The following is a 144,179-nucleotide window of genomic DNA, read 5'->3' as shown; positions in this document are numbered from 1 at the left end:
CGTAATGGGGTTAATGAGCCGAATGGCTTCCCTCTTTGCCGTAACTCTACGACGTCATGAATTTGCGGGAGGGACAAGATTGATCTCAGGTCGTTGCGCTTGAAAGCAAGTCCTCTTGCCTGTCCTTGAACTAGAACCCGCTCTGTTGATCACGTTTCACAGGGATTCCATATTTAGTTCTCATCAAAAGTTTGGATGCGGGCATTCATCACATTACACTACCTCACCCTCAGCGATATGATGCCGTGCTGCAAACTACCATATATGCACAATCCCCTGAACCTTCAGACTGATCATCGCTCTGAATAGCGCAGCATCGCCAGTGGTTCCCTCCAACTTGGCATTGTGAGGATGCTTCTCATACGATCACCTGCGTGCACGATGTAATTTATTTCTTATATGTCGGCTGTGCTCTTCAGCTTCAGCCAGTTTCCATGTAGAGCAGCGCACCACTGGGAGGTGTACCTCAAGCAGGTATTCAGCTACACCTCATCTCACAGGTCGTGTCGGTGCACGAGTTGACCACCTCACTTCACATCTCTTAGGCGCTGTTCATCAGATGCAGAGCTGTGGGCTTGCTAATGTGAATGCTATTTACCTTTCCACACTCCACCAGATAATTGAAATACATTTGGCTGTTGCCTGCAGCTTGTTTATGTAACTCCCCATTAGGGGGCAGCAGGGTAGCATGGTGGTTAGCATAAATGCTTCACAGCTCCAGGGTCCCAGGTTCGATTCCCGGCTGGGTCACTGTCTGTGTGGAGTCTGCACGTCCTCCCCCTGTGTGCGTGGGTTCCCTCCGCGTGCTCCGGTTTCCTCCCACAGTCCAAAGATGTGCGGGTTAGGTGGATTGGCCATGCTAAATTGCCCGTAGTGTCCTAATAAATGTAAGGTTAAGAGGGGGGGGGTTGTTGGGTTACGGGTATAGGGTGGATATGTGGGTTTGAGTAGGGTGATCATGGCTCGGCACAACATTGAGGGCCGAAGGGTCTGTTCTGTGCTGTTCTATGTTCTATTACTGACCTCCTTGGCCATGCTTTTCCATGAGGCTGACTTGCCTCCTCCTCCCTTTCACTGGGAGTAGTACCTCCCTCTGTTTCGTTGTCACCTGCAGCAGCACCTCCAGGGCGGCGGCAGAAACCTTGACGCCTGTTTTATCCCTCTTCTCTTTCTGAACAGGGCTGTAATTATTGCTGTCTTCCAGTTCTCTGACGCAACTCATATATCGAGTGAAGATTTGAATATTGTAACCAAAATACCTGTTGTTTCCACCCACTATTCCGGCAACAAACGAGGATGGAATCATCCGAACAGAACGACTTCCATAATTTCATAAAGTCATTCGTAAATGTTTAGTGATTTGAGATCAGTGAAGGTAGAATGGAAGGCTGGTTCACAGAATCTTTTCGGGGCAATTTCGTAGATAGTACATTACGGAACCAAACAGAGAGCAAGTTGTTCTCATGTACAATGAGGCAAGATTAATGAATGATCTCGTAGGAAAGAAGCCTCGAGGTAATAGTAACCAGAACATGTAGAATTTAACAGCAACATCAAATTCAACAACTTCAGATGTTTAGCTCTACCCCACCTCAACCCATTTGTTTTCATCCCATCTCTTGGGGCTGTTTAGCACAGGGCTAAATCGCTGGCTTTGAAAGCAGACCAAGGCAGGCCAGCAGCACGGTTCGATTCCCGTAACAGCCTCCCCGAACAGGCGCCGGAATGTGGCGACTAGGGGCTTTTCACTGCACCTTCATTGAAGCCTACTCGTGACAATAAGCGATTTTCATTTCATTTCATTTTTTTCATTTCATTTCAACTGTCTTTTAGCATTTCTTTCTTGTCTTTCTTAATATGTATTTAACCCCCCTCCCATCTTGTCCACTTTTTCTCAGCCGTTCTCCTCTTTGTTTCCCCTTCACCCCACATCTACATCTGTCACAGTTCACCCTCTGATGTTAGTTTCTCTGCTGTTTGGCCTTTCACATCTTTTGTTCTCTCTGGGGACTGCCATTAACACTCTTTCCTCTTGGTTTCTGTGACCATTAGCACGTGGTTTCCCTAGGTTTCTGTGGCTATGACTCATCTTTCATTCTCACTCCACAGTATAAATATTTCCCACTATCTCTGTCTGTTAGCTTTGACAAAGGGTCATCGGACTCGAAACCAAAGCTCTTTTATCTCCTTACAGATGCTGCCAGACCTGCTGACATTTTCCTGCATTTTCTCTTTAGTTTCAGATTCCAGCACCCGCAGTAATTTGCTTTTATATAGAATTAAGCAATCCATTTGTGGATTAAAGACAAAAGTGTTAACATTTATTGAAGGCAAGGGTATGAACACTCAGGTTGCTGAACCAAACCGGGAAAAGAGGTTAGCACGGTAGCATTGTGGATAGCACAATCGCTTCACAGCTCCAGGGTCCCAGGTTCGATACCGGCTTGGGTCACTGTCTGTGCGGAATCTGGACATCCTCCCCGTGTGTGCGTGGTTTCCTCCGGGTGCACCGGTTTCCTCCCACAGTCCAAAGATGTGCAGGTTAGGTGGATTGGCCATGATAAATTGCCCTTCGTGTCCAAAATTGCCCTTAGTGTTGGGTGGCGTTACTGGGTTATGGGGATAGGGTGGAAGTGTTAACGTTGGGTAGGGTGCTCTTTCCAGGAGCCGGTGCAGACTCGATGGGCCGAATGGCCTCCTTCTGCACTGTAAATTCTATGAAAAGGATAGATCAATTGAAATACACTGGGAGGAATTTAAGGAATGTTTCATAACGTTCAGCAAAAGCACGTTCCACTGAGAAGGGAGATTCTAACAGACGAATGCAGCATTGGTGTGGAACTAATGAAGTTAAAGATAGTATCCAAGTCGCAGGAAAAGGTTAAATTTTTATTAAAAACAGAGTCACTAAAATGTAATGAAGACAAATTAGAATAAGAGACAATGTGATCTAAAAATATACAAACAGATAGTCAAAGTTTTTCGTAGTATTTAAAAAGGGAAAGAGTAACTAAAGTAAGTATGGTACTTCTGGAGTATGAGTTTCTCTGGAGTATGAATTTAATCAAGGTGGCTAAGGAAAGGACGGAAGTATTGAGCATTGGATATTTTGTCTGTCTTCAATGTAGAAGACACAAATAGCATCCCAGAAATACCTGTAAATCAAGAGATGAAAGGGAAAGAGGGAATTAAAACAATTACAGTCACCAGGCAAATGCACCGGGAAAATCATGAGAACCACAGGAAGACAAGTCACTAAGAGTTGTTGGACGTATTCAAAGGGTGATAATGGATGTTGCTGCTGCGATAGAGAGGCATGCGTTTTAATCTTCCAAAATATCTTGATTCTGGAACCGTGCCATTAGATTAGAAATATCAAATGTACCACCTCGAGTTTAGAATGCTGCAGACTGGCAGTCCGACCTGTAAGGATTTCTCCAATTGGAAAATTGCTTATTGTCACAAGTAGGCTTCAAATGACGTTACTGTGAAAAGCCCCTAGTCGCCACATTCCGGCTCCTGTTCGGGGAAACTGGTACGGGAATTGAACCGTGCTGCTGGCCTGCCTTGGCCTGCTTTAAAGGCCAGTTATTTAGCCCTGTGCTAAACAAAAGTTATTGGGGGAGTTCCCAATACCTTCGAGGTATTTTTCCAAAAGGTCAAATGATCACCAGAGGAAGTATTCGTGCTACAGGTCATGTCTTACTACATGGCCTGTAGCATGGCTTCAGGGATGTCATTTGTGAGTGGAGCTGAGCTGTGGCTGTCAGAGGAGAGGGAGTTTAGTGTTTGGGATTCAGTTTAGGTTTGTTGCTTTGGATTCCAGAAGAAGAAAGCAGTGTTTCAGTTTTCATTTTAAAAGCTGTTCCAGTGAACTGAAGGCACATTGAGTGTGGCAAACTGCCTTGTGAACTTTAAAGATAGAGTTGCTTTCCGGAATGAGTTTTGAATTTGCTGGATTGAACTTGATCAGAAGCTCAGGGAAAGGACCAGTCCCATTCAAGTGAGATTACAGTGTTTGGGCCCCGCCATTGGAAGGGGTTTTGGTTTATTTGATTTTGTATTCAATTGGAACAGCTACGGCGGATTCGTTATGGGTTATGTACATAGATTACTGTAGCTGTTGTGTTTTCTTTATGTTTGTAATTGATAACAAATTATCGTTGTGTTTTATATATGTTTAACTACATTCTTATAATCAACTTGTTTTGATAAAAGCGCCTAGGAAGTCTGATGAATCTCACCTGAAGTGAAGGATCTTGTGCTCATCCTAGAAAAATTCAACATAAAAGTTGTAGGTCAAGAGAACTTCATAATACACTTTGGGGTTTCTAAGCCCTGGCCCATAACACTAGGTTAGCGCATGGTGTGTTTGAATGGTGTTAATGACGGCTATAATGGAAGGCTATAATAGAGTAAAAGAACAATATGTATTCCGTATGGATTTAGAGGGTGTTATCTGCCGGAAGAGTTAGAAGGTCCGATGCACAATTAATAAAACAAATATAGAGGTTGGTACTAATATATTCCTATTAGAAATTGATAGGGTATAAAGTATTTAACAAGTTGCTTTATGAAATGTTAAAGTACTGCAGGCCAACTGGAAGAAACTGGAAATGCTCTTTAATGTTTTGTGTTATTTTACCATTCTTAATTAAATGTCTTTGGAGTTTCTGTGGCGTAGTGGTAACGTTCCAACCGCTAGACTAGAAGCTCCAGGTTCGGGTCCAACGTCTGGACCTGTTCGCTAGGAGCGTTCAACGCGGTGCAGAGAGTTGGTAATCGACATCCTTCTCCCACTTCCCCCCACTATTCCCCAAAGGGTTAAAAAAAAGTGTCTGTGAAGAACAAACGGTTCAAAACTGTCCTGTGGATACAGTAAGAAGTCTTACAACACCAGGTTAAAGTCCAACATGTTTGTTTCAAACACTACCTTTCGGAGCACTGCTCCTTCCTCAGGTGAACTGTCCTGTGGATGCAATGGGGAACATTGCCACCTGCTGCTTTCGTTACGAACTGCACACAGAGATAGCATCGTAGCTTTCGAATGGTACCTGCTATGACTTTGGAATTGTCCATCAGGTTTATAAATATTAATGAACTTTGGGATAATCATAGAATCGAGATTGTATTTTTATTCAGAATGTTGTCATGAATTGAAAACGCTTCAAATCAAGAATTTGCCCATGGTTTCCCAGGTATGTTCATTAAAGAAGGGATCGTCCACAGCGAATAGAAAATATGTCCCGGTTGAATGCCGAGACAATCAGGCAGGTAGATACGGATATTCTCTGGGTTTCTACGTGTACTTGGTCCCGGGAAGCCGGGAACATTAAACTTGCCTGTCGTGTTGGCGTGAAACAGGCCAATGGATGGGCAAACAGTCTAAGCAGCAAAACGGAGAATCAATCTCGATCAAATTGTTCAGCGCCATGATCCAGTTTCATGCCCAGTGTTTACACGGGGTATTTCTTCTGAACATCTGTAGGAGCTGCCACTGTGGATTGAGTGACGGTCGAGGAGATACCTGGTTGATAGTTGCACACGTGTTTTGGGGGTCGGGTCATTGCAATACACGTTGGAATTGTTGTTGGTGTAGATTCAGCGCAAATCGTGTTCAGGATGTTGCAGTTCACGGAAATTAGAGTAAAACTTTAACAAAGACGACCACAATGATGCACGTCAGTATCATATGAGCGGTGTAGTTTTAGTGTGGACGCAAATCGCCCGTCATTCCGAGCGACTGTGCAAGGAGGAAAAGAAGGAGATACTGAAAAACACCAAGAAGAAAATGTGCTTCGCTGGCTCAGTTGTGTCTAAAATAACTTCAGTGTATCTGTACATTTATCACACATTTCACATTTATGATGACAGGTATAGCATCAGCATCAAACAGCCAAACAATGGAGCAAGAAATGGGACTTTAAAACACGGAGGGTGCTTTAGTCTGCTGATTATGTCACTCGGTTGAGTTCCCGTCTGACAACTCACTCCGGCAGCTGGGGAAATCCATTTTAATCAATTCAATAAATCTGGAAGAAACAACACTTATAATAGGGCTCACCATAAAATAAATGTATCAAAAATTACCAATTGGCTTATTTAGCACAATTTAAGGCTGGAAATCTGACATCTCCACTGAGTATATGTGTAACTCCAAAACTACAACCATTGATTGACTCTCAGTTTCACACGGAAAAGGTCCAAAAAGCCACTCAGGTGCAATAAACCACTACAACATAGATCGGATGAATGACACAGGCATCGCAAAGAAGGAAGGCATCCTCAGCCTAGTGAACGCTGGCTCTAATTTCATAGCATTTACAGTGCAAATGGAGGCAATTCGGCCCATCAATCCACATTGATCCTTGAAAGAGCAGCCGACTTAAACCTATGCCTCCACCCTATTCCCGTACCCAGCAACCCTCACCGAACCATTTTTGAACAACAAGGGGCAATTTAGCGTCGCCAATCCACCTAACCTGCATATCTTTGAACTGTGGGAGGAAACCCACGCAGACACGGGGAGAAAGTGCAAACACCGCACAGACAGCCACCCGAGCTTTGTATAGTTTCTTAAAAGTTAATAGTTGCTTAAACGCGGTTGCTCTCCAGGGTGGATGAGCCACTCCTATTAACTCATGGAGAAGATAGTAAAGACATGGGTATTTCTCTGAAACAATAGATATTACCCTCCACGAGAGCCTCCTTGCCCATTTACTATGCGTTATAAGGGAACACTCCACTTTTCACACATACGCTCTTCCAGGATCCCATTGGTTGCATCTGTACTATATGCTTCAGATACCAGCCATTCCCTCTGGTAGGGAGTTCCTTTTTCTCACCATTATTTGAGTAGAGACAATTTTTTTCTGAATTACCGATTCGATTTCTTGATGACTATTACACTGGTAGTCGCTCGTTAAGCTTTCTCAGAAGAGCAAATATTCACTCCGAATCCATTCTATCAAGCCTTTCGAAATTCTGAACACTGTCGATAGGTCACTCCTCAGCCTTACTTTGTCGAGTGAAAAGCGACCCAACTTCTTCATCAGTCACTGACATACATACACTCCTATTTTTTGGCAATAGTTCTTGTAAACCGTCTGCTTCCTCGCTCGGAGATAATCCAGTAACATGACCCCAGCTGTGAACCTTGCTACCATTGCCTGTCGTCTCTTTCTAAGGCGTTGAAAACTCAATAAGGTAGGACAAGTAAGATTCAGGATATGCATGTTAATCATTCGTTACTACATTTATCATTTCCAGATTTCTTCGAAACTAGGGATTCGATAATGTCCCTACCACTGATAAAAGGTTTATTGGTGTATGCTTATCTGTACTCTTCTATCCAAGTTCTTCAATATACGTAGTGCATTAGATTTTTTGAAATAAATAATTCATTTTTTTCCAATTAAGGATCAACGTAGCGTGGCCAATCCACCTACCCTGTACATCGTTTGGGTTGTGGGGGCGAAACCCACGCAAACATGGGGAGAATGTGAAAACACCACATGGACAGTGACCCAGCGCCGGATTGAACCTGGGACCTCGTCGCCGTGAAGCAGCCTTGCAACCACTGCGCCACCGTGTCTCCCTGATAGGTATTGCATTAGTCATATGGAAGTCCTCTGGCACATACATTTTTTCCAATGAATTGTTAATTATGTGCAGCGATGCCTCTGTTATCTCTTGCCAGGAATCTTTTGACAAAGGCAACTGAAATCTTAAAGACAGTTAACGGTGGGCAATATAAGTGTTGGCCTGGTCAACGAGGCCCACCTTCCGTCAAAAATAAAAAATGCGGTTGCAAATCCAGGCATCGGGGTTTATCCCCTTTGAATACCAAGTTTATTGCAACCCTACAAACACGTTAAATGTACTTACCTCATTCCTCAAATCTTCATCCAACGTCATGTCCAGCTCTTTTTCTCCGGGTGCGACATAAAAGGTTACTCTACTCGTTAATATTTCGCGATCAGCGGGTGATATATCAATGTGGGCGGAGAATTCGTTAAAAAAGGACAGAAATTTGGAGTGAGTAGATAATTTCCAACTTGGCACACGGGAACTAGTGGAGAACCATATTGATCAAGGTGGACGTCGACTATTTACAATCTGTATTAATGAGTTAAATGAATGGTCCATTTGTATTGCAACCACATTTTTTGCCGACACAGAAGCATTTAGGAAAATAAATAGTGAGGAAAATACAAAGAGTAAATGTAGATAAAAAAGCTAAAGGTGTGGGGAAAAAGCTGACAAATGGTGTACAATGTGGAAATATGAGGCCATGCGCTTTGGCAGTAAAGGCAGAAAAGTAGATTATTTTTGAATTGGAGATACACTGCACCATGCTGTTATGCACATGACTCTGAGTGTCATTGCACGTAGCACACAAGAAGTTAGCTTGCATATACAGCAAGTAATTCAGAAGGCAAATAATGACCTTCATTGCAAGATTGATTGAGTATAAATGTAGAATAATATTGTTAAAATTGTACACATTGTTGGTGAAACTATGTCTTCAACATTCTTTTGTTCTCCTTACTTAGAGTGGGATATGCTTCCGTTGGAAATAATTCAGAGAACGATCACCAGGCTGATTCCTGGAGTAAAGTGGTTTTCTAATGAGGAAAGATAGTTCAAGTTGGGCCTGGTGTTTAGAAGAGGGAGGTATTCCTATTGGAATATGTACATTCTTTTGTGGGGCCTGGCAGGGTAGATGCGTACAGGGCATTAAGAGCCCTTCCCGTTGATTCCCTTAATTCCTATTTCTTTTATTTTGTCGTTATAGTTTTTGGTGCATGATTCGTTAACGGAGACAAATGTTTAAGTCGAGCAGAAGAAGTAAAGTAATCAAAGTGACAAAACAGTACACTGTATTATAAAGTATTACATTATGGACAGAACATTTATTTCAATGCAAGAGGCCTAACGGGCAAGGCAGATGAACTCAAAGCATAGATAGATACATGGGACTAGGATATTATGGATATTACTGTAACATGGCTGAAGGTGGGGCAGGACTGGCTGCTCAATGTTCCGGGGTACAGATGCTATAGGAAAGATAGACCAGGAGATAGGAGAGGAGGGGGAGTTGCGTTTTGATTAGCAACAACATCACAGCAGTCCAGAGAGAGGATAAGTCGAAATGTTCGCCCACTGAGTCCATGTGGGAAGAACTGAAAAGTAAGATGGGTGAGATCACTTTGAGAGGCTGTACTATAGGCCCCCAAATAGTCAGTGGGAAATCGAGAAGCAAAAATGTAAGGAGATTACAGATAGCTGCCGGAAAAATAGAGTGGTAATAGTAGGGGACTTAAGGATAAACAATGTGATCTACATGCGGATCCGTAAGGGATGGAACAGGTCCTAAATTAATAATTCTCATCAGTATTTGCTGTTGAGAAAGACACGAATGTTAGGGAAATTAGGGAAATAAAAAGTGATGTCTTGATGAGTATACATATTACAGAGAAGGAAGTACCTGCGGTATTAAAGTGCATCAAGATAGATATATCCCTGAGACCTGATAAAATGTATCCCAGGACGTTGTGGGAGGCTAGGGAGGAACTTGCCGGCCCCCTAGCTGAGGTGCTTGAATGATCGACAGCCACAGGAGAGGTGCCTGAATATTGGTGGTTAGCAAATATTGTGCCCTTGTTTAAGAAGGACTGTAGGGATAAACCTGGGAACTACAAACCGGTGACCCTCACTTCTGTAATGGGTAAATTGTTGGAAGTTATTCTGAGGGACAAGATCTACATGTATTTAGACAGGTAAGTGCTAATTAGGGAAAGTCAGCATGGCTTTGTGAGGGGAAAGTCGGGTCTCACGAATTTGATTGAGTTTTTTGAAGGGATAAGCAAGAAAGTAGATGACGGTAGTGTGGTCAATGTTGTCTACATGGACTTTAGCAAGGCTTTTGACAAGGTACCGAACGGTATGCTGTTGCAAATGGTTAAATCTCACGGAATCCAGGGTGAGGTAGCCAATTGGATATAAAATTGGCTTGGCGACCAAAGTCAAAGGGCCGTTGTGGAGGGTTGTTATTCACACTGGAGGCCTGTGGCCAGCACTGTGCCGCGGGGGTCGGTGCTGGGTGCACTCTTATTTGTCACATATATAAATGATTTGGATGAAAATGTAGGAGGCATGGTTAGTAAGTTTGCAGATAACACCAAGATTGGTGGCATAGTGGATAGTGAAGAAGGTTATATAAGATTGCAACAGGATCTTGACCAATTGGGTCAGTGGGCCGATGAATGGCAGATGGAGTTTAATTTGGATAAATGTGAGGTGATGCATTTTCGTAGATCAAATCACGGCAGGACCTATTCAGTTAATGGTAGGGAGTTGGGGAGAGTTACAGAACAAGGAGACCTAGGGGTACAGGTTCATAGCCCCTTGAAGGTGGAGTCGCAGGTGGACAAGGTGGTGAAGAAGACATTCAGCATGCTTGGTTTTCGTGATCAGAATATTGAATACAGGAGCTGGGACGTCTTGTTGAAGTTGTACAAGACATTGGTAAGACCACACATGGAATACTGTGTTCAGTTCTGGTCACCCTATTATAGGAAGGATATTGTTAAACTAGAAAGAGTGCAGATGAGATTTACAGGGATTTTGCCATGACTTGATGGTCTGCGTTACAAGGAGAGGCTGGGTAGGCTGGGAACTTTTCTGCTGGGACGTTGGAGGCTTAGGGGTGAACTTATAGAGGTCTACAAAATAATGAGGAGCATAGATAAAGTAGATAGTCGGCATCTTTTCCCAAAGGTAGAGGGGACCTATCTTCACACAGAGGGTGGTGAGCATCTGGAATGGGCTGCCAGAGGCAGTGGTAGAGGCGGGTACAATTTTATCCTTTAAAAAGCAGTTGTTAGACCGTTACATGGGCAAAGTGGATATAGAGGGTTATGAGCCTTAGTGATAGAAACCGGGCGACATGGACAAGCTGGGTCGAAGGGCCTGTTTCCATGCTGTAAACATCATGGTAAACATCTATGACATTGATGACTCGAAGAACCAAAATTTTATAGCACTGAAAAGATTGGAGGGGTTAATTTCGATTGGTTGTCTAATGGATTGACCAGTGACAGTATTCTGTGCGGCAACAAATGGAGATTAGTTCCTATCAAGTGTGGCGTTTTCGGAGAGAATCCAGGAGTAGCCATTGAACCTGGAAGCAGCTCTCTCTCTCTGCTGCTTACTGTCAGAAGGCAGAAGCTTATGGACTCTGAAAGAAGCATTTCTCCCAAATGCTTACTATTTCTGTGAGTCAACAATGAAAAGAATTACAAGCTGAAAGAAAGGTAAATATTTCCTGAAAGCCGAGGCTGAAGAGAAAACTAATTGGAAGAGGTCATCTGAAGCGATGACTCTTGTCCTTTAATTTTCTGCATTATTTTCCACCCATCTTTCCTCTCTGTGTTTGTTTTTCTGTCATGCTGCGTGTGCGTCTATGGTGCAGCGAGTTAATGGGGGATGTGGCCGTTGATTAGAGATAAGACAGTATTTAACCAGTCGAATGCGTTGCCTATTTAATTAAAGTTACTTTTAATAATAAAAAAGTTAAATGTGTTTGAATTTAGAAACGTGACGGGCTGGATTCTCTGCCTTGTGCCACTGGTAATGAAGTTACTGATGAGGCAGAGATCCCAGAGTCTTGACAGAAATGGAACAGGCACTCGTTTCCGATAGTGTCCCCCCCCCCCCCCCACCCCCCCCCCCCCCCCCCCCCCCCCCAGCCCGGCGTCGGAATCAAGGTTCATGCCATGCGCGAGCAGGGGGATACAACCAAATCATTAAGTCAGATTTGCATCTACTTCGTGGGCCGGACAATATATTCTCACCAGCGTGATTCTCCGGTCTACTGAGCTGAAATCATGAAAAACTCTACTTGTCCGGACAAACGTAACCCTGATGCAGTGGACCACACAGTGGGGCAATGGGTAAATTTCGAGGGGTACTCCGAATGTCCATCTGAGGGCCACGCTCCCATCCCAGAAAGCAAACCTGCCGAACCCCCCCCCCCCCCCCCACAGAGTGTGCCCTGAATACGGAACTTTCCAGAAACCCCTTAACTAAAAGGATTCCCCACTGAGCCCCCAAAGAAAGAGGCCCCCAAGGAACGATGCACCCTCAAACCCCCTAGAAAAAACACCCCTGTCAGGAAGCCACTCCTACCCCTCAGAAAAGGGATACCTGTCAGGAAACCCTCCAGGAAAGAGACTGCTGCTGCAAACCCTCAGAATCGAGTCTCCTGTTTGGAAGCTAGAGTGTAGTCCAGATAGGGGCAGTGAAAATAAATCACAGCTTTAACACTCATCTAGGCAATCACTTGCTGGCACAAACCCAGGAGGTTGCACCTCTCAACTCCTGGAAAGAGAAAACATGTCAGCTGGGTTTAACACCTGGACCACTGATCTGCAAGCCGCTCCTTCATTTCACTTGGATATTGAATTTAGTAGGCTCTAATTGACAGTTTCCACACACCCCAGCTGTCAACCTTATTACATTCATCTTCCTTCACTGTTGACAACTCTGAAATGGTGCAAAGGTAATGTTTCTAAACATCATGCTTTGATTGGCAGCTCGTGAACCACTTCTTACAGAATTATGTGCATTGCAATCACCTCGCTTCATGGTTGAGTGATTTTGAAGTGGTCAGCTAGAAACTGACAGCACTTATCTGTTTGAGCGGTGGCCCGATTGTAGGTCCCCCAGCTGGCCACCACCCCCTCCACTCAGGCATGGCAAAGCAACTCCCAACCAACTGCCCTCCCCTCCCCGCATCGTAAAGCAGCCCCCCCCCCACCACCACCTTGACGCAGACCCCACTCCCAGGTTTTCCACCTCGCCCTTCCCGAAGTACATAGTAATTTGGCCTGCCTTCCAGAGACCCCCTAATTAAAGGGACCCTCAGAGACCACAGAATGCGTGAACTGTCCCTAAGGCCCCTGAAAAGGAGAAACGCAAAGATTTCTCCTGAATAGGAGGCCCCTCACAGACATCCGTTCAATAAAGGGGCTCCTAAGAGATGGCCTAAAGGGACGCTCCATACACCCCTCAGAAAAGACACTCCTGTCTGAGAGCTATAGAGCTGTCCAGTCAGGGGCAAGTGCAAGAATTAATGTTGCTTAACTGGGCATACAGTTGGTGGCTCAGACAAACGAAGTACCACGTGTCAATTCGTGGAAAGAGGAACCAGTGAACTGTGTTTAAACCATTCAGAATGGCTGCAAGCCATTCATTCATTTCCTTGAGTGGATTGTGATTGATAGCTTCCACAACATGCTGTCAGTCTTGCTTCATTCATCTTTTGCCTGATTCAGTAACTCACAAGTGCTATAACCACAACGTTTACAAACATCAACCACTTCAAAAAGAGTTAAAGGCATTCCAATCATCCTCAGTCAGGCTTGAGTGGTTTTGAAGTGCTCGGCTGGAAATTGACAGCATTTACATCTGGTGGAGCTGAGTGGGCAGATCTTGCATTGTGTTGAGAGAGGGGGGCGGCTCTCCAATAGACTTTGGGGGCAACTCTTGTCCCAACTTGGGTTCCACTATGTCAGGGCCACGCTGGTAAATAGTAGTACTAATTCCCGCCCACGTGATTCCTGGCCTGCGAATCGTGCGGAGAGGAGAATCTGCATCCTCCTGCTGGCTTGCGGACACGTACATCGGACGCGGGCGCTGGCGTGCGGGCGCCAATGGCGGCCAGAGTATTAAATAAACAGATCGGCGCCATTGGGAACCCGCGGGTGGCGGAGAATTAAGGCCAATATATTATTTTCATGGGGAGTCTAGAACTAGGAGGCACAAATTGATGTTTGGATTTTTTGGATTCTCCCATTTACGACAGGGGCAAGGAGAAGTTTCTTCTCTCTTCAGTGTTTGGAATTGTCTATCCCAGAGAGCAGTGCCTGCTGGATCATTGAATAGATTCAAGGTTAGTCAAACAGACTTTGGATCAAGAAGGGAATAAATGGTTATGGGGACAGGAGGGAAAGTGGAGGTTATGTTGCACATGAGCCTCCTTCCCGTACTTCGGTGAACTCCATGCACTTCTGCTAGTTCTGAGTCTCTGATATTAATGGAAAGGCATGGCAAATTCTAGACGTCGGGCCTCCTTATCTGAAATAAATCAGACTGGAGTTCAGGCCTGTATGACCACTTACTTGAAGGAAATGCTATTCTTCCTCCTCCAGCACGGGACATGACGGTATCAACGTGGTCAGCACTGTTGCTTCACAGCACCAGGGTCCCAGGTTCTATTCCCGGCTTGGATCACTCTCTGTGCAGAATCTGTACGTTCGCCCCGTATCTGCGTGGGTTTCCTCCGTGTACTCCGGTTTCCTCCCACAAGTTCCGAAAGACTTTTTTGTTAGTTGAATTAGACATTCTGAATTCTCCCTCTGTGTACCTGAACAAGTGCTGGAATGTGGCGTCTAGGGGCTTTCCACAGTAACTTCATCACAGGTTAGTGTAAGCCCACTTGTGACAATAAAGACTATTATTATGGTTACAGAATGAGGCAGCTCCGAAGGTGACCAAATCTGCATCTAACTGCCACAAGACCATGCGAAGTAATAATAATTAATTACACATACCACCGAATAGATGCATCTCATGTGTTGCTATAGGTTCCAAGCGACTGAATAATCCACATATGTTTTGTTGTTATTTCAAAGGACCCCTGGGTGCCAGAGGATACCATTGCTCTAACCTTCACAATCCTGAGTCAGATTCCGCTCTGAGGTTCGGGAGTTCGCAAACTTCCCTTTGTCCCCTTAACGGATTGTTGCATTTCACTCGATATTTTCTGATATTGGAGGGCAGCACGGGAGCACATTGGTTAACAGGGTTGCTTCACAGCACCAGGGTCCCAGGTTCGATTCCCCGGCTATGGCCACTGTCTGCATGGAGTCTGCACGTTCTCCCCATGTCTGCTGTGTTGTCCTCTGGTTTCCTCCCACAGTCCAAAGATATGCAGGTTAGGTGGATTGGCCATGCTAAATTGCCCTTAGTATCTAAAAAAGTTTAGACTGCGGGTAGGGAATAGAGTGCAGATGTGGGGCTTAAGTAGGGTGCTCTTTCCAAGGGCCAGTGCCGACTCGATGGGCCGAATGGCCTCCTTCTGCACTGTAAATCCTATGATAACATATCCAGCACTGATGATCCTGTTCTTTATACTGAATTAGGCCCTTCAATGTGCCCTAAGGCGACAGTACAAGGCGTTCCATGCCTCAGTGGAGAATGAACCCAAATTAATTGTGCTTTGTAATCAAGCAAAGACTGCATTAATATTGCAGAACATCCATATCATTCAGTTATTCCTCAATATCTGTTCACGTATAAAACAAATTAGATAAACGAACAACAGCAGCAGCTCAAAACAAGCAACGCGTGTGCAGGCAGGTTGGGATAGTTTTCGTGTTTGAGGCGTGTGGCGTTTGTGCATGTTGTGGGGATGGACGGCAACTGTGTGGACGTGTACGGTTTTGTCTGCTTCGCGCGATTGGGTGCGAGTAAAGAGGGGTTATTTTTGTATGTCTGTTGTGCATGTGTGTGAAGGAAGAACCGATGGTGGGCATGGAAAATGCTGGGTGTGAGTGAGCTTGGGCGGAGGCCGGGGGGGTTGGGGGAATGATGTGCATTGAACGACACTGTGTGTGCATGGGGCGGTGGCCTTGTGAGAATGGTGATTGCTGATTTGGGTAGTTTTTATGATTATGGGTGTGGGGGGGGGGTGGGGTTCAGTTTGTGTGTGAGCGTCCATGTGTAGTATGGTGTGTGGGGACACAAAATTGGCTTGCAGCTGCGCCTGCCGGGTATGCGTTCTTGCACTATCACTTGTGAGGGTAAAGTGTGCACGGGAAATGATCAGGTCCGTTGTCTAGGGCTGGGGCCTCTTTTGTTCCATGCTGGCTCCTGTAGCCCAAGGCCATGTTGCATCGGTGGAGGCGCGGAAAAGGAAGCCTAAAACGCGACAGTGTTTACGACAGCATCAAAACTTAGCCTCAGGATCACAGAATCCCACCCCCGCTATCCGGGGTGCACAGCCAGCGGAAACATAATCCCAACGGCCAGAATTCTAGCTATATATGTTTCAATGAAGACAGCTCTTACTCTTCAAAACTCCAGCCCCCTCACCTGGCTAACCTTTCCCCTTAACACAGCCCACCGCACCACTCCAGGCATTATAACAGTAAACCTTCTCTGATCTGCTTCTTTCACAGTTACATCAATCGTGAAAGAAGGTTACCAATGCTGAAAATAATACTCCCCATACCATTTCAGTCATCTCAAAATCCATTTCTGTTGTGCATCTACAATACTGTAGTCCGAACCAACATGTTACTTGACATAATAATCTAATACAGTTAGAAACCTAGAAGCCATTAAACAAACCCCGCTACTGTATTATTGGAAACCAGACAGGTTAGTTAAATAGCCAGCCTTAATTGTGAGACAATTAAATAATAAATAATTCATTAATCCATGTATTAGGAAGGCTCGTAATATAACTTGCAAAACAAAAAGTTTATCACTTTAATAATTATAAAACTTTATACTTGTATTTATTGCAATTCCTAAATGTGATGGGGAAGATAAAATGCAGTCTTCTCAGCCTGGCTGAAATGATAACAAGAACGCTATACATTTCGTTAACCTTGACTGATAAATATGAATAGGCCTTTATGCAAGATGCTTTAATTGTGATTCACAGGAAGGTCTGTTAACCAAGTGTTGTTGGACAAGTATGATAACTCAGGCTAAGAGATACAGATTCAAAGAAGACATTATCTTTTAAGTTAAGACAGGGTGTGAAAGTAGCTATAAAAAATGGGTCAACTCTTATTTCATTGTTGACAAATTATAGACCGATTGGCTATTTTCCAACAATTGAACAAGATGGGTTTTCAACTTCCTCAACGTATACGGGAAATTTCTCGGGAAGCCACCGTGGATGTTTGACATGTTCTGTGTGTTTTCAGAGCCTTCACTTTACGTCCTGGTCTTAGAGGAGTGGGGAGAAATCTGTTAAATTGTTAATTTTAAATGTTCTCCTTTTACTGGTAATTACTGCTAACTACAGTTAATCAACACTAGTTTTTATCTTTCTAACCTGTTACCTTTTTAATGTTTAATTAACTTTCTGAATTCACGATTTAAAGTTTTCTTTTTTGCCATGGTGTTGAGTGAGCAGACCTGATATGATTTACAATAGGAAAGTTATTGCAAACAAGTGAACAGCATAAATCTTAGCTAAACACTAATACCCTGTGCAGCTGAAGCATAAATTAGTATTCACTGTGTATTCAATTCCTCTCGCAATTAATGATAATGTTTTATTAGCTTTCTTAATTACTTGCTGTACCCACATACTAGCCTTTTATGGTGCCTGATTACGTTGCTCTTCTTGAAGTGCCCCTTTTTAACTTCTTTAAAAATAACATCTAACATTTGGCCTGGAACAGATGCTGAACTAACTGCTGTGCAATTTTCTGCTTTCTCCATCCCTCCTTTTTTGAATAAAGGAGTTATGTTTGCTGTCTTCGAATCTGAAAACACCTTCTCCAAATCTATGGAATTTTGGACAATTCAACCCTATCTCACAAGCTACTTCTTTTAAGATCATCAGATAAAGTCCAGCAGGCGCCAGGCTCTTGTCAACCTGGAGCTCCTGCAATTAACTCAATGTCACCTCTCTGGTGACTGTAAATTTCCCGAGTTGCTTCCTCCCTTCCAGTTCCTGGTTTATAGTTACTTCTGGGAAGTTACCTGTATCCTCTCGTGAAGACAAATGCAAAATAATTGTTCTGCCATCTGTTTGTTTTCTATTATCAATTCTCCAGGCGTACTTCCTATAGCATCAACACTCACTTTGATAACCCTTTTATTTTTAAACATTTGTGAAAGAAAGACCACTTACTACCTGTGTTGATATTTCTGGCGAGCGTCCTATTGTACCCCCCCCCCCCCCCCAGGAATCTTTTAGTCATCCTTTTCTGCTCCTTGTATTCTCTCCAACTTTCCGACCTGCCACCTGTGGTTACACACCGGAGTTCTCCGGCAATTGGGATCCTCTGTTCCCGCCAGCAGCGTACCCCCCCCCCCCCCACCCCCCGACCCTCATGGGTTTCCCAGCACTGTGGGATGGCTTTAATTGGAATTTCCTTTGACAAACGGTGGGAGTGGAGAATCCTGCCGCCGGCGAATGGCGCACGGCCGAGAAACACGCGGCTGGGGGAACAGAGTATCCAGCCGCAGATCTTTTTCCTTTAACTTCGAAAAGATCTTTAGCCTTTTTAGTTAACCATGGATGCTGGGTCTGCCGCTTGGACTGCCTCTTACTCGTTGGAATATATCATTTCGGAGAGTTCTGAAATATCCCCTTAAATGTTTGCCAATGCATCTCGATGCACCTAATGCGTAACCGAATTTGCCAATTTTCTTCATCCAGCTCAACTTTCATGACCTTAAAAAATACCTTTATTTATGTCTCAAATCAAAATCAAAGGAAAAATCGATCATATTGTAATCTCTGCCCCTACGGGTGTACTCAGTATGTGATCGTTATCCCATTTCATTCACAATATCACTTTGAGTACAGCCTACTCCAGAACGTGCTGATGAAACTGTGCAGAATGAATCCCCCATATAGCCTCGGTTTACCCATTGACTTTTCCAGTGCATATGTAAATTAAAATCTCCCATGATTATTGCCATGCCTTTCCGACAAGCTCCAGTTATTTATTTCTTTATGTTCCACCGTACAATGTGGTTAATGTTTGGGGGCCGGTACAGTACTCTCACAAATGACATTTTGCAATTGCCCTTTTTCAACTCCCTCCAAACCATTTCCAAATCTTGGTTCCATGAACTGACGCCATCCCTATCTTTTGCGCTGACACCGCAGTTACCTGATGGAATCACTTCACCCGATTTTCCTCGTTTTCTGGCCCTCCTAAATATGCTGTACCCTTCAATATTCAGGTCTTCCTGCTTTCCCCTTTATGTAAACCAAAGTAAACGAAAGCTGGCGTCTCACAGCTTTCACGACTTTTCGACGCAGTGCCACAAGTCAGTGCTGAATGAGCATCGGCAGTTTGCATCATCTTTTGGTACGAGAGCAGCTTGTTGCGAGCACGGGTAGTGAAATCCCGTGATTCCAAGGTCGCTATAATGTACAGGACATTCTCCATCAGAACCGCATTGAAAGTGGTGCAGTTTCCTCGCTATGGAATGCAGTTTCCACGTGGCGCATTGTTGCCTCACGACGCCGAGGTCCCAGGTCCCGGCTCTGGGTCACTGTCCATGTGGAGTTTGCACATTCTCCCGCATTTGTGTGGGTTTCGCCCCCCCCCCCCCCCCAACAACCCGAAGATGTGCAGTGTAGGTGGATTGGCCATGCTAAATTGGCCCTTAATTGGAAAAAATGAATCGGGTCCTTAAATTTAAAATAAATAAATAAATAAAAAGAACCGCATTAAAATTGATGCAGTTTGCCAGCTATGAAATTCAGTTTCCATTCAAAGCTGAAATAAAAAGCTCAATTTCATTCAGGCTATTTGGAAGAGTTAGTTATCAGAACATTGTGATTAGGAATTATGCTGTGTTCACGTTTGGATTTTAAAACTGAATGAGGTTTTCGGGGCGATTAACCTTAAACTGAAATGAAATGGAAATCATTGGGGCCTGAATAAGGAGATATGATACCTGCTACTGTCTGCTCGCAGTCTACTCTGCACGTTGGCTTGAACTTTCTTTCAACTGAACAATGTTTAATGATTTAAACCCCATTAGGTTAACTGTTTCCTTAATTTCGTTTGCACGAATTCCAATTGAAGTCAATGAAACAGATTTTATATTGTAAAATATATATATTTAAAATCAAACAATGGAACTTCATATGAACTCAATCAGTGTCGCCACTGGAAAATGGCCAATACAATTTCTCCACACCGATTTCAGAATGTCATTAATAGTCTGATATTCAACGTTGCCAACACTAACTTTTACAAACGTCAATCAGACCAATTCCAAAGATCCAATGAACGGCCACGACCTGAAAGGTATTTGCATATACAATAGATGCGAACGTGATATCCGGTTGTACGAATGGTCTTAAAGAGAGGTTTCGCAGCTGCCGAATTATTAGGTTCGTGGAGCGAAATATTTTGCCCTGACCTTGATAATAATCTACAGAATGTGTGAGTGGCTTCGCGTTCTCGTGGCCCTGGTGCTTTGTTTGCAAAGTGAGTACGGGGATTCGGAACGATTATTTTAAGTGTCTTTGTATTTCGCTGATCGGGTGCAAGTGTTTAAACTGGTTGGATTTGAATTACAGGATCGCTAAACAATAACTTTTTATTTCTCTAGGTACCAACGCCGGGATTGTGCTAACTCAGCCTGCGTCTATCTCATCTTCACTGGGGAAAACGGTCACAATCACTTGCACCATGTCCGGAGGCAGCATGAACAGCTACTACACGAGCTGGTACTGGCAGAAACCCGGCAGTGCCCCTGTGTTTGTCTGGGGGGACTATGATTCTTCCAGAGGTTCGGGGATTCCTGTTCGATTCACTGGATCAAGGGAGACATCGAAGAATGTTATGCATTTAACCAACTCCAATGTAATGGCCGAGGATGTCGCTGATTATTATTGTGGCGCCTGGGATAGCAGTGCTGGTGGATTCACTTTCGGGAAAGGAACTAAACTGAATCTGGGCGGTAAGTGCAATTTTCGCCATGAACATGCTAGATTTTTAAATTTCTACATTTGAAGTGCTAAATTAATCCAATAACAGCCAATAGCTTTGGAGCAAACATTGATCATTCATTAGCTCATGGTGTTTCCAAATAGGTGGGCCTCAATTTTTCCTCCCAAATGCTCGAGAAAATGTCACATGAAGCAGGAGTTCTAAATCTTTAGGAATTTTCTCCCTGTAGAACGGCATTGCAATGGATCTTGCCCCAGTTTAATTATAATACTTTTATAATGCATGTTGATCTGCATGTGACGCTGATGAGGTTCATTCAGATAATTATTATTTACTCTGTACCTTGCTATGATTCGTTCCTCGTTTAGGCTTTAGAAATATATTAAGCAAATCTATAGAATAGAATCATAGCAATTACAATGCAGAACGAAGCCATTCGGCCAATCAAGATTGCACCGGATAGAGCACCCTACTTAAGCCCACTCCTCCTTTAGCGATGGAGATAATGTTCCCTATTTAATGTGACTCAATTTCCTTTAAAGAAACTAGAAAATATTAACAGTAGCGAGATTAGTTGAATTCGATCAAATGAAACTTCCTGGGCAATGATAATCTCTGAGATTGTAACTGATCGCGATCAAGAACTCCAAAAAATATTTCCTACAATTGGACAAGTCTTTTCCGCTCTTCTGTTTTTGAAGTTGATTGTGGTAACAGGAGGCTGCAAAATGGAGCCCCTCTGCCATTCATGTGCCGATACTCTTTCCCCGTCTTTCTCAACACATCCTTACTGCATTAAGCTAAATATCAGTGGCAGGATTATCTATTGGCTGATGCCAGTATCGGAAAATCTAATTGGGTGGGAAATGGGTTCTGGTATCAAAATCGTGGTGGGTGCCGATTTGATGCCAAGTCGCAATTCTCCATTACCCTGACAGTGCCGTCAATGTGGTCCCAAACGCACGTACAATAAACACCATTTGCATATCGATAGTGGGCCTGACAAGGGGCTGGTTTAGCTCACTGGGCTAAATCGCTGGCTTTTAAAGCAGACCAAGCAGGCCAGCAGCACGGCACGATAGCAGCCTCCCTGGACAGGCACCGGAATGTGGTGACAAGGGGCTTTTCACAGTAACTTCATTGAAGCTTACTAGTGACAATAAGTGATTTTCATTTTTCATTTTTCATTCTCTCGGGCCTCGGTAATTCTCTGCCTCCAATGGACTGAGTTCCTGACAGCGTGTTTCATTTGTGCTTTTAAAAACCGTGAAACAGGCATCCTGGCTGCTGAGGGAGAGAGGGGGGTACCGAAAGTGTTCAACGTGGCCACAGTTTGCTGACAGTTGTACTGCTGTCCAGGGGGCTTCTGCTAGGGCTGGAAGTAGTGGGAGGTGGCCAGGAGGTGGGCTGTGGGGTCGGGGTGGATGGGCACGAACATCATTGCTGCAGCCTGCAAGGTAGCCATGCAGCTGTGCAAGCCGGCCACAGCCCACTGTGAACTTTGGGCCACGGGTCATATAGGTGTCCTCCGAAGGCCACCCGGCTTGGTGCCCTCTGGCCCCAGCCAACCCATCAGCTGTATCCGAGTTCTCCAGCACATGCTGTGCCATCTTGGGCAGGGATGGTGTGTGGGGAGTGAAGTGTGTATACGCTGCTGTATATGTCAGCCTCCAGAGTGTCAATCACCGACCCAGCGCACCCGCACCGTTTCTGATTGGAATCGATTGTGTTCCATGTGGTCCCGGTGCCAATCCCTCCACAGTCACTGAATCAGTGCACGTTCGGCACCAGTTTTGCTGCCAAAGTCCACGAATCCTGGCGTCAACACTTTGGGCGGGATTCTCTTGCTGCCTCTCTGCCGGCTACTGGAGTATCCAGCCCGAGGTCAACGGATTGCGTCTCGCTCGCGGTTTTCTTGAGGGGGGGGGGGGGGGGGGGGGAGAGAATCCAGCCCTTGGTCTCAGGAAGGGAGAATCGAGCCCCAGATGCAGATCCCACGCAGATCTCACAACCACCAAGTGACTCGCACCTTCCAATCTGATTCGTTTTATATGAATACTACCGCGGGTTCAGTAAATAAATAGAAATCCCAGCTTCAAGCGAATATTCACAATCTGTTTGGGCTGTTCATGAGCAGCAAAATGTCACAGTTCGTCATCTTTTCTCTACCTCCCCCTCCCCACGTGAAAGATTTCCGGAAAAGAAGCAGATTGTTATTTTTAGCGTCTTGCTACATTTACTACCACGGCGCTTCATGTGTGCGATCTGAAATGGAGCAAGAACATGCCCCTCATGACCCCTTTAAAGCCAGAGGAACAAACAGAAATATTTGGCTTTCGGCAGCAGATCATGTGGATAGAGAGCAAAACTCTGAACCAACTGGGAGCGTTTAGATTACACGGTGCCTCGCGCCTGAATTGCTCGCTACGAATCAGAGGCGAATGAAAAACAAACCAGAAACTCGACTTTTCTCTGAAAAATGATAGAAACTGGGAAACATTTCTCTGGAAATTGAGAGCTGCGAAAGTGGGTGCAGGGTGTTGGCAGGAGTTAATACCTCGCAAGGACATGAATACATAGTCTGACAGTACAGATCGGGACTCGATATTTTAACCTTCGTGCTTCTCCAAATGCAGATTGTGCAACTATTACATCGTCACTAATAAAGTCAGTACAGAATCGGAGATTTATCTCTTTAAGCGGAGATGTGTAATTCGCCGCCGCGTGGAGTGGGCGAGAAGGACAGTGCTCATATTTTTAGGGTGAAATTAAATAAATGCACGAGAGGGAAATGGAAAGAATAATTTGCAGATAGAAGTAGAGGAGGTAGGGTGAGAGGAGACTCGGATGGGGCCGGAATATTGGGATAGTCCAGTTGGAGAGGACGGCCTGTTTCTCTGCTGAATTTCGGATGTAATAATCCAACTGTGGCTGTGGCTGCTGAGCACTGTTACATTTACATCGCAATGTGCACAGCTAATCTGCACTGAGCATTGCAGGGAAATGCAAAGGAAGCAAACGGGTGATATTCAGGATTTAATCTGAATTAGAATGAATAGTCTGTCAGTTTCATTATTCGAAATGCTCGATGCCCTCTGATCTTGTTCAATTCATCACATAGTTGTCTCGGTCTGTGGACTCTCTGTGATTTGTTAAGGCACATTTTGAATCCTTCATGGTATGACAGATAACTTGCACAGTTTGATCGAAAAAATATTTCGACTGTTTGCATCTAATTGGCAGAAGATCTTCAATCGTTGTTTCTCTTTCTCTTTCCAGCACCGCAGGCCCCCTCGGTCTCAGTCCTCCCGCCTTCATCGGATCAAATCACAGCGAAGGACACGGCGACCCTGGTGTGTTTGGTGAGCGGGTTTAACCCGGGAGCTGCGGAGATTGAATGGACTGTAGACGGCAGTGTCAGAGGGAACGGAGTTGAGACCAGTCGGATCCAGCAGGAGGCGGACAACACGTTCAGTGTGAGCAGCTATCTGACTCTGTCAGCCTCAGAGTGGGACTCACACGAGCTTTACTCCTGTCTGGTCAAACACGAGGCTCTGGCAAACCCGCTGAAAACAAGTATCTCGCGGTCCAACTGTTTGTGATGCAATAATCTTGCGTTTTATTCTATTGCAAGCTTCGGGAGAGCAAAATTGGAAGATAATGGTGAATAAATATTTTAAATGTAGCATTTGAATATAAAATAGCAATGTCCAATTAGTTTATGTGATATTATTGTGTGTAACATGGGGATGATCTGACTCTGCAGTAATCTCACCTTTGCACCACAGCAGGACAATAAAATTATTCTTTCAATGTCTCAGTTGATGATATTATTTTCTTGCTTCAATTCCAATTTATGAATATTTTAAATCTCCTAAGCGCGAGACGATATTCATTATACTATTTTGAACATTTACATAGAACAGTCGAACACGTGACCCGAATAACGAATTTCCAAAACTTTTTTTTAAAACAATTTTTATTCTCCTCATTTTCCACTTTTTCATCAAAATACACCCAACAAAAGATAGCCAAAAATAACAAATACAATCGCAATATCCCAACCAACAACCCTTTGTCACACAAACCCAAACATCCCAAATACAAAACAAGACAGGCCAAAAGAGAATCCACAGTCATCCCATACATGATAAACAACAAATAATACACTCAACACCTCGCCCCCCAAACACCCTCCTCCCTCATGATCGATTGCGTCCAATCCTTGAACGTGCATGATAAACAAGCCCATGAATTGTAGAACCCTTCCATTCTCCCCCTCAGCTCGAACTTCATCTTCAAGACCATAAACAATTCCAGCAGGCCCCCCGCTTCGTTGAGGCACTGGGTGGAGAAGCTGACTTCCACCCCAACAGGATCCGCCTTCAGACAATCAGCAAGGTGAAGGCTAAGACATCTGCCCCCACACCCGCCTGCAACCAGGCTGGTCCGACACCCCGAATATGGCTTCTTGGAGCCCTGGTTCGAACCTCACATGCACCACCCCCGAGATGACCTTAAAGATCTGTTGGCTTCCATCTTTATTACTCTTAATAATCACAATATGTGAGTGTGTTGCGTGTATTCAACAAACGACCACACAACCAGTATTTTAGTACAATTATAGTTTATTATCAAACATAGGATTGGTTCTATACTTAATAACTTACACGCTACTGCACATTGGGCTATAACTAGCAGTCTAAAGGACCTTTGCTAAACTTTCAAGTGACCGGCTCTGTGCAGGTTAGATAAGGCCTTTATCTGATTCCCCACATCAGGTGGCTGGAAGTTGTCTGGTTCCTCCAGGTTGAGGTTCGTCCTTCAGGGGAGATTGCGGGTCCTTGAACTTGGCTGGTCGATTTGCTGCAGTTGGTCGAGAGAAGTCGGTCCCAAAAGAGGCACAGCATTGGTCACGCAGTTCTTCTTATCCTGCGATCTTTCACGCTCTTTTGGGTGGTCCCAGGTAGGGATCCAATGGATCCATAGGATTTCAATCACCCAAATCGATTTTGGCCAATTAGGGGCGGATACCTCGATGGCTGGGCGGGTCCCAGTTGTTATTGTCCATGGCGCGTAGGCATTCCCAAATAAGGTGAATAGGCGCCCCTGAGTCTGCTAGTAATGTTATGTTTCAATCTGAGGCCCATTGACCTGGGGAGATCTGTGAGTGATCTCTAGCCGGTGCGAGTTTCTGTATAGGTCTGGATTTCTATTTGCAAATACACACAAGCGGTGTCCTGTCTGTGTCCCAACCTGGCCACAATGCCCATTATCCTTTGCGGGCGGGCATTTCAGATGACCACATAGCCATCCTCTTCATCATAAACGCGATGCGTGGTGGATCGCAGACTTGAACCAATACCTGCCTGCATTCCCCAGTCACCTGTCGTCCTACTCTACTCTAACAAAAATACATCACACAATTTTACCTAATTCATTATTACACACAGTTCATAAAGGTTACGTCATTACTAACTACAATTTAATTTTAAATTAAATTCATTTAAAGCATTTCTAAATCAAATTCATTTCAAAGACAGTTCATTTCTAAGCTAACCTACTCTCATGCTGCTTGCTCATACATTCATGAACTTATTTAAAACACGAAATTTAAAACAGCAGCATCATATTCCATCCGACTTATCCTTAACATTAACACAAAGGCACAAATGTTTAATTTTCGCAGCGGTTGTTTCCATTCGTTCATGAGGTATACATTTTCAGGCTTTCCTAGATTGTCTTCCGAAAATGGGAGCTCGTACTGTGTGTATCTGTGCGTGGGTGATTCTTGCCTTCCACATGTGGAGCTGGAATGGGAGGGTGCCAATATATATTACTGCAATCAGGAGCAGGACTTCGGCTAGGTGGGAGATGAGGCATATTAGGGTGTGATTTTGAAGGCTGTGGTTCCAATTTCTAATATCTTCCCACCAGTTAGGGGTCTCGGTCTCCGGTTCCAACAATTGTCAAGTGATAGCCTGACAGGTGGTGGTCTCGGTTTCTATTGATTGCCGCGTGGAGGTGTTTGGGGCTGCTTAGGTCCTATCCTGACTTTGTACAAGGCCAACTTACCCTTAGTGTGTGCCCCGGGGCATCTTTGCCCAATTCCCAATTCTTTTTCTGGGCCTTCTGCTAAACATCCAATTTCAAGGCACCCTTCATTTGGAAATTCCCACCAATCCCCTTTTCAAGTTGTGCTGATATAGCATTCTGATGTGGTCCCATTGGGCCTTTTGTATATTGCCCTTTGATTGTTACACTCAAACAGGATGCTTATGTTGCGGTTTATCCATAATGTACCGTCCTCACATTCCCCTACACTAGGTGGTGCAAACCATAGACACCCTGGGGGTAAAGAGGTCATATTTTCCTGTGAGCCAAGCCCGGTGGCTCCAACAATGGATGAAAATGTTGATGAGGAGGACGGTTCCTGGCTTCATCCTGTGGTTTTGTCTGTCGTTCGTGTAGTTCTAGGGAATCAAGCATAGTAGCGTATTGTTATCTTTTTTTTAACATCTGTATTTATTACTCTTTCTCTCTTATTTCAATTACCAATTATAATTGTGTTGATTGTCATCATGTGTGACTCTCCCATTTTGTTTTAAATAAGTTTAGGAGAGAGACAAAAAATACAAATTGAAGTGCAGGAAATTAAGTATGCGCGTTTCTCACAGGCTGTCTGGCCGAGGCTTCGAGTGGTTGGACACTTTCTTCGACCAGTCTCTATCTTGATCACAATCATGTGTGGTTGGGCTTTTATTAACCAGCCAAATTTTAGGACGGCCAGTTTTATAAAGTTTCGGCCCGGGAGCACAGAGGAATTTATCGTCAGAGCGAAGTTCCAACCTTGTGAGGGCTGAATTTTAGGGCAGACCGTGTTTCTGTAGCAACAGTGATCAACAACCATTGTGCCTTAAGTGTAAATAGCATGTGGGATTGACCCAAAGGGGTCTGGAAAGGTTGAAGAGGCAAGGGTTTAGAGTGGACAGAGCAGTGTAGGAAATACATTCATAATCCCACAACCAATCAGAGAGTATAGATCAGGCTTGAAGAGAAGATTAAGACTGCCCAGGTCTATGTAGCGTGTGGAAAGCCATTCCAGATAATATGAAGATGCCATGAGGTGCATATGGTCCGCTGATGCTGATGGCGAATATGTGGAATCCGCGGGTAGGGTTGGGGAAATGCCGTTTCCCCGTTACCCGAGCATTACCTGACCATTCTGGAGTCCCCAGGTTGGGATAGTGCTGTGTCTCTCTACCTGAGTGACCGTAAAGAACAGGAAGAATTAGTAATCATGTGAGGTCGGTTTTATTTTAATTCGGCGTTGTACTGTAAGACAGTAAAGCTGGCAAAGTGGCCGTGGCCTACTGTATTGTTAATTCAGTGGTGTACTTGTACAAGTGGCATTTTGCCGACATGAGTGAAAACCATGGCGTGAAAATAGAAAATCGAAGAAGAAGAGGTAGGAAGGCAAGCTCCATGATAAATTGGACACCTTAATTCTTAGTCGGCGTCCGCTTCTCATCATCTGGACACCTCAGATATTTGCTTAGAATATAGCATGCCTCAACTGTTCTGTTAAAATCCCAAGAAGAGACTCATTCATTGAAATATCTGCCTCCCCTGGTCGCCAGACGCGTGTCTGCAGATTGACAACATTACTCAGGTCGTTAGCTATGTGGTTCTGTGAGTCATCTGATCCGTCTGTTCTTACCAATCCGTGAGTACGGTCACGGTACCATAGCGGAGTGTTGGGGGTTTGGCGAAGTAGATGGTCTTGGATCGGGGGGCTGGAAGCAAAGCTACTCGGGGAGTGAGGAAAAATCGGTGATGTGCACCAGTCAGCCATGGGGCCTTAGGAAACCATGTTGCTGTCTTGAGAAAAGTCAAGCAAGTCCCCTGTTTCAAGTGGGTCGCCAGTGTCGCTATCCTCAGAAAGGATAATCAGGTCGGTAGAGTCGCTGTCTTCAGAAAGGGTAAATCAGCCGCTCGGGTTGCTATCAAGATAATCTGAGTCAAATTAAAGAATGCGCCAGTAGGTCTGGGCGGGGCAAAGGGAAGGGTGTTGTCATGAGGGGGGAGTGATTGGTCAGTGGGCGGGGCGTCGTCATCTCCCATTGCCAAGGTGCCGTGGTAGGCCTGGTTACATTGGACTCCATACTTTTGAGTTGATTGATGTGGACCCAACCAGTCTTGCCATTACGGCATGCTATCTTGTAAACAGAGGGGCTTACTTTGTCTGAAATGGTGTAGGGGCCTTCGAATTTAGGTGATAGGAAGGAGCTTGGGTTGGACAGCGAGATCATAACTTGCTGACCGACTGTATATTCTATGGGGTGGAGGTTTTGTCAAAGTAGGCTTTACTCTGCCTTTCCCTAGTGCCAAGCCGGACAGCATCAGCCAGTTGTGCTGTTTAATGTTCTCTGTAATCTGTTGCACTGCTTTTTCATGTGTGAGAGCAGTCATTGCAGGGTTGGCCAAATCAAGCCCTAACAAATACTCAATTCCTTTCATGGAACTCCCAGTCATAAGTGTGTGAGGGGTAAAGCCTGTGGAGCTTGGAATCGTGTTCCTAATGAACACAAAGGTGAAGGGAACTACTGTGTCCCAAGTAGTGTTGTTTTGCTGCACTGTCTTCCTGATCATCGATTTTAAAGTGCGATTAATGTGCTCGACTGTTCCACTAGATGGTAGGAGATGTAGAAATTCTGTTTGATCCCAAAGATAGCCATTACATTTTGCATTACCCTGCTGGTGAAGTTGGTCCCTTCATTTGAGCTAATGCTGCGTGGAAGACCCCAGCACGTGAAAATTTGATGGGTCAGGAATTTAGCTGTAGCTTATTTTTGTGTTTGTGCGGGTGGGAAAGGCTTCTACCCATTTAGTAAATGTATCCATGACAACCAGAACATATTTAAAACCTGAGAAAGGACGCACTGGCGCTGGAGGATGTGCAGAGGAGATTCACTCTGTTAATCCCAGAGTTGAGAGGGTTAGATTACGAGGAGAGGTTGACTAGACTGGGACTGTACTCGTTGGAATCTAGAAGGATGCAGGGGCGGGTGGGGTGGTGGGATCTTATAGAAACATATGAAATTATGAAGGGAATAGATAGGATAGATATGGGCATGTTGTTTCCACTGGCGGGTGAAAGCAGAACTAGGGGGCATAACCTCGAGATAAGGGGAAATAGATTTAGGACTGAGTTTAGGAGGAACGTCTTCACTCAAAGGGTTGAGAATCTATTGAATTCCCTGCCCAGTGAAGCAGTTGAGGCTCCTTCATTAAATGTCTTCAGGATAAATATAGATAGTTTTTTGAAGAATAAAGGAATAAAGGGTTATGGCGTTTGGGTGGAAAGTGGAGCTGAGTCCCACAAAAGATCAGCCATGATCTAATTGAATGGCGGAGCATGCTCGAAGGCCCAGAGGTACTGCTCCTGTTCCTAGTTCTTATGTTCTTATGAATCCCCTCTATTATAACCGAGTGCAGTTAATATGGCATCCTTCATTTTTTCTAGGGTCCCCCTCCTACATTTTGGGGCGCAGGTAGAGCTGACCATATGGATTGGCCAAGGCTCAAAACTATAAATTTAACCTCTTCCCTTTCATCTAAACTGTGCCAATTTTTTTCGTTGGTTAACCTCTTCAAAGAAGCAATGACGGGTCCACAGTGGGCTCAAATGTTATACTTTTGTTACACACGTCCCTTAACTGGGTTACCATGAGTGGGGTGGTGTAGGTAATAGCAGAACCTGCAGTATCCCCTATTCTTCTTTCTGGAGTGACCGGATTCATGGGTGCCGGGGCAGTTTCACTACTAACTGGTGTAGCCAACTGGGTTGGCCATGTCCCGATGACAAAATGGACACTTTGCAAAGAATGCAGGGAAAATGGACAATGCTGAGAAAGCAAGCAGGTGCAAGGTTGTCTGTTGATTGGCGCAGTAGCTCCCAGACAAGACCGGTACTGCAAAGCCATTACCATATTAATGAGCCATCTCCGGGGACAAAAGAGTAACATTTAGGTAAACGATGCTAAAGCAGACACCCTGGCAGCAGAGGAGACTATAACAAAGCAGACCAATGGCCACCGAGGACCCGCCCAGCAATCGAAACCAATGATCAAGAGACGGTCCAATTAATTGGGACCAAGTTAAAGGCTCGCCCAAAAGAGCGTGAAGCCCCCTTTGGGTATAAGAAGAAGCCCCCAAGAGTGAATCGCTCTCTTGGCCTTGGCTCTTAGTGATGAGAGACCTGCACCAGAACAGGTAAGTCCAAAGTCCAAAGTCAACGCACGCTATAAGATAGACGCTCGTAGCTACCATTTCATACCAGCTCGACAACAGCAGCCTCAGAACCGGACAACAGCCATTGTTGCTCTGACTGAGTGGGCGCCGGATGCTAAGTAGAGGCTTTACTAGTAGTGATATTTAGTTGGTAGAGTTTGTGCATGAGTATAATTAACTGTCTGTGTAAATAAATGATCATTGATTTTGAACTCACTAACTGCTGTATCGAGTCTTTGATCAGTATTCGGTTTTGAACCTTGTGGTGGTATCGAAAGATACCTGGCGACTCTTGAGCAAACGTAATTAGAATTAAGGAAGGTGACCATATTAACCGCCATAAACAGAGCCAATTAAAGAGAGCACACAACGAGCAACATTTACTGGTGTCATCTGACGAGATTCGACTTAGCAGTGGCTTAACCACTCTGAGAGAACCCAAATTTGAATTGAGAATCCAATGAGAAACAGAAAAACCACAAGCGTTTGAACAATACCGATCAAGCCTCTGAGATTTGGAAGTGTGTTAATGCATGCGTACTAACAGGGATATAAGATAAACCTGAGAGATTTTGTTGTGTAAAACTGTCGGGAGTTTTGTGGGCCGGAAAATAGCATAAGCCGTACCTGTGTTTACATCACGACTTTATCACCCCCTGTTCCAAATTTAGTAGAGAACCTAGATTGAGAAGATGGCAATGAAGGCAATGGAATGTCTTATGAACCCCCAGGAATTCGAGGTCGAAGCTACCAGTAGAGTAGGACAGTGTCCCGTATGGGAAGGTGAGATCAGAAAATATCTGAAAGGGAAAGGATGGCCCCTTTGGAATGAATTCTGCACCAATGACCAAACCGGTCCCCGGAGTATAGGACATACTTGGTGGGAGATCCTGTCAGAGATCCACAAGAAGAGCTTAGGGCAACCTCACAAGCCAATGGCAATCGTGTCCTGCTTGGCACAATTGCGAGGCACAGAGGAGGTCATTAGGATGCTCCATAGAGAGATTGAGGAGAGAGACAGAAATAGTGAGGTAGATGTGAGCGAAGTTGAGGAGGAGAATAAGGATTTAAGAGAGAGCAGTTTCACTACTCACTGGCGTTGGTGTGACCTGTGCAGTCGGGGCTGCTGGTGCAGCTGGTGCATTTATTACTGGGGTTGGTGGTAGTTGGTGGTGGTTGCTTTCGACTTTCTGATCTTATTCCATACATTTGAGCATTTTCCTGTAACTCCTCCCAATCATCCATCTCTTCTTCCTCTGTCCCTACTGTCCCGAAGGTACGCATAAATGCCTCTTGAACTGAAAGCAATGAATGTAATTTCCCTATTTCTCCCTGGCACTTGATGTGGTCAGCGGTAGTTTGCCTTTGCTCCTTAGTTGACTGGTGGAGTGCTCTTAAAGCTGCCTGTAGATTGGCACATTTAATCTCTAGCACATGTGTGTCCTGGTCGGCCTTGTTGTACTGGGTTTGGAAGCAGCTAAAATGGATTATACTGAACTAGTGGACACGTTTAACATCCACGATTTCCCTGTCCTTTGCGGCTAATTTCTCCAGGTGTTTCTCATAATTTTTCGTACTCTCCTCCTCCTTCTCCATTAACTGAAAGTGGAGCATCTCCAAGACCTCCTCAGTTCCTCTTAACTGAGCCAAGCAGCAAACTTCGGCCATTGGCTTTTTTTTTTTATAAATTTAGATTACCCAATTATTTTTTCCAATTAAGGGGCAATTTAGCGTGGCCAATCCACCTACTCTGCACATTTTTGGGTTGTGGGGGTGAAACCCACGCAGATACGGGGAGAACGTGCAAACTCCACACGGACAGTGACCCAGAGCCGGGATCGAACCTGGGACCTCAGCGCCGTGAGGCGGTTGTGCTAACCACTAGGCCACCGTGCTGCCCCGGCCATTGGCTTTTTAAACGTTGCCACATTCTACTTGTAAATCTTGCATAAATCATCCTACCAAGTTCGTCCTAACTTCCCTGGACCTGACTCGGTGTTCATACAAAAAGTTGCCCACAGGAGCCATCATTTCCACTTTATGTATTTCCGCAGTACATCCTCCCATACGGAACACTTCTCTGACATGTCGACTACCTCTACTTCAGTTTGCTGTGGATTCATCTTCTTCGCTAACAATTGCGCTGCCATTTCCTCACAATTTAATTTGGAAAAAGGAGATAGGCAGTCAACTGAACAACGGGTATGGCTTATGGCTTTGTTCCAGTTCAGACTTCCTCTGGATTTGCGAGCACAGCTTCAGAGTTTACACCATCCTTCCCTGTTAGTTTAGAAAGCAGTTAGTACACACTTCTGAAATTCGGGAACTCGCACTTGTGGTTCATTTTTTCCCATTACCAATTTAATCAATGTTGTGGGATCTTCTGGAGTAACAAAGCCACTTCTAGTCAAGTCAACAATTTGTTGACTTCTATCTTTATTACTATTAATAACCACAATATGTGAATGAGTTCCATGTATTCGACAAATGACCCCACAAGTATTTTAGTACAATTATAGTTTATTATCAAACATCAGATTGGTTCTATACCTGATAACTTACAAGCTACTACATATTGGATTATATCGAGCAGTTTAAATTACCTTTATTTAACTTTCAAGTGACCGGCTCTGTGCAGGTTAGATAAGGCCTTTATCTGGTTCCCTGTGTTTGGCGGCTGAAAGTTGTCTGGTTCATCTAGGTTGAGGTCCGTCCTTCAGGTGAACATTGCGGGTCCTTGAACTTGGATGGTCGGTATGCTGAAGTTGGTAGATAGAAGCCAGTCCCAAGGGAAGCAGAGCATTGGCCACACAGTTCTTATCCTGCGATCTTTCACACTCTTTTGGGTGGTCCCAGGTAGGGATCCAATGGATCGATAGGATTTCAATCACCCTAATTGGTTCTGGCCAATTAGGGGTGGGTACCTCGATGGCTGGGCGGGTACTAGTTGTTATTGTCCAAGGCGCGTAAGCATTCGCAAATAAAGTGAATGGGCACCCCGAGTCTGCTACTAATATTATGTTTGAGTCTGAGGCCCATTGTCCTGGGGAGATCAGCAGGTGACCTCCAGTACGTGTGAGTTTCTGTATAGGTCTGGGTTGTTGTTTGCAAATACACACAAGTGTTGCTTGTCTGTGCCCTAACCTGGCCACAATTCCCATCATCCTTTGTGGGTGGCCATTTTACATGGCCACAGACCTCCCTCCAATACACCTCCCGTTTCACACAGGAGCAAAGAATCTGAAAGTGGCTTGCAGGATTCCTCCCACTGTGTTCACACACATTTAGGGCAGCACGGTAGCGCAAGTGGATAGCACTGTGGCTTCACAGCGCCTGGGTCCCAGGTTCGATTCCCTGCTGGGTCACTGTCTGTGCAGAGTCTGCACATTCTCACGGTGTCTGCGTGGGTTTCCTCCAGGTGCTCAACTTTCCTCCCACATCCACAGTCCAAAAACGTGCAGGTTAGGTGGAGTGGCCATGATAAATTGCCCTTAGTGACCAAAAAGTTCAGGAGGGGTTATTGGGTTAATGGGATAGGGTGGAAATAAGGGCTTAAGTGGATGGGTGCAGCCTCGATGGGCCGAATGACCTCCCTCTGCACTGTATGTTCTATGTTCTATGTAACCTCCACCCCCTCAAAGAGTCAGACCATCCACGCCCTCATGAGGAGCACCTGTATATCACCTTCAATTGTATCAGCCCCAATCTCCCACACGAGTTTGATGTGTTTGTCCTCTGGAGCACTTCACACCACAGCACATCCTCCATACCCTCCCCCAACTCTTCCTCTCACTTCGCTTTATTCCCCTCCAATGATATATTGTCCTCCCCCAGAATCCCTCATAAATCACCTACACCACCCCCTTCTCCATTCCCCCTGTCGCCAACACCTCTTCCAACAATGCTATCAGGAAGCTCTGAACCTCCTTCCTGGCAAAATCCCGGACCTGCACATATCTAAATACCTGCATCTGCCCCAGTCCATATTTCTGCCCCAAATCTTCCAGCTTCATAATACAGCCCCCCCCAGAAACAAATCCTTTAATGCCCTAACTCCCATCTCCTCCCATCTAGGCAATCTCCCAACTCACTTCCCTGGCTTAAACCTACGGGTTCCCTAATCGGCATCTCTCTTGATCCCGCCGATAACTCAAAGAACTGCTTCACCTGCCTCCAGACCCTGTCTGCCGTCTTCTCTGCAGAAGTACTTTCGTACTCCTAGCCACCTGTCATCCAGAAATAAGCAAGGTAATCATCTTCTCCACCTCCTTAAAAGATGCATTTGGTCAAAAGATAGGCAGACACTGTACTGCAAAGTACTGTACACACCCCTGTCAGCATCAACGGGGCCGAGGTGGAGATGGTTAGCAGTTTCAAATTCCTTGGGGTGCACGTCACCAAAAATTTGTCCTGGTCCACGCACGTCGACGCTATCAGCAAGAAAGCACAACAGCGCCTGTATTTCCTCAGGAAACTAAGGAAATTCGGCATGTCCACCTTAACCCTTACCAACATTTACAGATGCACCATAAAAAGCATCCGATCGGGCTGCATCACAGTCTGGTATGGCAACTGCTCGGCCCAGGAACGCAATGAACTTCAGAGAGTCGTGAATACCACCCAGTCCATCACATGAACCTGCCTCCCATCCATGGACTCCATCTACACCTCCCGCTGCTGGGGGAAAGCGGGCAGCATAATCAAGGATCCCTCCCACCCGGCTTACTCACTTTTCCAACTTCTTCCATCAGGCAGGAGATACAGAAGTCTGAGAACACTCATGAACAGACTCAAAAGCAGCTTCTTCCCCACTGTCACCAGACTCCTAAATGACCCTCTTATTGACTGACCTCATTAACACTACACCCTGTATGCTCCATCCAATGCCAATGCTATGTAGTTACATTGTATATCTTGTGTTGGCCTATTATGTATTTCCTTGTATTTTCTTGAATTTTGTTTAATTCCCTTTTCTTCCCATGTACTGAATGATCTGTTGAGCTGCTCGCAGAAAAATACTTTTCACTGTACCTCAGTACACGTGACAATAAACAAATCCAATCCAATCCAATCCACTGAAATATCAACAAATAACGCGGAAACAAATTAATTTTAATCACCTGCATCCAACTTGCCAGCGACAGAGAAGACCATTCCATCTTCCCATGTCCGCGTTCACCTTCCCTACCAAACTAGGAAAATTGTACCTACGGAGCCCCCCCCCCCCCCCCCCAGACCCGCCCCACATCCACCACCAGATATCTAAAGTGGGTCGTCGCCCGACGGAATAGCAGCCCCCTTCACTCCTGCCCCCAACCGGCTTGGACACCCCAAAGTATTCATTCTTGACCAAATTTAACTTGTACCACGAAAAGGACACAAATGCTCGGAGCAGCTCCAGTCTGCACCGATATAGAACAGTACAGCACAGAACAGGCCCTTCGGCCCTCAATGTTGTGCCGAACAATGATCACCCTACTCAAACCCACGTATCCACCCTATACCTGTAACCCAACAATCCCCCCATTAACCTTACACTACGGGCAATTTAGCATGGCCAATCCACCTAACCCGCACATCTTTGGACTGTGGGAGGAAACCGGAGCACCCGGAGGAAACCCACGCACACACGGGGAGGACGTGCAGACTCCACACAGACAGTGACCCAGCCGGGAATCGAACCTGGGACCCTGGAGCTGTGAAGCATTGATGCTAACCACCATGCTACCGTGAGGCCCCAAACGTATCGACGTAGTCGGCTCTGACACGGACAATAATAAATCATCCGCGCATAAAGACACCCTATGTTTCATCCCCTCCCCCCTCTGCACTATTCCATTTCACACACCCAAACTCGATGCGATGGCCAAAGGCTCAATCTCTGGTGTAAATAACAGAAGGGAGAGAAATGCAGAGAAAAATATCCCAAACTCATGTTATTTGGACGGGCACTCGCCTTAAGCTAAACAAACCGTACCCACTCCACAAATCGTGGTCCAATCCCAAACCACTGTAACACCGCTCTCATGTGAAAGTACCGTTAAGAAATGGGTGTTTAAGAAATGTACCTTTAAGAAATTGGTGTTTGTCAGTGATGTCAGAGTGTGGGTGGAGCTGGGATGTCTGTCAGCTTTTTATTTTCATTTTAGGCTGTTTGCTGCAGGGTGTGTTTTAGTTTCGTTTTCAGTGCTGGAGCTGAAGTCAGACCAAGCAGGTGTACTGCTGTTCTCTCTGCCATCAAAATACTATCTCTTGATCATTTGGTGAATTTAGAATTATAAATATTCTCAGTAGTGAATGTAAACCTAATGTGCTTCTGTTAAAATGTGTTTCTTTTGTCCTCTGGATGTTGTTTGGGAAGATATTAAGGGTTACATAGTTTTGTATTCTTTGGGGGTTGTATTTGAATTAATGGTTGCAAAGATGTTCACTGTATGTTTTAAAAGGTTGACTTTAGTTCATAGAATAAACATTGTTTTGCTTGAAAAAATATTTTTCCATTTCTGCTGTACTACTCCCGTAGAGTGCGCCATGTGCTCCCCATACCAAAATCTATTAAAAGTTGTGGGTCAGGTGAATTCCATGATACACTTTGGGGTTCTCTAAACCCTGGCCCATAACACCGCCATTAAATACCCGATCAAATGCCTCCAGTGCAACCACCACCTCTCTCTTTCTCCCCTCTGCTGGTGCTATAACCACATTCAAAACCCTCCTCAAATTCGAAAATGGCCTCCGTTTCACGAACCCCATCTGGTCCTCCTCTATCACCTTCTGGGGGCACTCCTCCAAACTAACTGCCAACTCCTTCACCAATATCTTTGCATCCACATTCATTAGCGTTATAGGCCTGTACGACTCACACCGTGTCGGATCTTTAGCGTTCTTTAGCAGCAAGGAGCCTGTCTCAAAGCCTGTGTCAGTACCCCCTTCCCATTGCCTCTCAAAATAAGGTGTCTCCCATTTGAGACAGAGACGAGGAATAATTTATGGTCACGGAGAATGAGTAACCTTTAAAATCCGCTGGATCATTGTGTGCATTCAAGGCAGAGTGACACAGATTTTTGATCTACAGGAGCATCAATAGCAATGGGAGGCAGGCAGGAAAGTAGAATTAAGGCGATAAAATAAAACCTTATTGAATGTTGGAGCAGGTTCAGGTGTCAACCTGCCTCCGCCTGCTGCTATTTCTTATGTTGTTGAGCCCTTTGTTCCTCCAGTCAATTAGATCATCGCTGATCTGAAACTTTGTTAGATGCTCCAATTAACCTTACTAACGTTGCCTCACAAAAATCCAGCACACTCATTTAAATGAAAGAAATTGACCTACGCACTGTAGCACAATGGTCAGCACTGTTGCTTCACAGCGCCAGTGTTCTAGGTTCGATTCCCGTCTTGGGTCACTGTCTGTGTGGAGTCGGTATGTTCTCCCTGTGTCTGCGTGGGTTTCCCGGGTGCTCCGGTTTCCGCCTAAAAGACGTGCTTGTTAGGCGAATTGGACACACTGAGAGTGTGGTGACAAGGGGATTTTCACAGTAACTTCATTGCAGTGTTAACGCAAGCCTACGTGTGACAATAACCATTATTATTATCTTCAATGGCGTTTTGGGTGAAGTGTGTTCTGGATTTCCCACTTCGCTTTGGGCCACTAAGTGTTTTAGAGCAGCACCCTTGTATGGCAAAGATTTAATTGGGACCACTTTAGTCCCAAGAGCTTGGGAAATTCCTTCTTGAAATTACAGAACGTTTTGGCCTCAACTACTTTCTGTAGTAGTGAATTCCAGAGGTTCACCAGAAGAAATTTCTCCTCACCTCAGAATGATAGAATCATAGAATTTAGAGTGCAAAAGGGGGCCATTCGGCCCAACGTGTCTGCATCAGCCCTTGGAAAGAGCACCTTACTTAAGTTCCTAAAATGTTTACTCCTTATCCTCAAACTATGACCCCTAGTTCTGGTCTCCCTCACCAATGGGAACATTCTTTCTGAATTAACCCTGTCTAATCCTGTTAGAATTGAATACGTTTCTATGAGACCCCTCTCACTTTCTAAACTCCAATGAATATAATCCTTCCCGGCTTAGTCTCTCCTCATATGACAGTCCCGCCACCCCAGGAATCGGCCTGGGAAACCTTCGCTGCACTCCCTCCACAGCAAGAACATCCTTCCTCAGATGATGACACCTTAACTGCACAAGATACTCCAGGTGTGACCTCATCAATGACCTATACAATTGCAGTAAAACATCTCTATTCCTATACTCAAACCCTCTTGCTCTGAAGGGTCTTTACTTCTTTACTGCCTGCTGTACCTGAGCACATACTTTCAGCGACAAGGACATCAAGGGCTCGCTGTGTATCCATCTCTCTCAATGTACACCCATTCAAATAACAAACTGCCTTCCTATTTTTGTTACCAAAGTGGATAACTTCACATTTATCCACGTTATACTGCAACTGTCATGCATTTGCCCACTCACTCAGCCTGCACAAATCACGCCGAAGAATCTCTGCATCCTCCTCACAGTTTATCCTCCCACCCAAATTTGTACCATCGGCAAATTTGGAAATACTACATTTAGTTACCTCATACAAATCATCAATGTATAACGTGAACAGTCGGAGTCCAAGCACAGATCCCTGTGGTACCACACTAGTCACTACCTGTCAATCAGAAAAAAGACCCATTTATTCAAACCGTTTGCTGCTTGTCTGCAAACCAGCTTTAGATACATCTCAAGACACTACCGTAATCCCATTCACTTAAGCGTTACATGGTAATCTGCTCTGTGAGACCTTGTCGAAATCCTTCTGAAAGTCTAAATAAACCACATCCACAGGTTCTCCCTGGTCAACTCTACTAGTCTTCAAAGAATTCTTCTAGATTTGTCAAGTGTGATTTTTGGCTTTGTAAATTCATGCTGACTTTGTCTGATTAGACCACTGGTTTCCAAATACTGTGCTGTGAAATCCTTAATAATGGTCCAGAGCAACTTACCTACCATTGTCATTATACTCACTGGCCTACAGTTCCCTGTTTTCTCTCTACCTCCCGTTTTGAATAGTGGGGTTATGTTATCCACCCTCCAATCTGTTGGAACCATTCTAGTGTTCAAAGAATTTTGGAAAATGACCACCAATGGGTCCACTATTTCTAGGGCCACTTCCTTACGTACCCTGGGAAGAAGATTGTCAGGCCTGGAGATATGTCTGCCTTCAATCCTATTAGTTTCCCCAAAACCATTTATTTACTAATACTAATTTCCTTCATCTCCTCACTGAGAAGATGAAGATTTCTCAGAACCTCTGGTATATTATTCATGTTTTCCTTTGTGAAGACAGAAGCAAAGTACGTATTTAGTTCTGCTGCCATTTCTTCGTTCCCTGTTATGAAATCCCCGTTTTTGACTGTAAGGGGCCTACATTAGTTCATATTAATCTTTTTATCTTTACATTGCTATAGAAACTTTGACAGTCAGTTTTTATGTTCTCTGCTAATTTACTTTTATGTTGTATTTTCCCCTTCTTAATCTTTATTGGTCTGTCTTTGCGGAATTTTAAACTATTTCCAATCCTCAGGTCTCTTGTTTTTTTGTTGTGAATTTGTACGTCTCTGCTTTAAATCTAATACTATATCTAATTTACCTTATAAGCCATGGTTTGGCCACAGTTCCCTTTCTACTCTTGTGCCAGATAGGAACAAATAACTTTTGGAGAGCACCTATATGTTCCTTCAATGTCTGCCATTGCCTGGCCACTGTCCTTCCTTTCAGTAATGTTACCCGGTCCATCATAGCCAACTCATACCTCATGCCATCGTAGTTACCTTTATTAAGCCTTCAGGTCACTCGTCCCAGAATCAACTAAGTCACTATCTACCTTGATAAATAATTCTATTGTATTGTAGTCACTCATCCCCAAGGCTTCTCTCACAACTAGATTACCAACGAATCTTTTCTCATTACACAACACCCTGTCAAGGATGGCCTGTTACTTTGTTGGTCACTTTTCATACTGGTTCAGAAAACTATCCCGTATACACTCCAAAAATTCCTCATCTATTGTACAATGATAAATTTGACTCACCCAATCTATATGCAGATTAAAGTCCCCCATAATCACATATGTTCCTTTATCACATGCATCTCTGATTTCCTGTCCAATGCTATTCTCAACAATGTGTTCATCGGGGCAGCACGGTGGCACAGTGGTTAGCACTGCTGTCTCACGGCGCTGTGGTCTCAGGTTTGATCCCGGCTCTGGGTCACTGTCCGTGTGGAGTTTGCACATTCTCCCTGTGTTTGCGTGGTTTCGCCCCCACAACACAAAGATGTGCAGGGTAGGTGGATTGGCCACGCTAAATTGCCCCTTAATTGTAAAAATGAATTGGGTACACTAAATTATTTTTAAAAAACAATGTGTTCATCGCATTTCATGTCTTAATAGTAGTGGGTGAAATGTACAAAATGCTGCTTTCTCGCTGTTAGTTTCCTCGCACAAGATGATGAATGTGATTAGTTAATTCACTTTCTCCCAGATATTGACGTGTTCCTTTAACTCATTCTTTCCTCTCAATTTTAAGATAATTAGATTGAAGTATTTGACATCTGGTAAAATGTAGATGAACAACTGTGAACCATCAAGACTGCCATATGCATCAAAGCAGCGTTTAACGTTTATGGGATCAAGCATCTCCAGCAAGATTGAGGTCAACGGGAAACATCGGGAACTCTCATCTGATTGGAGTCATACCTGGCACAAGAGAAGATGGTTGTGGTTGTGGGGTGGTAATCATCCGACGTCTGGGACATCACTGCAGGTGCTCCTCAGAGGAATCTCCAACTGCTTCATTAATGACATTCCTTCCATCATAAGGTCAGAAGTGGGATAATTTGCTGATGATTGCATATGTTCAGCGCCATTTACGGCTCTTCAGGCATTGAAGCAATCGAGTGCAAATGCAGCAAGACCAGGGCAATACCCAGGCTTGGGCTGACAAGTGGCAAGTTACATTCGCGCCAAAAGTGTCAGGAGTTAAGAATATTGTATAAAGTAAATATTTAAGAATTAGATTAAATAAAAATTAAAGAAACTTGGATAAAATAAAGTTTGACGAATGGGTTGAAAGAGGAATTGATAAGAGCACAGGTATTTGGATTGGATTTGATTTGTCAATTAGATTAGCAGCAGGATAAACAGGTATTTACTTAAGTGAAGTGGGGAACAATGGAGTGTAGAATTTCAGGTGTTAAAATTGCGGAAGAGATGTGTTTACAGAGGAGTATTAGAATGCAATTCACACTTCTATGCTAAAACCCCAACTTCTAAGGCTTAGGTAGAAGGAGATCAAAGGGGAAATATGGTATATCAGTAACCTGTATCTCTGCTCACATGAGAGGATAGGGAAGGAGGAGAGAAACAGCTGCTAAACAATTACGACCATAGGCAAGACCAGCTGGAAAGAAAAACTCTCCAAAAACAGAATTCTATGCTAGATGCTGCTAATTGAAAATCTCAAAGAAGAAACGCACTGAACGTAAGGGTCCCTGAATTTAATGATAACTCCTGCATGCTAAGTGGTTGCACAATTTAGTTCATAGACCTATACTTTGTCGCATGCTGGTTTGGGACCAGGGAGATCGTTCAGAATTCAAGAACATATATTGATGGGGACGGGGTTAATTTCAGTGTGTGTGTGTACAGCTATTATTGTAGTGCAGTGTACGTTAGTTTTTTTTAAAATTTAGAGTACCCAATTCATTTTTTCCAATTAAGGGGCAATTTAGCGTAGCCAATCCACCTACCCTGCACATCTTTGGGTGAGGGGGTGAAACCCACGCTTACACTGGTGTGCATGATCTTCCTCACATTACATCAAATTGAAAAAGTACGCTGTTAAGAAACGGCCTTCCAAGTTGTCCTTGGGGTTTTGGGATATCCTCGCGTCTAACATCTGCGGGGTTCTTAACACAAGCAAAGTCTTCCTGTCACTTCCTGACATTCAGGGAGCTTGTGACCATTCAGGCCTCAACAGCTCGCTTGATTGATGCCCATCCAGAAATATTCATTCCCTCCACCATCTCTGCACTTTGCAGCAGTGTGTACCATCTGCAAGATTCTCTGTAAGAACTCACACAGATTCCTTAGACAGCGCCTTCCAAATACACGAGTGCTAAAATCTACAAGGACAAGAGCAGCAGGCCGAAGGGAACTGCACCACCCAAAAACTCTCCTGAGAACTAGTCACCATCTAGACTTGGAAATCTACCGCTATTCTATATTGCCCCTGCGTGAAAATCCTTGAAAGCCCTCCCAAAAAGAATTATGAGTGTACCTACTGCTCACCACCACTTTGTCAAGGGCAGATAGGTATAAACAAAAAATACTGACCGAATTAGCGGAGCCCACATATAATGCATGAATAAAGCCAACTTATTACAAACAAGATGTGTTGCATATCCTCAATGAGGAGGGAAATTGTAGGGTGTGCAGCTGGTGCTGTGCACACGGACATTCATAAAATGATTGATAATTTAGGAGGTAATGGACTTGTTAACGAAATTAAAACCGCATGGGATTAAAGGGCCATTTGCTGCTTGGAAACAACCCCGGGTAGGGATTGGTGAGTCGTAGTGAATGGCATTTTCTGACTGAAGGTAATTGTGCACTGGTGTCTCCAGAATTCCGTTGTGACCAGCACATTTCTTAATCGTTATCAAGGACGTAGTTGTGGATACATGGTATGATGTCAAAGTTTTTAGATGGCACGGAATTCAAAATCGCAGTAAGCAATGAGTAAGATTGTAACGGACTTCAGGTGGACACAGACACTCCGTCAAAATGGACAACACCATCCTCAACAACTCAACAACCCCTGTTTCATACAATAATTGAGAAACTCTTATGGAGATAAAAAAAGATCAGTAAAAGTTATTATGGTCCTGGACGAGACCCCCAGTTGCTAGGATACCCGCCAGACACCGCAATATTTTATTTGATTTGTAACACTGTGAGGAAAAGATACTACGCTCCAGGAGTGATTCAATGCACAGAAAGAGATATGATACATTAAAATAAGATTTATTACTAGCAGAGATTTAAGAGTTTCTAGAAACTTTTAACAAGGAAAAGATTAATCAATGTCACAAACTTGCCACCCCCACACTGATTCTGTATACACCTCACAAAGCCACAGGAAGGCAGACAGCATTATCAGAGCCCCTCCCGCCCAGGCATTGCCCTCTTCCAGACCCTTCCATCACATAGAAGGTACAGAAGTCTGAAGACTCGCACATCCAGACATAGGGACAGCTTCTTCCCCACAGCTACAATACTCCTCAACGACTCCCTCTCGGACTGATCTCTTCCCTGTAAGAACACTATTCACGACGCCCTATACTGCTCTTTCTCAGGTATTTGCTTTGTTTCCCTTGTTCCGCACTGTAACCAATCACTGTTTTGTCGATGTACCATTTGTCAATGATCTCTGTTGGTTATTCTTGTGTCTACTGTGTACATTCCTCGGCCGCAGAAAAATATGTTTCACTGTACTTCGGTACATGTGACGATAAATCAAATCAACTCAAATCATCTAGAGAGTGTGCCTGGGTATTAAAAATAGGAAACAACTAAATTGTGAAAGCACTGAACAGGTATTTAGCGTCTGTCTTCAACATAAAAACTGAAAACAACATCCCAGAAATACCTATACTATAGTGGTGAATAACGAGGAACCTAAAACAATTAAAAGAACCAGGCAGACTTCCGGTTGCGGCTATGACCAGCTAAGTCGCACACTTGGAAGCTCCTGCGACAAAGGTGTTTTCGGGCCAGCTGGAGGGCCCCAAAGGTGCAGTAAAGACGAATCCCGGTGGGGGAAGGTCCCCTGAGGAGAACTAGACCGATTTAATGGTCGGTACCCGGAGTGGAGCGGCAAGAAAAACGGCAGCAGCTCCCCAAAAAAAGCGGGGGAAGAAAATCAAAATGGCGGCCGGCGGCGCACCGGAGGACTGGAGGAAATGGGTGGAGGAGCAGCAGGCCGCTCTCCTCCGTTTTTTCACGGAGCTGAAAGTGGAGCTCTTAGAGTCCATGAACGCGACGACCACCAGGTTGGTGGGAGCCCCAGGCGACCCAAGAGGCGTCGATCAGAGAGCTGCAGCAGGAGATGACCGCGAGGGAGGAGGAGGCCACAGTCATCGGGGCAAAGGTGGAGGTGCACGAGGCACTCCACATGAAGTGGCAGAGCCGCTTCGAGGAGCTGGACACTCGGATGAGGAGGAAAAATTTGAGGATCCTGGGCCTGGAAGAAGGCCTGGAGGGGTCGGATCTCCCGAGATATGTGGCGGAGATGCTGAGCTCCCTGATGGGGGAAGGGGCCGGTCCGGCGCCCCTGGAACTGGAAGAGGCATACCGGGTCATGGCCAGGAGGCCTAGGGCAAACGAGCCCCCGAGGGCGGTGCTGGTGCGGTTCCAGCGGCTAAGTGATCGAGAGAAAGTCCTGAGGTGGGCAAAAAGGGAGAAAAGCAGCAAGTGGCAGAACTCGACGGTAAGGGTTGTACCAGGACTGGAGTGCGGAGGTGGCAAAGCGGCGGGCCCGGTTCAACCGGACAAAGGCGGTGCTACAACGCGAAAAAGATCAAATTTGGAATGCTGCAGCCGGCGCGCTTGTGGGTCACCTACAAGGACCAACATCATTATTTCGAGTCCCCAGAGGAGGCCTGGACCTTTGTACAAGAGGAAAAGTTGGACACGAACTAAAACCTGGGAGCACCGGCGGTCGTAGCCGCCTGGGGACTCTTGATTGAGCAAGTGGCCCTTTTCTTTTTCAGGCCAGGTTGGAACTGGGTAACAGTTTCGTGGATTGTTTGGGGTGTTTTTTCTCGAACGTTTGACTTTTCTGAATATCTTGAAGGTTTCGAGTTGTTGGGTGTTTCTGTATATTTGAACTGTTGAAATCTCTATTGTGGGTCGTTGGCTTCTTATGGGGTGTTTCTTCCCGTTTCCAATTTCCCTTAGTTATTTACCCCTTTTACCCTTTTCCTTCGGGTGCTTGTTTTTTGTTCTTTCTTTCTTTTCTGGTTATGGTTATCTGTGGTTATTTATACTGTTTGATGGAGGGTGATGGTTGAGCACACTGTTAGTTGACAGCTAGTTAATTATTTTGTTATTTAAGTATGTAGTTAAGTGTTTATGTATTTATTTGCCATTGGGTATTTATATCGTTAAGTTGGGGAGACGGGACGGGGGGGAGTGGGCTGATCATGCGGGTCTTTCTCTGGGGTTTTAAGGGGATCTTTCACGGGCGCAGATGGGGATGGGGGGGAGTGGAAGATGGCGGGGCGGGGTGTGGCCGGGAGAAAGCGCGGGCTTTTCTCTGTTTTTCCCGCGCGCGGGACGGAGGAGAGGGGAGGGGAGAAGAGTGGGGCGGGGCCAGTAATGGCGGCCTTCCCGCGCTGGAGCGGGGTCAGAGTGGAATGGCGGGGGGGGGGGAGGCCCCTCCCCCCCACTTGAACCGGGAGGAGTCGGAATGTGTGGCAGGAGCAGCCGGGTCAGAGGAGACCAGCTGACTCTCGGGAGTACGATGTTGGGTACATCGCGGCTAGGAGGGGTCCTAGCCAGGGGGGGGGTGGGGGGGGGGGGGGAAGGGGGGGGGGGTTTAGGGGGGGACACCGGGTTGCTGCTGGAAAGACCAGGGACGAGAAGGGGAGAGCGGGGGGGGGGGGGGGGCATCGCTATGGGAAGCGGGTCAGAAAAGGAGGGATGACCCGGGGCGAGCAAGGGACAAGGACATGGCTAATCGACAGGGAGTAGGGACGGGTCGCTCAGCGATCCGATTGATCACGTGGAACGTAAGGGGGCTGAATGGGCCGGTTAAAAGATCAAGGGTCTTCTCACACCTGAAGGGCCTGAAGGCTGATGTAGCAATGCTGCAGGAGACTCATTTGAGGGTAGCAGATCAGGTCCGCCTGAGAAGGGGGTGGGTGGGACAGGTGTTCCACTCAGGCTTGGATATCAAGAACCGGGGGGTGGCGATTTGGTGGGAAAGAGGGTGTCGTTTGTGGCGGCAGAGGTGGTGGCAGATAAGGAGGGCAGGTATGTGATGGTGAGGGGTAGGTTGCAGGGAGAGAATGTGGTACTGGTAAATGTGTATGCCCCGAACTGGGACGACGCGGGTTTTATGAGGCGCCTGCTGGGCCTCATCCCGGGACTGGAGGCAGGGGGCCTGATCATGGGAGGGGACTTTAATACGGTGTTAGACCCTGGGCTGGATAGATCGAGTTCCAGGACGCATAGGAGGCCGGCAGCGGCAGAGGTGTTAAGGGGGTTCATGGAGCAGATGGGAGGGGTAGACCCATGGAGATTTGGTAGGCCTAGGGCGAGGGAGTATTCTTTTTTCTCCCACGTCCACAGAGTGTACTCTAGGATAGATTTTTTCGTATTGAACAGGGGGCTGATACCGAGAGTGCAGGACACGGAGTACTCGGCCATTGCGATATCGGACCATGCACCACATTGGGTGGACGTGGAAATGGGGGAGGCGCGGGATCAACGCCCGTTGTGGCGCCTGGATGTAGGGCTGTTGGCGGACGAAGAGGTGTGCAGAAGGGTGAGAACGGGCATTGAGAACTATCTGGGTACGAATGACACAGGGGAGGTGCAGGTGGGGACGGTCTGGGAGGCCTTGAAAGCAGTGATTAGAGGAGAGCTGATCTCCATAAGGGCACACAGAGAGAGGAAGGAGAGGCAGGAAAGGGAGAGGCTGGTGGGGGAGCTCCTAGAAGTGGATAGGAAATATGCGGCGGCACCAGAGGAGGGGCTATTAAGGGAGCGGCGTAGCTTGCAGGCCAGGTTCGACCTACTGACCACTAGGAAGGCGGAAACGCAGTGGAGAAGGGCGCAGGGTGCGGCGTATGAGTACGGGGAAAAGGCGAGCAGGATGCTGGCACACCAGCTTCGTAAGCGAGATGCAGCCAGAGAGATTGGGGGAGTGAGAGAGAGGGGTGGGGACGTAGTGCAGAAGGGGCAAGAGGTGAATAGGGTCTTTAGGGACTTCTATAGGGAATTGTATAGGTCTGAACCGCCGAAGAGGAGAGGGGGAAATTGAGGTTCCCAAAGGTACAGGAGGAGCTGGTAGAAGGGTTGGGGGCGCCGATAGAGCTGCAGGAGCTAATTAAAGGGATAGGCCAGATGCAGGCGGGGAAGGCGCCGGGGCCGGATGGGTTCCCGGTGGAGTTTTACAGGAAATTTGTGGACTTGGTGGGCCCAGTGCTGGTGAGAGCCTTTAATGAGGCGCGCGAGGGGGGGGTTCTGCCCCCCAACAATGTCGCAGGCCCTGATCTCCTTGATTTTGAAGCGGGACAAGGACCCGGTCCAGTGCGGGTCCTACAGGCCCATCTCCCTCCTGAATGTTGACGCCAAGTTGTTAGCAAAGGTCCTGGCAACCAGGATAGAGGACTGTGTGCCAGGGGTAATCCATGAAGACCAGACGGGGTTCGTGAAGGGACGCCAACTTAACACAAATGTCCGGAGATTGTTAAACGTGATCATGATGCCAGCAGTGGAGGGGGAGGCGGAGATAGTGGTAGCGCTGGACGCGGAGAAGGCATTTGATAGGGTGGAGTGGGAATACTTGTGGGAGACGTTGGAAAGGTTTGGGTTTGGGGAGGGATTTGTCAAGTGGGTAAAACTGCTCTATTCAGCTCCGATGGCGAGTGTGGTAACAAACGGGAGGAGGTCAGAATATTTTGGGCTCCATCGAGGTACTAGGCAGGGATGTCCCCTATCCCCCTTACTCTTTGCATTAGCGATTGAGCCGTTGGCGATGGCACTGAGGGGTTCAGGGGGGTGGAGAGGACTGACAAGGGGAGGGGAGGAACATCGGGTCTCGCTCTATGCGGATGATTTGTTGTTGTATGTGGCAGACCCGGAGGGGGGAATGCCGGAGGTAATGGGGATACTAGCGGAGTTCGGGGACTTTTCGGGGTATAAATTAAATCTGGGGAAAAGTGAGGTCTTTGTAATACACCCGGGAGACCAGGGGGAGGGAATTGGGAGGCTCCCCTTCAAAAGAGCAGTTAAAAGTTTTAGGTACTTGGGGGTGCAGGTGGCAAAGAACTGGGGGACCCTCCACAAGTTGAACTTTTCTGGACTGGTGGAACAGATGGAGGAGGAGTTTAAGAGGTGGGACATGGTGCCGCTGTCGCTGGCAGGGAGGGTGCAGTCAGTTAAAATGACGGTCCTCCCCGAGGTTCTTGTTTTTGTTCCAGTGTCTGCCCATCTTCCTCCCCAGGGCCTTTTTCAAGAAGGTAACGAGTAGTATCATGGGGTATGTGTGGGCACATGGCACCCCTAGAGTTAGAGGGTCTTTTTGGAGCGGAGTAGGGATAGTGGAGGGCTGGCGTTACCCAACCTTTCAGGATATTACTGGGCGGCAAATACATCGATGGTACGAAAGTGGATGATGGAAGGGAGGGGCAGCCTGGAAGCGCATGGAGAGGGCGTCCTGCGGCAACATAAGCTTAGGGGCACTGGTAACGGCACCATGGCCCGCTACCTCCCACGAGGTATACCACGAGCCCGGTTGGTGGCGGCCACCCTCAAGATCTGGGGGCAGTGGAGGCGACACAGGGGGGAAGTGGGAGGTCTGATAGGGGCACCATTAAGAGGGAACCACAGATTTGCACCGGGAAATGCAGGAGGGGGATTCCAGAGCTGGCAGAGGGTGGGTATTAGACAACTGAGGGACTTGTTTATAGAGGGGAGGTTTGCGAGCTTGGGAGAGCTGGAGGAGAAATTTGGGCTCCCCCCGGGGAACACGTTCAGGTACCTCCAAGTGAAGGCATTTGCCAGACGACAGGTAGAGGGGTTCCCCGCGCTTCCCGACAGGGGGGCGAGTGATAGGGTGCTATCAGGGGTCTGGGTCGGGGAGGGGAAGATCTCGGACATCTATAAGATTATGCAGGAGGTGGATGAGGTACCAGTAGTGGAGCTGAAAGATAAGTGGGAGTTAGAGCTGGGGGAACAGATAGAGGACGGGACATGGGCAGACGCCCTGGAGAGGGTCAACTCGTCGTCGTCATGTGCGAGACTAAGTCTCATTCAATTTAAGGTACTGCATAGAGCCCACATGACGGGGACAAGGATGAGTCGGTTTTTCGGGGGTGAAGACAGGTGTATAGATGTTCGGGAAGCCCTGCGAATCATGCACATATGTTTTGGGCCTGTCCGGCACTGGAGGAGTTCTGGAAGGGGGTGGCAGGGACGGTGTCGAGAGTGGTGGGGTCCAGGGTCAAGCCAGGATGGGGACTTGCGATCTTCGGGGTTGGGGTGGAGCCGGGGGTACAGGAGGCGAGGGAGGCTGGAATATTAGCCTTTGCGTCCTTGGTGGCTCGGAGGGAGGATCTTGATTCAGTGGAGGGCACGAAAGGCCTCCAAGTGTTAACACCTGGTTAAACGACATGGCAAACTTCATCCAATTGGAAAGGATCAAATTCGCCCTGAGAGGGTCGGTGCAGGGGTTTCTCAGGCGATGGCAACCCTTCCTGGACCTCTTAGATCAGAGATAGAACTGAGGTCGTGACAGCAGCAACCCGGGAGGGGAGGGGAGGGCGGGAGGAGGGGGGGGAGGGCGGGGGGGAGGGGAGGGGGGGGGAGGGGGGACAACAACGAAGGAAGTACGGTAGCGGTGGTGGCACGGGCAAGGCCTGCCCGAGGACACTGCCAGAAATGATAAGTTGGTCTGACTGTCGGTTCGCCGGCGGGGGGGGGGGGGGGGGGGGGGGGACGCGCGAGTAGGGGGTGGGGGGGACTTTTTGTTAAGTAGGGGGGTTTGACTTTGTTTTGATATAATTTAAATTTAAATGTAGGGGGGGTTAAAATGTTTGTATTTTGAAAAATTTCTTCAATAAAAATTATTTTAAAAAAAAAAGAACCAGGCAAAGGTTGCTTAGTAATTCATTAGAATCAGAGGCTAACAAGTGACCAGGATCTGATAGAATTCATCCCAGTGTCACAAAGGACGTGACTGATGACATAATTGACGCATTGGTTTTATTTTTCCAAAATTCCCTTAATTCTGTAAAGCCCTGTGGCATTGGGAAATATCAAATGTACCTTCTCTATTCAGACACAGAAAGAGACAGACAATAAGCAACTAGAGGGCATTTAGCTTACCACCTGTCATAGTAGAAATACTAGAATCTATTATTAATAATATGGATCAAAATGATCCTGTAGAATTCCAAAAGACATTTCATAAGACACCACATTAGCAATTAATGGACACATAACATCTCATGTGTAGGCAGTCATATGTTATCATGAATAGATGATTGGTTGGCTATCAGAAAGCAAAGATAATAATAATATTTACTGGTGTCACAAGTAGGCTTACATTAACACCACAGTGAAGCTACCATGAAAAGCCCCTCGTCACCACACGCCGGCGCCTCTTTGGGTACACTGAAGGAGAATTCAGAATGTTGAATTCACCTAAAAAAACACCTTTTCTGGGACTTGTGGGAGGAAATCAGAGCACCTAGAGGAAACCCACACAGACACGGGGAGAATGTGCAGACTCTGCACAGCTAGTGACCCAGGCCAGGAATCAAACACTGGTCCCTGGCGCTGTGAAACAACAGTGATAACAACTGAGCTGCAATGTCGCCCAGACGGTGCATAATTGGTTCAATTTGGTGTTACAAGGCTGAATCCAGTGGAGTGCAACAGGGATGATTACTGGGGCCTCAGGTATATGTATTTTTTCTAAAGACTTTGGATGGGGGTACCAAATTATGGTTGCTACATTTGTTAATGACATAAATATCGGTAGGAAAGTCAATGAGGTGTTTGCACTCCTTGACACGAGACCTCTGGCTGACTCCAGTTGGTCAAGTTTGTATTCCTAGGTTATGTGAACTCAGTTTAAATTCAATTGTACCAAGAAGACTTGACTAGTTTTCCCATCATGCCATTATTTGCTTCACACAATACCACACTCGCCCCTTTTGTCATATCATGACAACTAGCTAAATAGGTATATCCATGATTTGTTTGAAAATGCATTTACACAAGCAGGCAAGCAATCCTATCCCTAGTAGCATTAGTAGTAGTAGAATAAAGGCCTTAATAATCCATGACCCAACCACCCTAGCCAACCCGGCGGGTTATAGTCGTGAAATTCACTGCCAATTTCTTGAATTTGAGCAGCCTGTCTCTTAATATGGTCGGACAGTTTAGTGATATTTTCAGAGCCATCTGGAATGTAAGTACAGCACTCTTGGCCTACAATAGCACACGTTCCTCCCTGCGAGGCTAACAGATAATCCAAAGCCAGTCGATTTTGTAATGCCACGGTCCGGACAGTCACTAGCTCAGCTGAGACCTCGGCCAGTGCCTGTCCAGTGTCCCTGGCTTTTGTTGCCGTTACGTTTGCCAGATGTTCCAATGCTGAGGCCATGTAGATCAGTTCGTTCATGCCTTGCCCGTTCCGTTTTAGAAATTGTTCTTTTTGCTCGCTAGTGGGAGTGCTTAAGGTGGGTCGGTGATGCATTTGCGGTATGACATATCCCAAAAAGCAGGATCCTGTTCAATCAATGGGGAGGCACGGATATGCTTTAGTGCCGCATATGAAATAGGTTCCATTGTAGGCTGTAAATCATCAGCTGATGTCATCCAGGGGATTGTATTGGTAGGTTGCATCTACTTTGCCCCATCAACAAATTGGTTTAGATAAGTTAAGCAACTGAGCATAAAATGGCAGACAAAATATGAGGAAAATGTGAATTGATCCGCTTTGGCAGGACGAATGGAAGAGCAGCATTTTATTTAAGTATCGAAAGATTCCAAAACTCTAAAGTACAAAGACATCTGAGTGCTTTAGCACAAAAAACACAAAAGATTTGTTTGCACGTGCAGCAAGGGATTGTCATTATCATTAGAATATTGTCATTTAATGAAAGTGGATTAAATATAAACGTCAGGGAGTTTTTCAACAATTTTATAGCGCGTTGGTGAGACCACGTGTGGAAGGAATTGCTGTGTGTAATGTATTTAGGTTTGCTAATGATGAAGATAGTAAAGATTTTAACAAAGTAATCTGAAGGTTTGATGCACACTGCACCCCCAGAAAGACTGAAATTTCTGGACGCTATGCGTTTAGATCACGTTTACAGAAGACAGAAGAGTCCATAGATCATTTCAGCACTGATATAAAGTTAAAAGCTAAAATTTGTAATATTTCTGTGGTGGATTCTTTCATGATTCGGGACCAGATTGTGTTTGGTGTGAATGAAAATAAGCTGAAGGAATAGTTGCCGAGAGAGTCGGAGTTGTCATTGGAACAAATAGTTAAGGTTTGTCAGGCTCACGAGCCAGCTGCACAGCATTGTGAAATGTTTCTCAGTAATGGTGGAGTCTTCTTCGAGGCAAGCATTCCGGTTGCCGCCCTTTTTCCGAAAAGACGGCAGAATTCCAAAAAAAGGTGGAAAAGTTCCTGCATCACCTCGCACGCCAACAAACAGGTTAAAGTTCAGGCCGAAGTGTTTCTGTGTAAAATATGTGGTCAAAGGCACAAATTAAGGCAGTGTCAGCATTTGGGAAGTTTTATTCCAGATGCAACGGAAAAAATCATGTTGCTCAGAATTGTTAATCTAACTGCAACCACAGATCAGTCAGCACAGTGGAAGACACATTCTCCAGTGATGGAAGATCATTGTTTGCTGGAGTAATAAAAGAGAAGAATAATTTCTCCAGCATTTAAAAACAATGCAAACTGATGCTCCAGTTAAAATAAATGCAGTTGACAGGGACAAAATCCAAGCAATTCTCAAGATGCCAAAACCAAACGACAAGAAGGCCATCTTAAGAGTGATGGCTATGATCAATTTTATAGGGAAATTCATTCCAAACTCGTTAGCAAGAACAACACATCTACGTGATCTTTTGCACAAGACAACGGATTCCACTTGGGCTGAGCAACATGAGCAAGTGTGGAAGAAGCTCAAGACTTCACTGACCACCATGCCATTCCTCACATTTTTGACCCATCTAAGCAGATTAAATTGTCAACAGATACGTGGAAAGATGGTCTAGGAGTCGTTATTCTGCAACTCGCGCATCACGGTTCGAAATCAGTCACAAATGCATCATGATCCATGACAACAACAGAGCAAAGGTACGCTCAGATCTAAAAAGAATGCCTGGGTTTAGTTGTGGGCTTGAAGAAATCTCACGACTATGTGTATGGGCTTCCAACTTCTTGTTTGGAAAGCAGGGGTTAGTGTAAATTGTAACCGCTATTATCCACCGGGAAACAGATTACCACCACTGGAAAGAACATGGTCGTGTTTAATATATTGGTTAGTGACATGGTGTGGCTAAAATACGTTTAACGACGGCTATAATGGAAGGGTTTTATTGAGCGTAATTCAACAGAAGGGCTCGAAGCTTCTTTGTGAAATATTTCGGTTGCGTTGTGTGCAAAGATGTCCTATGGGTGGTTTGTGGGGATGATGTTAAAACTTTAAAAGGCAGAGCTAAGAAACTGGAAAACATGATTAAAGTCAATTTCGGACTAATCAAAGGGTTGGCGTAATCAATTATAGTAGATAGCCAACTCGGATTGTTAGCGTTGTTAATGGTATGAAATATTTTAATCATTCTTCATGAAATATATTTTCAAGGCCTTGCGAACACGAAGTGCAACATTGCCATCTTGTGGTTCGGTAGCACATGACACAAAGGAATGACACAGCAGCATTCGAACTGTAGGATTTCAAGCAAGCCTTCTGCAGCAGCATTGATTTTTTTTTAAATTTCCCATCAGATTTTTAATTATTTGTGAACATTGGCACAAGTATATAGTCAAGTGCGAAACACCTGGTGATATGTAAACTCATACCTGGCCAATTGATTTTTTTTTTCATCTTGCATCTGTTGTGCAGAAAATCAGCATTAAGTGGAAACATGGCAGTTCTTGGGTTGGCTGATGGTTTTCCGGCGATGTTTAATAAATAAAGGCTGGGGAAAACAGGGTAGAAAATATGTCCCGATTTAATAACGGGACCATCAGCGAGATACATTGCAGTTTCCACTTGTGCGCAATCTTGTAGAAACCGGGGGAAGTGAAATTGGGCTTTGGTGATGGAGCAACACGGGTCAATGAATCGCAGAGTATTTGCGCAGGCAGTAAAAACTGTGAATCAATCTCTATTGTCCGTTCAGCGGGACGATCTAATTAAAAACCCTCAGTTTATTCCGAACATATACGGTAGCTACCACTTTGGAATGGATAAAGGTGGAGGAAATACCTGGTTCATGGTTGCACACGTGGTTTCTAGGACGAATCATCGCGCACACATTGGAGTCTGTGAATGAATGCAGTGAAAAGTGTGTTCAGGATGCTATCGTGGAGTTTTAACAAAGATCGCCAAATTATCATAGAATTCATAGAATTTACAGTGCAGAAGGAGGCCATTCGGCCCATCGAGTCTGCACCGGCTCTCGGAAAGAGCACCCTTCCCAAGGTCAACACCTCCACCCTATCCCCATAACCCAGTAACCCCACCCAACACTAAGGGCAATTTTGGACACTAAGGGCAATTTAGCATGGTCAATCACCTAACCTGCACATCTTTGGACTGTGGGAGGAAACCGGAGCACCCGAAGGAAACCCACGCACACACGGGGAGGATGTGCAGACTCCGCACAGACAGTAACCCAAGCGGGAATCAAACCTGAGACCCTGGAGCTGTGAAGCAATTGTGCTATCCACAATGCTACCGTGCTGCCGCTTATGAGACATTTCAAACGTTATGATGACAAGTGTAGGATCAGCATCAAAGAGACAAACAAGGGAACAGAAAGTGGTACAACGTGCTATGAATGGGTCGGAAGTGTAGTGATTAAGCCACTGAATAAGAAAGGTGGTGTTCTGGACTGATGGTCCAAGCGCGTGGCCATCTAGGGCTTTCTTCGTCAATTAATAAATAAATCTGGAAGAAAAAAAAAGGCTCATAGTGATGTTAACTATGAACCACTCAATTGCTGAAAAAACGATTTGCTTCATTCACATTCTTCAGGTCAGGAAATCGGCCATCCTTAATTAGTATATATGCGACTCCAACCCTAAAACCGTTTCCGAGACTCCCAGCTTCCCACTGCAAACGTTCAAAATGTCACTCAGTTGCAAAAAACCACTGGAACATCGTCCGAGCAACGTACACCAATAAAGCGACTGAATAATTCATTATATATTTTTAAAAGGTTGTTTAGAATCAGACGGTCACAGGCGGCGGATTAGCCACTCTTATTAACAGATAGGGAACACAGTAAAATGTCGGCCATTCTCCTAAACAGTCATAGAACATAGAACAGTACAGGCCCTTCGGCCCTCGATGTTGTGCCGAGCAATGATCACCCCACTTAAACCCACGTAACCCGTATACCCGCAACCCAACAATCCCCCCATTAACCTTACAGGCAATTTAGCATGGCCAATCCACCTAACCCGCACATCTTTGGACTGTGGGAGGAAACCGGAGCACCCGGAGGAAACCCACGCACACACGGGGAGGACGTGCAGACTCCACACAGACAGTGACCCAGCCAGGAATCGAACCTGGGACCCTGGAGCTGTGAAGCATCGATGCTAACCACCATGCTACCGTGAGGCCCCAAATGGACCCAGTCGATATGGGTTTTATGCTGCACTGAACCTCCTCGCCCATTCACTAATCATATTCTATCAACGTAACACTCTTTCCGCACAAATGCTCGTCCAGTATCCCATTAATTACGTCTGTAATATATGCTTCAGTCACCAGTCACTCCCTTCGGTGGGGAGTTCCACATTCTCACCATTAGTTGGCTGATATATTTTTTTCCGAATAGCCCATTGGATTTCTTGATGACTGGTCTATACTGATATTCTCCAGTTAAGTTGTTTCTCAAAAGCGCAATTTTGTCTCCGTGCATCCGCTCAACTTTTCAAGGTTCGATAGGTTCCACCCCTGCCTATTGTCCCCAGAAGAAAAAGGCCCATCTTCTTCCATATCATGGACTCGCATTTTAGATAATGTTCTAAATCTTCTCTGCTTCCTCACAATGGGAAAATCCACGAACATCATGTCGACTGTGAACGGTATTCCAATGGCCAATCGCCTCTTCTTAATTTGTTTAACTTAACGTTGCTGAACAAAGATCCACGGAATCCTTGTTGACTATTCATTATTACATTTATCATTTGTAACCATTACGTTCTTGCGACTGACATTAGGTTGACTGGTGTATAATTTGCTGCACATGTTCGATCCAAGTTCTTCAATAGATATATAACATTAGCTTTTTGACAGTCCTCTACCACAATAATTCTTATTTCCCACATGCATTTTTAAAATATATATATACAGATATTATTCCAAATTACATGAATTCTGCATCCGAACAAAGCAAAATCTCCAGTTTTTACATTTTTCCCCTTTTCGTCCGCCCCCCACCCCGGCCGACGACGAAGAGCCCCCCCCCCCCCACCCCCCCCCCCCCCCCCCCCCCAATATTGCCATGAACCGCCTCCCTCACACCATGAAGCCCTCTTCCGACCCCCTGAAGGCAAATTTGATCTTCCCCAACTGGAGAAACTCATAAATCCCCAGTCAAGCCGCGACCGCCGGTGGCGTAACCGACCATTAATTCAAAAGAAGCTGTTGCCGGGCACTCAGAGAGGCAAAGGCCACGACATTGGCCTCCTTCCCCTCCAGCAGCTCCGACACCACAAAGGTCGCCACCATAGGGTCCGGCTTCAGCTCAACCCGACTGCCCTCGAAAGGGTCCAGAACGCCGCCTCCCAGCAGCCCCGCATATCTCCAGAACATGTGGACATGATTCGCCAGCCCCAGCCAAACTGGGATGACGCAGAATTCATGGAAAAAACCTGGCAGAAATCACTACATAGACACACACCAACTAATCAAAGGAGGGGACTTTACCTGCCTACAGGGCCCATGGACAGGCAGATCCAGCCTTAATCAGGGAAACAAAAATATGGCGAGAGAGCTGAACGTATTAATGGAGCATATGGGGGCAGTTGATCCCTGGAGGTTCATGCACCCAAGGGCAAAAATGTTCGACTTCCTCTCCCAGGTCCACAAGGTCTACTCTAGGATAAACTTATTGTAATTGGGAAATCGGTGCTCCGGGGTAGTAGGAGCAGAAAACTCAGCAATCGTAAACACTGACCACACTCCGCACTATATGGATATGCGATTAGAGACGGGCCAGGCTCACTGCCCCCATGGAGGCTGAACATGGCCCTCCTTGCCGAGAAGGCACTTTTGCAATCGGATATCAGAGGCCATAGGCGGGTACATTACCAACAACCAGAACAGGGAGGCCTCACCCTCCACATTGTGGAAGGCATTGAAGGTGGTGATCAGGATAGAAATTATTGCATTCATGGTGCGCACATAACAGGAAACAGAGTGAGGCCAAGCACCAGCTGGTCAACCCCATACTGGAGGTGGATTGGCGGCACTCCATGGCCCCAAGCATGAAATGACTGACGGAGAGGAAAAAGATAGAAATGTACTTTGGCCTGCTCTCCACTGGAAAAGCAATGTACCAGCACAAGGGACCTTTTATGAGCATGGAGACAAAGCCAGTCACCTGCTGGCTCACCAGCTGAGAAAGCAGGCAGTCACAAGAAAAATAGCTCCGGTCAAAGACAGATGTGGTACGCTAGTCACAGCACTGGAACAGATCAATGAGGCCTTTGCAACCTTATACCCAGGGCTGCACACCTTCATGCCCCCAGAGGAGGACTTGAAGATGAAGCAGTTCCTCAATGGACTGGTCATGCCCGTCATGGGAGAATATAGGAGACGGGGCCTGGAAGCACTACTAGAACTGAGGCAAGTCATGGAGAGTATCAGCTTCATGCAGGTGGGGAAGGCACCAGAGCCAGATCTATTCCGCTTCACTTCTACAAAGAATTTGCACCAGCACTGGCCCTGCACTTGCAGGAGATATTCATAGACACACTAGTAATGTGTAGCTGCCACTAACACTGGCCCAAGGCTCAATGTCGCTTGTACCCAAAAAGGCAAAGATCCGATGGAATGCGGGTCCTACAGACCCATCTCACTCCAAAATGCTGATGCAAAGATCCTGTCGAAGGTCCTGGCAAGGTGGCTGGAGAGCTGCATGCCAGAGGTAATCGCAGAAAATGGGACGGGCTTAATGAAGCGCAGGTAGCAACACCTGCTGAACGTGATCATGACCCCCATCTGGGAAGAGAACACCATGCTCATCTCCCTGGAAGCAGAAAAGGTCTTTGACAGAGTCAAATGGAAGTACCTCCTACAGGTACTGGAACAGTTTGGGTACACCCAGTGTTCTACTCCTGGGTCAAACTACAGTACAGTGCTGCAATGGAGATCATATGGGCAAACACCACCAGCTCTAGTGACTTATGGCTGCCCAGAAGCTCGAGACAGGGATGCCCTTTATCCCTGCCACTGTTTGCCATGGTATCGAGCCATTGGTGATCATCCTCAGAGCAACAAAAGGGTGAAGAGGTATCGAAAGGGGAGACAGCAAAGAGTCTCACTCTGTGCAGACAACCTGCTCCTCTACATCTCGAGCACCCAGGCCAGCATGGAAGAGATGAAACTCCTAAAGGAGTTTCTCCGGTTACAAGCTTAACCTGCGCAGGAGCGAGATCTTGCCTGTGAAACTGTAGGGGTAAGGGACAGAGCTGGGTGGCCTGCCATTCAAATGGGCCCACACCAAATTCTGCTACCTGGCGATCCAAATATCCCATGTGGAACCTCATGAGTCTGGTGTTGGAAGTCAGAAGGACCCACGAATGGGCGTGGCACTGTATTGCATGCCTAGGACATCATGTGCAGGACTGCCAAAGATTGCCAGGAAAATTAAGGCTACCATAAGACCGTAAGACATAGGAGCAGAAATAGGCCATTCGGCCCATCGAGTCTGCTCCGCCATTTAATCATGGCTGATATTTTCTCATCCCCATTCTCCTGCCTTCTCCCCATAACCCCTGATCCTCTTACATGAGAAATGGAGGAGACTTTAGGCAGAATTTTTATTTGAAAAGTACTTTTATTCCAATTTTCAACATTTTACATTTTAAAACAAAAACAAAAGAAACACCCACTATATTAACCATCCCCGCACACACACACACATACACACACAATAAGAACCCCACTCTCGTCCCTCTCCCCAACATTTGATGGTACCCAACGCTCCAAAATACAAAATGAACAAACCTCAACTGTTGTGGAACCCATCACTCGCCCCCCTTCCCCCAAGGGCAAATGTCACCTTCTCCAGGGCAAAGAGCTCCAATAGGTCCCCTCGCCATGCCAAGGCAAATGATGGAGAAGCTGATCACCACCCCAACAGGACCTGCCTGTGAGTAATCAGTGAGGTGAAGTCTAAAACATCAGCCCCCGCGCCCGTCTGCAACTCCAGCTGGTCCGATACCCCAAATATGGCCTCCAGGGGACGGGTCCCCACATCTCAGTGCAAAACCACCGAGATGCTGTTGAAAACTAACCTCCAGAACCTTTCCAACTTCGGGAAGGATGAGAACATATGCACATGACAAGTATTCGCCCCTCCCACACTGCTCACAGCTGTCCTCTACTCGCTCAAACAGCCGGCTCGTCCTTGACTGAGTCAGGTGCGCCCTGTACACCACCTTCAGCTGTATCAGGCCCAGTGTCGCACATTAGGTCAAGGCATTCACTGTCCATAGCACCTCACACCATAATCCCTCCTTCAATGCCGTCCCCAACTTCTCTTCCCACTTAGCCTTAATCCCTTCCATGGACACCATGTCCACCTCCAATATCCTGCCATAGAGATGACCTCCCACTCCAACCCTCCCACCTGACAACACCTCCTCCAGCAAAGAGGAGCAGGCGTTATTGGAAAGATCAGAAAGACCTCCCTCGTAAAGTCCTGCGCCTGCATGTAACAGAAACTCTCCTCCCGCACCAGCCCAAACTTCTCATTCAACTCCTCAAAGCTCACAAACTACCCTTCCAGAAATAGATCCTTAATTTCCCTGAACCCCCTTTCTTCCCATCCCTAGAACCTCACATCGTTCCTCCCTTGCTCAAATCTGTGATTCCGCCAGATCGGCATGACTTTCAACCCCAATCCTAACCTAAAGTGCTGCTGAAACTACCTCCAAAACTTCCGCATGGACACCACCACCAGACTTCCTGAATACTTCCCTGGAGTCAATGGGAGTGGCACCACTGCCAGAGCCCGCAACCCTGACCCTCTGCGTGAAGTCACCTCCATCCTTACCCAAAAAGCCACTGCCTACCCTATTCCAACCCCGGACCTTCGCTGTATTCACTTCTCAGTAATAATACATCAAATTCGGGAGGCCTAACAAATCCACCTCAACAAATCAGCCTTCACCCTCCCCACCAGGCTAGAAAAATTCAACTTCCGAAGACCTGTCCAGTCCCGGGCCACCTGCTCCCCTAGATACCTAAAATGAGAGCCTGCTACACAGAATGGGAAGCCCCCTACACTGACTCCCGTCCCTGGAGTGGAATCCGCAAAATACTCATTTGTCCACAAGTCCAGCTTATATCCCAAAAATCTTCCCAAATCTTTGAAACAAACCCATTATGTCCCCCACTGGGGCACCCGGCTCCAAGATGCAAAACAGCAAATCAGCCACATACAAGAACGCCCTATGTTCCACGCCCCCTTCCTCTTCACTATCCCCTCCAACAACTCTGAGCTCCTCGGCGCAATGGATAAAGGCTCTATCGGCAACAGAAAGGGGACATGGGGCATCCCTGCCTCGTTCCCCGGTGCAATTAAAATACCTTGAATTCAATTCACTCGTGCACATGCTCGCCATTGTATCATAAGAACTAGGAGCAGGAGGAGGCCATCTGGCCCCTCGAGTCTGCTCCGCCATTCAATGAGATCATGGCTGATCTTTGTGGACTCAGCTCCACTTTCCGGCCCGAACACCATAACCCTTAATCTCTTTATTCTTCAAAAAACTATCTATCTTTATCTTTAAAACTTTTAATGAAGGAGCCTCTACTGCTTCACTGGACAAGGAATCCCATAGATTCACAACCCTTTGGGTGAAGAAGTTCCTCCTAAACTCAGTCCTAAATCTACTTCCCCTTATTTTGAGGCCATGCCCCCTAGTTCTGCTTTCACCCGCCAGTGGAAACAACCTACCCACATCTGTCCTATCTATTCCCTTCATAATTTTATATGTTTCTATAAGATCCCCCCCTCATCCTTCTAAATTCCAACGAGTACAGTCCCAGTCTACTCAACCTCTCCTTGTAATCCGACCCCCTCAGTTCTGGCATTAACTTAGTGAATCTCCTCTGCACACCCTCCAGTGCCAGTACGTCCTTTCTCAAGTAAGGAGTCTCCTTATTCAGCAACTTCACCCATGCCACAAACTTAGGCCCAATCCCAAACTTATTGAACACCGCAATCAAATAACTCCACTCCACCCAATCAAATGCCTTCTCCGCATCCAATACCACCACATTCAGCAAGCACTGCACATTTGATGACAATGGTCTGCCCTTATAGAGCTCCATGTCATGCTGTCCAATCATCCTCAGAAGGCACAGCTCCAAATGTAATGCCCGCACCCTTGCTAATATTGTGGCATCTACATTCAGAAGAGATATGATCCTGTAGGACCCACACTCCACTAGGTCCTTATCCTTCTTTAGCAGCAACGGGATGGAGGTCTGTCCCATCTTTTTTGGCAAAACCTCCCTGACACAACGGTCAGGGAGGTTTCCACCAGTATCAGCAGCAGTTTATCCTTAAGTTTCTTGTAAAATCCCACAAGGAACTCATCTGACCCTGCCACCTTCTCCAGCTGCATCTTCCCAATTGCTGTCTTGACCTTCTCTACCTTCACCGAGTCCTCCAGCCCTGCCTACTCTACTTCACTACCTTTGGCACTCTAACCTTCCCAAAAACCCTCATCTCTCAGTCAGCCTCTGGTGGTTCTGACTTATATATATCCCTATAAAACTCCTCAAACACCTTATAAATCCGCTCCAGAGCAACCACCAGCTCACCCGCCCGATACCGAATCTGAACTATCTCCCTCGCCACAGCTTGCCTGCAGAGCTGACTGACCAATAAATAACCTGCCTTCTCCCCATACTCACAGACAGCTCCTTTCACCCTTCTCACGTCCCCCATGTACCTCCTGACTACTTCCAAAAGTCTATTCTATCAATGGTTGGTATTCTACGTTCTCCTCCTTATCCACCTTAGCCTTAAAGAAAATCACCTCCCACCTCATCACTGCCTTCAGGGCCTTCAAAACCATCCACAGTGAGATCTCCACAGAAGGGTTAAACACCACATACTCCTCAATCACCTTCCCCATCCTATTACAGAATCTCTGGTCTGCCAACAACCCCACATCCAGCCTCCAGCATGGCTTCTGAGGCAGCCCCTTCTCCAGTACTACATTCGTCCAATGTAAAGCATGATCCAAAATCTCAATTACCGAATTCTCTGCCCTCCTACCTCAAGCAAAAAGCACCTTCCCCATCACAAAAAGAGCCCTCGAGAACACCTTGTGGACTGGGGAGGAAATTGCATACTCCCATCTCCCTCATAAGCTCAGCCAATGTCTTCCCCCCCCCCCCCCCACCCCCCCCCCCCCCCCCCCCCCCCCCCCCCCCCACCCCCTCCTGATGGGGTCAGCGAGCACAGCTGGGACCTGTCCAAATTGCTTCCAGCACTCTGTTCCAAAAGCCCCCATAATCAATTCATGGGTATCCAGATTCAGAATGGCAGCCATCATTTTCTTTACAAACCCCATGTTAGCCCAATTGGGGGCATATACGCTAACCAACGCCACCAACCTCCCCTCCAGTGCATCTGTTAAGATCATGTCCCTGCCCCGCTGATCCACCATCACCTTCTCCATCTGAAACCTCACCTGCTTGCCACCAAAATCACCACAATCCGGGCCCTACTATCAAACCCTGAATGGTACACCTGGCTCACCCAACCCTTCCTGAGCCTCATCTGATTCTTCACCTTCAGATGGGTCTCTTGCAGCATCACCACATCAGCTTTCAAACTCTTCAAGTGCGAGAAAGCATTCAACCTCTTTACTGTTGTCCGGGTCCTCCACCTTGGCTCTTAGCCCTTTATTGACCTCCGCCACCCTCCACAGTGGCTCGTCCATCGAGGTTGCTATGCTGCGATAATGCCTCCTCCACTCCCTTCACCTTCTCTCTTTGCTACCGCACCTCCATCAACACCTTCGTCAATGCAGCCTTTATTTGGGGCAAACGTCTCCTCCACTCATTCTTTGAGAGAGATCATCATCGCACTCTAATGCACCTCTAAGTGCTAGACACACAGCCTTTCAAACTCCCCTGATACCACCTCAGTCAGAGTTTTAATCCTAATGGGAATGGCTCCACCCGACTAACCAAAAACTACCATCTTTCCTCCTGTTGGACTCACAACAGCACACACAGGTGGACATTCACTCACCCCCTTCCTTCACTTATCTTTCTTCTGGAACTATGACATTCCAACGATTCTTTAGTACTCCCCACAACACCTCATCTAGAAAGTACCCCTGAGACCGGGCATAAAGATCTGAAAAACAAAGACTCCAGCAGGAGCCACCCAACATGCAACCTCCACCTATATGGTGCCACCAGAAGTCCTTGACTTTAGGCAAAGTCAAATGATTCCAAACCCAGCAAGTCATATTATAGCATTTCATTGGTGCACTTGTCGTTGTAATCCATAGAAACCCTACAGTGCAGAAGGAGGCAATTGTGCCCATCGAGCCTGCACCGACTCTCCGAAAGAGCACTCTACCTAGATTCATTCCAGTGCCCACCAGGCCTTGTACCCGTACATAAACTACTCATCCCTGAACACTAAAAGGTTTCTCCCTCCCTTATTTCTCAAATAGTGAGATTACATTTGCCACTATACAATCTGTAGGCACTGTTCCAGAATGTATCTCATTTCGGAAGGCCAGCACCAATGCACCCACTATATTCCTACAGCCACCTCTTCTGAATCAGGCACGCAGTCTTGCTTCTCTTTGCACTGGATTGAAATCAGCTTCATTCCGAAAATCTGTTTTCTGGATTTTCTGATCGTGATACTTCAGTTTTGTTTAGCATGGTCTAGTTGTCCACGTGGTCTCCGATCATTCTATCAGAACCTTTGTACGTGGCGCTGTTCTCGGAGACAAAATGTCCCAACAAAGGACAGTGGGTGTCAGTGATGCGGATTCATTTTTTACTCTCTAAATCTTTAACCTCACTTAAACCAATTCAAATTTAGTGATCTCCTATTAAACACTAAACGCAGCAACATATATAAAACCAAAAAACAAGAGTTTTACTGCTGGATCACTCATCAGGAAACCGAATAACGTTGTGGAGGATGGGGGGGGGGGGGGTCGCTGAGCGGGGGTTCGGGGATGGTGGTTTGCGGGGAGTGGGGGAGATTCCAGTTACTGCAATCTGATTTATCCACACCTCTGGCTCAGTCGGCACAGCAGCTTTGCCAGTTCTGAAATAATCTGTTCGCCCAATCCACTTAATGATGCACCAAGAGGACATACCTAGTTCTATTACTTCAGTCCGGCCCAAAAGCAATTTCCTTTCGCACCGCGCCCACTGCCAACTTGTTTAAGTTTAGAAGCCAATTCTACCAATGAATTAATAACTCTTTAGTTATCTTTTATTCGAGGTTCACCTGACTTCAGTGTCTATCAATTCAACTATTTCTGTGGGTTGCCTGGTCCTTATCTATTGTTACCATGAACACGAACATTACAATATGCAGCCTTGTCTTTGTTTTTAAACTGTTGGGGACATTCTTTTGACTTATAGCCCTCCATGGACTCCAAGGAAATTGCCTGATTTAAATGTGAAAACTTTAAAAAGTAACATCATGCAGCTAAGTTTATAAAAGGTTACTTAAAAAGGTAAACGAATAATGCAAATTATTTTGATTATCAAGGGTTAGATCTTTTACTATCATTGCCAAGGCATGCAGCTTGAAATCTGTTGTCACAGACACGTTTCAAAAATAGTTATACGTTATATTGCTGTAAAGTACATGCAGGAATGATATTACACTAAAATTAAGTTTACACTTTTTCAAAATTGCAGTGACATGTGTTTTAAAAAGATTATAAGGAGTGTTAATTTAGTTCCGCATTTTTGAATAACTATTGATTAATCTAAAGTCTTCAAGTTGAATTAATCGAGGTTCAGTTTATAATATTGTTTGCTGTTGGTTTGCTTTATTCATTGCCAGAGTAACAATACATGAATTAGTTCTTTTCAGGAAACCATACGTCACTTCCAACATGGCTCCCTTTGGCCCTGTTGGGTTCGTCAGTAAATTTGGGCTGTTGAATTATTGTTTTCCTTATACTAAAAATCACCACCTAAGTTTCTTACAGTTTGTATTTTTACAAGCCTTAACAGCGTGCGATTCCACTTGTAGCAATTTATTTATTCCATTACGAAATCAGTCTGATCAAAGAATACTTTGTACTGAAGGGACACCATGATTTGTGATTAGTGTGAGGTTGAATTTTTAAAAAGAGGGACCAAGCAGGTCTGGCAGCATCTGTGGAGAGAGAAACAGAGTTCATTTTTCAACTCCATATAGCTCTTCTTTCCGGGGTCATACTGGAAGAGGAGTCATACTGGACTCGGAAAATGAACTCTGTTCCTCTCGACAAGGAGGCTGACAGACCTGCTGAGTTGTTCCAGCACTTTGTGCTCTTATTGGGACTTTCCAGCATCCGCAATACTTTGACTTTATCTTATTTGAGCTGCTTTCGGGCCAATGTCTCATAGAATCTATAGTTATGACTGCGACTAATAGAAATTGCTTCAAAATGTGCTTTACTAACCAATTAAATCGGATCATCGGATAATTTAAAAACAAGCCAGGAGATCGGTCCTGAATATGTGTAACTAGGTGAGTTAGAAACTCTGACACTAAGTGCTGTGAGCTCTTGTCATGAACATAGCGATCACCTTTATTCTGACACGACAAAATTCAGCCAGAGTTACCTTTAAAAATATGTTGCAAAATGACTTCCACGTGTACGTGTGTATAATTTTCTGCCCATCCCTAATTGCACTTGAGCTAAGATGGCTGCTAAGTCATTTCAGAGGGAGGTTAAGAGTCAACCACATTGTTGTCGGTCTGGAGTCACATGTAGGCCAGAGCAATAAGGATGGCAGATTTCCTTCTCTTGGGGATTTCAGTGAATCTGATGTTTTCTTAGGACAATGGATAATGGTTTCACGGTCATCGTTAGACTTGATACCGACTGATGTCACTGACTTGATATAAAATGTGCAGAATGTAAGAAAAAATAAAACTTCGGGATTTCTCACAATTAGGAAGTTATCAATTGTTTCCGTAGAAGGAGATAAAAAAATAATAACAGCACATGAGATAACAGAAATAATTTTATTACGTTGCGAGTATTTGCAACATTGCACTGAAGCAGTTCAGGGTGAACACGTTAATTACAGACAGCGAGACTGGTTCAACAAACTGCAAATAGTGGTGATTCATTTAAAACATTCCTCTTTACTGCAAGTATAACAAATCAGCGCATAAGATGTTTAAATCACATACAGCTGGATCGCGAGATACTTGTTTTCAGCGGATTGGCCTGAGTTTCGTGTTTGACCAGACAGGAGTAAAGCTCGTGTGAGTTCCACTCTGAGGCTGACAGAGTCAGATAGCTGCTCACACTGAACGTGTTGTCCGCCTGCTGCTGGATCCGACTGGTCTCAACCCCATTCCCTCTGACACTGCCGTCTACAGTCCATTCAATCTCCGCAGCTCCCGGGTTAAACCCGCTCACCAAACACACCAGGGTCGCTGTGTCCTTCGCTGCGATTTGATCCGATGACGGCGGAAGGACGGACACCGAGGGGGGTTGTGGATCTGAAAAGTAGATAAGACAAAGGCGATTCATTCTTAATTGACTACAAAATCGTAACCACTGTTTTCCGTTGTTGAAATATTTGAAGATTGCACGTCACTGTACAAAGCTATGGTGAATGGAATAGAAGGAACTCTCGTTACTGTTAACTGCACAACTACTGGTCCCAACAGTCCTGAACAATATATAACCTGTTAAAATATCCGACGTTTTCTGCATGGCAGTAAACACCTGCAACATCTTAAGAGGAAATAGAATTTTAACGGACAATTTTAACAGGAAATAATATCAGGATATATAAAGCAAATAATTGGCATTCGGAATAAATCTTAGGACAGATTGGTAGCAAATGAAACTCAGAACACTCGACTCTAAGCAATTTACTGTTAAACAAACGATTAAAAAAATTCCAACTTGAATCTATTTTCACGGAAGTGGGAAACATTGGGCTAATATCTGGATTTCTGTCACTAACATGGCCGATCTGCTCTTTCGTAGATTGCACACTGTTTCTCTCCCGGTCTCACACCCAGTCGCCCCACAGCCCCAACCACGGTCCGACTATGGTTTCATGTGTGACACTTCAGAAGACTGTTCGGCTACATTCAAGAGTTACTCCCTTCGGGAAGATCATAGATATCATAGAATTTACAGCGCAGAAGGTGGCCATTCAGCCCATCGAGTCTACATCGGCTCTTGGAAAGAGCACCCTACCCAAGTCCCTATTCCCATAACCCAGCAACCACACCCAACACTAAGGGCAATTTTGGACACTTAGGGCAATTTAGCATGGCCAATCCACCTAACCGGCACATCTTTGGACTGTGGGAGGAAACCGGAGGAAAGCCCTACACAAACGGGAGACCGTGCAGACTCCCCACAGTGACCCAAGCCGGGAATGGAATCTGGGACCCTGGGCTGTGAAGCAATTGTGCTAACCACTATGCTACCGTATGCTTCCCTAATCACGGCCCTTTGGGCTCACAGTGTCGCAAGTGTTAACATCTTCACCAAACAGGAAACAGTTTCCAACAAATAACCCATGTTATTTAACCCATGCTTTCTATAATACTAACCCACCAACAACCTCAATATGCAAACAATGCAACCAACATGAATTGGCCACTATTTATCTCTCAGCCAATATCGCTTGAACAGAATAATTGGTGATTGGTGTTTGAGGGTCTTGCTGCGCGGAAATCAGCTCCCGCTTTCCTTACACACCAAACAGGACTATCCTGAAAATAAAATGCGCACAATTGATTGTAAAGCAAGTTCGGATGTCCCGAGGGGTTGCTACAGGAATGATAGTTCTTTCAGTTTATTATTAAAAATAAATATCCCCATGATACTAACATTTCACCCAATGTAAGAGGTTGAAGATAAACTGCCACACTCTCTTTAACTGAATGTTTACACCGTGCATATAAGCACCAGCTGCAATGAGAAACTCCTGGTAAATTGTTAATTTAATGTAAGAAAAGATTGAAACAATACTACTTTGTTCAGTTTTTGTAATATAGGCCAGCCGCTACGATTGGTTGTAATATTGAAATGCAGTGTCAGCACTATGGACGGGTCTTGGCAGTCCCAAACCTCCCCGTGTCGGTTTAACATTGGGAGAATTTTTCCTTGGAACCTACAAGCTCGTCTTACTTTTTTAACGTTATATCTAGGAGGCTGACACTCCGGGCAGCCTGATAAGTGCCGTTGACCTTTATCATCGGAGCTTTATAATGAACACCGTGATACTGAAATATCTGAAACTCACATAATCCATTCAGGGCAGAAGGAGACCGTTCGATCCATCGAGCCGGCAGTTAGACCCACACTCTGCCCTACCCCCGTAACATTGGGCACTAAGGGACAATCCACCTTGGACACTAAGGACCAATTTCGCATGGCCTATCCACCTAAACTGCATATCTTTGGACTATGGGAGGAAGCCGAAGAACCCTCCGAGACACGGAGAGCAAATGGAAAATCTCCACCGAATTGAACCCCGGTCCCTGGCGCTGCGCTGTGAGGTAGTAGTGCTAGCCACGGTGCGAACGTGCCGCCCGTGGGATTATTGAGCAGCTTTTGACATCAGTTGATAATATTGTCTAAACGAAAGGGATTTTACGCTAACATTTCTGACAGGTGTGTATTATTAGATAAATAACTGAAAATATGATTGAGCCTTTTCCCTTTTGTATTTCATCTCAGCCCTTTTCACCATGATGCCAGCTGAAAGTCAAATCAAAATGGCAATAGAGTAAACGGAACACTCAAAGCACAACTCCTTTCTGGCTAATTATAGAACCAACAGCGAAGTTCAACTGAGTGAATCAAAAATCAGGTACACAGATCTGAAAACCTCGTCTGAGATACACACACATTTAATCGGATGGAAGATAATGAACCGGTGAGATATTAAGGGAATGTCAATTAGGGTGCTTGTTATTCCGTTATGCTGATATTGGAGGAGTAGGGATGATTATAACGAGTTGATTACTAGTACGTTTATTGTTCTCCTCCGGGATTATTGCGAAATGGAAGATTGAGAATATTTCTCTGAACGGTTTGCTCTGGATTTAGAACCGAAATTAAGTTGCAGCAAGTTGTCACGTTAACCTGATGAATCCGAGAAGGGTTTTGATGTGCGCTATTGCTCGAAGTGGAATGAAATTTTGATTTTGCGTCTTCACCTTTTAACCGGGGCTGTGAGTCAATCTATTTTTTGGGGGGATCCATACAATCTTGGAATTCTGGAACACAGAATGAACCGCCGTCTTTGAAAAGACCGCGCATTGAGTCTATTTCTAATCTATTGTTTTTTCCTTCTATAAATGTTTCTCCGTTTTGCGTTGAAACATTGCGATGTTTCTGCTCACCCTGTTATTATAGGTAAGAGTCAGCAGTGCGAACAGTCCCTTGGCTAAAGAATATATCCTATCCTGTCCCTTCAAACTTCTCGCAATGAGAGTTAGTTGACGTCCTCGGGTTACTGATTGGTCGGGAGGTGAATATTTCAGCATCTATTATGCTGCAAGATAATGGAGCAAATTTCGGCCACACCATTCCGGAAGCTCCCGGTGAACCGGGTTTCACTCTGGTTCTCTCCAAATTAAAACTCGGCAGTCAGGTTTTATCTGAGAAAAAATTCCTCCTGTACACTTTCTAAAGCATGGGTACTGCCTGTAAAATTGGCCGCAATTGTGCCTGACTCTCTTCCGTGTCGCAAGACACTGACTGGTTCGTTAGCTGCGTCTAAATATATTTTATGAGCAACAGTCTTAATTTGCTCCAATTTAATCAACCATCCCAATAGTTTTAAAGTGTTTTTTAAAATGTTTACAGAAATGCGGCAATTAATTTACTTACTGTCTAGGTTCAGCTTGGTTCCTCTTCCAAAGGTGTATATCCCTGAACTCGCCACAGCACAGTAATAATCTGGGGCGTCCTCCGATTGCACGTTGCTGATCGTTAAATGCATCTGGTTACTCGATGAGTCCACAGAACCCATGAACCGATCGGGGATATTGGAAGGTTTACCACTGTACTCACTCCACACAAGCACAGGGGCACTGCCGGGTTTCTGCCAGTACCAGCTCGTGTAGTAGCTACTGATGCTGCCTCCGGACATGGTACAGGTGATCTTGACATTTTCCCCCGGGGAGGTTGAGATGGATCCTGGCTGGGTTAGGACAGGGTCTCCGATCGTACCTGGTGAAATAAGTAAGTTATTGATTTGTCAAACTCTACAATTGTCGCTATTGTTTGTTATTCAGCTACGTTAAACCCAAGCACAAACAACGGGAACAATGTAAATAGCAGCAATAGGGAAGGTTAAAGTAACACTTACTGTGGAGACAAAGCATTAGTGCTGCAAGAACTCCAACCCATTCAGCCATGGTGAAGGTTCTATTGAGGTTCAGACTGAAATACTTTCTGGCACAATGTGTTGCTGGGCTCTTTCTAACCCTCTCCTTAAGACGTTTGAACCTTGACAACGTCATTGAATTTTAAATATGCATGCAAATGTCCATCACCTAAAACGGGCAATAAGATTTGAGTTGACTAATATTTGCATAGAGCGTTTGCAAGCTATTTTAGAAAGAGAGGAACAAAATGCCAAAAAATAGAATGCAAAGCGGGAATAATTGAATAGCAGAAAATACAAGGGTAGGTGAGACATGGGGATTGGGTGAACGGCATTTTGGAGCTTTAGAAGCCTAAGGAATAAAAGGGGGAAGCTGGTTAATGTCTCTGAGATTCCTGGAAACTTCAATTGGTAGGGCAGAGTGCAGGTTGTGATCTGATTTATACATAGCGAGGAATCAAAGAAATTGAGCACTGTCCTCATTGACAACCCCGCACAGGAATGTTTTATTTTGTTCCTCCTTAGGATGTTAGTGAAGTGACAATCTTGAGAAGCCTCGGTGAATTAGATGCTCTGAGAAAAATGTAGACGATGAGATGGAGCCTTTCGCAAAAAAAGTCATTAATTAATCTTAATGTCACAGGAAACTGCAAATTCATAGTATCAACGTATTGAGGAATGAATGGTGAATGAGTCAAATGTAGCAGTTATTAATTAGTATTGTGATAGCTATGGAAACTGCAAGATGAAACGTAGGAATGGAAACTCAAGATGAAGATATTAATATAGAAAATATTATTCCAAATCCCATACGCGCCTTGTTTAAAAATATCAATGAAAATTTCTAACAAATCTTTAAATGTTCAAAACAAACTAAACTATTAATAGCTAATAATGACAGCATCTTTCGTTTTTTTCCTCGAGGTGCATACGCACTTGGCGGCCGAGTCAACAGCGCAGGTTCTATTCCCGTTCCACCTGCGGTGGTCTCGGGTACAGCCGCCTCGCCCTGCCCCAGAGAGTGGAAGGCAATGACAACTTACCACTGAAAAAAGCTGCCATGACAGTTTAACATCAGTGATGAATAACATTTCAGAAACAATAACCAAGAGTGAAACATTGCAGTAATCCGAGAGATTTGAGTTTATTAAAGTGAGCTAGTACTTGCAAATTGTATTTAACTAGTTAAACTAAATTTTCTGTTGAAGTAACAAAATGGCCCATGAAGGGAATTTAATGGATGCTGTTTACATAGATTTTAAGAAATCATTTAGCAAAGTATCACATAGAAAGGTTGGAGGGGTGATCAGTAAATTCGTGGATGATACGAAAATTGGTACTGTAATAACTGGTGAAGAGGATAGCCTTAAATTACAGGAGATTATAGACCAGTTGGTCAGATGGGCTGATCAGAGGCAAATGGAATTCAATCGGATAAGCGTGAGGTGATGAATTTGGGCAGGATAAACAAGGCAAGGGGACAGAGTAAACGACAAGACCTTGGGAAGCACTGAGGATCAGAGGGACCTTGGTGTGCATGCACATCGGTCCTTTAAGGTAGCAGGATAGATAGATATAGTGGTTAAGAATGCATATGGAGTCATAGAGCCATAGGTGTTTACAGCATGGAAAGGGGCCCTTCAGCCCACCTGGTCCATGCAGCCCAGTTTCTATCACTAAATTCAGCCCACTTGCCTGCATTTGGCCCATATCCCTCTATACCCACCCTGCCCATGTAACAGTCTAACTGCTTTTTAAAGGACAAAATTGTACCCGCCTCTACCACTGCCTCTGGCAGCCCATTCCAGATGCTCACCACCCTCTGTGTGAAGAAATTTTCCCTTTGGTCTCTTTTGTATCTCTCTCCTCTCACCTTAAACCTATGCCCTCTAGTTCTAGACTCCTCTACCTTTGGGGGAAAATGTTGACTATCTACCTTATCGGTGCTCCTCATTATATTTGCCTTTATTAGGCGAGGCATAGAGTTTAAGGGCAGGGAGGTTATGCTGGAAGTATATAAAACGTTGGTTAGACCACAGCTAGAGTATTGTGTACAGTTGTGGAATTCACATTATAGGAGGGATCTTAGAGCACTGGAAAGAGTGCAGAGGATGTTGCCTGGGCTGGAGAGTTTTAGCTATGAAGAGAGATTGGATAGACTAGGGTTGTTTTCCTTGTAGCAGAGGAAACTGGGGTTGAAGGGGGCCATGCATAAAATTATGAGTGGCATGGATAGAGCAGACAGGAAGAAACGTTTCCCCTTGGTAGAGGGATCAATGACATGGGGCATAGATTTAAGGTGAGGGGCAAGAGATTCAGAGGATGTCAGGAAAAACGTTTTGGTGGGAGTCTTGAACTCACTGCCTGGAAGAGTGATGGAGGCAGAGACCCTCAGAACATTTAAGAAGTATTTAGATGTACACTTGCAATGACACAGCATACAAGGATATGGGCCAAGTGCTGGAAAATGGGATTAGATTACTTCGGTGGTTGTTTTTGACGGGTGCAGACGTGATGGGCCAAAGAGCCTTTTCTGTCTTGTAGGCATCTGTGACTGTGACTCAAAAAGGCTGATTAACAAAATTGAGGATCGTGGAATAGAAGGGTTAATTTCACTTTAAATTTAACTGCCTTAAGGAAAGATAACAGCGAGTCATTGTAACATGTACTTTTTTAGACTGGAGGATGGTAGTCAGTTGTGTTTCCCAACTGCCAGTACCAGGAAAGTTTGCCACGGTATGAAACTTAAAGTGATGATGATCCCTATCCACTGCAATTAACGAGAAAAATGGGCAGACAAGTGGCAGATGGTATTTGATACAGAGTTGTGTGAGCTGGTGAATCTTGGCAGAAGGGATATGGAGAGTCAATACATTTTTGTCTTTTCATTCATGGAATGTGGGAATTGTGGACTGGCCAGTATGTATTTATACACTCTTTACTAGATTTTTAAATTGCACAGTTCGAAAGGTTGTGCAGAGTCAGAGGGTCCTGAGTGTTCTGGTGCATTAATCTTTAAAACTGCAAGGACACACTAAGAGATTCGTTTGTTTTTCTTTCATGGAATGTGCACATCCATTGAATCCCTACAGTGCAGATTGATGCTGTTAGGCCCACGGAGGCTGTGCCAACCTCTGAAAGAGTGTCCCTCCCGATCCTATCACCGCAACCCCACCCAACCCAGACTTATTTGGACACTAAGGTGGTACTCTGGTATGGTCAATCCATCTAACCTACATCATTGGATGCTAAAGAGCAATTTTGCCATGGCTAATCTACCTAATATGCACACCTTTGTGGGAGAAAGACGGAGCACCTGGAGGAAATCCACGCAGACACAGGGAGAATGTGCAAATCCCACACAGGCAGTCACCCGAGGTCAGAATTGAATGTGGGTCCCTGGCGCTGTGAGGCAACAGTACTAACTACTGTGCCACATGCCACCCACTGCCACCGTGCTGCCCACTGACATAGCATTTTTGTCCGTGGCCAGAAACTTATATGGAATATTGGACGTCATAAATAGAAGCATTGAGTATCAAAGAAAGGAAGGTGTGTGTGGCTCTGATTAGGCCAGAACTGGGGAGTTACATCCAGTTCTGATCACCACACTTTAGCGACGATATGAAGGTCCTTAAGATGGTACAGATGAGATGTACCAGAATGGTTCTAGGGATGAGGAATATTAGGTACAAGTTGGATAACAGGGGTTTTTCACCTGGAGTAAAGGGGAATTTGATAGGAGTGCACAAGACAATGGTAGTTTTCTATGAGGTAGAGATGTAATGAGTAGCAAACACAGATTTAGGACTTTGGGTAAGACGTACAGGGAAGATCTGAGTAAGATTCTTTTAGTGATAATGAACGCATTAATGTTTCTGGGAACAGAGGCAATCAATTATTTCAAAAGGAAAGAAGATTTACTTCATGAAAATATACTTGCAAGGCTCCCTCCAGCCCCCTCCCCCCACTCCCCTGCAATGGACAGCTCCTCAAACACGGTCACAAACATCCCTCACTTTTTCTCAAACCCCCCTGCTGAACCCCTTAACTCATACTTTATCTTCTCCAACCACAGGAAGTCGTACGGGTCACCCAACCAAGCCACTACCCTCGATGCCAACTACCATGCCAGCAAAATTTGCCGCCGTGCAATCAGCGAGGTGAAGGCCCCAACATCGGTGTTCCTCCTCTCCGTGAGCTCCGGCGTCTCTGAAACCCCAAATATTGCCATCAAAGGGTCCGGGTCCACCTGCTCCTCCACTACCCTGGCTAAGACTGCAAACATTCCCGCCCAGAATCTTCCCAATTTTTTGCAACCCCAAAACATGTGCGCATGATTCGCTGGCCCGCGCCCGAAACCTCTTGCACTCATCTGCTACCCCCTGAAAGCATCCACTCATTCTCGGCCGAGTTATATGCACCCAGTGCACCACCTTAAACTGTATCAGGCTCATCCTTGCTCAAGAGGAGATCCTGTTACCCTTTGCAGTGCCTCCCTCCGAATTCCCCAATTGATCTCTCCTCCCAACTCCAGTTCCCATTTCTCCTTGATCTTCACCACCCACTCGCCTCCCTGCTCCCCCAGCCACTTGTATATATCCCCAATTCTTCCATCCCCTTACAAATCCGGAAGTAGCAGTCGCTCCAGCAGGGTGATCCCAGCAACCTAAGGAACCCCCTCCAGAACTTTCACCCGAACCTGCAGATACCTGAACTCACTCCCCCTCGGCAATTCTACCTTCTTCCTTAGCTCCTCCAGACTGGCGAACCCGTCCTCCAAATACAAATCCCTCACCTTGACCAGTCCCATTCCCTCTACCTCCTGTATACACTATCCATTCCCCCCCCCCCCCCCCCCCCACCCCCGCCCCGGCTCAAACCCATGATTCTCGCACAGTGGCGTTAGCACTGACATCCTTTCCATCCTAATATGCCTCCTCAGTGAGCCGGAGCTCATGGAGCCAGAGCTCATGGAGAGGCGGAAGTCCTATGTCTTGGCCTTCGACTCTCTGATTGCACGGCGGTGAAGTTTGCTGGAGTGGCGGTCGGCATCGCCACTGGGGATAGCGGCTTGGTTGGGTGACCTGCACGACTTCCTGCGATTAGAGAAGATAAAGTATGAGTTAAGCAGCTCTTCAGGGTGTTTGAGGAAATGTGGGGATGTACCATTCTGGTACATCCCATCTGTACCATCTTAAGGACGTTCATATCGTCGCTAAAGTGTGGTGATCAGAACTGGACGTAAATCCCCAGTTCTGGCCTAATCAGAGCCACACACACCTTCCCTTCTTTGATACTCAATGCTTCTATTTATGACGTCCAATATTCCATATAAGTTTCTGGCCACGGACAAAAATGCTTTGTGGGGACCGTGTTTAAAAAACCTGTACAGACTATATGGATGATTGTTGGGAAGTATGTTTGCCAGGGTGTTTATTCACTGTAACCTGTTTTGATATATGCTTGTAATAAAATACATTTTAAAAAACCCAAAATGCCTCCCCAGCTGGTTCTATGGCCTGCACCATTAGGCTCCCTGAATACCTACTCGGAGCCATTGGCAACACTGCCTTCACCATAGCCCTCAAACTAGACCCATTACAAGATCCTCCTCCATCCTAACCCACTCTACCCCTTCTCCTTCCCACCACCGCCGCACCTTGTCCACATTCGCCGCCCAATAATAATGAAGCAAGTTCAGCAATGCCAAACCCCCTGCTGCTTCTGCCTCGGTGACAGGGTCCTCCCCATGCTCGGCATCTTCCCCCCCCCATACAATGTCCAAAATGATCCTGTCCACTTTCTGAATAAAGGCCTTTGGTCTAAAGATCGGGAGAGCCTGAAAGATAAACAAGAACCTCGGCAGAATATTCATTTTCACCATCTGGACCCTACCCGCCAACGTTAAGTGCAGTGGATCCCACCTCTTAAGATCCTCCCTGGCCTCCTCCACCAGCTTTGTTAAGTTCCACTTATGGAGCCCTATCCATTCCCCTGCTACCTGAATCACCTAATACCTAAACCTATCCCTCACTACCGTAAATGGCAACCCCATAATTAGACCGCTGTCCCAGCTCATTCACCGGGAATACCTCGCTTTTCCCTACATTCAGTTTGTACCCCGAGAACACTCCATACCTGCCCAGCAGGCCCACAATCCTTCCCATACTCTCCAACGGACCCAAAACATACAGTAAGAGGCGATCGGCTTACAGCAATACCCGATGCTCTCTCATTCCTCCCATAATCCCTCACCATTCCGCCAACCCCCTGGGAGTGATCGCCAATGGCTCTATGGTGTGCGCAAACAGCAGCAGCAACAGCAGACATCCCCTGTGTAAGTCAAAGCTTGTTGTTCTCATATCATTTGTCCTCACCCTCGCCCTGGATGCCACATACAGCATCCGCACCCATGCCACAAATCTCGGCCCAAAGCAAACTTTCCCAAAACCTCGAACAAGTACTCGATGTACCACTCCACCCGATGAAAAGCCTTCTCTGCATCTATGGACACCACCACCTCCAGTACCAGAGCCCCTAACGGATGCATCACCACATTCAACAGCCGTCTTATATTACTCGCTAGATGCCTGCCCTTCACAAAGCCTGTTTGATCTTCTGGAACCACCCCGGGACACAGTCCTCCATCCTCCCTGCCAACAACTTTACCAATACTTTCAATAGTGATATGAGTCTATACAACCCATATTCCACAGGGTCCTTCTCTTTTTTGGGGATTAGTGTGATAATTGCCTGCATCATCATCTCCAGCAACTCCCCCTTCTTCAGTGCTTCATTAAACGCCCCCAACAGATGTGGTGCCAGATCCGTCACAAATTCCTTCTAAAGTTCCGTTGGGTATCCATCTGGCCCAGGAGCCTTGCCCAACATCATACCCTTGATACTATCCAGCACCTCCCTCAGCCCCAGGGGCTCCTCCAACACCTGCCTCTTTGCTTTCTCCACCTGGGGAATTTCCAGCTCGTCCAGAAACCGCCACATGTCCCCTTCTTTCCACCCTGGGCCCGCATCAGAAAGTCCCTGGTCGTACTCCCTAAATGCCTCCTTCCCTGGCTCCGACACCCCATCCCGAGTCTCAGTCCATATCTTCACTATTTCCCTGGACGCAGCCTGCTTCTGCAGTTGGTGCACCTGGATGCGTCTCATACTCATACTCCCCATACTTATACTGCATCCCCCTTTGCCCTAAGCAGTTGCCCTGCCGCCCTCCCTGCTGTCAGCCTGTCAATTTGCCCCTGCAACTTTTTCCTCCTTGCCAATCCCTCCACGGTGGGTATCCTCGAATATTCCCTGTCCACCTCCACTATCTCACTCACTAGATGGTCATGTTCCTCCCTCCATTCCCTATCAGCACGAGCCTATAACAAAATAATTTCCTCCTGGACCACTGCCTTAAGTGCTTCCCTAAAAGTGGCTGCCGACACCTTCCCATTCTGATTCATCTCCATATACTCCTTAATCGCCACCAGCACCTTATCACAAAAACCTGCATCCGCCAACAACCCAAAGTTAAACCTCCACCCCGGCCTCTGCTCTTGCCCCATTTTAAACCAAATCTCCCGCCAGTGGGGTGCATGGTCCGAGATAACTATCCCCGCATACTCTGCCCCCTCCACCCCAACCAAAATCTCCCAACTCACTACAAAGTAATCAATCCTCAAATACACCTTCTTGTGAAAAGAAGGAATACTCCCTTCCCCCGGGTTCTGAAAATGCCATGGGTCCACCATACCCATCCTCCCCATAACCCCCCCCCCCAGCTCCCTCGACATTGTTGCACGTTTTACTTGAGTGTATTACGCGTTTATTGGAGTGTATTAACACGCCTCCGTTTAAAGGCCGTGTGCTTAACACTGCTACAGCTCTGTGTGTGTATTTTCAGCTCGGAGTCGCCAGGTGCCGTATTTAGACACCTCACAAGTATTTCAAGGTCAGGTTCAAAGTAATAAAACTATACACCGATCAGTAAGTTCAAACGATCAATATTTATTATACAAATATAATAAATACGCATGCATACGCTAAAGACTAATACCTATTTCTACTATTAGACGACTAAATACTTATCTAAGTAGGAGCCAGCAAGGTGAGGGGACAAGGCCTTTGTTCCTTTCTGGGCTGCACCTTCTGTTCACTAATAGTCGAATAATGTATAAGCAATGCCGGGTTCACGTAGCGAGCGTCGTTTTGGCACTTACTGAATGATGGCTGGTGCTCAACGGCTGGTGATGGAAGACAGGATCTGGAGGCTGGAGTCGGAGTCGAAACAGCAAGCCGGAGCAACAACAGACAGCGAGGCCGGAGCAAAACAGCAATGGAGCCGGAGTCAACAGACCTGGGCCGGAGTCAACAGACAGAACCATGTGCCTTTATAGGTCCCCCAATGTCCGTGCCTTTTCGGGGCGGGCCTCTACCTGCCATGTATCGATTGGGTCATTTCTCAATCGATGTCTTACAAATCCCCCAATCTGAGGGTCTCTTCTCGATGGGTGGGGCGGTCTCTAGGGTCTTTTGTGATGGATACTTCTGGTGCCGTTTCGTCTGGGCCTCCACTCAAAGTATCCATTCAAACCCAAATGTTGCTATTGTGTGGGCCCAGATCTGGATCGCCTCATTACTATGCAAAGCGTTTTGCTATTTATACCTTAGGTTGAGATTTTTCACCTGGCCATAAACTAGTTTCGATACGTGCAGAATGCTAATTAGCCTTTTGCAGACTGCTTGTCCTGGCTAAGACTGTTTTCTCCCTACAGTCTTAGCAGTTCTCCATTTTGTTAGCCCAGTGTCCATCTTAGGTGGCTACACCATTCGTCCTGCGGTTCGACCTATCTAGAATTCAGTTAAAATCTCCTCCCATGATCAACTGGTACATGGCCAAACCTGGGATCGCTGTCAGCAACCCCTTCATAAAACCCACATCATCCCAATTTGGGGCATACACATTTACCAACACTACCGGTGCTCCTTCCAATACCCCACTCACAATCACATATCTCCCACCTGGATCCCTCAACTGCTTCGCACTCACAAATCCCATTTATTTGCCCATTAAAATCACCACTCCCCTCGATTTCAAATCAAACCCCGAGTGAAAAACCTGCCCGACTCACCCCTTCCTTAACCTAACTTGTCCTTCACAATGAGGTGCGTCTCCTGCAGAAAAACCAGTCCCGCTTTCAAGCTCCTGAGGTGCGTGAACACCCGTAACCTTTTAACTGGCCCATGTAATCCCCGTACGTTCCACGTTACCAGCCTTACAGTAGGATTATGCCTCCAATCCCCTCGACCGTCCATCATCTTGCCGACTTAACTCCCACCCTATACCTAGCTCATCCCAGATAGGCCCCTCTGCCGCCCTGACCATGTAATTTCTCACCCCCTGCCATGTTGCAACAACCTTGCGCCCCTCCCCCTCCCCAACAGGCCCCCTTTCCCCCTCCCCTCGGCACACGGCCACCCCTTTTGAGGCATTCTCCCACATCACCTCACCTCCGTTCACCAGCGTAAATTACTAGCACAGCTGCCCCAGTCCAAATGCACCTCCCAATGATCTCCCCTTCCATCCCACCCCCACTCCTCAGCTTAAGGAGGAAGATTCCCTGCTGACCTTACCCTCCTCCCCCAACCAAACACGGACTTCTGAACTCCAGGTAGTCTTCTCCAAAAGCAAAAAACAGGTGTTAAACACAACCAGTCCCATACAACAGGAGGAGGCGATGGGAACATCCATCCCCACATAAACTCTTCACCCCTACGACCCCTTACAATCTCAACATTAAACAGCAAACCCATCCCCCAAAACAGACGAAAATCCCCCAATCCCTACCCCCACTTCAAACATGCTCCCAACTATTACAATGTGCCAGCACCCCAGTTCCCAAGCATTATCCGCTCAGTTCTTCTCCAGTTTATGCTCCTTAATGAAGTCTCCTTGGGTGTTGAAATAAATCCCCCGGTCTCTGAACATCACCGATAATTTCGCCGGGTAGAGCACCCCAAACCTGACCTGCCACTGGTACAGCACCGTCTTGGCCTTGTTGAAGCTTGCCCATCGCTTTGCCAACTCGGCTCTGACGTCCTGATAAATTCAGATGCTATTCCCCTCCCAGTCACAGATACGGTTCTCCGTGGCCCATCGTAGAATCTTCTCTTTTTCCACAAATTTGTGAAGTTTCATGATCACCGCCCATGGTGGTTCCCCAGCTCTAGGCTTCTGCTTCAGGGACCTATGCCCTCGATCCACTTCAGGAGCCTCATGTAGCTCCCCTTCTGCTGCCAGCCCTTCAGCACCTTTGAGATGTACCTCGTGGCCTCACACCTTCCACTCCTTCAGGCAGGCCCACAATTTGCAGGTTCTGTCTTTTTGAGGCATTCTCCTGCTCCTCCAACTTTGCCCTCAACATTTTACACAGGTCCCCTAGGAGCCTCACCTTCGCCTCCAGAGCCACCACATGATCGCTGTAGTTTGATATCTCTCCTTTGATCTCCCGAATCTGTGAATTTTTCACCTCCAAACACCTCTCCACCCGTTCCAGAGAACTCCTCAGGGGTGCCACAGCTCCTACGATGGCCTTTGAGTGATCCTCACACCTTTCCTTTCTTTGCCGGCAGAATTCATCTTTAATAAACGCCATCAGCTCCTCCATCTGTGGCCTTCCAGCTTGCATCAGCCCTTCCCGCACCTGCATGTTTACAGTGGCTGCTGCAGCAAAGGCTCCCTCAAACGTTTCATGCAAATCTCTCACTGTTTTGTGCTGGGCCTGATAGCCAACAGACATACCACTCTCGGGGGAAACTACTCCTCCAACATTCACATCTGCCTTTTCATCAAAATTCCACCAGTATCGGGTAAAAAGAGTTATTTTCTGTGCCTTTAAGCAGGAGCTGCCCTGTGTGTGACCACTCACTCTGTGGTCATATCCGAAAATCCCCATATCCTATATAAGTTGTTATTGAATCCTCCTCCATCACTCTGTGTGCTATTTCAATCTAGATCATATAACCTCTCGATGGATTATTTTATCCTCTCTCTTCAGTTTATTACCATAAATTACTTTAATTCTGTGATCTGGAGCCTTTTACCCCAGGAAATAGTTTCTGCTCATTTACACAACTAAAACACTTGCAAGAAGTCCTCCATCAAATGCTAAACCAGGCCTGCTCTGAAGAGAACATGCTTAGTTTCTCACGTCGCTGTTTGTTTTTCGCTGAATAACCCCGTTTCAAATGAATTAGTAGTCATGGGCCACCGTCTAAATTAAACTCATATCTAATATTTGCAATTTTATGATACTGCATGCAGATTGTTTAAATAATGCTTTTTAAATGACAGATACTCAGCTACAGAAGTCAGCGAGATGGCAGTGTTTGCTTCTCATTGTCTGTTCTTCGAAGGAGTGGGCAGAGAGAAGAGCATAGAGAGAGCAAGGCACGGAGGGAGAGAAACATGGAGTGAACAAACACAGAGATAGAAGGTGCATGGCGAGAGAAGAGCATGGAGAGAATAAGAACCAGGAGAGAACAAGAAATGTTAGTTCAAGACAAAAATATCAGAAATATCAAATAGTTTGTATGAATAATTATGGTGAATACGAAGTCAAATGTCTTTAAGTTGTTAATATTCTGGTTAAAATTTATATATTTAACGGCGGGATGTTCTTTCTACTGATGAGATATCGGATAAGGTATTTATTTCACATTTCTGCTGATCCTGTGTATGTGATGCAACATTGCCACCTATTGGGGCAGCAACATATAACACAGAGGTATTATGGCCACCTGCTGGTCATGTAACATACAACACAGAGGTGATGTGGCCACCTGCTGGTTCTGTAATATATGACACAGAGGTGATGTGGCCACCTGCTGGTCATGTAACATATAACACAGAGGTGTTATGGACGCCTACTGATGCAGTAACATATGGCACAGGCAGGATATGGCCCCCTTAGAGCCAACCGGTTTGAAGTAAATCAGCTGCTGTTGTACTGAATTGTTGGATTCAGCTTTGTGTGCTGTCTGTTGAGGTCTAAACACATACCTGACCAATGGATAATCTGCACGTAAGCAGTCGGCTGACAGAAAACGAAGAGTATGCATAAATGGGTCCTTTTTCTGATTGTCTAGGTGTGAGGAGTAGAGTCCCCCAGGGTTCTGTGCTGGGGCCTCAACGTGTTACAAATTATATAATTGACTTAAATGAGGGGAGTGAGGACATAGTAGCTAAATTTATAGATGACACACAGATAGGTAGGAAAGTAGATTATGAAGAGGACATAAGGAGGTTACAGACGGCATAGATAGGTTGAGTGGGCAAACATTTGGCACATGGAGTATAATGTGGGAAAATGTGAAGTTGTTCAATTTGGGAGGAAGATTTAAAAAGTAGATTATTACTTAAGTGGAAAACAGCTGCAGAATTCTGGGCTGTAGAAGGATCTAGGCGTTCTCGTGCATGTGCCACAAAAAACTTCTGCAGGTACAGCAAGGAAGTAAGAAGGTGAATTGAATTCCACCTTTTGTTATGAGAAGAATTGAACATACAAGTAAGGAAGTAATGCTTCACAATACCAGTGTATTGGTGAAAGTCCATCTTGAACACTGTGTGCAGTTGTGATCTCCTTATTGAAGGAAGAATGTAAATGCATTGGAGAAAGTTCAACGGAGGTTTCCTAGATTGATACATAGATTGAGCAGGTTGTCTTCTGAGGAAAGGATGGACACCCTTATCTTGTTTCCACTGGAATTTAGAAACGTGAGGGGTGACTTGATTGAAGTATATAAGATCCTGAATAGCCTTGACAAGGTAGATATGGAAATGATATTTCCTCCTGTGGGTGAGACCAGAACTAGGGGGCACAGTTTTAAAATTAGAGGTGGCCCCTTTAGGACAGATGTGAGGAGAATGTGTTTTCTCTCAGAACGTTTGGAACTCTCTGCCTCAGAAGGTGGTAGAGGCGGGGTCATTGAATATTTTTAAGAGGAAAGCAGATATACGCAGATATATTCTTGCTCAGTAAGGGAATCTAAGGTTACTGGGAGCAGATGGGAATTTAAAAGTAGAAACAAAGTGATCAGCCATGATCTTATCAAATAGCGGAATAGATTCGAGGGATTGAATTACCTACTTCTGCTCCTATTTTTTATGTTCGTATAAATCTTGCGTCTACCATCAAGAGTGTTATCATTAGTTGGTAAAGATAAGTCAGATAACCCTTATGGTTTCTCGGCTCTGGTTTACTAAAGAAAAAAATTGACAGATGAGATACTGTCATCACCTTGACATAATGGCACGATCACTGGAATTGTGGAATGGGAATATCCTCTGGGGTTCCACCACTGCACCGCAGCTTTTGCAGCTATTGCCTGTTTAGTGCCAAGATCTAAAATCAATTTCACCCTGTAGTTTAGATGAGTTTCTTCTAAGAGTCCGCCTGAGTTGTGCGAAGGCGGTGGCTAGTTGCACTGTCACTGGACTGGTCATCCAGAGACCCAAGATAATACACTGGGGGGTTTGAATCCCACCACGGCAAACGGTAACATTTGAATTCGATTTTAAAAATCTGTAATTTAAGGTTTTATGATGATGGTCCTAAAAAGCCATCGGGTGCATTGATGCTATTTAAGGAAGGATATCTGCCACCAACGTTCTTGTCTGGCTTACATGTGACTCCAGATCCACATAATAGTGGTTGACTCTTAAAAGCCCTCTGAAAATGGGCAAGTTATTCAGTTCAAGGGAAATTAAGGGTGGACCTGCCAACTACGCCCGCATCCCATGAATGAATTATAGTGGAGTGGGAAGACCTCGAGGAAATTGCTGGTGGTAGATGCAGAACTATTTCTTGCAACGGGTAATTGCATACACATTGGAGTAGTCAGTAGTATGAATCCAATGCAAGGTGTGTGCAGGATAATAGAATGTTCCGTTTAACAAATAATGCTAGAATCATCAAGGTACAACATCATATTGAATGGACACGGGCTAAGGATGAAGGAGTGCTTCGTTTGGTCAATTTACTCTTACATATTTTCACCAGATGTTTCATCAATACCTTCACTCTCCATTTCAAGAATTATGACGGCAGATGTAGGGCCCGGAGCATCCTGGAGAGGCAGCGGGAAATATGCAGGGACATGGCGATTGCGGTCGGATCGTGATCGTGGATCGGTAGCCCAGAGGCCTGGATTACTAATTTAAAATACATGGTTTCAAATCCCACCTGCGGAATCCCATTCAATAAACTTGAATGCTAAAGAAAATCTACCTCAGTAATGGTGAAAGTGAAGCCATTTGACTTTCATTAAAATCCTTCACTAATGTCACTAAGGAATGGAAATGTGCTATCCTTAGCTGGTCTGGCCTTTCTGTCACCCCAGACCCCAAACAGTCTAACTGTCTGTTAGTTTCCTTCTGAAATGGGCCAGTAATCCTTTCATTTACAACAAACCATCAGAAAACAGTTTAATACGAATACACGCAACATCGACACAGACACTGGGCACACAACAAAGACTCACACAGGCCCCTCCACCTTAAAACATCCTCTTCAGTAATTCGAGCCAAAGTTAAAGGGCTGCCTCACAAATAGACATCCAACTGACTGGCATATTCAATCTCACAAAATAAGGCATTACAGACAAAATCTCAGACTCCTCCATCGCTATTATTGGGTGCACCTTGTCCCGCCGGCAGGCCAGGCCCACCAGACTTGGTCTCACAATGTCACAGGGATATATCGAGACGGAGTGACCCTGGGAGCCCTTGACAGTGACAACGGGCCCTGCGAATTCTCGTCGTTGTTTACGACCTGCAGGTGATGAAACAATCTTCATGCATCAAGCGCTGAGGATAACAAGGGTTCAGAACGCAATCTGGATGGGGTATTTAATTGACCAAAAGTCACTCGGAAGTGCCTCGACTGACCGAGCTGGCCGTGTCCTGAAGTGTATAGTTGCCAGATTGGGTTTATGCCAGCTGGCTTGAGAACTAAAATGAAGCAAAACCTGTGCGATCTAGTCCTCGCAATTTTTTTTTCAAAAAATATACTTTATTCATAAAATCTATAATAAACATTACAGAACATTTTGAATTGTCTTGACTGTACATTCCCATCAAAGTTACACATTCCCTTGACTTTCTTCCATTCAATTGGGATGACATTACACACATATATCCCTCTTTACATTACAATTCTTTCTTAAATGTTTACATTGTCATGTTTCTTTTACATTGGAGTTTTAATGACCCAGACCGAGGGGTTTTACACTGTTACCCACCCCTCGGTGTACATTTGCTGGTAAGACCTTACACAGTGGCCTTTCCCCATTGCGCCTTGGGGGCAGCTGCCCCAAGCTTGAGTGCATCCCTCAGCAGGTAGTCCTGGACCTTGGAATGTGCCAGTCTGCAACACTTGGTCGAGGACAATTCTTTGCACTGGAAGATCAGCAGGTTACAGGCAGACCAAAGAGCGTCTTTCACTGTATTGATGACCTTCCAGGAGCAGTTGATGTTTGTTTCGCTGTGTGTCCCCGGAAACAGTCGGTAGAGCAGAGTCCTGTGTCACAGAGCTGCTCGGGATGAACCTTGACAAATATCACTGCATTTCTCTCCAGACCTTCTTTGCAAAGGCACATTCCACAAGGAGGTGGGTGACCATTTAATTTCCCCCACAGCCACTCTGAGGGCAGCGTGCTGAGCCTTCGGGTGTACATGAAGAATCTGGCAGAATAACAGGCCACCTTCAAAGAAATAGCACTGAAGACAAGCCAAGGTGTATTCCCTTGAAGGGGAAATAAATCTAGAGCCCCCTGGATGACAAGATAGAAAGAGGTGAGATGAAAATGAAGAACTGCACATATGACAAATGGCTGGTAGAAAATACAGTGGAGCATCAGGCTGAATATAGAAGAACCAGAGGGGAGGTGAAGAAACTAATAATAAAAGTAAGGTGGGAGCATAAAATGAGACTGGAAGCTTACATAGCATTGAATGTCAAGGCCTTATACAAGCATGTAAATAATAGAAGGGTGGAAAAGGAAAATGATTAGAGATTTTTTTAATGAGTCTTGTACATGGAGACAGGGAAAACAGTGGAGATATTCAATGATTACTTTGCATTTGTCTTCCGAAAAGGAAGATGATGCTACCCAGACTGAGGTGAGAGAAGAGGTAATTGGTTCATTCAACGAACTTACAATTGAGAAAGTGCAAGAAAGGAACCTTTACTAAAATTGATACCAGCACTGTGTGAGTTGCATCCAATGATACAGAGAGAGAGGTGAGAATAGAAATTGCTGAAGCACTGTTGATAATCTTGCAAACTTCCTTAGACAGAAGGGTGATGCCGAGGACTGGAGAATTGTGAATGCTAACCCTTGTTCAAAAATGCAACGACAGACCAGCCAGTTTGACTTCATTGGTAGAGAGACATCTGGAAACTAATTCGGGACAAAATCAATAGTCGCATAGACAAGTTCTTAAGGAATGTCAACATGGGTTCATTAAGGGGAAATCATGTTTAACTAACTTGCTGCAGTTTCAGTGAGGAGGTACCAGGGAACGTTGATAAAGGCAATGCTGTTATTATGACGTATGTGGATTTTCAAAAACATTTGATACATTGCCACACAACAGACCTGTGAGCAAAATTGCAGCTCATGGAATAAACGTGAAACTAGAAATTTGGGCAAGAAATTGGCTGAGTGACAGGAACAGTTTTCTTGGATTGGAGGAACATTTGTATTGAAGTTCCCCACCGGTCAGTATTGGGATCCTTGCTCTTCTTGGTATATATGAATGGCATAGACTCTGTAGTGTAGGGCATGGTTTCAAAATTTGTTGATGATACGAAGATTGAAAGCATTGTGAACTGTGTTGAGGATAGTCTTCAGCTTGAAAGGACATATACATATTGGTGAATTGAGCAGTCAAATGGCAGGTGAGGTTCAATGCAGAGAAGTGTGAGGTGATTCATTTTGGCAGAAAGAATATGGAATGATAGTATAAAATAAAGGGAGAAACTCTAAAGAAAGTTCAGGAACAAAGTGACATTGGTATATTTGTGCATAAGTCATTGAAGGTGGCATGGCATGTTCGGAGAGTAGTTATTAAAGCATTTTGTATCCTATGATTTATTAATGGAGGAATTAAGTAAAAGAGTAAGGAAGTAATGTTGAACTTGTTTAGGACACTATTTAGGCAATATCTGGAGTACAGCATCCAGTTCTGGATGTTATACTTGTGAAGGCGAGACAAGAGGCATGTGAAGGCATTGGAGAGAGTACATTGGAGATTCAGCAGAATGATTTCAGGGATAAAGAACTGTAGCTCTGAGGATAGACTGGAGAGAATGTGGCTGTTTTCCTTTGAGAAAAGAGGCTGAGAGGAACCTCAAGATCCTGAAGGGTATGGGCATGGTAAATAGTGAGAAACTGTTCTCACTCAAAAGAACATCAGGAACTACAAGACATAGATTCAAAATAATGGGCAAAAGGTTTAGAAGTGATGTCAAGAAAAAGCAAGCTATCCCACAGAGTGCTTGGAGTCTGGAATGAACTTCCTGAGAGGGTGGTAGTGAAAGCTTTGATTGAGGTATTTAAAAACTAACTGGATTGCTATCTGGACATAAAGAATGTACAAGGCTATAGAGATAAGGCAGATAGAATGCTTTTAAGAGCTAGTGAGACACTATGGGCAAATTACCTCCTTGTGCACTGTTAAGATTCTACGATTTTGCCATTCTGTAACCTGCTGAGTATTATCAGAATTTGCTGTTTTTATTCCAAGCACTCGATATGCCTTCTTTAACACCCTATGTAACTGTACAGCTACATTCAGGGACCTGGGCAAGCACCCCAAGGTCCCTCAGTTACTCTACATTTCTCAGTATCCTAACATTTATTATGTATTGCTTTGCCTTTTTAGCCTCCACAAATGAAGATTTATTCTGTCTCGCTGATCTTTTTCAAAAAATCTTCCCACTATATACCTTATACTTCATTCAAAACTTCTTGCAACCTTCTCTTCTCAAAATAAGCAGTCCCAATTTCCCCAACCTAACTACGTACCTAAAGTTCCTTATACGTGGAACCATTCTCATGGCTCTTTCAGTACTCCCTCTAATGCCTGCATTTCTTTCCCAAAATGTGGTGTCCAGAACTGGATGTAGTACACCACTTGATACTGAACCAGAATTTTATATAACTTGAAAGTAACCACCTTGCTCTTGTACTCTGTATCCTATTATTAAACCCAAGCATATTGTATGCTTTATTAACCATTTGTGTTATGCCACCTTTAATGACGTATGCACATATGGACCCAGAAACCACTGCTTCTGCTTGCCCTTTAGAGTTGTATTCTTTATTTTATGCTGTCTCTCCATGTTGCTCTTACTAGAATCAAACACCTCACATTTCTCTGCATTAAAGTTAGAATTGCACGGACCAGAGGGCAATCTTCTCTATGAAAGCCCATGTCAGTGGAAGCGAAGGTAACTTCCCAGAGGAAGCCTTAGAGCCTGAAAGTTCTAGTTGGAGACAAATATTAGAAGATCCAAACCAACCATTGATTTCAAGAATGCCGACTAAATGACTGCCACCTCAGTAGCAAGATTTCATCTCAGCCCTTTTAATCCCTGTTACTCTTGAACCTTTCCTTCCACTCACCATGTGTCTTTCTTGTGTGTGTCTGGGTGGAGGGTGGGACGGGTTTGTGGAATAGTTAGAATAGTAGACCATTGTTCTATTATTTCCATTGCATGTTTATCTCTTATCTTATTATAGAAAACAGTTTTTTAATGTTTTACTTGCAAATCCTGTAAGTCACAGGAGCAGTCAAAGAACTCAGGAAAATATATGAATTATTGGTTCATTCACTTATGTTGGGACTTCACTGACTGTGGGGTTGGAATTGAGCATGGATTAGTCCAGGGTGGCGTAACGGTATATTAACACCAATATAGGATTGGCTAACTAATAAAAGACAGAGAGTTGGGGTAAGAGAAGAATTTTCAGGATGGCAGCAGTGAGTAGTGTAGTGCCACAGGGATCAGTGCTGGGACCACAATTATTTACAATCTATATCAATAGCTTGGATGAGGAAAGTGAATGCACTAATGCCACATTTGTGGATGACACAAAAATAAGTGGAAAGGCAAGTAGAGAGGATGACACAAAGAGTCGACGGAGGGATGTGGACAGGTGAATGAGTGGGCAGAAACTTGGCAAATGCAGGATAGTGTAGGAAAATGTGAAGTTATGCACTTTGTTTGGAAGAATAGTGGAGCTGAATATTACTTCAGTGCATACGTCACAAAATCTAGCATGCAAATTCAGAAGTTAATAGTGAAGGCAAATGGAATATTAGTCATTATTCCAAAGGGAAAAGAGTATAGAAATTGGGGAGTCTTTAGAAAACTATACAAGGCACTATTTGGACCACCTGGAATACTGTGAACAGTTATCATCCGCTTATCTAAGGAGAGATATACTGGCATTGGAGGCAGTCAGCAAAAGGTCCAGCCAGTTGATCCCGGGTATGGAGGGATTTCCTGATGAGGCGAGGTTGAGAAGGTTGGGAATGTACTCATTAGAGTTTGGAAGAATGAGTTGTGATCTTTTTTTTAAAAATAGGATTCTCCAGGGGCTTGACAGGGTAGATGCTGAGAGGTTGTTTCTCGGTGTGGGAGAGTCCAGGACAAGATGGCATAACCTCAGAGTAAGGGATCACCCATTTAAGACAGAGATGAGGACAACTTTCTTCTCTCAGAACGTAGTGAGTCTGCGGAATTCTTTGCTACAGAGAACTGCAGAGACTGGGTCATTCAGCATGTTCAGGGCTTTATAAAAAAAATCATCAGGGGAATTAGGGGTTGTGGACATAAGGCAAGAAAGTGAAGTTGGGAGTTAGCATGTCAAATTGGTCATGATCTCATTAAATGGTGGAGCAGACTCGATGGGCCGAATTGCCTATTTCTCCTCTTACATCTTATGGTCTACTCTCTGTTTTTTGTCACTCAGTCAATTCCATATCCATGTTGCTACCCTCCCTTTTATTCAGTGAGCTATAACTTTGCCTGTAAGTCATTTGAGCAGCACTTTATCATGTGCCTTTTTGGTGTCCATGGGCATTACATCAGGAGCATCACCCTCCTGAACGCTCTTTTGTTGTCTCTTCAAAAAAACTCCAGCAAATTAGTTTAAAACGATTTTGCTTCAGAAATCTATGCCAACTGCTCTTCATTGACTCACATTTGCCCAAGTAACAATTAAATGTATTACAAAATGCTGTCTTTTGACGGTTCCCACCAACAAAGTTAAACTGCCTGGTCTTGAGTGTTGACCTTATCTTTAGATCCTTTTATGAACAAGGGTGTAACCTTTGTAATTCTCCAGTCCTCTGACCACTCCTGGATCTAAGGAATTCTGAAAATTTATGGCCAGTGCCTCCACAATTTGCACTCTCGCTTCTCTGAGTATCCTTGCAAGTATCTCATCTGGTTCTGGTGTCTTTTTAACTTTCAGTACAGATAGCCAGTCCAATACCTCCTCCTTCTCAGTTTTTAACCCTCCACATATCAAAATCACCTCCTCTTTCGCCATGACCTGGGCAGCATCTTTATCCTTGGTACAACCAGATGTAAGAAATAATTTAATACCTCAGTTGGGTGCTCTGCCTCCATTCCTTAATCCCGTGTTGATCTCTACTCCTCTTTACCACCCTTTCACTATTGATATGCCTATAGATAACGTTGTGATTCCCTTTAAGCACGATCTTCATTGTGATTATCACCCACTCCCAGATGAAGCATTAAATTGTCAAATCAAATACAACCAGTATGCCACTTGACCTGAGTTATAAAATAGGCTCTATCACACATTGTTTCCTGGGCTTTTTGGGGATCAGAGGCAGATATGACTTTGGTTTAACACCTCGTCCAAAAACAGTGCAATGTTCCTTCGGTAAAATACTGGGAAAATGGCTGAACAATTATCCGGAGTAGGGTGAGAACAAAACCTGTGAAAGAAGTCCTTAGTAAGTGTGTGGGAGCGTACACACAATGAGCATTGGACAGTCAGATGGTTCACAGACTGATAGGACCTGATCTGGAAGACGGGCTGATTTAGCCAAATTTAGTTTTGAAAAATTGATTGTGAAACGCCAGATTCCATCTATTTCTTTGCAGAGCAATTGGGCGAGTGGGCCATGACTGTGCCGTGGTATACAATACCTTACGTAACAGTCCCTATGCAATTCAACATTTTCTTTATTGTTACCGTTCCTTGTGCTGATGAGTTGAGCATTCTAACCAACGGGCCTCCAAAAAAGCTTCTGCTTTCCACAGATTGTCTTTCGTTATCTTGGGTAATTCCATCTTCACTTTACGAAATGAGCAGAACCTCTTGCCCTTAAAACATTTTTTCATTCATTCTGTATCTATGACCTCGAGGACATGCACATTCCGAATCATCAAATCCTTTGTACTGTGAATTTTGCACTGTTTCATTATAATCAATTCAACTAAAATTTTAAGAATTACGTCGCTTTGTTCTGGATTCTACCATGTAATTCATTATTAGAATCACCCAAATCAGGTAAATAATTTGTTTCCTCATGTCCACCCACTGATGTCCATAATTATCTCAATTCTTGCCATAGCTAAGCCCTCTTCATGTTGATAACTGTTCACGGAACCTTCTCCGAGACCATTGCAATCTTCTTAGCATGAATCAACCAAACTGAAAGCAATGCTCCTGTGATCAACACGTTAATAACAGCAGTAATATATTCTTACCTTCACATTCTTTATCTATTGTAGAAGACAATCAGCACTATGTTAACTTTTGTCTGGTAATTTAATGACATGGTGGCTTTTAATCACATATTTATTTGGACCCTGAATCCGTTGTTTGTGAATCTGTATATTTCTATTGAGACTATATTTTGATCAGCTATTTTCCGATCCAATATATTTGATCTCGCACTGTTATACTTAATAAGCATCTGCCATGGTTCCACTCAACTCCATTCTTTTGAAAAATGCTTCATAAATTATTCTGGACTGGCTGGATATCATCTGTAAATTTGATTTTAGTTCTATGTTTAAAGACATGTAATTTTAATCGGATGGGAAATATGAGCCTCAATTGATTAATTAACAAAGTAAAGTTCTCTTATATAGTTAACTCAGAAGGATTTTGATGGGCATTCGTATTGCTGAAAAAATATATGTTGTCAAAACATTTCCTCTTGCATTCATCAGGTCAATCTCAATTAACCTGTGCATGCTCCTTGGCAATGTCTCTGCCAGTCAGAGTCGGCTTGCCAACAAATTAGCACTCCCTTTTCTTGCAGTATGCAATTGTTGTTTCCACTGAAAGTAGTATTTGTATGCTTGTCCCGATGAGTGCCAGATGAAAAGCTTCGACAAAGTGCCTTGTTTCAGCAATACTCAAGTTCTGCACGACCAAGTGACTATACATGGATAAACAATATTTCTCTATTTAGAAATTAGTGACAAGAGACATCCAGTTAAAATTGTTGCTAAAAATCTAAAGACAGAGGTTAGGATAAAGCCATTTGTGAAAATGGTTACTGGAATATGTATTGCTTCATCACTGACCATAGTTCAAAGGAAGATTATTGCTCTCTTTGAGAAAATTGAACATGTGCTTATTGAGGGAAATACCCTGAATGTGGAATAAAATAACAATTTGATCTGCTGGTCAATTGCTCGAACAAAGAGTGAATGTCGCTGTAAATCTCTGCATGAATGCAAAAAATTATCTTTAGCAAAGTTGTGAATAGGCAATGGGGAATCAGTTTGAAAGCAATGCATTGGAAATTCAGAATTAGCAACAAGATGGTTCCTTCGCATAAAAAATAGTCAATGCATGATAGATTTGCAGACATAACAGTTGTGATGATAATTCTGGAACCACATAAAAACCAATTGGAGCAGAGCAATGTAAAACTCAAGAGTGTTTATGAATGAAAGAAACAAGACAGCTTAAAATTGTCTTCAATCCCAAAGAAGTATCATACGGGACTCCAAACATTAACTCTGCTTCTTTCTCCATAGATGCTGCCAGACCCGCTGAGTTTTTTCAGCACAGTTTTTATTTAAAATTGCCTTCAAGGTCAATGTAGAGAATGCTCAAAAGCCTGATTCCTGGTTTCTGAAAAGAGCTATTGAGAAATGCTAGAACAATTCAGACTCAGCAAAGCTAAAATGAGGACATTATTTATATTTATGTAAGAAACTTGCATGAAAAATTCAAATACAGTACTAATTCAAGTTAAACCATCATTGAAAAGCAAGGGGTAAGTGAGAGGCTTGTATGGCTACCTGGAGCTTTTGGTTAGGCAAAGAAAACCATTATCAGTAATGAACTACTGGCTAATGAAGTTCAGATCTATGGAATTAATCAAAAGTCATTTTGAGGTGATGGTGGTAAAATTTGTATGAAAGAATTGGCTAGACTGATACAGTGGCCTCCCTCAGCTTTATTCAATTTTGTGAGAAAACATGAAAACTGGGGAGAGGAGAGGCTGGAACTACAATGTAAGTTGCAGGTACTTGGCCCACAGTCTTGTATGGCTTGGCATCACAAGTGCTCATCTAAATACTTCTTAAATGTAGTGAGAGTCTCTGCCTCCACCACCTTCTGAGGTCCAGAGTCCCAAAACCCTCTGGGTGAAACAATATTCCCTCATATCCCCTCAAAATCTCCTGCCCCTCACCTTAAATCTATGCCCCCTGGTCATTGATCCCTCCACCTGGAGGGAAGATTTCTTCCTTTCTACTATATCTATGTCCCACATAGGTTCATGCATTTCAATCATACCCGTGCCCCCCCCCCCCCCCCCCCCCCACGCATTCAATCTCCTTTGCTACAAGGAAAACGACCCCAGTCTATCCAGTCTCTCTTCATAACTAAAATTCTCCAGCCCAGTCAATATCCTGGTAAATCTCCTCTGTACACTTTCCAGTGTTATCACATCCCTCCTATAATGTGGATTCCAGAACTGCACACTAGCTGTAGCCTAACCAACATTTTATACATGACATCACTGCTCTTAAACTCTATGGCTCAGCTAATAAAGGCACATATACCATATGCCTTCGTAACAACCTTATCCACCTGCTCTGCGAACTTAAGGGACCAGTGTACATGCACACCAAGGTTCTTTTGACTCTTGGTGCTTCCCTGGGTCCTGCCGTTCATCATAGAGTAAAAGGAGTGACCGATAGAAGTGATACAGCACAGAAGGGGACCATTCAGCCCAACTTGTCCATGCAGCTCCAAAGATACCCAGATGCCCTTTCCTGCACAAGGTCCATGGCCCTGCCGCTTGCCGCATTTAAGGTGCAGATCCAAGTACTTTTTCAAAGAGTTTAGGGTCTCTGCTACTACCACCAACTCAGGCAGTGAAGTCCAGACACCCATAACTTCTGCATAAAAATGTTCTTCCTCGTGACCCTCTTTCTGCCACTTTGCTTGAATCTATGATCCCTGGTTTTTGAAACCTCTGCCAGGGGCAACAGGTTCCTCCTGTCTATTCTATCTCTATCCCTCACAATTGTGAATACCTCAATCATGTCACCCCTCAGCTTTCTCTGTTCCAATGCAAAGAAACTCCCAACCTCTCCAATCTCTCTTCATAGCTACAATTCTCCAGCCCAGGCAACATTTTAGTAAATCTTCTCTGCACTCTTTCCAGAGCAATTAAATCCTTCCCGCAATGTGGTGCCCAGAACTGCACACAATACTGCAGTTGTGTCCTCACCAGAGTCTTTCACAGTTCCATCATTATACCTCTCCTTTTATATTCTATACTTCTGCCAATGAAGGAGGGTATTCCATGTGCCTTCTTTACAATCTTATCTCCCTGCACTGCTGTGCCTAGGGACCTGTGCACTTGCACACCAAGATCATGTATTCCCTTGCTTTGTTTTCCCTGCCCAAGTGCATCACTCATACTTATCCAGATTAAATTCCATTTGCCACTGGTCAGCTCATCTGACGAGCCCATCTATATTCTCCTGTACTCTTAGGCTATCCTCCTCACTATTTACCACCTCAACAATGTTTGGATCATCCGTGAACTTACTATTCAATCCTCCTACATTCAATTCTAAGTTATTTATATAAACCACAAACATCAAGGGCCCCAAATGTGATCCCTGCGAGACCCCACTGGACACAGGCTTCCAGTAAGAAAAACACCCCTCGACCAACTCCCTCTGCTTCACAACATTCAGCCAATTCTGGAACCAATTTACCAAATTCCCTTGAATCCATTCACTATCAGTCCCCTCAAGCGGCTTGTCAAAAGCCTTACGGAAGACCAAGTAGACTACGGCAAATGCATTGCCCTCATCTACACAGCTGGTCACTCTTCGAAAAATTCAATCAATCTGGTCAGACACAACTTCCCCTTAACACAACTATGCTGACTGTTCTTGATTAATCCCTGTATCTCCAAATGCAGATTAATTATGTCTATCAGAATTCCTTCAAATAGTTTCCCCACCACTGAGTTTAGACTGACTGACATTTGGTTTCCTGGTTTATCCCTTCTTCCCTTCTGAAATAAAGTTATGACATTGGCTATCCTCCAGCACCCCAGCACCACTCCTGTGGCTGGAAAGGAATTGAATATTTTTGCTAGAGCCCCTGCTATTTCCTCCCTTGCCTCACTCGACAGCCTGGGATATATTTCGTCACTGTCTGTGTGGAGTCTGCACGTCCTCCCCGTGTGTGCGTGGGTTTCCTCCGGGTGCTCCGGTTTCCTCCCACAGTCCAAAGATGTGCAGGTTAGGTGGATTGGCCATGCTAAAATTGCCCGTAGTGTAATGTTAATGGGGGGATTGTTGGGATACGGGTTACGTGGGTTTAAGTAGGGTGATCATTGCTCGGCACAACATCGAGGGCTGAAGGGCCTGTTCTGTGCTGTACTGTTCTATGTTCTATGTGTCTCACTGTTCTGTCACGGATTTGTCTAAATGTGTCTGCTCCCAGCCCCTTCTGGAGGGGGGGGGGAGGGAGGGGAGGGGAGGGGGGGAGGGGAGGGGAGGGGGGAGGGGAGAGGGGGGAGGGGGGGGGGAGGGGGGAGAGGGGGGAGGGGGGAGGGGAGGGGAGGGGGGAGGGGAGGGGGGGGGAGGGGAGGGGAGGGGGGAGGGGAGGGGAGGGGGGAGGGGAGGGGAGGGGAGGGGAGGGGAGGGGGGAGGGGAGGGGGGGGGAGGGGAGGGGGGGGAGGGGAGGGGAGGGGGGGGGGAGGGGGGGGGAGGGGGGGGAGGGGGGGGGGGGGAGGGGAGGGGAGGGGGGGGGGGGAGGGGAGGGGAGGGGGGGGGGGAGGGGAGGGGGGGGGAGGGGAGGGGAGGGGGAGGGGGGGAGGGGAGGGGGAGGGGGGGAGGGGAGGGGGAGGGGAGGGGAGGGGGAGGGGAGGAGGGGAGGGGGGGGGAGGGGGGGGAGGGGGGGGGAGGGGAGGGGAGGGGGGGAGGGGAGGGGAGGGGGAGAGGGGGGAGAGGGGGAGGGGAGGGGAGGGGGAGGGGAGGAGGGGAGGGGGGGGGAGGGGGGAGGAGGGGAGGGGAGGGGGGGGGAGGGGAGGGGAGGGGGAGAGGGGGGGAGGGGGGGAGGGGGAGAGGGGGGGAGGGGAGGGGAGGGGGGAGGGGGGGAGGGGGGAGGGGGAGGGGAGGGGAGGGGGAGGGGAGGAGGGGAGGGGGGGGGGAGGGGGGGGAGGGGAGGGGAGGGGGGGAGGGGGGGAGGGGGGAGGGGGAGGGGGGGGGGGGAGGGGGAGGGGGAGGGGGAGGGGGGGGGGGAGGGGGAGGGGGGGGAGGGGGGAGGGGAGGGGAGGGGGGAGGGGGGGAGGGGGGAGGGGGGGAGGGGAGGGGGGGAGGGGAGGGGGGGAGGGGAGGGGAGGGGGGGAGGGGGGAGGGGAGGGGGGGAGGGGGGAGGGGAGGGGGGGAGGGGGGAGGGGAGGGGGAGGGGGGAGGGGGGAGGGGGGAGGGGAGGGGGGGGGAGGGGGGAGGGGAGGGGAGGGGAGGGGGAGGGGGGGGGAGGGGGGGAGGGGGGAGGGGAGGGGGGGGAGGGGGGAGGGGAGGGGGGGGAGGGGGGAGGGGGGGGAGGGGGGAGGGGGGGGAGGGGGGGGGAGGGGGGGGGAGGGGGGGGGGAGGGGGGGGAGGGGGGGGGAGGGGGGGGAGGGGGGAGGGGGGGGAGGGGGGGGAGGGGGGAGGGGGGGGGAGGGGGGAGGGGGGGGGAGGGGGAGGGGGAGGGGGAGGGAGGGGAGGGGGGGAGGGGGGAGGGGAGGGGGAGGGGGGGAGGGGGGGAGGGGAGGGGGGGAGGGGGGCAGTTAAACGTCAACCACCTGGCTGTAGGTTTGGAGTCACATATAGGCCAGACCAGACCAGTACTAAACCAGCCCCTTAAGGGGGGGGGCAGTTAAGCATCAACCACCTGGCTGTAGGTTTGGAGTCACATATAGGCCAGACCAGGTAAGGCCGAAGATTTCCTTCCCAAAAGGCATTGCAAATTCTATGATTCTATGACATTAGTGAGCCAGATGGGTTCTTAGGACAATCGACAATAGTTTTTTTTTTAAATTTAGATTATCCAATTATTTTTTCCAATTAAGGGGCAATTTAGCATGGCCAATACACCTACTCTGCACATTTTTGGGTTGTGGGGGCGAAACCCACGCAGACACGGGGAGAATGTGCAAACTCCACACGGACAGTGACCCAGAGCCGGGATCGAACCTGGGACCTCAGCGCCGTGAGGCGGTTGTGCTAACCACTAGGCCACCGTGCTGCCCCCAATCGACAATAGTTGATGGTCATCATTAGACTTTTAATTGCAGATTTTTATTGAATTCAAATTTCACCATATGCAGTGGCGGAATTTGAATCTCGGTCTCCAGAGCATTACCGTGGGCCTCTAGTTTAATACTCCAGTGAAAATACCACTATGCCACCACCTCCCCATATTGTTGGATGGCAGGACAGGTTGAGAGTGCAGGTCAAAAAGCACAGGGGACCATGGGCCTTGTAAACAAAGGCATAAAGTAAAGCACCAAGGAACCTATGGTGCAATTTTATAAAACATTTGTAATAATAATCTTTATTAGTGTCACAAGTAGGCTTACATTAACACTGCAATGAAGTTACTGTAAAAATCCCCTAGTTGCCACACTCTGTTCAGGTACACAGAGGGAGAATTCAGAATGTCCAATTCACCTAGCAAACATGACTTTCGGGACTTGTGGGAGGAAACCGGAGCACCCAGACGAAACCCATGCAGACATGGGAAGAACGTGCAGACCCTGCACAGACGTGACCCAAGCCGGGAATCGAACCTGGGACCCTGGCGCTGTGAAGCAACAGTGCTAACCATTGTGCTACTGTGCCGCCCGTAGTTACATCTTAACTGCAATATTATGGCCAATTCTGAGCACGCAATTCATGAAGGATAGGAAACCATTCGGATCTGGTGCAGATAATATTTTTGGCAATGGTTCCAGGAGTGAGCGACTTCAGTTATGTAGATAGATTTGAGAAGCTGAGGTTCTTCTCCTTAAAGTAGAAATTAGCAAAATTATCTTACAATACTTTGTAACACAACATGATAAAGGATATGCATGAGACCAAGACAGTGGTCAACATCCCATTACATTCTTTCCTCGTTTTGAAACCAACTAACCATTGTCAACTGCCCCAGCAGCCTAGGACTCACCGATACCTACTGTCACAGCTTCCGAAATCAAATCGGCCTTCTTGAAAGTGAACCCTTGGAAAGCAACAAGTCCTGATGGAGTCCCTGGTTGTGCACTCAGTTCCTGCATGGAGCAACTGGCAGGTGTGTTTGTGGACATATTCAACCTCTCCCTACTCTGTTTCGAGGCTTCCAACTGCACTATCATACAGATGCCAAAGAAGACCAGGCAACTTGCCTCAATGACTATCGTCCAGTGGCCTTAATATCTATCATTATGAAATGCTTCAAGATGTTGGTCATGAGACACATCAACTCCATACTCCCAGAATACCTTGATCCACTGCAATTCACATACTGTCACAACTGGTCTACAGCAGACACCGTCTTCCTGGCGCTCAGCCCTGAAGCATCTCAACAACAAGGACTCATATGTCAGACCTCTAATCATTGACTACAGCTCTGCCCTCAACACCATAATCCCAGCCAAGCTCATATCAAAACTCTAAACCTAGGACTTATCTCCTCACTCTGCAACTGGATCCTTGAATTTCTGACCCATAGACCACAATCAGTGATGATAAACAACACCACCTCCTTGATAATAGTCCTCAATGCCGGGGCCGTGCAAAGCTGCATATTTAGCCCTCTACTCCCAATACACACATGGCTGTGTGGCAAAATTGGGCTCCAACTTTATCTACAAGTTTGCTGATGACACGACCATAGTGGGTTGAATCTTGAACAACGATGAGTCAGAGTACAGGAGGGAGATAGAGAACCTAGTGGTGTGGTGTAATGACAACAATTTCTCCTTCAACAACAGAAAAACTTGGCTTCAGGAAGCAAAATATCGTACACACCCCTGTCTGCATCAATGTGCCGAGGTGGAGATGGTTGACAGCTTTAAATTCCTAGGGGTGCACATCAAAATAATCTGTCCTGGTCCACCCACGTTGATGCTGCAACCAAGAAAGCACAACGGCATCTATATTTCCTCAGGAAACTAAAGAAATTTGGCATGTCCACATTGACTCTTACCAACTTTTACAGATGCACCATAGAAAGCATCCTTTCTGGCTGCATCACAGCTTTGTATGGCAACTGCTCAGCCCAAGACCATAAGAAACTACAGAGTCGTGAACGCACCTCAGTGCATCACACAAAACTGCCTCCCATCCATTGTCTACATCTCCCGCTGCCTTGGGAAAGCAGGCAGCATAATCAAAGACCCCTTCCAGCCAGGTTATTCTCTTTTCCAAACTCTTCCATCAGGCAGGAGATACCAAAATCTGAGAACACGCACTAACAAGCTCAAAAACAGCTTCTTTCCCCTGTTACCAGACATCTGAAGGCCCTCTTGTGGACTGAACTGATCTCTGCGCACATCTTCTCTACTGAGTAGTACTGTACTACACTCTGTATGCTTCATCCGATGCCTGTGTCTATGTGTTTACATTGTGTATTTATCGTATGTCCTATGTTTGGACTGTAGGCAGAACGATACATTTCACTGTACCTCCGTATATGTGACAATAAATCAAATCAAAATCCAATGTCACAGTATCTTGAGGGAAATTGTACTGCAATAGAACATACATGTAAAGCAAAGCATTATTAACTACAAATATAAACAGTGAAACATGTCATGACTGCATGTCATTTTATTATCTGATGAAAGTTGCAAGAAGTAATGTTTATTAATCTTCGAGTTGTCCGAAAAATATTTTCTTACGTTTAAGAGTGTGGATTATGCAGATGTAATATCTGACATTACTGTATCAACTTTAAAATAATTGTGAGTGTGTATATATATTTGCATATATAGATATAGACTGTTTAATTGTCAAATATAGCATCGACATTTGCTTATTCTCTTGGTGTGCTACTTTACCAGAAGCAGACTGTATCGCTTATCTCTGAACAGATGCTGCCTGGGGAATCCCCATCCTAAGAATGAATACATTTGCAGCAGATTTGCAAGCTAAAAATGAAACATTCGCAGATGTCGGTGGCATTGAAATAATGACGCTGCTAAACATTTCAAATACCCAAACTCGCAGCTTTAATCAATATTAATATGAATGCATAAAAGAAGAAATAAAACTGAAAATTCGGGGAAAAAACTCAGCAGGCCTGATAGAGACAGAAACAGAGGTAGCTTTTCGAATTGCATTGATAACGTTTGCTATAAGGAATGTGTACTGTCCCACACAAAACATCACACCTTTCTATTCCATCAGTGGAGATTCTGTGTTGATTGCACAATGACACCTATGCAATTGTGAATGTTTCACCTTGATACCTCTGTACTAAGATCTGTTAGTGCGAGAATTAATATCTCTGCCAATATAAATACCTAAAAAGACAGACATTTTGCAACTCAGTTTTTCGGTAGCAATGTGTGGGGCAGGATTCTCCGTTAGCTGACACCAAAATCACCAAACGCAACAGGGTGGAGAATAGGATCCAACGCTAAAATTGTGGTGGGCGTCAATTTGACGCTAAATCGCTGTTCTCCATTACGTCAACAGCGGCGTCAATGCAGTCCGGAACGCACGTACAGTAGACACAGTTTCCGTATAGGATACCGGTGTGGGCTCAAAATCTGGAGAGAAGCAAGAAGCATGATTCCCTCTGGCATGATTGGCTTTTGGAATCTTACCTGCGCTCACCTGTGGAGTAGTGCAAATCGCGTGGTGCCAGCTGGGAACCTCATTTTAATACATTAGCATGTAATTAGCAAGCACGCAGTTACAAACTATTGATCTGCACCAGCATTATGTCATTTCCAATAGCTCAACATAAAGGTGAACCTGGTGGGGGAGCACTCAGCAGCCATGAATCCCCAGACCCTGCTCAGGGTGCACCGAGGAGACATTGGGGGACACAGATTAGTTCAACCTTGGGCTGCGGGTCAGTCCCTAAACCTCGGGTGGAGGGGTCACTTTGCTTTAACGGGGTCTGGAGGCTGGCATACAGGCATTACTTCCTGTGTCCCCCTCACTGGGTTTCTGCCCAAATCACCACTGAGGGAGTGCCCATCCTTACTGGAAGCTGCAAGGTGGGTGACAGGAGGTGAATACTGAGGGTCACCATGGGGGGCTGACTGTGAAGTCATGGGGTGGGGTCCCATGAGAGGCTAGGCTGTAAGGGAGCATGACTCAGGAATGGCTAGCTTCCCTGCTGCATAAGGAATGAAGACCCTCTCACTTGGGGAAACACAACTAAACGGTGAGTACAACCCCACACTCATACACAACTCTGCTTACCGAGGGGTTGAGCGCTATTGACTACCTATAAGCACTTGTTTAGGAAGCTTGTCTCTCAGAAATAAGCATGTACGGTTTGTGAAATGTGAAAATGTGGGGTTCCTCGATTGAGTGAATATCATGCTCATTGCAGGCTTTACTCTAATCAGCTGCATCTTGGTCTGTGACAGCAAGCATTCAATTGATTGGAATGCAATTTCACCCTTCACTGGGAACTTAATAATGCCAAAGCTATTGAGAAATGCCAATGATTCCTATCCCCACCAAGGAACCCCAGTGCTCAATCATACATTTACATCACACAGGATACACTGAAGTGACCTCCAAGACAAGGTGTCATAGTTAAGTCCATAATCACTCACCCGGTCAGAGTGGGCTTCTTTGAGATGCCCGTGAGGATGCAGACATGGGTCCCGGGCATCCACTCAACAGACCTATCCCCCAGCTCAAGTGGTGGGAGGGTTGTCCTTGGGCTTGTTTGGGGAATGGCCATGAGACAAGAGCGAGGAAGACTCTGGAGTATCTCGTTGGATTGGATTGGATTTGTTTATTGTCACGTGTACCGAGGTACAGTGAAAAGTATTTTTCTGCAAGCAGCTCAACAGATCATTCAGTACATGGGAAGAAAAGGGAATTAAACAAAATTCAAGAAAATACATAGTAGGGCAACACAAAGTATATATTGTAACTACATAAGCACCGGCATCGGATGAAGCATACAGGGTGTAGTGTTATAGAATAGAACAGTACAGCACAGAACAGGCCCTTCGGCCCTCGATGTTGTGCCGAGCAATGATCACCCTACTTAAACCCACGTAACCCGTATACCCGTAACCCAACAATCCCCCCATTAACCTTACACTACGGGCAATTTAGCATGGCCAATCCACCTAACCCGCACATCTTTGGACTGTGGGAGGAAACCGGAGCACCCGGAGGAAACCCACGCACACACGGGGAGGACGTGCAGACTCCACACAGACAGTGACCCAGCCGGGAATCGAACCTGGGACCCTGGAGCTGTGAAGCATTGATGCTAACCACCATGCTACCGTGAGGCCCTCACGGTTAATGAGGTCAGTCAATAAGAGGGTCATTTAGGAGTCTGGTAACAGTGGGGAAGAAGCTGTTTTTGAGTCTGTTCTTGCGTGTTCTCAGACTTCTGTATCTCCTGCCCGATGGAAGAAGTTGGAAAACTGAGTAAGCCAGGTAGGAGGGATCCTTGATTATGCTGCCCGCTTTCCCCTGGCAGCGGGAGGTGTAGATTATCATAGAATTTACAGTGCAGAAGGAGGCCATTCGGCCCATCGAGTCTGCACCGCTCTTGGAAAGAGCACCCTACCCAAGGTCAACACATCCACCCTATCCCCATAACCCAGTAACCACACCCAACACTAAGGGCAATTTTGGCCACTAAGGGCAATTTATCATGGCCAATCCACCTAACCTGCACAGCTTTGTGACTGTGGGAGGAAACCGGAGCACCCGGAGGAAACCCACGCACACACGGGGAGGATGTGCAGACTCCGCACAGACAGTAACCCAAGCCAGAATCGAACCTGGGACCCTGGAGCTGTGAAGCAATTGTGCTTTCCACAATGCTACCGTGCTGGAGTCCATGGATGGGAGGCAGGTTTGTGTGATGGACTGGGCGGTATTCACGACTCTCTGAAGTTCCTTGCGGTCCTGGGGCGAGTAGTTGCCATACCAGGCTGTGATGCAGCCCGATAGGATGCTTTCTATGGTGCATCTGTAAAAATTGGTAAGGGTAATGTGGACATGCGAATTTCCTTAGTTTCCTGAGGACGTATAGGCGCTGTTGTGCTTTCTTGGTGATAGCGTCGACGTGAGTGGACCAGGACAGATTTTTGGTGATGTGCACCCCTAGGAATTTGAAACTGCTAACCATCTCCATCTCGGCCCCATTGATGCTGACAGGGGTGTGTACAGTAATTTGCTTCCTGAAGTCGATTGATGTGTATTATCCTGGTGGAAGGAATGGAGTGTAAATGTGCATGAGAGGGGAGCGTGTAAGCCTTTTTGGAGAGGCACTCACAAAGAGAGGAAGTGGATAGTTGGGGTCACAGATGAGTAGAGGGCTGAGGGGCCGGCTTTACTCAGGAAACCTCACCACTCACTTTGGATTTCTTCTCTTTTCAGTGCATGATTCTGCAGAATCATGGAGTCTGGTGAGTTGATGTTTCTACTCAAAGCACCAGCGGAAACAGAGGGGGAGCCTTGGCCCTTAGCTGCACAGGGAGCAGCATCACAGAGAGAACAGCCCGTCTGAGACTATACTGGCCAAGTGGCTTCTGCCGTCAGTCTTCCTATCTTCAGTTGTCAGAAGCACAGTGCCGGAGAAGACTGCACCTGTCCCAGGGACAGTGGACCACCTTTGCTAAGTCCTGCAAGAGCTGACAGCACATGGGATGGGAGGACACCCTCTGCCAGTGTCCCTTAATGTCACCGCTGGTCTGAACTTCTATGCCAGTGGCTCATTTCAGGGTAGCACCCAGTCAGCCGCACACAAAGGCATTAGAGAGGTGACAGATGCCCTGAGATGGCATGAGGGCCCACATGTAACTTGGACCAAGATCAGGAGAGCCAAGATGCCGGGGCCATGGGTTTTGCCCATTTAGCTGGTATTCCCTGAGTGCAGGGTTTGATAGACTGCACCCACATGGCCCTACAGTTTCCATGGCATCATGTGGCATCATTTATGAACCACAAGGGATACCATTCCCTCAATGTCCAAATCATTTGTGACCACACAATGAGAATCATGCAGGTATGTGCCCGATTCCCAGGGTGCATCCATGATATCAACATCTTGGAGCACTCACAGATTCCGGACATCTTTGAAGGAAATCAGCATCTAGAGGGATGGCTCCTCTGAAACAAGGATTACCCAATAAGGAGTTGGCTGATGAAGCCAGTGTGGAGGCCACAAACTGAGGAGGAGACCCATTGCAATGAGGCTCATGCTTAAATGCCCATGCTGGTGGAGCAGGCACTTGGATAGTTGAAGATGCGGCGCCAGTGCCAGGACCAGTCAGAGGGTGCCCTCAATAACAGCCCCCACAGAGTGTCCTGCAATATTGTCATCTGCTGCATTCTCGACATCTTGGCAGTGCAGAGGGGGAGACCACCTGGATTTGGAGGAGCGTAACATTTTTTCGGATGAGGAGATCAAGGAGGGCAGTGAGGGGCAATGTGTGGAGAAAGAGGAGGAAGTACTTTGGCCCATGGCGAGCACCCACTTTTGCCATCAGGCTAGAGGAGCAATCATCTCCTCTAGGTTTGGAGAAGAACAGGACTAGGGGTGAGGAAATCTCGAGACAAGGGAATTGCTATCTCAGCATTAGTGTGGTGCCCAATCACATGGTTAAGGCCATTGGCTGGACTTCGCAGGAGAATGATGATAACTTGCATTGAGGACTGAGTGAAGGTCCTCCCATCATCAGAGATGAGTCAGACTCCTGCATGACATAGGGTTGAATGCATCCTGCCAAGAACAAGGCTGAACATGGGGTTCAGAGATGCGGAATATGCTCTCGTCTGCTTCTACCCCATTCGATGCCAGGAATTCTGGCATGTTCCTCCAACTAACCTCTACAATGGGCATCCTCTCAGCACTTTGTCAACCCATGGCATCCTCATCACTAGAGAAGAGTGACTACTATGAAAGGCCTGAGCTTTGATTCTGGGGGTTGAGGGTTTGCCAACAGCGCTGTGTCTTCAGTGAGTCATCAGTGTGGGAGGTGAAGGAGACATAGCGCTGCCACTCTCGCACCGCACAGAGGTGAAGCGACAAGTGTGCAAAGGGGGTTGCAGATCTTGGCCCCATGAAATTATAGGGTGGAAGATCTGGTGATGAACAAACTGACATTTATTACAAATATGCTATTGCAGTGATGCCCTATTAACTAGTACCTGACATCCCCTGTGCCCACAAGGTTCCACAGTTTCCTACTCTTCCTCACCTTCACACTACAGGTGCAGGTGTCTGCTCAGGATCTACAGTTGAGGTAGAGATGGTCTGCTGCCTTCCACACCGTTTTCTGAGATGACTTTGGTGAGCATCCCTTGAGGGATCTGGACCATGAGGATCAATGCTTTCCTCCGAGCAGCAGGGGTGTGGCACTGCTTCCCTGCATGACCTGCAACAAAGTCTGCACTGCGGATGCCACCCTCACAATGTCAGCCTCTGTACATCTGAGCGATGGCACCATCTCCTCCGACAGAAGACGATTGGACTCCTGCAGTCGGCCTTGCAGTCTGAAGAAGGAGGCTTAGATTCCATCCTGACTCTCACAACTTTGTCTTTGCATTTCCATCAGCTAGAGGATGATCAGATCCAGGGCAAGTCAACAGCGAGTGGCTCAACAATGGCCTGGACTCCAGCATTCCTCCAATTTCTGGATCCTTGGGACACTCCTGCCTCCGCCCACAGTGGATCATTATCTTTGAGGTGCGCACCAGTGAGTGATCCAGAAACCTGTCTACTAGTTAATCCCACCAGGATGTGAGTATCTGCCCTGAAGGGTGTAGGTGACAGCAGTGAAGCTTCTTGAAGGGTGAGATCAGAGAGGTCTCCCACTGAACTGCTCTGCACTGGGTCTTCCTGGGGGTACGAGGATGGTCCGGGCTGGTCGTCTGTTTGCCCTGGCAATAGCACATCATGGGGGATTAATGGTGTGAGATTTTTCTTCATGTGAGGTTTTAGGTATGACTGTCCTGAGGGTTCTCACTTTTCCACCATGCTCCCAGTTCACCATCAGCACCGGCATGGTCAGGCTCCCCATGCAGAGTCAGAGTCCCGAGCTCCCGCATGACTCCAGGTGGCTGGACCCTCTCACGCCGGCTCTGCTTCAGTTTGTCCTGTGCAAACACAGATGGGGAGATTGTAGACAGCATACCTGCCAGTTCAGATGGTTGGGATGGAGCGAACGTGGGATTCGAGTGGGACCAGGGATGTGAGGAGCAAACTTGAAATGTCTGTGTGTGTGGGGGGGGGGGGGGGTGGTACCGTGAGGGTGGGGTGGGATCGGGAATGGGGCCATGTAACATGTGGCCAATCCGTGAAGTCAATGGGTGAGAGGTTGTCTTGGAGGTGCGAGAGGTGGGTGAGGGGGTGCAGTGAGAGACTGGAGGTGGCAGATCTACCCTGGCCGTGTGAAGAAGGCAATTCATTTTCTTCATGCAATGCCGCCCGCCCTCTTCTGGAGAGTGCTGGCCCTGACCAGGGCAGCTATTGGCTCCCAGGTGAGGGTGGTGACCCCGATGGTGGGCCGCCTCCCGGATTGCGGGTGGACGACATCCTGCCTCTGCTGCATCTCATCCAGAAGTCTAGTCAGGGCTCCCTCAGTAAAAGGGGGAGCTGTGTCCCGTGTTGCCACCCCGCCTGGAATGGATCTGGAACAAGTGGTGGTGAGGTATTTAAATGGAGCTGCCCAATGATTGTACTGATTAACTTCCCCCGGGGACAGTGAATCAGCGGGAGTCCGCCAAGAGCGCAGTGTGATTGGGGAGAAATACCTGTTTGAAAATCGCCTCAAATTCACCAGAAATCCCAACCCCAATGTTGTCGCCGGGACCACACTTTGCCGCCCAGTGTAACTGACGCAATTGGTTATCAGAACCAGGAAACCGTTCGGTTGACCAATGGGCTCTTTGAGTGGAAAATATATTTGCATATCTAATAAAGCAGGGACATTTCATTTGTCCAACCTTTGATATAAAGGACGGCACCCGCTAATCCGAAAGATTACATCTATTGCATCCATCAGCACCTTCACAATGGCAACTGTTGTTCTTGCCCTGCTCTCGTTAGTAGTTGGTCTGGCGTGTAAGTGTCTGGGAGATATTTATTCAGCGTGAAGAATTGTGAAATAAATGAAGCGAAACTTAATCCAAATTTTATTTGATCTAAATGTAATGTTCTGTGTTGGTGTTAAATTTTATAGTAAGAAGTCTTACAACACCAGGTTAAAGTCCAACAGGTTTGTTTCAAACACGAGCTTTCGGAGCACGGCTCCTTCTTCAGGTGATTTTATCCGTCTTCGTTGGTCGGTTGATTTTTAATCATGGCATCTCTCATCACATTTGCAGACACCAGCGAGGAGATCAGCTTGATCCAACCAGATTCCGTGTCCACTACACCAGGGAAAACCGTTATCCTAAACTGTACAGTCCATGGAATCAGCCTTTCAAAGAGATATGTTTATTGGTACCATCAGAAACGTGGCAGTGCCCCAAGGTTTATTCTGTATGGAACCGATAAAAGAGGGGACGGTATTCCAGATAGATTTACAGGCCTGGAAGACGAAAACACCAACGTGGGCCATTTGACCATCGCCAACGTGGAAACGGAGGACGCCGGTGATTATTATTGCTATTCAACTGTGGAAAACGGCCCGCACAGTGGCGGGTCCGGTGACCCCTTCAGTACCAAAACGCTTCATAGAGTTTGCACCTGAACTCACATAGCCGACTGTAATTGAAATCAGCGGTTGAGCCAGCAATGTAACCTTTCTGACACTCTCGAACTGTATTTTTTAAAATAACGTTTTAAGATTGTTTTTTACCCAGCAAGAATGAATTCCTGCTTTGATAAGCCACCCTCTGCTCAGTTGCTTAGGTGGGACGGTTTTTATACGACGCCATACCACAGTGGGAGGTTCTTCGGTAGCGGAACCAGGCTGAATGTTCTGGGTAAGTGACATCTTTATGTTTCATAAAGTAAATTGATTGGGCATTTAAATACAAAGCTTATTTCGCGTCGATTGCTTATTTTTCTGCAAGATAGTTCATTCTGAGACTGAATCACAACTGGAATATATTGATTCACCTGCTGTCTAAATAATCAAACTGTAACCAGATACTCCCTTGGTCTATTCAATAGAAAATTAATATTCCATTAAAAACAAGTCCACATTCAGTATGCTTTCGGTGTAATTCGTCCCCGTTGTTACCTCTGCCAGTGACAGTATCAGAAGAAAGGTGATAGAGACTTACAGCGCCTTGTTCAATTAAATGGATCATATTTCTTCCACTATTCCTTGGTGCTCCCACTAATTTAGCAACTAGAGTTAGACCCGCACTATTAGGATCCGGATCGCAACTTGAGATGTAGTGCGTATGGGATTTAACAATCTATATTTTATGCCACTTGATGTTTGGGGGAATTAGGTGAAATGGCACAGCGCGCGTTTAGTATGTTAGAGGTAGTAGGATCCATGCCCACATTCTCCCTTTAGATTTTAGGATAGCATGACAGCACAGTAGTTAGCACTGCTACCTCACAGCGCCAGGGATCCGGAATATTGCACATTCTCGCCGTGTCTGCGTGGGTTCCTCCGGATTGACCATGTTAAATTGCCCCTTAAGTGTCCAGGGTGTACAGGTTAGCTTATGGTGTCATGGAGTGGACCTGGACCTGGGTAGACTAGTGCTCTTTCGGAGAGTCGGTGCAAATTCGAAGGGCGGAATGACCTATTGGACTCTGTGAAATGAGAAGACGTGGTAATTATTCGAATCGTTACCATAGCTAGTCAAGACTGATGCTGGAGGATTATGTGGCTCAGGCTAAAACTCTGAATCGGTATGAAGAGAATATTTAACTGTATTTGATACTTTTATTCTGTCGAATCTTAAAATCTTCTGAAGCTTATTTTTGGAGTCCTAACACCTGTTTCCCAATAATAGATAACCTGGGCAAGTTTTCCTCCACGAGCACCACCTTGCTTTCATAGATTTCATAGATTTTACAGTGCCGAAGGAGGCCATTCAGCCCATCGAGTCTGCACCGGCCCTTAGAAAGAGCACCCTACTCAAGTCCACGCGTCCACTCTCTATCCCCATAACCCCACCTAACCTTTTTTGGACACCAAGGGCAATTTAGCGTGGCCAATCCACGGCCAATCTTTGGACTCTGGGAGGAAACCAGAACACCCGGAGGAAACTCATGCACACATGGGGAGAATGTACAAACTCTGCGCAGACAGTGACCCAAGCTAGGAATTGAACCTGGGACCCTGGAGCAACTGTGCTAACCACCGTGCTACCGCGCAGCCCATAAAGCATTGAACGGTTGCAAATAGAAAAGTAAGAAATGTGTTTTTTGCAATTCGGCTGGGTACAGGCAATTTCTCATAACTCCTTTCAAACCAAAGCTGTATGAACTCAGCAGGTCTGGCAGCATCAGAACAGTTCTGTAGAAGAGGCATTTAGATCTGAAGAGCTGCTGGGTTTATCCAGCATGTTCTGTTACTTTTTCCCATTTCATGTATCCAGTGTATTTTGCCTTTATCAAACCACTATTTCCGTCCTGTTAAAATGTCCTTCCCATTCTGAAATACCCTAACTATCCGCCCATGTCATTCAATGCCCCTGTTTGCAGAATATCCACACACTTTGGGCTGAATTTTCCAGCGGAACGTCGGGACCAATTCCTGCTCCCGAGCCCATGCGTTTCGACAGCATACCAGTTTGCTTAATTTTAAGCACAGCGGTCAATAATTAGGTCCTCTTGCATTTGGCATCAAATTAATGACATTGAGCGGCACACGGGAAGGCCACCGGCAGGCCTTAAGAATCCTGTATGTTTCAGTGAGATCTCCTCTAATTCTAAATTCCAATAAGTCCCAACCTGGTTAATGTTTGTTCACAAGACAATCCCTCCTTACAGAGATCATCCTAGTGAACCTTCTCTAAACGTCCTCCAATGAAATAATATATTTCCTTAAATAAGGGGATCAAAACTGCTCACATGTGGCCTCACTAGTACCTTGTATGATTGAAGCAAAACTTCCCTACTCTTATACGCCAATCCCTTTGAAATAATGACCAATAATTCCTTCGCCTTCCTGATTACCCGCTGCACCTATGTGCGACCTCTCTGTGTTTCATGCAGAAGTATCCCTAAGTCTCCTTGTGTTGCAGCTTTCTCAGTTTGATAAGCTCTTTCAGAATTTCCGAGCAGAATGGCCTGCTTCTGTGCTGTAACCACTTTGAGTCTATGATACAGTCAATCGGTTAAAAGTCAGGAGAGGGTTAATGCTCTTAACCGTTATTTCTCAATGGTGAAGATTTGTTCTACCAGCGCAATCGTATTCCAGGCAGGATACTGGTGAGGGTCAAGTTTGTTTTTAATCTATCCATTCATAGCGAATATCTGATTAGATTAGATTTGATTTTATTGTCACATGTACCAGTGGAAAGTATTTTACTGAGGTCGAGGGCATGTACACAGTACGTCCATAGTAGACAAAAAGAATAATCAACAGACTACATTGACAAATGATACATCGCCAAAGTGATTTGTTACAATGCGGAAGAAGGGGCCAAACAAAGCAAATACATGAGCAAGAGCAGCATAGCGCAAGTCCTAGGTTGGTGTGTTACTTAAACATCTCTGAATTTTATTATGAATTCTGATAACTGTATTTGGGAAAGAAAATGGGTGGCTCCCTCCTAACCAAAAGTGTCCTTTCTGTTTCTTGAACAAGGGAAATTCGCCTCTAGAGCAATGTCGTCTATGTAGCAGCGGACAGGCTTGAACATTCATCCACAGGTTTTCTTAAAATCTGTATATATTGATGGGGAAAACCACATTGCTAGATTCACTTCAACTGTAGGGCTTCAATTTCTGCTGGAAATTTTGCCGTTGTGTTACACTTTCGCACAAAATTCCCTCCCAGACATCAGAAACCTCCATAAGGATTTTCCCCATGTACAGCAGATTTGGCTAACTGGAAATCTTGCCAGGAGCAGAATTAGGCAATGGTCGGCGGATTTGAATGGATATGTTGACCACCCTGCTTTGAAATGTTTTACATTTCACAGAGAAATGATAGAATCCCTAGAGTGCCCGAGTAGAAAGAGGCCCTTCAGTTTATGGATTCTACTCCAAATCCCCCAAAGAGAAGCCTACCTAGGTCCACTCCCCCACCCTATCCCCTTAACCCCTGAACCTAACCAATACATCTCTGGACACTAAGGGTAATTTATCATGGCCGATCCACCTAACCTTCTCATCTTTGGACTGTGGGAGGAAACCCAGGCAGACACGGGGAGAAAGTGCAAACTCCGCACAGTCACCAAAAGACGGAAATGAACCCGGGCCTCTGGTGTTGTGAGGCAGTAGAGCTAACCACTGTGTCATCTGAATTTTGAAAGTTATTACTCTCAGATAATCAAGGAAATCTCTATTTGTTATCCCACTCACCACATTAGCAACTTGGAGGCCCTCTAACCCTCCCGAAGCAAAGGTATTCTACGTGAAACAATACTTTAACCGTCTGGAATTAGATTTTCCGTATGTGATGCGTTCAAATGCCGTCAGATATATTTGTGTCCAAGTGCAAATTATCTCGAAAATGTAAAACCACGGGCAGGTGCAGGACATACACTTTGCAACTCACGCAGACAGGAACATTTCCTGTTTAGATTTGATCGTGCCAACATCTCTCAATTCAAATACACCAGTCACTGAGAATGAACTCAGAATTAATGCGACCTTTTTCTTTTCCTTTCAGTTCGTCAGCCAGCCAACCCCACGGTCTTGCTTTTTCCCCCAGCAAAGGAGCAGATTGCAGTGGCCAACCAGGCGACGTTGGTGTGTTTGGTGAATAATTTTTACCCGGATTCCGTACAACTTTTGTGGAGCGTGGACGGCAAAGTGAGAGAGACGGGAATCCAGACCAGCTCAACCTTACTGGACTCTGACCAGACGTACAGTGTGAGCAGTTACCTGACCCTCTCCGCCTCTGACTGGAACTCACACGAGCTTTATTCCTGCGTGGCTAAACACGAGTCTCTCGGGTCCACACTTGAGCAAAGCATCAGGCGTTCAAACTGCATGTGAGGGAGAAATAAATGTATTGTTGTAACCCAGCAATTTATCTGTATTGCTGCTTAAAATAACTCGCGACTCTTTCTTGTCTTAAGACTCATCCATTAAATATCCGTTTTGCTGTTGATGAAGACCTCTTTGAAAAAAAGATACATTTTTGTTGGCCTTTGTCATATATGTTTTAAGTTTTAGACACAGCCATTGCATTGTGTACACTGTATTAATATCTGACTTTTAGCCCTGAATAAAACAAAATCATGAACAACACGCGTTGCAATCCCTTACAGCATGAAGGTCAAATTCATATTGAAAGCTACACACCGGAATGGTCACAATCTGTCTATTTCCATGCACACACTGACTGATCCCATGTGCACCTCCAGCTCTTTGTGTATTTTTGTTTATTTCAATGATTTACAAGAGTTTTGTTGACTGGATTTTCGGTATTATCCCATAACTTCTTCTTTCCTTCCCGCAAGAAATGTGGTTTACGGGATATGTGTAAACATTGAAAAAAGAAATAGTCAAATATTCAGAATAGAAATGTTGGACTTTTACTGTTTCTGGGTCTCGATGGAATTCAGGCATATCGGTGAGAAGCGACAGCAGAGGAGCAGCGACTTCTTAGATCACTACCAATTTGGGGGAATTTGGTGGTCCATAGGCTGCAATTGATGCTGGACGTCTGTTGATTTCCCCCAATAATAAGGTCTATGTCTCCTAGAGTCTTTAGTTCTGAAGATAACTTAAAAGTTCCTGCTTTTCTAAAAGAAAGGGTTTAATGTTTACATTCTTGGTTAATAACGCCCTCTAAGCTCATTTAAGCGAGGCATCTGAGCCAACCTCGGCAATGCTTGCTTCTGAGTCAAACCATTGCGAGTTCAAGCCCAGTGCACCGTTTGAATGCAAATTCACGGCTCATTGAAATAATCAAGAAATGCGGTACTATCGGCGGTATTAATTTTCAATTAGACATAACACCATGGCAATCTAACAAGTTAAAGATAGCCTCGAATTGAAAGGAACCCCATACAATCCTGGAAAGATTAGTGGTTGGTCAGATGGTCTGAAACCAGCAAGAATTACAAAAAAAGGAGGGATAATTTAGAGTATGATAGAAAGCGAGCAAGGAATATAAAATCAGACGGCAAGAGTTTCCACAAATCAATTAAAATAATAAGGGTAGCTAAAGGAGTGTTGATCCATTGGAATCTAAGACTGGCGAATTAATAATGGTTAACAAGAAAACGAGAGAAACGTTGAACAAGTATTGTGTATTCATCTCAGATGTAGAAGACACAAAAGTCATCCCAAGAATAGTTGAAATTCAACTTTACGAAACTTAGCATCCTGAGGCTGGATATATCAACCAAGTGATCTCAACTCTCAGTATAACGTATAGAGGTCAAATGCATTGACTCAATACAGCAATGTACACAAGGTTAGAACAATGTTTCAATGTCTTAAAACATTTAGATATAACCGAGTACTGCCTTCATCCCGTTAAAATCTGTCATCACACTCACACTTTTATTTTCAATGATCATACCTACGTCCTTGTTTACCATGTTTTCAATTGGGGTTTTCCAATACCTGTTTGAAAAGGAGGCCTGGGTGACCCCCTGGCAGTGTTCTTGGTCCCATAGGGGAACCACTTCTCTGCCGGGGGTTATGCTTACCTGCCTCCACGGTTTTCACGTTCCTGGTAAAATTTGATTAATCAGTGGGCTAAATATTTCTTGGCTTTTGTTCCCATATAAATATCGGTTACATTTATTTACATTGAATTCCAAATCATGACATTTTGGCCACCTGTTCACAACTGTTCACAACACAAGGGAGATGAACTTAGAACATGTATCAGTACTTGGAACTACAATGTTGTGGCCATTACGGAGACATGGATTTCACAGGGGCAGGAATGGTTGTTAGATGTTCCGGGGTTTAGATGTCTTCAGAAGAATAGGGAGGGAGGTAAAAGAGGTGGGGAGTGGTACTGTTAATTAGGGAGTGCATCTAAGCTGCAGAAATGGAGGTAGTCGAGGAGGGTTTGTCTACTGAGTCAGTATGGGTGGAAGTTAGAAACAAGAAAGGGGCAGTCACTTTATTGGGTGATTTCTATAGACCCCCCTATAGCAGCAGAGAGATGGAGAACCAATTTGTAGAAATAGACAGTGTATACACAATGCTGTTAATATCAGGAAGGACACAAAATGGCTGTTAGCTATTTTAGCAATACTAAACACAATACTAAAGACACAAAATGGCTGAACTAGCCACTTTCCTTTAACAATAAGTTACAAACTGTGTAAATACCTCATGAGACCCTAGGGAGTATGTCAACAGCCGCTGATAACAGCTTCACAGAACAAGAAATGCTATGTGTTCTTGACAAGCTCAAGGACCCCAGCTGCAGACAGGACATCATTATGTTAGTCTTGGGTGACTTTTGCATGAAGTTAGGGGCAGGTAAGACAACACCCACTTTAACCATATATGTGATAACTGGGATGCCAAGAAAATTGATTGACTGCATGTAATGAAGTGTGCCGCGAAAATAGTTGATTGATTGTATGTAAATAAGAATACACCTAATTCCGCCCCTTGAATCTGTATATTAACCTAGGTGACCCTTAGCTCAACTGGGAAAAGGGTGCTGTCAATAGGCTGCGTAGCCTCAGGTTTTTCTCCCAGATCTGACAGAATAAACTGTTTTGTTACTCATCGTCAAGCCTCCGTGTGAATATTTTCACCTCTAACATTTGGCGTAGTCTGGCAGGATGTTGCTGAGCCAAACGGCACTCGAGCCTTGTGGAGTTTGCACATTCTCCCTGTGTCTTCATGGGTTTCACTCCCAAAACCCAAAGATGTGCAGGATAGGTGGATTGGCCACGCTAAATTGCCCCTTATTTGGAAAAAATAATTAGGTACTCTAAATTTTTTTAAAGCCTTTACAATCTTTCTTTAATAATGGGACCACATTAGCTGTTCTCTAGTCTTCTGATACCTCCCTGAGGCCAGAGAGGAACTAAAAATTTGGATCAGAGCCCCTGAAATCTCCTCCCTCACTTCCCATGGCATCTTGGGACCCAATTCACCCAGACCTGGAGCTTTGTCCATTTTTAAGCCTGCCAACACCTCCAATGCCTTATCATTCCCTATGACAATTTACTCAAGAACATCACAGTCTTGTTTCCAGAGCTCTATACATACCTCCTCATTCTCTTGTCTGGAAACAGATATGAAGTATTCATTCAACATCCAACCAATCTCCTCTGGCTCCAAATACCAATTCCTTTTGGTCTCTTGAAAATATACTGAAGCAGGAAAACAATGGCTGGGGAAGCTAACATTGTCTGAATTTCCATGTTCCTCTCTTCAATCTCCAAAGATCATAATACCATTCTGAGGGCAGCATGGTGGTGCAGTGGTTAGCATTGCTGCCTCAAGGTGCTGAGGTCCCAGGTTCGATCCTGGCACTGGGTCACTGTCCGTGTGAAGTTTGCACATTCTCCCTGTGTTTGCCTGGGTTTCGTCCCCACAACCCAAAGATGTGCAGGGTAGGTGCATTGGCCATGCTAAATTGATCCTTAATTGGAAAAAACTAATTGGGTACTTTAAATTTTTTTAAAAGAACACCACCCGTTTAGCCGCACAGGTAAAATGAACTCAAATTAATATTGCATTCATAGATTTAAAAAATGATATTCAAAAGTATTAAAGTTCACCTTTGCGAATGAGATTGCTTTCATATTTTGGATCGAAACCAATTAGAAAATATAAATATAAAAATATTTATTTTAAGTGTTTTTTTATCATTTTGAAGTTGTTTGTCTGTTGAAATTGAGCGGGAAATGGGCAATGCCGGTTAATCCAGAATACCGCTTCCGCGTTTAAACAGAAAGCTCCTGGCTGACCCCGTGGGGTTGCGGTATCGAGAGACGCGGGAATCTGTCGTGGATAAGCAGGAGATTGAGTCGAGTGAGGGCAGTTTGGGGATAGCAACTATGAGTTTTAACACCGATAATTCAAAGAGAGAAATGACAGTTAAGAGTTAATGTCCTAATTAATAAAGCAGTGTCCTGATGTTTGGGAGAATAATTCCATTGGGTGAAAATTTGATTCTGAACTCCTCACAATGTGAATTTCCGCCAATTCCTGCGATTGGATAAGAACTCACGTCCAACCGATCATGAATCGGAATTTTAACCCTGTTACGGTCCCGGTCGGCATTCGACTGGACGGGAAGATTCCAGAATGGACCCCTGGCTCAAAAGATCTAACTTCTACATTCTTTTAGAACATGTGGAGGAACAAAGTCACAGGGCCATGAATTAGTTTTAACAGCAAGAAACGTCTGTATGGGTCTCGCCCCCACAACCCAAAGATGTGCAGGGAAGGTTGGCCACGCTAAATTGTCCCTTTATTGGAAAATAAAGAATTGTCTACTTTTAAAACAATTTTAAAACAGCATGAAAAAATGTTTGATTACGATTCAACATTCCTTTACTCCCCCCTTGCTTCACAAACGTGTAATGTTTCAAAGAGAACACTCTGAGCCAAATGTCCCATGCTATTCAACTGATCTTCTTTGGCTTTCTTTCACAATTCCCCAAATGATTGTTACATAAGGGTTTCCACACTGTACACCCAAAAGACACGTTTTAAAATATTCTCTCAAGCCATGCTTTCCATCAGCTATTTGCATTAAAATCCGCTCTAGGTTTTCTAACTTTTCAAATAAAACGTCGGCTCCACTTGGTAACAAGGAATCCAGCAGCAGGTGTTCCACGTCGCCTTTCAGGTTTCCTTTGTCTTACATGCTTTTACACAAACTCATTCAAACATTGGAAATAAGGACAAAAAACCTTAAGGTTGCTTCAGATATGTAGCTTGGCTGTAGCTAATCTCATTCAGTCTTCTTGAATTTAACTTCTGTAAACAGTATCCTCCTCCAAAGGTTGCTCCTCTTTGTTGCTTTAACTTCCGACCTCTTGAAACTTCTTTTCACCTCTCTATTTTCTTTAATTGGATGCTCTTTAGGTTTACTGCAATTGTTTTCTTAACCATTACTCAATGGTATGGTTTTTCTTCAAGCAAAGCTGTGAGATGCCTCTTCTCGCACCTTCAATAACCAACTTCTATGTTCAGTTAGAAACAAAATCACAAAAGACTTCCTAACTTAAACATGCCCCTCGTTGCTAAGCAATGACTTCTTACTTCTCCAATCTTGAATTTGCTTTTCACGCCGTAACTCCCTCTATGCACAGTAGAAGCATAGGTTTACCTGAAACCAGAAATCCTCCAGATGCAAGCATCCTTGTCTAACATAAATCTAACAATAGGTTTACCCTTCCGTACACAGACACACTAAAGTAAACCCACTTAAAACTATTCCTTATATCTGCTATTCAATCATATCAATATAAATCCCTTAAAACTACCTTGGTTTTCCTGGCCACCCATCATCCAACATATCTTCTGCAAAACCCCAGTAGTAACTGTGGAAAAGGCCCTTCGGAATGGTTTTCTCCAAGAAAACCACCAATCTGCCACTGAAAAACCCTGGAAAAAATTCCAGGAAAAATTGTGCCTAAGAAATACAGATGCAAGGAAGATACACAAGCAATAGCACACATGAAAGGTGTCAATCTATTAGCAGCTGGAGCCATTTTTTTTGTGGGGCCGGGTTTGCGCGGGGTTTGGTGTTCGTTTTGTTGGGGGGGAGGCGGAAAGGTTCCTTGCGGGCTGTTAAAGCAGTTAAGTTAGGCTTTTCACAGGGAGGGAGAGGCCCAAAAAATGAGGCATCTGAATAATCGGAGAGAGAGGCAGGAGCGGCTGGGATCAGCATGGGTCAGCTGACTCACGGAAGCGTAATGGGGGGAGAGCCAGTGTCAAGCGGGTGCTTGACTTGGGGGTTTGGGATCATGGGGCTACTGGGGGTGGGAATGGGATGCTGCTTTGCTGACAGAAAAGGAGCCAACATGGAGGAACATAGGGAGAGTCGGGGGGGGTGGGGGGGGGCTCCAATGGGAGGGCTTGAGTAAGCGGGGGTCACAGGCTCGTGGCTGGCCGAAAAAGGGAGATGGTTAATCGGCAGGGGAGGGGGGGTTAACCCCTCATCCAGGCCGATCACGTGGATGTGTGGGGCCATTATGGGCCGGTCAAGAGGGCTTGCGTGTTCTCGCACCTAAAGGGGTTCAAGGCAGACGTAGCCATGCTACAGGAGATGCTCCTAAAACTTGCGGACCAAACAAGATTGAGAAAAGGGTGGGTGGGCCAGGTGTTTCATTCAGGACTGGAGTCAAAGACCAGAGGAGGGAATATTGTGGCTGTCAAGGGGGGCAGATACATAATGGTTAGCGGGAAGCTGCAGGGGACTCAGGTGGTGCTAGTGAACGTTTACGCCCCGAACTGGGACGACGTGGAATTCATGAGACGCATGCTGGGTAAAATTCCGGACTTAGACTCACACAATCTGATAATGGGGGGTGACTTCAACACAGTCATAGACCCTGTATTGGACCGGTCAAACCCGGTCGGAAAAGTGACCAGCGGCGGCTAAAGAACTGAGGGAATTTATGGAACAGGTGGGGGGCGTAGACACATGGAGATCATCCGGCCGAGGGCGAAGGAGTTTTCTTTTTTTCCCACATCCACAAAGTTTATTCCCGTATAGATTTCTTTGTGATGAGCAGGGCGTTAATCCCAAGGGTGGAGGGGACAGAATACTCGGCCATTGCAGTCTCCGGCCATGCTCCGCACTGGGTGGATGTGCATCTTGGGGAGGAGAGAGGTCAGCGCCCACTATGGAGGCTAGATGTGGGGCTGCTGGCAGATGACGTGGTCTGTGAGTGGATAAAGGGGAACATTAAAAACTACTTGGAAACTAATGATACGGGGGAGGTTGCTGCAACCATGGTGTGGGTGCCCCGAAGGCAGTTATCAGAGGTGAGTTAATCTTTATCAGATCACATAGAGAGAAGAAAGAAAGAGCGGTGAGAGAAAGGTTAGTTGAGGAGATACTCAGGGTAGACAGGAGTTACGTGGAGACCCCTGAGATGGGGCTACTGGAAGAGCGCCAGAGGCTGCAGGTGGAATTCGACCTGCTGACCACTGGGAAGGCGGTAGCACAGCTGAGGAAGGCCAAAGGGGCTGTCTACGAATGCGGAGAGAAAGCAAGTAGAATGCTGGCGCACCAACTTCGCAAGAGTGGCCAGGGAAATTGGGGTAGTGCAGGATAAGGAGGGCAACATGGTCATGAACCCAGAGGGCGTGAACAAAGTCTTTAGAATGTTTCACGGTAAATTGCATGAGTCAGAGCCCCCGCCGGGAAGGGAAGGGGTGAAGCAATTCATGGACCAACTGAGGTTTCCAAAGGTAGAAGAGGATCTGGTGGAGGGGCTGGGGGCCCCGATAGAGCTGGAGGAGATTGTAAAGGGTCGAGGGAACATGCAGTCGGGCAAGGCCCCGGGGCCGTACGGCTATCCTGTAGAATTCTACAAGAAATTTTCAGAGCTGCTGAGCCCACTCCTGCTAAGGACCTTTAATGAGGCCAAAGAGAGAGGGACCCTCCCCCCAACAACGTCACAGGCTTCAATTTCGCTCACCCTGAAACGAGAGAAAGATCTGCTACAGTGTGGATCTTATAGACCGATATCGCTCCTGAACGTAGATGCCAAATTGTTGGCCAAGATCTCGGCTGCTAGAATTGAGGACTGTGTCCCTGGGGTGATAGGGGAGGATCAGACAGGCTTCGTCAAGGGGAGGCAATTGAACTCTAATGTACGGAGGCTCCTAAACATCATCTTGATGCCCTCAGAGGGAGGGGAGGCAGAAGTAGTGATGGCGATGGACGCAGATAAAGCCTTTGACCGGGTGGAATGAGAGTACCTTTGGGAAGCACTCAAACATATCATGGCGTTCGTATGGGGGGGTAAAAATGCTAGGATCCCAAAGAAGGTCATACAAAAAACAAAATCCAGGGGGGGGCTAGCCCTCCCGAATCTACAATTCTACCACTGGGCGGCAACAGCCGAGCGAGTAAGGGGATGGATCCAGGAGCCAGAAGCCGAGTGGGTGCGTGCGGAGGAGGCCTCCTGCATGGGAACCTCCCTCCGGGCCCTCGCCACGGCAGCACTCCCATCCCCACCCAAAAAACACTCCACCAGCCCAGTGGTGACAGCCACCCTCCAATCCTGGAACCAACTGCGGCAGCAATTTGGCCTGTACAAAATGTCGGACAAGGCTCCCATCTGCAACAACCATAGGTTCAAACCAGCACTGACCGACGCCACCTTCAAAAGGTGGAGGCAGGACGGGGGGACACTGACAGTCAGAGACCTATACACGGACGACAGGATCGCAACACTGGACGAACTGACAGAGAAATTTCAGCTAGCTGGGGGGAACGAGCTACGGTACCTGCAGCTCAAAAACTTCCTACGAAAGGAGACTAGGACGTACCCACAACCGCCACGACAGACACTATTGGAAGACCTACTGGACGCAAGTATCCTAGAGAAAGGGAACTGTAGTGACATGTATGACCGACTGGTAGATAGGGACGACACCGTACTGGACGCAACAAGAAGGAAATGGGAGGACGACCTGGGGATGGAGATAGGGTGGGGACTCTGGAGCGAAGCACTGCATAGGGTCAACTCCACCTCCACGTGCGCAAGGCTCAGCCTGACGCAACTAAAAGTGGTACATAGAGCCCACTTAACGAGAAACCGTATGAGTAGGTTCTTCCCGGAGGTGGAGGACAAATGTGAGCGGTGCCAGAGAGGCCCGGCCAACCACGCCCACATGTTCTGGTCTTGCCCCAGACTTGTGGAGTACTGGACAGCCTTCTTCGAGGCTATGTCCAAAGTGGTGGGGGTGAGGGTGGAGCCATGCCCGATAGTGGCGGTCTTCGGGGTTTCAGACCAGCCAGATCTATTCCTGGGGAGGAGGGCGGACGCCCTTGCCTTTGCCTCCCTGATTGCCCGCCGTAGAATCCTGTTTGGCTGGCGGTCAGCAGCACCACCCAGAGCTGCAGACTGGCTGTCCGACCTCTCGGAATCTCTCCAAATGGAGAAAATCAAATTCGCCATCCGAGGGTCGGACGACGGCTTCCACAGAACGTGGGAGCCATTCATGCAACTGTTCCGGGACCTGTTTGTGGCCAACGTACATGAGGAAGAATAGTCGGGTGGCCAAGAACCAGGGGAAAATGGGCGGGAATCAGGGGAAGGTAGCCGGGGGGAGGGGGGGGGGGGCTACGGGCTCGGTATGGGGGTTTGATGGCAAGCCAAGGCCCAAAACCAAACTATAAATAAATGCCTATAAACATGTGCCTCGGCCATATTGGGGAATGTAAAATATGTATGCTGGCTAAAGGGGGCGGCCACAATTATTGTTATGAAGATGCTTACCTGTAAATATTCATGTAAAAAAAATTTTGTGTTTTCCTTTTTTTTTCTCTCTCTCTAATAACTTGTAATTTGTCATATATAAAATATGAAAACTCAATAAAAAAACATTTATAAAAAAAAACCTTTGGGAAGCACTAAGAAGGTTTGGATTCGGTGAGGGGTTCATAGGTTGGGTCCAGTTACTCTACCAGGCCCCCGTAGCAAGTGTGTGCACGAACAGGGTGAGGTCGGAATACTTTAGGCTCCACCGGGGCCTCTCTCCCCATCATTATTCGCCCTTGCGATAGAGCTGCGACTATAAACTTACAGTGAATACGGTTTCCAGGCTCGACCGATGTCCAATGCCTCGCACAGAGGATCTCTACGCGAAACTTGCAGGCAGACTCTCATTCACGAAATTACGTATGAGTCACGCCTACCTACAGTTGGAGCTGGACCCTGCCTCCCAGTCATATGTAACTATTAATACACACCGGGGACTGTATGATTATACACAGTTGCCCTTTGGGGTATCCTCTGCCTGCGCTATTTTTCAACGCATCATGGAGGCCATCTTGAGAGGTTTGCCGCATGCCGCTGTCTACTTGGACAACGTTTTGATTACAGGGATGTCGGAGCAGGCACATTTGGAAAATTTGGAGGCTGTCCTTAGACGCTTTTCAGAGGCTGGAGTCCGTTTACATCGCACAAAGTGCATCTTTCAGGCAAAGGAAGTAGTCTACCTGGGTTATCGGGTGGACCGCAAAGATTTGCACCCCGTCGCAGGCAAGGTGCATGCGATTCAACATGCCCCCGCCCCGACTGACACTTCGCATCTTTGTTCTTTTCTCAGCCTCATAAACTATTACGGGAAGTTCCTCCCTGTGGTGAATGTCACTTAGTAATTCACACTGTATTTACCAATACTATTGTAAGCGCAGTAGCATTATCCGACCACTAGGGGGAGTAGCTCTGGGAATGCTCAGGAGTTTGTACAGGGCTCCACCCTTGGCTCCGCCCATGACTCCTCCCCCTAGACTGCTGTATAAATAACCGTGTTCAGAGCCAGCCTGAGTTCATCGAGAGTTCAACGGGTAACAGGCTGGCTCTGAAGTAAGTAGACTAAAACCACTGTTCATATCTGAAAGCACGTGTCTCGTGAATTGATGGTTCCATCACTCCCCAATCTGGCAACTACGCTGGCCCCATTGCACCTCCTGCTAAAGAAGAATCGCACCTGGGTTTGGGGTCAGCCTCAAGAAACCGCTTTCCGGCAGGTAAAACAACAATTGTCGTCGTCTGGGTTACTAACCCACTATGATCCTGGAAAGCCTTTGCTCATCACGTGTGATGCATCCCCGTATGGTATTGGGGTCGCCCTGTCCCACAAGATGGAGAATGGGGATGAGCGGCCGACAGCTTTCGCGTCCCGCACATTGACTGCAGCGGAAAAGAAGTACGCGCAGATACCGAAGGAGGGCCTGGCGGTAGTCTTTGCGGTGAAACGCTTCCACCAGTATGTGTATGGCAGCCACTTCACTATCGTGACAGATCATAAGCCTCTGCTGGGGCTTTTCAGAGAGGATAAGCCAATACCGCCCATTGCTTCCACACGGATCCAGCGCTGGGCTTTGTTGCTCGCTGCATACGAGTTCTCTGGAGCACAAACCAGTAACCCAGATAGGGAATGCTGACGCACTGAGCCGATTGCCTTTATCGACCGGCCCCATGTCGACCCCCACGACCGGTAGGTGGTTGCAACCCTAAATTTTATGGACTCCTTGCCTGTCACGACATCACAGATATGTGAGTGGACTCAGAAGGAGCCAGTCCTGTCAAAGGTTCGGCACATAGTCCTGTATGGTGGGCAGCATAGACAGCTCCCAGACGAGTTGCGGGCATTTTCCTCCAAGCTGTCAAAATTTAGCGTGGAAGACGGTATCCTCTTGTGGGGGACGTGTGTGATTGTCCTGGAAAAAGGACAGGAGCTGATACTAAGGGACTTGCACAATGGCATCCGGGTGTGACCAAAATGAAAACGTTGGCCCGGAGTTATATCTGGTGGCCAGGCCTCAACACCGACATTCAGAAGGTGGCCCAAAACTGCTCCAATTGCCAGGAGCATCAGAAGCTTCCGCCGGCCGTGCCCCTACATCACTGGGAATGGCCAGGGCAGCCTTGGGCACGCTTGCATGTGGATTTTGCTGGCCCTTTTCAAGGATCCATGTATCTTCTATTAATCGATGCCCAGTCTAAATGGCTCGAGGTGCATAAGATGGTAGGCACAACGTCCTGCACAACAATCGAGAAGATGCGTTTGTCTTTCAGTACGCATGGCCTCCCCGAGGTGCTGGTCACGGACAACGGCAATCCGTTCACATGTGAGGAGTTTGCGAGGTTCATGAAGATGAACGGCATACGCCATATCTGCACTGCTCCATACCCTCCGGCTTCCAATGGGTTTGCGGAGCGCGCAGTGCAGACATTCAAACGAGGCCTAAAGAAGCAGTCTTCCGGGTCAATGGACACGAGACAGGCTCGTTTTTTGTTTTCATATAGGACCACTCCACATGCAGTGACTGGGGTAGCTCCCGCGGAACTCCTAATGGGCCGGAGACTTTGCACCCGCCTTAGCATGGTTTTCCCGGACATTGGCGCAAAAGTACGCAGCACACAAGAACGGCAGGGACATGGTTTTTCTCAGCATCAGCCGATTCGGCAGTTTGCGCCCGGTGACCCAGTGTTCATTCACAATTTTGCTGGTGGTGCCCAGTGGGTTCCTGGCATTATCTTTTGCCGAACGGGCCCTATCTCTTACCAGGTGCAAGCCCAGAGTCGTCTCCAGTGCAAGCATGTACACCATGTTCGGTCCAGAAGGCCATCGCTTCCAAAGATTCCCCACCCCCGGAGCTCATTTCTACAGCCACAGAGACCAGACACAGTGGAGAGTATTCCTCACAATCTTCCTCTGGTGCTGCACTCAAAGCCTGCGCAGGTCTTTGCAGAACTGCGTGGACATAAAGACGCCGAGATGACGGAGGCAGCGGACTCCGACTCAGAGATGGAGACACAAGACACCTCAGAGGGGAAGTCCTCAGGCCCACGGGCCATGGATGTACAACCGTTACGCCGTTCATCACGGAAGCGCCGTTCTCCGTCTCGTTACACGCTTCCCGATCCAGCGCCTTGTGCAAATGGTGTCCGGCCTGCGGCAAAATGAGTCTGACCCCTTCCTTCGCCAGGGTCTTCGGTGGATTCCTTCGACTTTGTGGGGGAGGGATGTTATAACCTGCCTGCTTACCACTGGCTGGAGACTAATGGCAATCCCACAATCCTTTGCGAGTATGAGCTTCCCCAGTGAGGGTGGGGGGAGAAATCATTAGCAGATTCCCAGCATAAATAAAGCTGGCCAGTTTGGAACCAGCTAGAGAGGAGTGAGCAGCAAGGGAGTTGTTGCTGCTGTTGTGTCTATATATGTTATTGTAAATAAATGTTATTTATTTCTATCCTTCAACTAATGTTGGATTCTTCGTGGCCCTCACAAAAGGGACATTCATTTTTACCGACTGGATTCAGCCAGTGAAGGACAGAGGAAGGTTATTCCATCTCTGCAAATCTGCTTTTACTCTGTTTACCAGACACGTGAAGTTAAATTTCCTAAGTTTTGAAAACTGGAACCCGTCAGACAAAATGATAACGTCCCAAATATGACTCCAACACGGGTTGGATAACCAGGAAATACTCGCTTTTCTCCAAATATTTCTCCAAATTTAATTTATACCCCAAAAAAGCCCCAAATTGCTTCAGCAGCATTTGACGACATCTTAACTGAACTTTCTACAGCCACAAAGTCTATTTGTCTATTTTCCAGGAATTTAAAAATACTGCTGCAACAGATATAACCACATCCTAACACAGGATTTAAAACATTATTGCAATAAATACATGTAATAAAATATAAAGATAAATTCCTCACATTGAATGCACTCTCATCTCTCCTGCAGGCACACACACACTCACTTATCTCACACACACTTGCTCACCTTAATCTCTCTCTTGCACTCACCCTCATCTCTCTCACACTCGCTAGCTCTCATCTCTCTCACACTTGCTTACCTTCATCTCACGCACACACTCATCTCTCTTTCACACTCATTTTCCCACACACTCACTCACTCTCGCCTCTCCCACACACTCACTCACTCTCATCTCTCACACACTCAGTCTCATCTCTCACTCACTTTCATCTCCCTCACACGTTTGCTTACTCTGATCTTACACAAATTTATTTTTCTTTCACACACACACTCATTTTTCTCACTCACTTCTCCAACATGCTCACTCACTCTCATCTCTCAAACACGTTCTCATCTCTCACACAGACGTTTCATCACACACACACACGTTTTCATCTCACACACTCTCATCTCTCTCGCACACACACTCTCATCTCAACACACACACTCGCATCTCTCTCACACACACTACCATTTATTGTCATCTCTCACATGTTCTCATCTCTCACGCACACTCTCATCCCTTTCTCACAGACTCATCTTGCATATACACTATCACTCGCCCTCCTCCCACACACTCACTCTAACCTCTCTCACATACACTCGCTCACTCTTATCTGTCTCACACACATGCTCACTCTCATATTTCTCTCACACACTCTCATCTCACACATAATACCCACCTCTCTCACACACGCTCACTTATCTCACACACACTCACTTATCTCACACACACTCATCTCTTTCACACACATTCATCTCTTTCACACACACTCTCATCTCTCTCACACAATCATCTTTCTCACACACTCACTTACTTTACTCACAAAAAACACTCACTCCAATCTCTTACAGACGCATAAACCCTCATCTCCCTCTCTCACACACACGCACACACTTACTCTCTCATCTTCCTCACACAAACACCCACTCATTCTCATCTCTCTTTCATGTGTACACATCACTCATCTCTCTAACACACATTCTAACTCACTCATCTCACATATACACACATTCACTCTCATCTTCCACACCCACCATTCTCACACATTCACTCATCTCGCTCACTCACATCCTCATTCACCTCTTACATCTAGAGACATTCATTCTCATCTCACACATTCACCTCTCTCACACACTCACTCATCTCTCGCGCACACATCCTCACTCACTCATCTCTCACACATACGCACATTCACTCTCATCTCTCTCACACACACATCTTTCTCATACACACTCACTCCAATCTCTCACATACATACATCCTCATCTCCCTCTCTCACATCCATATACTTCATCTCATCTTTCTCGCACACATAGACTCGCATACTCTTATCTCTCTCACACTTGCTTTCCCATCTCTCTCGCTCACTTTTATCTCTCCCACACTCGCACACCCTCATCTCTATCTCACACCCATCTCACTCTCAATTCTCTCACACGTTCACTTACTCTCATCTCATTCACACACACTCATTCTCTTTCACATGCACACTCATCTCTCACACACATTCTCATCTCTCACACACATTCTCGTCTCTCACATACACACATTCTCATCTCACACATTCTCATCTCACACACATGCTCTCATCTCTGTCACACACACGCTCTCATCTCTCTCACACACATGCTCTCATCTCTCACTCACACACTCTCATCTCTCTCGCCCACACACTCTCATCTCAACACACACACTCGCATCTCTCTCACACACACTATCATTTATTGTCATCTCTCACATGTTCTCATCTCTCACACACACTCTCATCGCTTTCTCACAGACTCACCTTGCATATACACTATCACTCGCCCTCCCACACACTCACTCTAACCTCTCTCACATACACTCGCTCACTCTTATCTGTCTCACACACATGCTCACTCTCATATTTCTCACACACTCTCATCTCACACATAATACCCACCTCTCTCACACACGCTCACTTATCTCACACACACACTCATCTCTTTCACACACATTCATCTCTTTCACACACACTCTCATCTCTCTCACACAATCATCTTTCTCACACACTCACTTACTTTACGCACAAAAAACACTCACTCCAATCTCTTACACACGCATAAATCCTCATCTCCCTCTCTCACACACATGCACACACTTACTCTCTCATCTTCCTCACACAAACACCCACTCATTCTCATCTCTCTTTCATGTGTACACATCACTCATCTCTCTAACACACATTCTAACTCACTCATCTCTCACATATACACACATTCACTCTCATCTTCCACACCCACCATTCTCACACATTCACTCATAACGCTCACTCACATCCTCATTCACCTCTTACATCTAGAGACATTCATTCTCATCTCACACACTCACCTCTCTCACACACTCACTCATCTCTTGCGCACACATCCTCACTCACTCATCTCTCACACATACGCACATTCACTCTCATCTCTCTCACACACACATCTTTCTCATACACACTCACTCCAATCTCTCACATACATACATCCTCATCTCCCTCTCTCACATCCATATACTTCATCTCATCTTTCTCGCACACATAGACTCGCATACTCTTATCTCTCTCACTTGCTTTCCCATCTCTCTCGCTCACTTTTATCTCTCCCACACTCGCACACCCTCATCTCTATCTCACACCCATCTCACTCTCAATTCTCTCACACGTTCACTTACTCTCATATCATTCACACGCACTCATTTCTCTTTCACATGCACACTCATCTCTCACACACATTCTCATCTCTCACACACATTCTCATCTCTCACACACATGCTCTCATCTCTCTCACACACATGCTCTCATCACTCACACACAGGCTCATCTCTCTCACACACACTCTCATCTCTCTCACACAGATTCATCTCTCTCACACACAGACTCATCTCTCGCGCACATACTTTCATCTCACACACACATACTCATCTCTCTTGCACACACTCATCTCTCTCACACACACACTCTCATCTCCCTCACACACATTCTCATCTCATCCACACACACACTCTCATGTCTCACACACAGAGACTCATCTCTCTCACACACAGACTCCTCTCTCACACACAGACTCATCTCTCTCACACATACTCTCATCTCACACACACATACTCATCTCTCACACACACACGCTCTCATCTCTCTCACACACAGACTCATCTCTCTCACACACATTCTCATCTCATTCACACACACGCTCTCATGTCTCACACACACATACTCTTCTCTCTTGCACACACTCATCTCTCACACACTCTCATCTCTCACACACGCATTCTCATCCCTCACACATACACTCGCATTTCTCTCACATACACTCTCATTTCTCTCACACACACTCTTGTCTGTCACACACTCTCTCATCCCTCTCAAACATACTGTCAACTCTCACACACACACTCTCATTTCTCTCACACACACTCTCATCTCACACACACACACAATCTCATCTCCCACACACACAATCTCATCCCTCAGACATACGTTCTCATCCCACACACACACTTTCATCCCACACACACACTCTCATCTCTCAGACATACGTTCTCATCCCACACACACATTCATCTCACACGCACTCTCATTTCTCACACACACTCTCATCTCCCACACACACACAATCTCATCTCCCACACACACAATCTCATCGCTCACACATACGTTCTCATCCCACATACACATTTTCATCCCACACACACACTTTCATCCGATACACACACTTTCATCTCACACACACACTCTCATCTCTCATACACACACATTCACTCTCATCTCTCACACACACACTCTCATCCCTCACACACACGCTCTCATCTATCTCAAACATACTCTCATCTCTCACAGATACATTCTCACTCCTCACACACACACTCTCATCTCTCTCACACACATATATACTCTTCTCTCTTGCACGCACTCATCTCTCTCACACACATACTCATCTCTCTCACACACACGCTCTCATCTATCTCAAACATACTCTCATCTCTCACAGATACATTCTCACTCCTCACACACACACTCTCATCTCTCTCACACACACACATACTCTTCTCTCTTGCACACACTCATCTCTCTCACAAACAGACTCATCTCTCTCACACGCTCTCATCTCTCTCACACACAATCTCATCTCTTACACACACTCTTATCTCTCACACACACACCCTCTCATCTCTTTCACACACACTCTCATCACTCATCACTTTCACATACATACTCTTCCCTCTTGCACACACTCTCATCTCACACACACGCGCTCATCTCTCTCACAAACACTCTCATCTCTCTCACACATACATACTCTTCTCTCTCGCACACACACTCATCTCATTCACACACGCTCTCATCTCCCTCACACACACTCTCATCTCTCTCACACACACGCTCTCATCTCACACACATACTCTTCTCTCTCACACACACACTCATCTCTCTCACACACACTCTCACCTCTCTCACACACAAACTCATCTCTCACACACACTCTCATCTCTCTCACACATACTCGCACCTCACTCACACACATGCTCTCATCTCTCTCACACACACTCTCATCTCTCACACACACTCTCATCTCTCTCACACACACTCATCTCTCTCACACACACTCTCATCTCTCTCACACACACTCTCATCTCTCTCACACACACACTCATCTCTCTCACACACATGCTCTCATCTCTCTCAGACACACACACTCATCTCTCACACACACGCTCTCATCTCTCTCACACACATACTCTTCTCTCGCGCACACTCATCTCTCACACACACACTCTCGTCTATCTCAAACATACTGTCATCTCTCACAGACACATTCTCATTCCTCACACACACACTCTCATCTCACACACACTCTCATCCCTCAAACACACGCTCTCATCTATCTCAAACATACTCTCATCTCTCTCACACACACTCTCATCTCTCACACACACACTCATCTCTCTCATACACATGCTCTCATCTCTCTCAGACACACACACTCATCTCTCACACACACGCTCTCATCTCTCTCACACACATACTCTTCTCTCGCGCACACTCATCTCTCACACACACACTCTCGTCTATCTCAAACATACTGTCATCTCTCACAGACACATTCTCATTCCTCACACACACACTCTCATCTCACACACACTCTCATCCCTCAAACACACGCTCTCATCTATCGCAAACATACTCTCATCTCTCACAGATACATTCTCACTCCTCACACACACACTCTCATCTCTCACACACACACATACTCTTCTCTCTTGCACACACTCTCATCTCTCTCACACACACACATACTCTTCTCTCTTGCACACACTCTCATCTCTCTCACACACACACATACTCTTCTCTCTTGTGCACACTCATCTCCCTCACACACAGACTCATCTCTCTCACACACAATCTCATCTCTTACACACACTCTTATCTCTCACACACACCCTCTCATCTCTCTCACACACACTCTCATCTCTCATCTCACATACATACTCTTCTCTCTCGCACACACTCATCTCTCACACACACACTCTTATCTCTCTCACGCACACGCTATTATCTCACACACACTCTCATCTCTCTCACACACATACTCTTCTCTCTCGCACACACTCTCATCTCCCTCACACACACACACTCATCTCACTCACACACACTCTCATCACTCACACAGACTCATCTCTCTGACACACACTCTCATCTCTCACACACACTCTGAAAGGCCACTGGTGCCGGTTTTTGCGCCACTCGACGTGCTGCCAACGGCTCTGGTGCGGGCCTAGCCCCCAAAGGTGCGGAGAATTGCACACCTTTGGGGAGGCCCAACGCCGGAGTGGTTGGCGCCACTCCCCTACGCCGGGGGCCCCGCCCAGCTGGGTAGGGGAGAATGCCGCCAATGTTCTCTGATGTACCATCAATTGGACGCGAGGCACGATGAAGGTCCAAACTTAGGCTTTAATCAGCTAGTTGTTAGCCCGGTGGTCGACTACAGAGAAAGGCCGACCGCCGGGAACTCTGGGTACTTATACCCCACCTTGGAGGCGGGGTCTACTAGCCTCGCGACCAATTGGTGAGCAGTCACATGACTAGTCCCAGCCAATCAGACGAGAGGCACATGACCAGCCAGAGCCAGTGGGAAACCAATGCTCTGCACCAATGGCAGTGCTCCCATTCATACCACCACATTCACCCCTTGTGGAGAAAGAAGGCGGGGGGTGTTTTAAAGGGAAGAGAGAGAGGGGGGGGGCGAGGACTGGTGCTTTGAGTAGAGATAATCGAGAAGATGGGGGCTGCCCAATGGCACGTGGCAAAATTAACAAAACTAAATACAGTAGGATGCAAAAAAATGTTACAATAGAGTCCAATAAAGTCCCATGGTTGCATCAGATGGACACAATCAGCCTGTCGGGTGCCCGTGGTGTTCTGGAGAACCGTCGCAGTGGAGACAGTGACGTCGGGCCGATGGTCGTCCTTGCCTCCGGGAGCGTCGGTCGTAGATGTGTCTCCGCACCCCGGGCCTGTGGTGGAGACGCTGTAATCGGGGAAGAGGGGGTCTGTGCGCTGGGCCGTGGGGGTGCAGGGGGCGCTGGGGGGAATTGGGGTTGGGGAGGAGGTGTTGATGTAAGGGGAGAAGGCCGCACGCCGGCGGGTGCCAGGTCCCGAAGCGAGACCGTATCCTGCCGACCGTCGGGATACTCCACGTATGCATACTGCGGGTTGGCGTGGAGTAACTGGACTCGCTCAACTAACGGGTCGGACTTGTGCACCCGCACATGCTTCCGGAGCAAGGTGGGCCCGGGGGTGGCCAGCCAGGTCAGGAGAGGGGATCCTGAGGATGACTTCCTGGGGAAAACCAGAAGACGTTCATGAGGTGTTTGATTAGTGGTAGTACAGAGGAGAGATCGGATTGGGAGATGACCTCTTCCCAAAGGGGGATAGGGAGATCTCTGGACCGTAGGGCCAGCAGGATGGTCTTCCAGATGGTGCCATTCTCCCGCTCGACCTGACCGTTACCCCGGGGGTTATAACTGGTCATCCTGCTAGAGGCTATGCCCCTGCTGAGCAGGAATTGACGCAGTTCGTCACTCATAAAGGAGGACCCCCCGGTCGCTGTGGATGTACGCGGGGTAACCGAACAGGGAGAAGGTGGATAGGAGGGCCTTTATGACGGTTGTTGTTGTCATGTCGGGACAGGGGATGGCGAAAGGGTAGCGGGAGTACTCGTCAATAACACTCAAGAAATATATGTTGCGGTTGTTGGAGGGGAGGGGACCCTTGATGTCTATACTGAGACATTCGAAGGGGCGGGATGCCTTGATCAGATGCGCTCGTTTGGGGCGGTAGAAGTGCCGTTTGCACTCGGCGCAGACGTGGCAGTCCCTGATGACGGTCCTGACTTCCTCAATGGAGTAGGGCAGGTTGCGGGTCTTGATAAAGTGGTAAAAACGGGTGACCCCTGGATGGCAGAGGTCCGTGTGGAGGGAGCGGAGGCGGTGAATCTGCGCGCTGGCGCAGGTACCGCAGGATAGAGCATCGGGAGGCTCGTTGAGCTTCCCAGGATGATACAAGATATCGTAGTTGTACGTGGACAACTCAATCCGCCACCGCAAGATCTTGTCTTTCTTGATCTTGCCCCTCTGCGCATTATCGAACATGAAAGCTACTGACCGTTGGTCTGTGAAGAGGGTAAACTTCCTGCCAGCCAGATAGTGCCTCCAATATCGCACAGCTTCAACAATGGCCTGTGCCTCCTTTTCCACCGAGGAGTGGCAGATTTCGGAAGCGTGGAGGGTCCGGGAGAAGAAGGCCACGGGTCTGCCCACTTGGTTCAGGGTGGCCGCCAGAGCTATGTCAGACGCGTCGCTCTCGACCTGGAATGGGAGGGACTCGTCGATAGCATGCATCGTGGCCTTTGCGATATCCGCTTTGATGCGGCTAAAGGCCTGGTGGGCCTCCATCGACAGGGGAAAGGAGGTGGACTGGATGAGGGGGCGGACTTTGTCAGCGTAGTTGGAGTGCCACTGGGCGTAACAGGAGAAGAACCCCAGGCAGCCTTTGAGGGATTTGAGGGTGTTGGGGATAGGGAGTTCCATCAAGGGACGCATGCGTTTGGGATCGGGGCCTATCACTCTGTTACGCACTACGTAGCCGAGGATGGCTAGGCAGTTGGTGCTAAACACGCACTTATCCTTATTGTAAGTTAAATTAAGGAGTTTCGCAGTTCGGAGGAATTTTTGAAGGTTGATGTCATGGCCGTAGATGGTGACGTTATCGAGATACGGGAAGGTAGCCCGTAAACCGTATTTGTCGACCATTCGGTCCATCTCCCGCTGGAAGACCGAGACCCCATTTGTGACACTGAATGGAACCCTGAGGAAGTGGTAGAGGCGCCCATCTGCCTCAAGCGCGGTGTACTTGCGGTCACTAGCGCGGATGGGGAGTTGGTGGTAGGCAGACTTAAGATCCACCATGGAAAAAACGTTGTACTTCGCGATCCTGTTAACCAGGTCGGAAATACGGGGGAGAGGATACGCGTCCAGCTGCGCAAACCTGTTGATGGGCTGACTGTGACAAAAGACCATCCGGTTTGTCTCCCCAGTCCAAACTACCAGCACTTGGGCTCGCCAGGGACTGTTGCTGGTCTCGATGACTTCTTCCTTAATGAGCCTCTGGACCTCGGACCCGATGAAGGTCCGGTCCTGGGCACTGTATCGTCTGCTCCTAGTGGCGACTGGTTTACAATCTGGGATGTGATTAACAAACAAGGAAGGGGGATCCACTTTGAGGGTCGCGAGGCTGCAAACAGTAAGTGGGGGAATAGGGCCGCCGAATTGGAAGGTCAAGCTCCGCAGATTGCACTGGAAATCCAGGCCCAAGAGTGCCGGAGCGCATAGACAGGGGAGAATGAGGAGTTTGTAGTTTTTGAAAATCCTCCCCTGGACCGTGAGGTCCGCTATGCAGCACCCGGTGATCTGGACGGAGTGCGAACCTGAGGCCAAATCGATCTTATGCTTGACTGGGTGGATGGGGAGCGTCTTACCGTGTCGGGGTGGACGAAACTTTCCGTGCTCTCGGAGTCCAGTAGGCATTTTGTCTCATGCCCGTTGAGCTGGATCGTTGTCGTAGTCTTGGCGAGCGTGCGTGGTCACGACTGGTCGAGTGTGATGGTAGCAAGTCATGGCGAGAGGTCCAGATCATCCTCGGTGGCAGAGTAATCGCTGGCATGGACTTCCGTGTTGGCCCAAGATGGCGGCGCCCAGGACCCGCACGTGGAATTAGGGCCCCAAGATGGCGGTGCCCAGGACCCGCATGTGGAGCCGGGGCCCCAAGATGGCGACGGCCATGACCCGCACGTGGCGTCCGGGACCCAAGATGGCAGCACCCGTGGGAACCTCGTGGCGGCTGGGGCAGTGTCAGCTGCGTCTGCGGGCCGGTCAGGGCAACCGGGAGTGGGGGTAGGGAGGATCGTGGGCCTGTTGCGGGGGCCGGAAGGTGGGCCGGAGAGGTCGGTGCGCGGCACTGGGCCCTGGGAGGGCCCGGGGGGGGGGGGGGGGATCCGCGGTTGCTGCGCGGAACAGCAGCAACCGACTTGGTCTGGCAGACTACAGCGTAATGGCCCTTCTTCCCGCAGCTCTTACACAGAGCGGAGCGGGCCGGGCAGCGTGGGCGCGGGTGTTTGGAGAGGCCGCAAAATTAGCAGCGGGGCCCCGTTAGCTTGTCGGAGCATCCCGCAGCGCAGGCCTGGGGGGGGGTCGGGGTCAGCGGAGGACGGAGATGGCGTGTGCCATGAAGTCCAAGGGGTTGCCGTGCGGCCGGGGGCGAATGCGCGGGCGTTCAGGTCGGCGACCTCCAGGGAGGTTGCGAGGGTCTGTGCCTCAGCTAGGCTGAGGGCGTTCTTCTCCAGCAATCGTTGGCGGATAGAGGAGGATTGCATGCCGGCAACGTAAGTGTCTCTAATTAAAAGTTCCATGTGCTCAGTCGCAGAAACTTGGGGACAGGCGCAAATTCTCCCTAGAGCCGTGAGGGCCTGGTAAAACATGTTGGGCGAGATTCTCCCAAAATGGGAGAAATCGTAAAGCTGCCGTAAAACCCGGGCGGGTTTTACGGCAGCGCGCCCCTTCCCGACCGGGGACCGATTCTGGTCCCCGGTCGGGGCTAGCAGCCCGACGCCGTAGGCTCCGGCAAGACGGGCTTAACGAAAATCGTTAAGCCCGCTTGCCGGAGTTAGCGCCGGCTAACGCGTCATATGACGTCAGCCGCGCATGCGCAGTTTGGAAGACTCCAACCCGCGCATGCGCGGGTGACGTCATCGCGTTTTTGCGCGAAACCCACGCATGCGTGGTACGGCCGTGCCAATCGGTGCCATGGTTATTAATAGCGAGTTTGTGACGCCGTTTTTACGAACGGCAAGACCAGGTGTGTTTGCCGTTCGTAAAAACGGCGGAAAGGGCTGGGACTTCGGCCCATCTAACAGCTGAGAATCGCTGCCGGCCGTAAAAAAACGGCGGCAGCGATTCGGGTCGGGACTTCGGCGGGGGGGGGTGGGAGAATAGCGGGAGGGCGGCAAAAATGTCGGGAAGGCCCTCCCGCTATTCTCCCACCCGTCATGGGGGGCGGAGAATTTCGCCCGTTGAGTGACTCACCAGGGAACTGTTGTCTAGTAGTCAGGAGATGCCGTGCATATACTTCGTTGACCGGCCGGAGAAAGTGTCCTCTCAGGATATCCATGGCCGCGTCATAATCATTTTCGTCCTCAATCATTAAGTATACCGCCGTGCCCACGCACGAGTGGAGGATGTGGAGTTTCTGCTCCTTGGTGGGCTTGCCGGCTGCAGTTGTCAGGTAATTGTTGAAACACGCCTGTCAATGTTTAAAGATTGCAGGCGCATTTGAAGCATGCGGGCTGATGCGGAGGCAGTCAGGCTTGATGCGTAGCTCCATTTCACAATTTTAGCTGATTAAATTGATGTACCATCAATTGGACGCGAGGCACGATGAAGGTCCAAACTTAGGCTTTAATCAGCTAGTTGTTAGCCCGGTGGTCGACTACCGAGAAAGGCAGACCGCCGGGAACTCTGGGTATTTATACCCCGCCTCGGAGGCGGGGCCTACTTGCCTCTCGACCAATTGGTGACCAGTCACATGACTAGTCCCAGCCAATCAGACGAGAGGCACATGACCAGCCAGAGTCAGTGGGAAACCAATGCTCTGCACCAATGGCAGTGCTCCCATTCATAGCATCACATTCTCATCTCTCTCACATACACACTCTCTCATCTCTCTCCGAAACATTCACTCTCAACTCTCTCACACACACATACTCACTCTCATCTCCCTTACACTCTCAACTCTCACACACATCTGCACTCATTCATCCCCGCTCTCATCGATGCTTCTCCATGCTCACCCTGATCGATATAATTTATGTTTTGTGCTGCTTCCAGCTCGTCCAATCAGAGGCAGGATTCTAGAGAAGCCAGCCTCTGATTGCAAGATCTGAAAACAGCGCAAAACTCAATTCCATCGCTCGGCCTACTAGCCGTAGAATCGCTTTGAGGTGGGGTTCTGCAGAACTCAGATTGGGATCCCCTGTCTTATGTCATCCTTTATTACCACAGCCAATGCTCCTTGTCCATTATATTTGCCTTGGTCTTAACTTTTCATCATCTCCTTACCTCAAAAAACTCATGAAAAATGTCATTAATGTATTTTACACTCTCATCTCTCACACACAAAATATAATAGGTGTTCTACAAAATTCAAAATTACCAAATAAATAAACACAAATTGTTTTGGACATTACAGGACAATTATTTGGCTAAATACAGCTAGAACGAAATAGACTTTTGTCCAGTAATTTACAGTAGTGACGCCTTCTGATACTGTGCTGGCCAAAATTGCACATTTCTATTTTATAAATGTTGATTCATTATTTTGTATCTAGTTGTCTTGTGAAATCCAAATATATTAAATAAGTAAACCTATGTCAGAAATTACTGAGAGAGGATTACTGAAAGTTAATAGATCCCGAGGTCCAGATAAAAGGTATATTAGGCTGTCAAGGGAAGCAAGAGAAAAAAACAGAGGTTCAAACACAATTTTCCATTTCTTTCTGGCTACAGATGTGATGCCATTGGATTCAAGAACTGTTGATGTTGTACCATTGTTTACAAGGGAGAAAAGAATAGACTGAATAATTACGATAGTCAGCCTAACTTTGCTAACGGGAAATTCGTTAGGAGAAAGCACCTGTGCCAATACTCTAAAAAAAATTGCTGATTAGAAAATGAAATTGCAGTGAGAAATTAGAGGAACCCAATAGAATTTTGACACTGAGCATAATTTGTTCAAATATATATGGGTTTTATGCCCCGAAAATGTATATCCATTTGTGAGAGATGCTGTTGTGACCCCTGCATCTTTCAGCAGTAAATCTCATAATAATTAACTTTTAGAAATTATCTTTTCTCAAAGCCTTCTTTTCTTCTTCTTACTAGGTAACTATTCTGCATCATTGATTATTTGCCTTTGCTCTGGTTCGATGGGCTTTGAGATGACTGATATTTCAATTCGCGATCTGCAGGCTATGCCATATGGGCAGCATGGTAGCATAGTGGTTAGCACTGTTTCTTCACAGCACCAGGGTCCCAGGTTTGATTTCTGCTTGGGTCACTGTCTGTGCGGAGTCTGCATGTTCTCCCCGTGTCTGCGTGGGTTTCCTCCGGGCGCTCCGGTTTCCTCCCGAAAGACATGCTGTTAGGTCACTTGGACATTCTGAATTCTTCCTCCGTGTACCCGAATAACCGAATAGGGGCCGGAATTTGGCAACTATGGGGCTTTTCACAGTAACTTCATTACAGTGTTAATATAAGCCTACTTGTGACAATAAAGATTATTATGATTATTAGGGGAAAGGGGTAGTTGAGCAATTGGATAGATGGATTGTTTGAAGGTGTGTGCACTCCGTATGATTCCTCAACTTCATCTCTGCACATTCCTGACAAAGTCTGACGCTGTGCTCAGTGTCTTCCCTCCATAATTGTTGTCACAAGACAGCATCTGTTGTGAGTCAGCGGGGATATTTGACCTCTGAAGGGATGCTTTGGGGACATCCCAAAATCATTTCCGCTATCCTTCTGAACTTCAGCTGCCATGAATGAGTTCAGAATAAAGCTGTATCTTTGGGAGTCTGATGTCAGGCATATGAACAGCATGTGCCACCCAGTGGAGCTGCGTTTAAGTGTTCAGCATCTCAATGCGTGGCAGGTTGGATTAGGAGCCAACTGGATTTGGAGGGTCTTGTGAAGGCGGGACTGGTGGTATTTCTCCACTGCTTTGAGGTTTCTGTTGTAAGTCTCCAAAACATATCGGAGTGCAGGGATCATTGCTACCTGATAAACCATGACCCTTACTGTTGGGTTCAAAATGCTTTTCCTCCAAGGTTCCTCAAATGTTTTTCCTTGAAGTTTGGACTGGCTCTTTGTAGCCGATGATGAATTTCCCAATTTATGTCTTCCTTTGTCGAGATGAGGCTCCATTTGCTCAATGTATTGTTGTAAACATGGACAAAGAAATGGTGTTAATATTCACAAATAGATGTCTTTATGAAGTGTATTGACAACTGGAATGTATTTGCAATGAACCTGTGCTGCACTTGCAAATAAAAGTGTTTTTATTTTGGTCATATTTTGGGTTTGGGAATTGCGGATCCGATATCAGAGTTTTATGACGGAGACAAAGTACCATTCAGCCTATCATTCCTGTGCCAGACAGAAACACTATCACACAATTCTCACTCTCCTGCTCCTTCCATAAACACCATCAAATTGGTACTGTTCAAGTGTGTATTGTATTCCCTTTCGGGCATTACCACTGCAGCAGCTTCTACCACAATTTCAGAGTGTTCTAAATTCATTTATGGGATATGGGTGTCACAGTCTTCGCCAGTATTTTGCGCATCCCTAGATACCCTTGCATAGGTCATGGTGAGCTTCCTCTTGAACCACTGTAGTCCCTGTTGTGTAGGCACAACACAGTGCTGTTAGGGAGACAGTTCCAAGATTTTTACCCAGCAACAGTGAAGGAATAGTGATATATATCCAAGTCAGATGGTGAGTGGCTTGGAGGGGAATCTCCAGATGGTGGTGTTCCCAAGTATCTGCTGCCCTTGTCCTCCTAGATAGTAGTGGTCATAGGTTTGTAAGGGTTTGTAATTAAACCCAGGTCCCTGGTGCTTCCTGAGGAGCGGTGAGTAATGGCAATGCATCTTGTAGATGATACACCTGGCTGCCACTGTTTGCCAGTAGTGGAAGGATTAAATGTTTGTGGAAGTGGTATCAATAAAGTGGGCTGCTGTGTCCTGGATTGTGTTGAACTTCTTCGGTGTAATTGGAGCTGCACTCAACCAGACAAGTGGAGATTATTTTATTGCATTCCTGGCTTGTGCCTTGTTGGTGGATGGACTTTCGGGAGTCAGGAGGTGAGTTCCTTGCCACAGGATTCCCGGACTCTCACCTGCTCTTGAAGCCATAATTATAATTTGTATGGCTAGTCTAGTTCAGTTTCTGGTGAATAGTCATTTCTTGGCACTTGTGTGGCATGACTGTTACTTGCCACATGTCACCTCAAGCCTGGATATTGTCCAATTCTGGTTGTATTTGGACTGTTTCAGTATCTGGCGAGTCACACAAGTAATGCTGAACAGTATGTATTCATCAGCAAACATCCCCATTTCTGACCTTATGATGAAAGGAAGGTCATTGATGCCTTTGTGGGTTTCCTCTCGGTGGCTTGGCTGTGTTAACCTTCCCTTTCGTGTTCAAGGTTGTGCAGGTTCGGTGGGGTTACCCGAGGCCGGAATTAAACCTGGGTCCCTGGAGCTGTGAGGCAGCAGCGGTAACCATTGTACCACCGTGCCGCCCAGATGCTGTGGGCAGGCATTAAGGTCCCCTGGTTAGATTTTCAGGAGTTAGGGAGGAAGTTAAAAAGTACGACCTTAAGAGTTGTGATCTCTGGATTACTCCCAGTGCCATGCAGCAGTGAGTAAAAATAGAAAGATAGCTAGGTTTAATGTGTAGCTAGAAGCATTGTGCACAATGGAGTGCTTCAGGTTCTTGGGGCATTGGGACCAGCTCGGCAGCAAAAGCCACCTTTTCAGAAAGAAGAGGTTGTACTTCAACAGGACTGGGAACAATTGCTGACAGAGAGGTTCACTAGTGTGGTTCGGGAGAGTTTGAAATAATTTCACAAGCGGGCGGCACGTGGCACAGTGGTTGGCACTGGCAGTATTGATTAAGGATAACATTGCATTACTGGAGGGAGAGGATGTTCCAGAGGGGTTAAGGACATAATCCATGTGGTTAGCTAGAGCTATGGAACAGAAAAGATGCAATTACACTGCTTGGTGGAGTCTCTAGGCCACTAGCCAGTAGAAAATATGCAGAGGAACAAATCTGTAAGGAAATTATACAATACTTCTAGAGTAGTTACAATGGGGGACTTTAATTTCCTGAATGTAGACTGGGAGAGTGGTGGTGTAAAGGTCTGAGGGGGGGGCAAAAGTTACTAGAGTGAGTTCAAGAAAGAATTTCCACAGCAGTGTTACCAGTCCAACAAGAAATGAGACACGACTAGACCTGAGTCGGGATTCTCCGAGCCAAAATTGTGCTCGGCGCGGGGACAGGGAATTAGGTGTCAGGCCCGCGATCGAGTCTGATGCCTTCCCGCGATTCTCCGCAGACCGGAGAATCGCCGCCAGTCACGCGAGAGCGGTTGGCGAGGTGCCGGTTGGGGGCCATTGAAAGAGGCCCCCGCGGCGATTCTCCGCCGGCAGCTGGGCGAGTTCCCGCCGTTGTGGTTCTAACATGGTTCCATCTGGCGGGCACTCGGAGTGGCGGCTGCCACGCCTGCCCTGGTGGGGGGCGGGGGGGACCCGTCACCAGGGGGGTGCCAGCTTGCTGTTTGGGTCCACCTACTGCGCAGGGCTGCC

General features: G+C 46.4%; 4 protein-coding genes and 2 gene segments (V, D, J or C); 3 read left to right on the top strand and 3 right to left on the bottom strand.

Moving 5' to 3' along the window:
• LOC119965158 (immunoglobulin lambda-1 light chain-like) overlaps positions 1–1,222 on the bottom strand; it is a 9,404-nt gene extending 8,182 nt beyond the window's left edge. Inside the window, exon 1 of the mRNA XM_038795948.1 lies at positions 1,088–1,222. Coding sequence (XP_038651876.1) covers positions 1,088–1,222 — 135 coding nt within the window. The remainder of the gene's footprint in view (positions 1–1,087) is intronic.
• Positions 1,223–20,221: 18,999 nt separating this feature from the next.
• On the top strand, positions 20,222–24,552 carry LOC119963560 (immunoglobulin lambda-1 light chain-like). Its single transcript, XM_038792870.1, has 3 exons — positions 20,222–20,270; positions 20,395–20,745; positions 24,015–24,552. The coding sequence occupies exons 1-3, from the start codon at positions 20,222–20,224 to the stop codon at positions 24,335–24,337; spliced, it is 723 nt and encodes a 240-aa protein (XP_038648798.1). The 3' UTR covers positions 24,338–24,552.
• A 7,562-nt stretch (positions 24,553–32,114) lies between these two features.
• LOC119964608 (basic proline-rich protein-like) lies at positions 32,115–99,273 on the bottom strand (the record flags this gene model as incomplete). Its single annotated transcript, XM_038794752.1, has 5 exons — positions 32,115–32,489; positions 39,612–39,689; positions 50,623–50,683; positions 50,781–50,807; positions 97,970–99,273. Coding segments are annotated over 5 exons (1,845 nt in total), but the record flags the coding sequence as incomplete, so codon positions are not given.
• On the bottom strand, positions 67,541–72,011 carry LOC119963554 (immunoglobulin lambda-1 light chain-like). The gene is made up of 3 exons (XM_038792858.1): positions 71,891–72,011; positions 71,410–71,751; positions 67,541–68,045 (listed from the first exon to the last, which is right to left on the bottom strand). Exons 1-3 carry the CDS (start codon positions 71,937–71,939, stop codon positions 67,723–67,725), a joined length of 714 nt encoding a protein of 237 aa, XP_038648786.1. The 5' UTR covers positions 71,940–72,011; the 3' UTR covers positions 67,541–67,722.
• Positions 99,274–109,634: 10,361 nt separating the features above from the next.
• LOC119963546 lies at positions 109,635–110,451 on the top strand. The segment is given in 2 exon segments: positions 109,635–109,768; positions 110,032–110,451. Coding segments are annotated over 2 exon segments (417 nt in total).
• Positions 110,439–115,040, top strand: LOC119963542. The segment is given in 2 exon segments: positions 110,439–110,634; positions 114,459–115,040. Coding segments are annotated over 2 exon segments (447 nt in total).
• The last annotated feature ends 29,139 nt before the right edge of the window (positions 115,041–144,179 follow it).

Source organism: Scyliorhinus canicula, chromosome 1, assembly GCF_902713615.1.
Source record: "Scyliorhinus canicula chromosome 1, sScyCan1.1, whole genome shotgun sequence".
Classification (NCBI taxonomy): domain Eukaryota; kingdom Metazoa; phylum Chordata; class Chondrichthyes; order Carcharhiniformes; family Scyliorhinidae; genus Scyliorhinus; species Scyliorhinus canicula.
Note: the sequence above shows the minus strand (reverse complement) of the source record. Positions and strands in the feature narration are given on the sequence as shown.

Coding starts and splice junctions, on each gene's coding strand:
- LOC119963560 (XM_038792870.1), top strand. CDS start 20,222: ATGTGTGAGTGGCTTCGCGTTCTCGTGGCCCTGGTGCTTTGTTTGCAA. Junction 20,271..20,394: donor CCTGGTGCTTTGTTTGCAAA/GTGAGTACGGGG, acceptor TTATTTCTCTAG/GTACCAACGCCGGGATTGTG. Junction 20,746..24,014: donor AACTAAACTGAATCTGGGCG/GTAAGTGCAATT, acceptor TTCTCTTTCCAG/CACCGCAGGCCCCCTCGGTC.
- LOC119963554 (XM_038792858.1), bottom strand. CDS start 71,939: ATGGCTGAATGGGTTGGAGTTCTTGCAGCACTAATGCTTTGTCTCCAC. Junction 71,752..71,890: donor ACTAATGCTTTGTCTCCACA/GTAAGTGTTACT, acceptor TTATTTCACCAG/GTACGATCGGAGACCCTGTC. Junction 68,046..71,409: donor AACCAAGCTGAACCTAGACA/GTAAGTAAATTA, acceptor TCTACTTTTCAG/ATCCACAACCCCCCTCGGTG.